Genomic DNA, 103,600 nt, shown 5'->3' with positions numbered 1-103,600 from the left:
GTGTAATTATTTCATTACATGTTACAATGTAATCATCATAGAAATAAAGTGCACAGGCCGGCGCGGTGGCTCAAGCCTGTAAGCTCAGCACTTTGGGAGGCTGAGACAGGCGGATCACGAGGTCAGGAGATCAAGACCATCCTGGCTAACCCGGTGAAACCCCGTCTCTACTAAAAAATACAAAAAAACTAGCCGGGCGAGGTGGCGGGCGCCTGTAGTCCCAGCTACTTGGAAGGTTGAGGCAGGAGAATGGCGTAAACCCGGGAGGCGGAGCTTGCAGTGAGCTGAGATCCAGCCACTGCACTCCAGCCTGGGCGACAGAGCGAGACTCCGTCTCAAAAAAAAAAAAAAAAAAAAAAAAAAAAAAAAAAGAAATAAAGTGCACAGTAAGTGTCATGCACCTGAATCATCCCCAAACCATCCCCCAAGCCTGGTTTCTGGAAAAATTGTCTTCCATGAAACTGGTCCCTGGTGCCAAAAAGGCTGGGGACCGCTGGTATATAGCACTGTAGGATGACTACAGCCCAAAATCATATATAGTTTCAAATATATGTCTATAGAAGTAGAATACTGAATGTTCCCAACACAAAAAATGGTACAGGCTGGAGAAGATGGATATGCTAATTCCCGCGACCTGATCAGCATACATTACATGTATTGCAACTTTACTATGTGCCCCGTAATAATGTACAATTATTACATGACAATTAAAAAACATTTTAAATCAAAAATAAAATAATTTACTGTTTACTTTTAAAGTTTTACCTTGCAATTCCAGCTCAAATAATGCTTATTATTATTAATATTATATTTTATTTATCTATTTATTTTTTGAGACAGATTCTCACTCTGTCACCCTGGCTAGAGTATGGTGGCACGATCTCCGCTCTCTGCAACCTCTGCCTCCCTGGCTCAAGCAACTCTTGTGCCTCAGCCTCCTCAGTAGCTGGGATTACAGACATGTGCCATCATGCCCAGCTAATTTTTTTGTGTTTTTGGTAGAGACGGGCTCTTACCATGTTGCCCAGGCTGGTCTTGAACTCCTGGCCACAAGTGATCCACCTATTTCAGCCTCCCAAAGTGCTGGCATCACAGGAGTGAGCCACCACGCCCAGCCCAATGCTTACTATTTTCAAAACAAAATACAATAGAAAAGGCCGAAAATGAAATAGAAAGGCCCTGCCCTTGGTTTAATGTAAAATATAACTCTGATATCGCAGGAAACAGGCAGACACACTGGAAGGAGACCACATGGCTGTTTTTTAACATTTTAATTTAAACGTGTCAGCATTTGTCCAAATGAGATGATACAGGCTAGAATGCATGGCAGAATTCCAGACTGCACTCACTCCATGAGCCAACTCATCACTGCCTGGGAACATGAATTCTGGTCCTCAGAGAAGCTGACATTTTTTCCCTGAACATTCCTGTGGTCTCCCTCTGAAAGCCAATGACCATCCAACCCTGACTCACCTGAGACTGTAGTCATATGGCTATTTTAAATGAACCCCTGAAATATCCTATGAACATCGCCCTCTGAGACTGAAGATTATTAACCAACCACAAGGAAAGAGAAACAGCCCCTCCATCACATCTTGCACAAAAAAAATGCCACCACTAATGCCATAAATTCAGGTAGGTTCCTCTATCCAAAGGCTAAACTGCTTCAGGTGACCTAAAAAGTGGCCACTCCTCTCCACGTAAACACATCCAGCTGACACAGGCTAGAATCGAGTTCTCCCACAACCTTCCTATCCCATCTCTAATTTACTCTCTGCTTTTCCCTGGGATGTGCATGATAAATAAACCTTCCAAACACTTCAAAATCGCACTTTCCTCTCTTTATTACAACGACGCCCATTTTTAAGGACACTCTCGGTGGCCCCCGACAGCCACCTGTTGAGATACACAGCATACTGTGCCCATTGAATGAAGATACTTCTGACAATGAGGCTTTCTCGTGGAATAAAGTGTCCCATCTCATAAAACTGAGAATTCTCTGGAAAGAGCTGAGTGGAAATGACTTTGAGGAGCGCAGTGATTCACTAAGTTATTAAGAACTGAGGTAGTGAGGGTAGAGACCAAGCCAAGAGCAGTCAAAGGTGGACTGACTGCACCCTGACTTTTGTCATCAAGCAGAGAGCATCTCTAGATCCTGTTATCCTGAGCAAGTTGTTGCTCTAAATCGTTTGGGGACAAGCCCTTGATTCTTCTCAACCAGCAAGTGAATCGGTTTAGATCCCCTAAGCCACCTGCATCCCCCAAGCCACCTACAACCTTTCTTCCCTAAGTCCACAAGTAGAATTTCTGTCAACGCTCTAGGAAGTCCTGTTAGGATTTAAAGCAGAGAGACCACATCCGGGGCGTTTCTCGGATACGCTTCGCCAAGTCCAAATGAGAGTCAAAGTCACCATGTCTGAATGTTTCCTTAGCCCTACAGAAACGGATCTCCTTGGCAAAGCCTCAGAGGTGCTAAATACGTATATTAGTGTTGTTAGCTTAGTAATGGGAGGAAATTTGCAGTGAGGTTTAATTCTAAATAGGGTGGGTCTCATGGCACCTGTACAACACAGCTCCAGCGTACTTCAGAGGTCTTTCGGGCAACAGCAGACACCACCATCAAGGGTCTACTAGAATTTTATTACTGCTCACTTTTGCCAACAGGTTCAAGGGTAGAAGTGACCTCTGAAGAAAGCCCAGAAGGCATTGGTGGAGGGGTTGGGGCGAGGGGCATTAAGGTGGATTTCTATACTCTACGTTTTTTGTGTGAGGCACTCAAATGGATTAAGCATAAATAGAGGCACAAGGTTCAACAGCGTTTTCCTTTGAAAGGACCAGAGGAGATCTCCACGCAAGAGGATCACCCAACAGGACATTGTCTAACTATACACAACGCCCACCAGCTGCCGGATTACTGCAGGAACCGGTCCAGCTTCTCCTGGATGCGGGCAAACGCGTCCTTCCCCATGTAGTCGATACGGCCTTCCTCCCACTTCCTCCTCTCTTCCTCTGGGCTCAATTCCTTCACCTTCTCTTCGATGGAGATCTGGGAAACAGAGACGGCCAGGTCGACCTAGGGAAGATAATCAGTGGGAGATGGTTTTTGCAGCTGTCCGTTATGGAGGGAAAGACTCTGCTAAAACCATCCAGTGTGGGTTCTGCAAAGACGCATCTCAGTTCTCTAAAAGAGACTGCGAATCACTAGCACTTTGTTTTTAACGAGACAGGGTCTCACTCTGTCGTCCAGGCTGGAGTGCAGTGGTGCAGTCATAGCTCACTGCAGCCTCGACCTCCTGGGCTCAAGAGATCCTCCCACCTCTGCCGCCTCAGTAGCTGGGACTACAGTACACATCACCATGCCCAGCTAATTTTTGTATTTTTTGCACAGATGGGGTCTCATTATGTTGCGCAGGGTGGTCTTGAATTCCTGGGCTCAAGCAATCCTCTTGCCTTGGCCTCCCAATGAGCTGGGATTGCAGGCGTGAGCCTGCACACCCAGCAGCACTTTTCTTTTGAGCTAAATACACACTAGCTTTAGTTTAATATGCTTAGAAGATAATTTTTTTGCTTAAGTTTTCTTGAAATTTTTTTTTTTTTTTTTTTTTTTTTTTTGAGACAGAGTCTCGCTCTGTCGCCCAGGCTGGAGTGCAGTGGCCGGATCTCAGCTCACTGCAAGCTCCGCCTCCCGGGTCTACGCCATTCTCCGGCCTCAGCCTCCCGAGTAGCTGGGACTACAGGCACCCGCCACCTCACCTGGCTAGTTTTTTGTATTTTTTTAGTAGAGACGGGGTTTCACCGTATTAGCCAGGCTGGTCTCGATCTCCTGACCTTGTGATCCGCCCGTCTCGGCCTCCCAAAGTGCTGGGATTACAGGCTTGAGCCACCGCGCCCGGCCGTTTTCTTGAAATTTTATAAAATGTAATTGTATGTGTTCTTTTTCCTGAATTGTTTTCATTTCTAGCCACTAAACCATTTTAAACACACACACTACTTAGTACTGTCACCCACCAAAACTTCTGTTTTGTATGACAGTGAATAACCAAACTACGTTAAATGAAAAAAAAAAAAACTCACCTCACGTAAGTAAAGCCTATAATAATTTGGACTGCTTGGCAAAGGAATTTAAATAATAATTCTGATAGTTTTTTCAATGCAGAGTTTCTCCCTTCTTAAGGGACATACGAAAAAATAGATGAATATGCAAGCATGTAACAACACACACACACACACACACACACACACACACACACACACACTTTTGTTTGGCTTTCAGATGAGTCAACAAAAAGAATAAATACGTTTGCTTTAGACACTTCTTACCAAGAACTAGAAAAAGACTTTTAAAAATTTAAAGATGGTAACAATAATAGACACACACATCTATCTATCTATCTATCATCTATCTCATCTACCAACCATTTATTATCTATCATCTGTCTCATCTATCTACCTATGTTCTATCTATCCACTCATCCATCCATCCATCTGTCCATCCATTCTATTTATCAATAAATCATATCATCTATCACTCCATCGTCTATCTACCTATTTATCTATCTGTGATCTCTACCTATGTACTTTCTATCACTCTATCTATCCATCTATGCATCCATCCATCCATCTATCCATTCTATCTATCATCTATCACTCTATCATTTATCTGTTTATCTAAAATCTCTCTCTCTCTCTCTATCACTCTATCATTCATTTATCTATCATCTCTATTTATCTACTACCTATCATTTATCTCTTCTATATCTATGTATCTATTATCTAGATGTGAGGATGAATGGATATATAGATGAGATAGATGACAAATAGAAAACATATAGATAGCTGGGTGTGGTGGTTCACGTCTGTAATCCCAGCACTTTGGGAGGCCGAGGCGGGTGGATCAATTGAGGTCAGGAGTTCGAGACCAACCTGGCCAACATGGTGAAACCCCATCTCTACTAAAAATACAAAAATTAGCCAGGCTTGGTCATGGGCGACTGTAGTCCCCGCTACTCGGGAGGCTGAGTCAGGAGAATCACTTGAACCTGGGAAGCGGAGGTTGCAGTAAGCTGAGATCGCACCACTGCACTCCAGAATGGGCGACAGAGTGAGACTCCATCAAAAAAAAAGAAAAAGAAAAAAAAAGAAAACAGATAAGAGGTAGATAGATAGATACATGATATGTATAGAGATAGATATATAGAAAGATATATTTGAGTTTTTACACCATGAGTATATACTACTTTCTTCTCTAATTACTTGCCACAGTGTTTTTAAAAGGTTTTTACATATAAGATTCTGCCTTCCACACTCATTCCCATATATTTATTTTATTTAAAGACAGCTATCCTGTTGATTAAGGTGATAGCAAGAGTTAACAAATACATTTAAAAGTCCACTTCAGGATACTGCAGCATTTCTCCCCTCTAAGGCACTTGCATTATAGATCTATTCAGTTCCTGAGAATGAAATGTTTCTGGAATTAACAGGACCTACAGCACCCAACCCCATACTAGTTTTCAAGACAAAATAGCACAGTGATTGTGACATTTCTGCTAACAAGAGATGAGTATCCAAGAAAACAACAAGCTGCTCCAATGTGATGAATTAGGGTATTATACAAGATACTAAATAAAGGTCCCCTAGAGGACAGTGTGGACACACAGGAGAAGAAGGTCAAAGTGCCCCAGTTTAGCAAATCAATGACTGAAATTTTCCTCATCTTTATGAGCCAAGCACTAACTAGGGCTTTCCCTAGACCACTCTCCTTTTTAATACCCCTCCTTCCAATTCTGTGAGGCGGGCAGCCCAGCCTCCACCTCATGAGCACTGAAGCAAAGTAGTGAACTCAGGCTGGGCGCGGTGGCTCATGCCTGTAATCCCAGCACTTTGAGAGGCCAAAAAAGGAGGATCACGTGAGGCCAGCTGTTTGAGACCAGCCTGGATAGCATAGTGAAACCCCAACTCTACAAAAAATAAAAATAAAAAATTAGCTGGTTGCAGTGGCCCATGCCTATAGTCCCATTTCCTTGGAAGGCTGAGGCAGGAGGATTGTTTAGCTATGATCATGCCACTGCACTCCAGCCTGGGCTACAGAGCAAGACCCTGTCTCTGAATAATAATAATAATAATTTATAAAAAGAAAAAGTAATGAACTCACCCAGGATCCCAAACCTATCACATGGCTGAGCTGTCCAACGTAGGTCTACCCAACCTCACACTGATGCCCTGTCACCCACTAATAACTACAGATTCAATTCATAGAGCCTCAAATGATGACCACAAGGGTGGAACATGCCGAAGGGATACATTCACATGTTTATAAGAAATCTTGACCTCAACCAATAGCTCTAGAAATTAAGTTCGAAATGCTGCATTTGAACATTAACCAAGTAAGAATGAGGAAAAAAACTTTCACATTTTCTCCAAGGGTGGCTGTCCAGGGAAGGCATTTAGCCAACAAAAACATTTATGATATAGTAGGTCACATTCTAAAGTATGCGTTCAATACCAACTTTCAGTCTAGACCTAAACCTAGCTCTAGAGCTGTATTGATTATTACTTAAAGACCAAATGGCATTATTAGATCATGCTTAAAGAGAAAGAGAAAACGTTAGCAACTGCTTTCATTAAATGCATTCATGGAGAGAATGTAGTTGAAGATGAGAACATCTCTAAGAGGAAGGAACAGAAAGCATGCATCTCTCATTTCACCCCGAAAGAAGAAATCATTTGCATGCCCCATTTGGATTCGAACATTTGCATGCCCCACTCCCTCCAATTTTCAGCTTTTAATCTCTTCATTTCAGAAAATGGATTGCTATGCATTAATTACCATAGTCCCTCAGCTTCCCTCCTGATCACTTTTGCAGAACAGTTTTTAAAGAGAGAAAAGGTGTGATGATCAGACTTGAAGATGGCAAAAGAGAGTCAGCCGATCACCCCAGGCAAACGCCAGAGAGAAGACAGAAGAATCAGAGGCAGGGGAAGAGGAAAGTCGATTCTTATCTTTTGTTAAATGAGGCTGAAAAATTAACAGCTGTTGTGTGCATGCAGTTGACCTCAGTGACGGTAGATGGCCCCCACCGGGAGCCTTGGGCAAGGGGAAGAATTTGGATACCACCTCCAGTGCATCCTGCAGACTGGGGTCCCTGATGGTCTCAGCAGGGAGTTCCTGGCTTGGTTCAAAGGTTTCCTCGGATGGGAGACTTTCGACTTTATTTGCTGGCTGCTAAAACATAACCATTCAATCATTAGTCTGCGGTGGGCTGCAGGGAACTGTAGCTCTAATCTAAATGACGAAGAACTCTTTATCCTGGGGTAAAATAAAATCAAATTATTGGGTTGAGGCCAGGCGTGGTGGCTCATGCCTGTAATCCCAGCATTTTAGAAGGCCAAGGCAGGAGGATTGCCTGAGCCCAGGAGTTCAAGACCAGCCTCAGCAAAATAGCAAGAACCCATCTTTATTATAATTAACTTTTTTTTTTTTTGGATACGGAGTCTCGCTCTGTTGCCCAGGCTGGAGTACAGTGGCGTGATCTCAGCTCACTGCAAGCTCCGCCTCCCGAGTTCATGCCATTCTCCTGCCTCGGCCTCCCGAGTAGCTGGGACTACAGGCGCCTGCCACCACGCTCAGCTAATTTTTTATATTTTTAGTAGAGACGGGGTTTCACTGTGTTAGCCAGGATGGTCTCGATCTCCTGACCTTATGATCCACCCACCTCGGCCTCCCAAAGTGCCGGAATTACAGGCGTGAGCCACCGCACCTGGCCCTATAATTAACTTTTTTAAAAAAATTAATGGGCTGCGCTCGATCTTTTTTTCTGGGAATGCTAAAAATAGCTCACCTTCTCTCCCCTCACTTTTTCTGAGCCATCCACTACGTCTCAGACAAGAGGAGATGCTACAAGTTCTTATGCAATTCCTGAAAGTTAAATTTTCAGAGAGAGATTTGACTTGTTTATACCAAATGCCTACAGAAGCATTTTACTAAGATAGTCTCTCTGAGAGTTTTAAAAAAAAGGGGGGTGTCCATAAAGCCACTTTTCTGATGATATATGGCAATAAAAGCCCAGATTCATAAGGGTAAATTTAGGGACAAAAAGAATTAAAATAAAATCCATAGTCACGGAATACTGGTTTTAGACATGGTGCAAGTCCTATCAAAAGTTTAAAAAAATTAATGGAGACATAGATGACATCTTGATGCTATATCTTTTTCTTACTAATTTTTTTTAAGCAAAGTGGAAGAGAATAACAAAATGACCAAAAAGAAACGCCCACAGTAAGTTCGAAAAGACAGCCAGATTCCTTATCCAGCTGCATAATAGAGAAATAGACTAATTACAACACAACTTATTCCAGGTGGGAGAACCCATTCAAAAAAGAAAATGGGAGGAATTTTTAAAAGCATATGGCCCCCACTGGTATGTAATGGTGATAGACACTGTGAGAAAATAACAAGCAACAAGAGAGCTGGCCATGTGTAGGTCATATAGATGAGGAATACCAAGGTGGTTTCAGTCTCTGTGAAGTCTGCAAGCTGAGGGGAAGGCTGGGACAGTGGGTCACAGGTTATCACGGCAGGAGTCTCAATTTCAGGACAATCTATCATCTGTTATAAAGAAAGAGCAAAGGCAAGTTAAGTCAAACCTTCGTGCAAATAAATGCAACTTAATTGAAAACACCCACTCTATTTTTTTCTGCCTCCATGGTGCAAATACAACTTGATACGGGATAGGTCTGGGGCAAGGTGACACGCTCACCAATACCTGTCTTCGTTTCTTCTTCTTCTTCTCGGGCTAATGTCCAAGTGCATTTTGTGATCTCCTTGCACCTGGACAGGACCATGGAAGTGATTCTCACAAGCAGATTGAGTGAATGCGAGGAGGTGATGTGAGTCACCTCTGGGCTGGGCAATGACAGGAATAAGATATCCCTATCCTCTCTTCTTCCACCAGCCAGGTGAAAAACAAGATCCCTCCACCCTCTCTGAACTGGGCCTCCATAAGAAAATAAAACCAAACACAGAACAAATCAGGTGACTCTTCTCTCAACTCTCCCAAGGATGGTCCATATCTAACACCATTCTAGATGTGGAGGAGATAACTTAATGCATTATGTACAATGGCTGCCATCAGCAACAGTGCCTAATCCTCCCAAGGAGTCTCACTTGAGAAGAGCTGCCCTAGAAGGTGGTGCACAATAGGAGCATCCTGGATCCCTGAAAGACTGCATGGAGTAGAGGATACCTTGGCCACCCCAACTGGCTGTGATACAAATGAGAAATAAACTTTTACATATTTGGGGGCTGTTTGTTATAGCAGCTAGCCTACCTTGACAAATACAGGGTCAAGAAGCAAACCTGTGTCCAAACACTGGGGCCTCCATCAGGTCAGGTCACAAAGCAGTTAGCTTAATGAGTGTGAGCAACAGAGATCACAGAATACTGACATCCTCATTGAAAACACACTGTGGAATTCTTGGGGGTGGATAGGGTTGAGCCTCAACATGAGCCCCTGTTGGCTGCACCAGGCCAACTTAAGAGAATTGTAATCCTTCAAATGCAGACTCCCAGGCCATGGTCCCAGAGATTTTGAGTGATGTCAGCTGGGGTGGAGATCAGTCACTTGGATACTCAGCTCCCAAATTTCTGATCCTAGCATTCCCTTTTAGGAGAATGTCCAGTTCATTCTCCTAATTGAGGCATGAATGTATGCATTTCACAGGTGTTTATGGAGCGGTAGGTAGTGAAGATTAAACAGTGGCCTATACAGATACGATCTGCACCTTCATGAAGCTTACTGTCAAAGAAGACAGAAAATCAACAAATAACAAATATAAAATGGTAAGCCATGAGAAATTCTAGGAAAGAAAATGGTTATCAATTCTAGGAAAGAAAATGTTATCAAGAAACCTCACCTGGTCTAAAGGGGGAGACACTCCTGGAGGAGTAATACCTAAAATGAAGCCTGAAGGACGAGTAGAAGCCAATGATGTAGAATGACTGGAAATGCAGTAAGAAGAAGAACATGCTGAAAAATGCATGTGAAAGCAGATCAGCATGTGCAATGCCCTAAGGCAAAGGAACAGAAGCACAGAAATAGAAAAAAGGTATAAAAACTGGACACCCCCCAAAGTCATTATTAGTGGGATTTAGTGAAACTTTAAGATGTAAAAGAGAACACTGTAATCATGAACGTTTTAAAAAATTTGACCATTTTAACTCATAATCACGAAAGTGCAATTTATTTTATTTATTTATTTATTTATTTATTTATTTATTTATTTATTTACTTTTGAGACAGAGTCACCCAGGCTGGAGTGCAGTGGTGCAATCTCGGCTCACTGCAACCTCTGCCTCCCGGGTTCAAGTGATTATCCTGCCTCAGCCTCCCGAGTAGCTGAGATTACAGGCACGCATCACCAAACCCAGCTAATTTTTTTGTGTATTTTTCATAGAGACGGGGTTTCACCATGTTGGCCAGTCTGGTCTTGAACTCCTGACCTCAAGTGATCTGCCTGCCTCGGCCTCCCAAAGTACTGGGATTACAAGTGAGAGTCACCATGCCCAACCTATGAAAGCGCAATTTAAATAACTCACAGAGGAATAGAGTGGAACAGTAGTTGCCAGGGGCCGGTGTGGGGAGCTTAGAATGAAGATAAGTTAGTGAAGGAATGAATATGAAGTTTTAGTTATACAAGATAAGTAAGTTTTGGGGATCTAACGTACAGCATGGTGACCACAGATCACAATATAGGATTGTATACTTAAAATTTGCTATGAGAGTAGATCTTACATGTTCTCATTACCAAGAACGGCAGCAGGGAGAGGAGGGGGAGGAGGAGGAGGAGGAGGAGGAGGGGGAGGAGGCGGAGGAGGAGAAAACAGCATTTATGTGAGGTGATGAAAATGTTAATTAGCTTGATGCAGTGATTGTTTCACAATGTACACATACAACAAAGCATCAAATTCTACTCCTTAAATACATACCAATTTTCATTTGTCAGTGGTACCTCAATACAGCTGGAGAGAAATTTTTAAAAATTGACATTAAATAAAATATGGGCTTCTTCTTTCAGATCTCAGCTATGTATGTAAAATCCAAACATAAAATTAAGTTCTAAGAATTATGGTGTAATACAAAATTCTAAGTTGTCAAAGACATCAGAAAACCATGATAACAGGACTCCTTTTTTAGTAGATGCTCATGGCTGGGTGCTGAATGACACTCATAAGCTTCTCAGCCATGATTCCTTTTAATCCCCACAGCCCTATGAGGCAGACAGGTTGAGCCTTCCCTCTTACTGCTGCAAAGTTTAATCTGTAGACAGAGATACTGTCCAACATACGAGAGCACACGAGAACACACGAGAGCTAGCAAGTGAGAGAGCGGGATTTGGGTATGTGCCTCTGTGTCTGCCAAGCCTTGCCCTTCGGCTGTATGCAATGTACATGATTTTCCAGGGTCTGCAAAACACCAAAATGGGTCTTGGGAAAAAATGATGAATGCAATAACTGCATTATCATAAACCATATGAATCCCATAAAAATGAATAATTTCTTTCTTCAACCAGGGCTGGTAGAGGGATGTCCTGGATTTGAATACTGACACATCAAGGAAAAGGACCTGGAGAAATGACTCGCTGAGTCATGGGGCTTTCAGTGAGATGTCGCACAGACACTTATTGTGATGGATAAATGAAGCAGCCAGACAGGCAAAGAAGAAGTGCTCAAAACACAACTCCTTAAATTGGATTAGGGAAAATGTCAATCTGTTTCTGTAATCTAATTTCTCCCAACAATAAACATATAAATAAATTCCACGGGGCCGATCATGAAGTATAATCCTTCCTTGGAAGGGATTTAACTCCGGGTTATATGTTTGATTACAAAGGATGAAATAATGATGGACGTTCTCAGCTTGCCTTCTGCAGATGTGTTAATCTTATGAATTCAAACGAGGAAGAGAAGCAGCTCAGCCAGCCCTTGCTAATGTTTCTAATCAAGACCCACGGGCTTACTTAACAATTAATATTAACGACTGAAACATAAACCAACATTTATGAATAAATATGGCCATTATTTTTACTAGTAAAAAGTAGAAACTTCCTCCTTGCGTATCATGCAGAGAGAAATTTTAAGATGAGAATGCAGCAATCTCAAAGTCTGCTCTTAAGAACATTTTTGGCAAGCTTGTGAACGCATGAATATAAAATGTGACTTTTACAAACTGCATTTCTTTTTATCCTTAGGTAATAACTGTTCTACTGATTTAATCCCCTAAAAGCCTGACTGAAGATGGGGTCACCTTGAAAGAAGAGACTCTGAAACTGGAGGCAGGCCAGAGAAGAATTCTCAGCTCATTGGAGAGAGAGGCTGAGATATGCAGAGATGCTTAAAACGAAATGCTCTGTCTGGGAAGATGAAAGCTGAGAGAGGACATCGTAAAGGCAGAGGAGGCAGGGAATAGATAGACAACAGATACACAACGTTCCAGTACACGATCCAAGGAGATAATATTCACAGCAAAAAATGAAGCACTCCTTTGCATTATGGGCTATACATTTGTGAAGGTTATTACTGCCGGAGGTGGTAAATGCTAAAAATACAAATATATATGCATCAGTTCAGGAACTGAAATGAGATTTTTTCCACTTTCAGCAATTGGTGAAGCTGTTGTTTCACAGTAAGTCTTCTGCCAAAAATACCTAAAAAGGCTGCACAAATAATGTATATAGAATTTTTTTTTTTTTTTTTTTTTTTTTTTTTTTTGAGACATAGTCTTGCTCTGTTGCCCAGGCTGGAGTGCAGTGGCGCCACCTCGGCTCACTGCCACATGTCCCTCCTGGGTTCAAGCGATTCTCCTGCCTCGGCTTCCCGAGTAGCTGGGATTACAGGCACATGCCACCACGCCTGGCCAGTTTTCGTATTTTTAGTAGAGATGGGGTCTCACCATGTTGGCCAGGCTGGTCTCGAACTCCTGACCTCAGGTGATCTGCCTGCCTTGGCCTCACAAATTGCTGGCATTACAGGTGTGAGCCACCACACCTGGTCTAGAATTTTGTTTTTTAAGTACATCAGAGAGCTACTAAAGCAGCACAAAATTAAGAGTGAAGATGTCAGAGACAAACAGAAGAGGTAAACATTACATTTGGTACCTTACTTCCACTCAGGGCAAATAAGAGGCTGGGAAGCTGAGAAACTAAGCAGAGTTGCCAGCAGTGCTAGGAGGCTGAGGGGCCCATAACTATCAATAATCAGGACAGACGAGGGACCCCGGTACACACCACAAGCTTTTATTTGTGGCGTCGTTGAGAGGAGAACCAGAAATAGACTGGTCCTCACAAACACTGAAGCCCGATTTCCCTCCAGCTCAGCCCCAGATAGGGTCTGGGCAAACTACGTGAGGGTATGAACAAATCACATCAAATCACATGAATTAAAACAAATCCTCTTTGGGTTATGATAATATGATTCAGAGCTACACATTGTCCTTGCAATTTTTTTTCATTTACCCTGTCTGGTTGTCAATTAAAAAATTAACTATCACACAACAAGAAAAGACCAAATGAGTGAAAATCAAGAGCAAACAAAAGTAAACAACAAAACCAAACCCACCTGAAACCACCCAGATATGTAATTTATCAGACATGGACTATAATTAAATGTGAGAAATACCTTAAATAAAGTGGGGAAAAAGATAAAAATATTCAAGGTAGTATTGAAACTACGTTGATGTTAATTTGATGTTAATTTGAACTAAAAATCTGATGTTAATTTGAACTAAAAACATAATAACTGAAACTAGAATGTGGGTTTAACAACAGATTAGACATAGCCAAAGAGATCAGTTAACTAGAAAATAAGTCAGTAGACTGAAGTATGGGGAGAAAGATTGACAGAAAATGCAGATAACTGTGTCATAGATATACGGGACACAGTCAACAGTTCTACACATGCCAGTAGAGGCAGGGCGTGGTTGCTCATGCCTGTAATGCCAGGACTTTGGGAGGCTGAGGCAGGTGGATCACCTGAGGTCAGGAGTTCGAGACCAGCCTGGCCAACATGCTGAAAACCCGGCTCTATTATAAATACAAAAAATTACCCAGGTGTACTGGCGGGTGCCTGTAGTCCCAGCTACTTGGGAGGCTGAGGCAGGAGAATTGCTTGAACCCAGGAGGTGGAGGCTTCAGTGAGCCGAGATCGCACCAGTGCACTCTAGCCTGGATGACAGAGCGAGTCTCTGTCTCAAAAAATAAATTAATTTAAAAAAAAAAGTAGGGCATACTTCAACAAAAAAGTATATTATAAATAAAATAAGATGTGCTACAAACAAGAGTAAAAAAACTTGATAGCTTAAAAAAAAACTGAAGGACATCTGTGATCTTTTAATTGACTACATTTCCCTACCCCAAATACTGGAAGACAAAACACTGGAGAAGATACTAATTGCAACTTTTTCCTTAATACATTAATGTATGTGGAAAAAATTAATATTCAGCTTTACTTTTAAAAACACAGATCTGGGGCAGGCACGGTGGCTGACGCCTGTAATTTCAACACTTTGGGAGGCCGAGATGAGCAGATCACTAGAGCCCAGGAGTTTAAGACTAGCCTGGGCAACATGGTGAAACCCGTCTCTACAAAAAATACAAACTATCAGCCAGGCGTGGTGGCACCTCTTGTAGTCCCGGCTACCTGGGAGGAGGTGGGAGGATCAGTTGAGTCCAGGAGGTCAAGGCTGCAGTGAGCCCAGATCGTGCCGCTGCACTCCAGCCTGGGCAACAGAGCGAGACCCTGTCTCAAAAACAACAACAACAACAAAACCAAAACACGTCAACCTTGCCATCATTATATATACCAAAGGAGCTACTGGACTAAAGAGCTCCAGACGTACACTCAGCTTTTATGACGTTACTGCGATTTATGAAAATCACCTTTTATTTTTAAATCTGTGTTTCAGCTCCCCTAAATAAAATACCCAGAGTAACTCAGTAAACGGACAGCAGGTGACAGTGATGTTGCACAACTCATTTCAAAGACCACCTGGGGTGCGAATTAATGAAATGGAATTTCTCCTGATATCCACGGAGGATTGGTTCCAGGACCTCCTGGGGATACCAAAATCCACGGATGCTGAAGTGTCTGATACAAGATGGAATTGTGTTTGCACATAACCAATGCACATCCTCCCACAGACTTTAAATCATCTCTAGGTTAATTGCCATACCTATTACAATGCACATGCTGTGTTAATACTTGCTATGTCGTATTGTTTAGGGAATAATAACAAGAGAAAAAAGTCTGTGCATGTTCAGCGCAGATGCAATTTTGTTTTCCCCAATATTTTCGATCCAAGCTTGGTTGAATCCACAGATACGGAACCCATAGATGCGGAGGGTGAGCTATATATCAGATACCGTATAGACAGCATCCCTCCCTTTTTTTTTTAAGATGTTCAGAAATATTTATTGATTTATCCAAAGTCACAAAACTAGTATACAAAACAGCTCAAATTTTCAACTCCTTGTTCAGTGTTATTAAATATTATCTTGGAAAATGTGACAGTAATATAATAATCTCCAATCAATCAACATACCTTTTGTTAAATAGAGTTTTGTTTTGTTTTGTTTTTACTTTAGGTTCCGGGATACATGTGCAGGACGTGCAGGTGTGTTACACAGGTGTACGTGTGCCATGGTGGTTTGCTGCACCCGTCAACCCGTCATCTAGCTTTCAAGCCCCGCATGCATTAGCTATTTGTCCGGACTCTCTCCCTCCCCTCTCTCCCCAGTCCCTTCCCTTTAAAAGCCTGAAGACTTCATTGTTTTTAGAAAAATACCCTCATCAGAAAATATATAGACCATAACAAATGTTTTTAGGTCAATTTCCCCAACCCACTATTCACCTACATTAGGATGGAGAGGTGGGGAGAATGGGGAATGAGATCGAAGGATGAAATTATGTGGACACAGGAACTCCAAAATACCTTTTTTTTTTTTTTTTTTTTTTTTTTTGAGACAGAGTCTCACTCTGTTGCCCAGGCTGGAGCGCACTGGCACGATCTCAGCTCACTGCAACCTCCACCTCTCGGGTTCAAGCAATTTCCGGCTAATTTTTGTATTTTTAATAGAGACGGGGTTTCACCGTATCAGCCAGGCTGGTCTCAAACTCCTGAGCTCAAGTGAACTGCCTGCGTCAGCCTACCAACATGCTAGGATTACAGGTGTGAGCCACCGTGCCCTGCCCAAAATACCTTTTTTGTTAGTATTCTTTTTATTCTGTCAGGGTTTTTTGTATCTGTGTTGCAGTCAGCCAACATAACACTCCCCAGTTATTTAAGGTTATGCTTATATTTCTTTTTCTTTTTTTGAGACTGAGTTTTGCTCTGTTGCCCAGGCTGGAGTGCAGTGGTGTGATCTCAGCTCACTGCAACCTCCGCCTCCCAAGTTGAAGCCATTTTCCTGCTTCGGCCTCCCAAGTAGCTGGGATTACAGGTACACGCCATCACACCCGGCTAATTTTTGTATTTTTAGTAGAGACGGAGTTTCACCGTGTTGGCCAGGCTGGTCTTGAACTCCTGAGCTCAAGTGATCTGCCCGCCTTGGCCTCCCAAAGTGTTGGGATTACAGACGTGAGCCACTGCACCTGGTCTAAATGCATTTTTGACTTAAGATATTTTCAGTTTACGATGGGTTTGTTGGGATGTAAACCAACTGTAAATCGAAGATCATGTGTATTTAAACAGCTTTGGTTTCACCTCCACCTTTTCCTCCCACTCCTGAATCTATTTGAATTTCTCTTCCTTTCTGCTAAACATTTGAGCGGGTCTCGCAGTCTTCTACACACTGGGTCTCCAATGCCTGGGTGTCCCCTCCTTTCCCTAGGACCTACGCAGGCGTCCCTGCTCCTGCTGTAACTAAACATTTCAGTGTCCAAGTCTGAGGCCAGTGTGACCTCTCCCTGCCTCCCCTTCACGCCGTGCCTGGGGCCGCTTGCAGGGCGGACAGATCCCTCCTTCACTTCATCACTTTCCTACGGATCAAATTCCATCTGAGCTGGATCTGTCTGTTTCCGTCTCCCTTGCTGCCCCCTCTGCGATGTGCAAGTGCAGTTTATTCATTTAAGGGCCTGTAGTTGGGTACTGCACTATCATCTTCCATTGATGCTTTTGAAGCCCAAGGGTGGGCATGACGGTGGGCTGGAGGGAGGGTGAGGCTGGGCATAGCCTCTGAGATGGGAGATACAGGCTCTGCAATCACTTTTGAGAACTGCTTAAATACCCTAAACAAAGTACGCTCAGCCCAGCTGAGGGTCATCTCCGCTCACCTTACCCTTGGCCTTGAGCTCATGCTCAGACAGACAGCAGAAGGGCCACCTACTGTCCCCAGCACTACCCGGACAGGGACAGCTTCCACCTGCAAGGGTGATCTTCATCTCCTCCTGGGTCTTGTTCCGGGCCCTGGAAACTGGCGATTCTCCAATTCTTGAGAAATGTTTTCCCGCCCTCCTCCTTTCTGCACTATTGCCCCTTGAGGATGGGGTGGGGATTTGGAGCCATGCCAAAAACGTCCAACGGGCACTGCAATCTCTTGCTGCGGATGAGACCAGCTGATGGTCTTCTCGTGGCTGCTGGCTGTTGAACATACTTTTTTTTTTTATAATTACTTTTTAAAAATTGACACATAATGATTGTACATATTTATGGGGTACACAGGGATGGTTCAATACCTACAAGGTTCAGTGATCCTGTCAGGGTAATTAGCATATCCACCATGTCAAATATGTATCATTTCTTTCTTTTGGGAACATACGACATCCTCCTTCCAGCTATTTGAAACTATAGATTACTGTTGGCTACAGTCATCCTACAGGGCTATAGAATATGACAACATATTCCTCTTGTCTAGCTGTAATTTTGTATCCTTTAACAAATCTCTCCCTATCTTCTCCTTCCCCCACCTTTCCTAGTCTCTAGTACATTCTATTCTACTTTTTACTTCTATTTTTTTTTTTTGAGACAGAGTCTCGTTCTGCTGCCCAGGCTGGAGTGCAGCAGCATGATCTCGGCTCACTGCAGCCTCAACCTCCCAGGTTCAAGCGATCCTCCCACCTCAGCCTTGCGAGTAGCTGGGACCACCGGCAAGTACCACACACTCAGCTAATTTTTGTATTTTTTTGTAGAGACAGGGTTTTGCTATGTTGCTCAGGCTGGTCTCAAACTCCTGATCTCAAGCAATCATCCTGCCTCAGCCTCCCAAAGTGCAGGGATTACAGGAGTGAGCCACTATGCCTGGTCTTACTTTTTACTTCTGTGAGATTAAATGTTTTTAGCTTCCACAGATGAGTGAGAACATGTGGTGTTTAACTCTCTGTTTCTGGCTTATTTCACCTATCATAATGTCCTCTATTTCCATCCATGTTGCCGCAAATGATGAATTTCCTTCTTTTTTATGGCTGAATAGTATTCCATGGTATATCTATACACAGCATTTTCTTTATCCATTCATCCTTTGACAAACAATTGGGTTGAATCTGTATCTTGCCTGTTGTGAATAAACTGCAAAAACATGGACGGGGGGCAGATGTCCCTTCATATACTAATTTCCTTTCCTTTAGATAAATGCCCAGTAGTGTGATGGCCGGATCATGTGGTAGTTCTATTTGTAGTTTTCTGAGGAACCTTCATACTCTTGTCCATCCTGGCTGTGCTTATTTTTAATCCCCATCTACAGTGGAGAAGAGTTTCCCTTTCTCCACATCTTCACCAGCATTGGTTATTTTTTGTCTTTTTGATAATAGACACCACCTAACTGGGGTGAAATGAATGTGCTTTTGTGTCTTTGCTCATCTCCTTGGACATCACGGCAGGATAATCCTCAATTCTGTCATCATGAAGCCCCAATCCCTCCTCAGAAGCCCCCATCCCTCCACGGGAAAGGCTCTCCTTGGTTTGGCTTGACTGGCTCTGATTGAAATGTGGCTCACGGACGGACAAACACGAAGCTACATATCTATTCTTTAAGTTGCCACCTCATTGACAATTACGAATCCCTAGCAAAAGTAGAAGTGACTTATGTCAAGAAAAATCCACGGCAACAATTCCATTGAGATTAATATGAATTGAGCATGATGGGCACTGTTTTAGAGAAAGCAAAGTGCTAAGTGCTCTCACTCTGGAAATGGTCCTGTTTTTGCAGAGACTGGCATGGCTACAACTTGGGCTGGAGCTGGGACTGGAGCGTCCTGACTGTTTTCACTTTTGGAGTCTCTGGAAAACCACTGTTTGCCCTGGGAAGCTTGTTTTCAGGGGCTGTGACAATCCATGGAAATCCCTCAAGGGGCTGAGGGGTAGAGAATACACACTTGCTTCTGAAAGAGGGTGGCTGCCCTTACGAATGAGGCAGTGCCCACCGTGGTTCAGAATAAACTTTTAAGAACGCTTGTAATGGCCAGGTGTGGTAGCTCACCCCTGTAATCCCAGAACTTTGGGAGGCTGAGGCAGGTGGATCACTTGAAGCCAGGAGTTCAAGAACAGCCTGGCCAACATGGTGAAACCTGGTCTTTACTAAAAATACAAAAACTAGCTGGATGTGGTGGCCCATGCTTATCCATCTACTAAGGAAGCTGAGGCAGAAGAATTGCTTGGACTCGGGAGGTGGAGGTTGCAGTGAGCTGCTGAGATCGCGCCATTGCACTTCAGCCTGGGCGATGGAGTGAGACTCCGTCTCAAAACAAACAAAAAGAAAAAAGAAAAAAAGAAGAATGCTTTTAAGATCATTTGCAAAAACACAGTCCTTTAAAATGATCCTTATTCAGAGAAACCTCAGGCCACAGTTTGCAAAACCACTAATGTACAAGATTCAGTGACAGAATAAGATTAAAATTACATAACCGGAAATCAGAAAGATGGTTTGACAACCGTTTTCTGAGGACTCAATAGAGTCTTGTGAAGAAAATAAATCTTGGAACCCCAATATCACTAACCAGGGAAAAGTCCAGCGGGGAGCTGCTTAGGGCCTCTGCCTCCCATTCCTTTCAGTCACCCCTCTGCTCACAGAGATGAATGCATATCTGATTGCCTCCTTTGGAAAGGCCAATCAGAAGCTAAAAAAAAAAAAAAAGCAACCATTTGCCTCTATCTTATGACCTGGAAGCCCCCTCCCCACTTTGAGTTGTCCCACCTTTCCGGACTGAACCAATGTACTTCTTAAACATATCTCATGACTCTCTAAAAGGTATAAAAGCAAGCTGTGCCCCGAGCACCTTGGGCACATGTCGTCAGGACCTCCTGAGGCTGTGTCACGGGTGTGTCCTTAACCTTGGCAAAATACACTTCCTAAATCTTTTTTACGAAGCATTCAATAATATTTCTTTTTTAGGCGAGGAGTTTGAGCATTCAATTGTTTTCAACACACATCAACAGGGGATCAGAGTTCCCCTTTATTGGCATTAAGGTGCTGTAATGCACATAAAAGCAAGAGCCTTGAATGCCACAGCATTCTCGGATACTCTTTGGTTTAGTCTAAACTTGGTTGCCTACTAAACATTTAATGTAAATGCGATTTTTCCTTAGACATTCTGATACGAGCACGGCTCAGCACGATTGCAGCCGTTTTGCACATCATGTAAGAGCTCAACCGATGGAATTCTTCACATTCCAGCAGGAACAAGCAGAGGCCCTTGACTTTACTCACATGAGGGACGTCCTGCGGCCAGACCCAGGCTATGGCGTGCTCAGGGCACACCGCAAGGAATGAAAAACCAGAAAAGCGAATTTTACACCTCCTCAGCCTTCACCATCTGAACCTAAACATCTTTTCAACGTGTTTGGGTCAATGTGAAATCAGCACTCCGACATTATTAATGCATAAAGTTGCCAGAGCATCATTTACGCCATAGTACAGTGAAGCGTGTGGTGTCTTCCGCAGCAATGTGTGCAAAACGCAAAGGTCACTGGTTTATAAGCAACAAGAAACAGCTCTCCCGGAGCTATCTGAAATCCACAGACAAGAATCGCTTTCCTTCAGCCCAGTCCCCAGACCCTTCCCTAAGTATGATCTCAAAATAATTCCGTTGAGAAACTTGTTAGGATGAGTGGTAAAGATTTAAAACAAGAATTTTTTTTTTTTTTTTTTTTAAATTTGAGACAGTGTCTACTCTGTCACCCAGGCTGGAGTGAACCGGTGAGATTATAGCTCACTACAGCCTCAACCTCCAAGGCTCAAGTGTTCCTCCTGCCTCAGCCCCCCAAGTAGCTGGGACTACAGGTGCACACATCCACGCCCAGCTAATTGTTTTACTTTTTTTGTAGAGATGAGGTCTCAGTGTGTTGCCAGCTGGTCTCATACTCCTGGGCTCAAGCAGTCCTCCCACCTCAGCCTTCCAAAGTGTTAGGATTACAGGTGTGAGTCACCATGCCTGGCCCCAAGAAATCTTTAAACACAAGATATTATTCCAAAGTATTCGCCTAGAAATTGGAGCTGGAGAAATGACGGCCTCCATTATTTGTTTTGCAAGGTGTATTTTCATCTTTCTTTGATGGGGACAAAGTGCTGCAGACTCAGCCTCAATAGACACCACTGTGCAGGTCAACATTCATTTGAACACTGAACCCCAGCAGGAATCCATCTTCATTTGAACCACTGTTCAAGTCAGGGGTTCGGCTGAAACCGCTCAGGATGCACGGCCAGGCAGTTGGGTTGAAGGGGCACTGATGGAAGCCTCACTTTTTGAACCTGAACGAGCTCTGGCTCCCCCAGGATCTGTAAACTGCATGAGAGTGAGCATCTGTCTCCATGTGGCATCAGTTTTTTGAAGCTGCTACATAAGAAATGGCCACAAACTGGGTGGTTTATACCAAGGCAGACTGACCATCTGATAGTTCTGGGGGCCAGAAGTCCAGTGGATTAAAATCAAGGTGTCGGCAGGGTTGGTTCCTTCTTGGAGACCTGGAGGAGAATCCATTTCCTGCCTTCTCTGGCTTCTGGAAGCCACCATATTCCCTGGCTCGTGGCCTCCTCTTCCATCTTCAAAGCCAGCAGCCCAGCCTCTTCCAGTCCCCTCTCTCTCTGGCCTCTGCTTCCAGCTTCACACTCCTTCTCTGACCTTCACACGTCTGCCTTCTTCTTTGAAGGGAGGTTTGTGATGACTAAGAGCCCACTCCCATAATCCAAGACCATACCTCCCCATCGCAAGGTCCCTCTTTAATCACAACTGCAAACTCCCTTTTGCCACACAAGGTGACATTCACAGATCCTGGGGACTGGGGCATAGACATCTTTCTGCAGGTGAGCTTGATTCGGCGTGCCATAATGCAAATAAATGCAGGAGCCTTGAATGCCACAGCAAACTAAAGACCAGCCTTCCCCTCCATCTCCCTCCCCAGAGAGCCAGGGAAGCCGGCTCTCTCCGCTCTCACTGCTTGCCAGTGTCTGACTCTCCATCACACCTGTGAGGAACGCAGGTACTTACATCTTCTGAACGGCGTCCTTCAGGTAGGGACAGGGTCTCATCCACCATCTGGGTCGGCTCCGGAAGGCCCTGAGCAGGCTGGTTAGAACCCAGTGGCGAATTTGCACACAGCACGCCGGCACTGGGTGTTGAATTTGCACACGGCTCTCCAACACCAGACACTGAATCTGTACACAGCGCCCCCACATCACTGAGGCAAAGCTGCACAAAAATAGACACATGGAGCGAGTCTTCCCAATGTCTCCTCAATTCACCCGCTGTCCTGGGGGGTGGGGTGGGGCCCTGTGTAGCCAGGGCTCCCAGCTCCCATCCCAATCACTAAATAATTGTCCTAAATGTTTTCTTTCTCAGAACCATTTGACACTAAGCCTTAAAGTTCCCTCCTATGCACTCCAGTACTTAGTAATCCAGTACTCAGCAAAGCGCCCAGCAGGAAACATGTGGCAAGTCAATGTTTGTGAAGTGAATACACATAAACGCCCACTTGCTGCTGTCACTCGCTGAGAGGTATTTTCAGCAGTCCTTAAAAAGTAGCCCCTAGCTCCACCCAAATAACAAAGCATACTAAAAATTACAATAGGATGCTTTTCCATTTCCCAGGCAACGCATGTGCCGACAGCAGACTCTGTTGTATTAGCAAATACTCTAGTTAAAAAAAAAAAAAAAAAAAAAGGCCGGGATGGGTGGTTCACGCCTGTAATCCCAGCACTTTGGGAGGCTGAGGCGGGTGGATCACTTGAGGTCAGGGCTTCAAGACCAGCCTGGCCAACATGGCAAAACCCCGTCTCCACTAAAAGTACAAAAATTAGCCGGGCGTGGTGGTGGGCACCTGTAATCCCAGCTACTCCGGAGGCTGAGGCAGGAGAATCGCTTGAACCCGGGAGGCGAAGGTTGCAGTGAACTGAGATCACGTCACTGCACTCCTGCCTGGGTAACAGAGCAAGACTCTGTCTCAAAAAACAAACAAACAAAACTCTAGTTTTCTTTACGCTAGTAAAAAAAAAAAAATACTCTGGTACTCTAGTACAAATGCATTAGTAAAATTTTAAAAAAAAAAAAAGCTCAAGTTTTTTTTTACTTTAGTGAAAAAAGCCATTAGGAATAAAAAGTTTCCTGAGTCCTAATTGCAAAAGGTCTTCTGCGAGGCAGATGCAGTCCACATTCAACACACTGCAGATACTCCACGATTTAGCACATCTAGGGGCTATCATTATATTTTCTGAAATCAAATTGGTGTCAATCAAAAATTTACAAAATCCTCTTCAGACACGTCCTCCAATTGCTATCTCAAATGATGCTTTCAAGTGGAAAGCGTTGGCCCAAATGACATCGTAATCAGTCATTGTGAACCACCTGTCCATGAGGGTCTCTTACTCTGATGAGGATGGCTAATTTCAATAACCTATTTCTGCACCAGGCCTATAAATCAAAACAAGATATCTACTCATTAGGCATTCTCTATTTTGAGCTAAAACATAAAAATTTTTTTAAAAGGTACTTGCTTCTCAGTATTCTTTTACATGAAATACAGTGCTTAGACAAAAAAGGGGCATTTCAAAAAAACCCACACCGGACCTTGGTGACAAGGATGTTCTCCTTGTCCTCAGCTATGGGTTTTAAGGGAATTCTCCACTTACTGTGTGACCAGGAGATGCGTGTGCTTCCCCCGCTTGGGCACTTTTATAAAGGGGCAACACGTTGTTCTGGTAGATCGTCCACCAGACATGAAGGAACACCGCCTGGTGCTGGCTACTGGACGCTGAGCCCTGCTCCAACACTGAGCCACTCTGTGGATTGTACTTGTAGTTCCAAGGTTTCGTGGACCCCAAAAAATGTACGACCTTTGCACTGGAACCAAATCTGAGAAGAAAACAGAAGGGATTCTGATTTCCACTCTAATGTGATAAAAGACACCCAGAAAGCATCCAACTACCGTGGGGCTCCTCAAAGACAGCCTCTGAAAGACTTGCCCCAATGGGTTTCCATTATTGATTATTATTATTGATGATACTACTACTATCAGCATAGTAATCAATATATAATGAATAATAATACACTACTACTTCCAATGTAGTAATCAATATATGATCAATAATAATAGACTACTACTATCAACATAGTCATCAATATATAATCAATAATAATACACTACTACTATCAATGCATGTAATCAATATGATCATGATCATATGATTACAATATGATCATGATCATATGATTACTATGCATGTAATCAATATATGATCAATAACAATATATTCTTACTATCAATGTAGTAATCATGTAATCAATAATAATATGTTATTATTATCAACATATAATAGTACTCAATATATAATCAATAATAATTACCACTATCAATGTAGTAATCAATATATAGTCAATAATATGCTACTATTAGCATAGTAATCAATATATAATCAATAGTAACATCTACTACTATCAATTCAGTAATCAATATGTGATCAATAACAAAATACTATCACGATAGTAATCAATATATAATCAATAATAATATAGTAGTACTATCAATGCAGTAATCAATATATGAGCAATAATAGCATACCACTACTATCAAGATAGTAATCAATATATCATCAATAATACTACTCCACTACTATCAGCATAGTAGTAGTAGTTTCATTTGCAGTTATTTTGCATAAAGATATACTTTTAAAATCACAGTTTTTGCAGTTATTTTATTTTGTATATATCAAGAAACATAATCGTAATCCATTGAGATTTTTTCCCAAAACAGGAAAAATAAATCAGTTTTTTAAAAACGTGAAGTACAGCAGCCCAAATCATCGTATCCTTAAAATGACAGGGGCAAAAAAAATAGCTGTTACAGTGGATAATGCAAGCAGCAAGGCAATTTGCTTTTTTTCTCTTTTACAGGATTTAAAATTTTCCCCTTGCCAACTTTTTTGTTGTTCATCATCACCATCCTCCAGGAGCCTTTTTAAACATTTTTTTTCTTGGATCACCTCCTCATGAAATATGAATACAAAAGTCACATGACATATCTATGTTCTGTACATTACATTTGTGATTATACATTAAAATATAACAAGATTTCACTCCCAAGAATCAATTTCTCTTCCTTAGGGACACCGTGTCCTGTGTAGAGAATGCAGACTCTACAATTATTGATTCCCAATGTGATTCTCAGATTCTCTATTTTCATTTATAGCCACATCTTCTGGAGCAGTGAATTTCACAGTTTCTGGTCCCCTCACCCTTGAACCTCTTAGGAACTCAAAGAGCTTTGTCCATGTGGATTCTTTCTTTTTTTTTCTCCTGAGCTGAGGCTTGCTCTGTCACTCAGGCTGGAGTGCAGTGGCATGATCTCGGCTCACTGCAAACTCCAGTTTCCAGGCTCAAGTGAGCCTCCCTCCGCAGCCTCCCGAGTAGCAGAGACTAGCGGTGTGCGACACCACGTTCAGCTAATGTCTTGTTTTATTTTTTCGTAGAGACAGGGTTTCGTCATGTTGCACAGGCTGGTCTCAAACTCCTGAGCTCAAGTCATCTGCCTGCCTCGGCCTCCCAAAGGGCTGAAATGACAGGCGTGAGCCACTGTCCCCAGTCATGTCCCTGTGGATTCTCTTTCTCCATATTTACAATAATCGAGATTAAAACTGAGAAATTAGAAAGCATATTTATCAATCCCTTTAAAAAAATCAAACCATTATGCAGTAACATAAATTTCATGATTTTTCATTAAAAAAATCTCTATATTAAAAAAAATCATTGTGAGAAGAGTGCCATCTATTTTCCCAAGAGGCGACAGCTGGTTCCTCCTAGCTCCATCTGTGTTCAGGGTATTACCTCATTGCATGCCATGTAGTGTCTGTAAAATCTCAGCATAGATGCATGAGAAAATGGCAGCAAAAAGGGAAAAAAATCACATCTTCAAATTCTTTTTTTAAAGTAGTTATGACTTTGAAGACACTTGAAAGAGTTGTGGGGTCAGGGTTCCTCGGGCTACACTTTGGGAATCACTGTCGTAGAGCCTTGACTACCTATCATTTACAGCAATCAGCAAGCAGGAGACAAGATACGGGTGTGCGTGTTTCTGTGTGTGTGTATACATATATAACGATGTACAGAGATAGATAGATCTATGTATTAATATACAGAGAGATGTCTAGATCTAGATAGATGGATAGACGCCTAGATAGAGGTCTAGATCTAGATAGATAGATCTATATAGAGAGAGATCTAGATCTAGATACCTATAGAGAGATATATAGATCCATGTATATACATAGATACCTAGCTAGATCTAGATAGATATACAGATATAGATATATAGATCTACGTATATAGATAGATATCTGGATCTAGATTGATAGATATAGATAGATACCTATATGGATGAAGATCTAAATCTAGATAGATATCTAGATACACAGATATCTAGTTCTAGATAGATAGAACTGGTATCTATATAGTGATGTAGATCTAGATAGATATCTAGATCTAGATAGATAGATAGATAGATAGATAGATAGATAGATAGATGTTTATAGATAGATATTCAGATCTGGATAGATACATATGATCGATGATAGATTAGATAGATAGATAGATAGATAGATATCTAGGTCTATATAGATAGATAAATATCTACATAGATATACAGATTAGATAGATCAATATATATAGATAGATATCTAGATCTAGATATAGGTACATATATAGATATAGATAGATAGATCTATATATACAGATACATATCCAGATCTAGATAGATATGGATAGATAGATAGATAGATAGATAGATAGATAGATAGATAGATAACAGATAGATGTCTAGGCCTATATAGATAACTATATAGACAGATACATATCTATATAGACATAGACATCTAGATAGATAGACACATAGACATAGGTATCTATCTATACAGATAAATAGATATTTAGATCTACCTAGAGATAGATAGATAGATAGATGGATGGATGGATGGATAGATAGATGGATGGATGGATGGATGGATGGATGGATGGATAGATAGATAGATAGATAGATAGATAGATAGATAGATAGATAGATGAGTTTTTAAATACGCCAACAGCTGGTATATCTTCCAGGAGGGAAGGTGGATTGGTATCGGCAGATCTGGCAGGATTCGCCAGGGTGGAGAACTTACTGCTTGAAGGCAGGGCTGTAAGTGTACATCGTGTTACTACTCAAGTTATAGATGAATGGCAGGTGCTTGTGGATGTCTGCTGTTGACCAGTTCCTGAAGAAACTATTCAGTAAGCCTTGGTCCGCCCCTACATAATGAGCAAACATAAAAGCAGGTTAGCAAAGTATGGCTTGGTCCACTCCAAGAATGCCAGATGTGCCTGAAGCTCTCAACGTAAACACTTGCCTTCGGGGTTACTAATTCCATTTCTTCCGTCTGTCAACTGAACACATTCTCTTGGTTCTCAGAAAGGACTGATAACCCAAGCCATTGATAAAAATAAGTGCATATTCCCTCCAAAATTCTCCACCAGGAGCCCCCAGAATGAATGCTAAAATTGCATATGGAGTACAAAGCACTCCACTGGTCCCCTAATGAATTCTCCCTGGTAGTGACAATGCTTTTCCCACCATTTTTGCCGGTTTTATTAACTCTTCCCCTTTACCTAGAGGCAATTCTTCACTGGTCCAGTATTTTCTTTTACTTTACAAAACTTCCAGCACATTTCCTCTCTACTGACGCCCATTTGAACAAACACCTGCTTCGGGTTGCCTCATTTTAATTCTCCCTATATTCTACCAGGGCTCAGCCAACTACACTCTGTGCATGTTTTTGTAAATAAAGTTTTATTGGAACACAGCCATGCTCTTTTCTTTTTCTTTGAGACAGGGTCTCACTCTGTCACCCTGACTGGAGTGCAGTGGTGCAATCACAGCTCACTGCAGCCTTGAACTCTTGAGCTCAGGTGCTGCTCCCAACTCAGCCTCCCAGGGAGTGGGGACTACAGGTGCTAGCATCACATCCAGCTTATTTTTGTATTTTTTGTAGAGATGCCATGTTGCCTAGGCTGGTCTTGAACTCCTGGTCTCAAGCCACCTTGAACTCCTGGACTCAAGCAATCTGTCCGCCCTGGCCTCCCAAAGTGCTGGGATTACAGGCACGAGCCACCACGGCCAGCCCATGTTCAATGCCAAGTACAGTCATGCAACACATAAAAGTGCTTCGGTCAAAGACAGACCATACATATGACGGTGGTCCCACAAGATTTTATACTGTATTTTCACTGGACCTTTGTGATGTTTAGATATGTTTAGAACCACAGATACTTCCCATTAGGTTACAATTGCCTACAACATTCAGTGCAGTCACATGCTTATATGGGTTTGTAGCTTAGGAGGAACAGGCTGTACCCTCCAGCCTAGGTATACAGTAGGCTATATCATCCAGGCGTGTGTAGATACAATCTAGGATGTTCACACAATGACAAAATCACCTAACAACACGTTTCTCAGAATGCATCCCTGTCGTTAAATGAGGCGTGACTGTATGGTCCACGGCTGACTTCAGGTCACATCTGCAGAGCTGAGTGTGTGCAACAGAGACCATAAGGCGTGCAACTCTGAAAATAGTTACTATCCGGCCCTTTAGAGAAGGATTTGCTCACCTATTTTATATGACTGGATTGTCGAACCGTTCTTTCTACTCAGCAAGGATATTTCCAATGGTTCTCTCAACTGCATATTTCCTTATGAGCGTCCTGATCTCTTCCTACACCCCTGACTGGCCATATTCTTCAATTCCCACCTCAGTCTTCAAGTGGCCATTCCCAGATATGGGGAAATGGGGTGAGGCTGCGATGCGGGTCTAGGCAGCAGTCCCATTCTCTTCCCCAAGCATCCAGGCTGCCCTGACTTACCGTCAAAGCTGCCGTGTTCCATGGCGTGCTGCAGCAGGAGTTTATGCGTGTGGAGAGAAGGCTGGAAGACAAACACCCCGCTATTGAAGCAATCCGGCCATCCGGGGTCTGGGGCCGCAGAAAACTCTCCCCTGTCGAACAGCTCATCGACATTGGACAGCACCTGGTGAAGCAAAACACGCAGAACCTGCCGCAACGCTTCTTTTACCAATGCTTCTGTTTTTGAGACAGAGTCTTGCTCTGTTGCCCAGGCTGGAGTGCAGTGGTACAGTCTCAGCTCACTGTGGCCTCCGCCTCCCAGGTTCAAGCGATTCCCCCACCTCAGCCTCCTGAGTAGCTGGGATTACAGGCACCTGCTACCATGCCTGGCTAATTTTTGTAATTTTAGTAAAAACGGGGTTTCACCACTTTGGCCAGGCTGGTCTCGAACTCCTGGCCTCAAGTGATCCACCCATCTCAACCTCCCAAAGTGCTGAGATTACAGGCGTGAGTCACTGTGCCCAGCCGCAAGTTTTTTCCCTAATGATTCTATTTTGTGTGTGTAAAATACTGTAGTTATAATTCATTCCTGGGGTAGGAACATGTCTTCCAATCCCCCGTTCTCTTCAGCAGGGTCTAGCACAGTGCTCAGGGGTATGTTACGTCTGATTATAATAGACTGAACATCTGTGTTAGAAATAGAAATGCACATGACCTCACAGGAATCTACCAGTAAGAGTTGACAGCCTGGCCAGCATGGTGAAACCCAGTCTGCACAAAAATACAAAAATTAACTGGGCATGATGGCGGGTGCCTGTAATCGCAGCCACTTGGGAGGCTGAGGTGGGAGAATCACTTGAACCCAGGAGGCAGAGGTTGCAGTGAGCCGAGATCATGCCGTTTGCACTCCAGCTTGGGTGACAGAGTGAATGTGTTGCAAAAAAAAAAAAAAAAAAAAAAAGTTGCCAGCCTGCTTCAGGACAGAGATGTGGTGTTGGAGGGTTTCCTATCAAGCAGAGAGTCTTCACTCACCAGAGTGTCTGCATCCAGGAAGACACACTTGCTGTAGTGAGTGAGAGTCCAACAGTGAAGCTTGGTGAGGGTGAGCCCGAGCTCAGGTCTCTTCAGAAAGGCCAGGTGGATGTAGTCTGCACTATCGATTAGATTCACTTCAATGACTTCATCGAACACCTTCGACAGGATGACCCTGGAACAGACATGTGCCAAATAGTAGGACAGTAGGTTAATATTTAGCATAGAACCACCTCCTCCTTCAAAAGGGTGCTGTTTTGCTGCTCACAAACATGGAACGCAGAGAGAATCCCCACGGCCCTCACTGCAGTCTCCATGTTCAGAGCACATTTCCACGGATGCCTTAGAGCTGTGCACACCGTCCATTTGTGCCCAAAAGCCTACGCATGCTTGAATGCAAATGTCAATGGTAGCAAACCCCACCGTACCGGAAGAATTAATATATTACTTTAGTAATGTACCTGAGCTAAATGACTGAAGCTTTAGGGATGCATAGAAACCACCACAATTTGTATGACATTTTGAAGTGAATTAAGTATCTTTGAACATGCTTCTTCGATAGCCAGTGTTATATTTTTCAATCAACACAAAGCACAATGATTACTCTAAGTTCAATATTTTCATATTCATATATTTAAAGTCATGCAAGGCCGGGCGCAGTGGCTCACGCCTGTAATCCCAGCACTTTGGGAGGCTGAGGTGGCCGAATCACTTGAGGTCAGGAGTTTGAGATCAGCCTGGCCAGCACGGTGAAACCCCTTCTCTACTAAAAATACAAAAATTAGCCAGGTGTGGTGGCGCCTGTAGTCCCAGCTACTCGGGAGGCTGAGGCAGGAGAATCGCTTGACCCCAGGAGGCAGAGGTTGCAGTGAGCTGAGATCGCGCCACTGCACTCCAGCCTGGGTGACAGAGCAAGACTCTATCTCAAAAAAAAACAAAAAACAAAAACAAACAAACAAAAAACTTAAATTAGCCAGGCGTGGTGGTGGACACCTGTAATTCCTGCTACTCAGGATGCTGAGGCAGGAGAATCGCTTGAACCCAGGGGGCAGAGGTTGCAGGAGGCTGAGATGGCACCACTGCACTCCAGCCTGGGCGACAGAGTGAGACTCTGTCTCAAAACACAAACAAAAAAATAAAGTCATGCAAGCGCAACTTCCCTGTCAAAATTACCAGCTGCCAAATTTATACCTGTTTTTTCAGCTGTACCTTTTGGTGTGTAGAATTTCTAAATTTCTGTGAAGTAGATTTTGTAGAATGTAATGTGTTCACTGCCTTTGTGAAGCGATATATAATTGCATAATTTCTGTGTGTAAACTGAATGCTTGGGCTTTCAATATGGTGTTCATATAAAGCAATAAATGTTAATGTTATGAAAAAGAAATGCATGCATACTTGAAAAATGTGACAAATTGAACAGAACTGTCTTAAGATGCACGCACTTGGGCCATCTCTTAGGAAGACAGCTTCCCCCTGTAAACTGCAGAGGCAGAGAAATGTAAATGCTGAGCTGTCTAACTAACAGAGGTCCATAACTATCTCTATCAATTTTTACTTTCTATATTCAAAACTTACATTGTTAGTTGCACACAAGTTTGAGACTCGAAGCTTGAAAGACTGTACATTTTATCAAAGTGAAATTTGCTCTGTTCCATTTATTTATTTATTTTTGCTTAAATCCCACTTCATCATAGTCTAGAACATATTGGGATGACAGAAAAATTAAGCAAGTGCTAGAAAAAGGATGGGGGCATGTTGAAAGAATACAGGGGGCCAGCTAGGAGAAGCACCCAATTACCAAAGCTGAAATAATGTAATCAATAACAAAAAACAACAAGCCCAAAATATGAAATAAATATTCATGAGCCTACACTAATATAAGCTTTCTTTTGATACAGGGTCTCACTCTGTCACCCAGGCTAGAGTTCAGTGGTGCAATCATAGCTCACTGCAGCCTCCAACTCCTGGGCTCAAGTGGTCCTCCCACCTCAGCCTCCCAAGTAACCGGGACTACATGTGTACGCCACCATGCCCGGCTAATTTTTGTATTTTTTGGTAGAAATGGGGTTTCACAATGTTTACGAAGCTTGTCTCAAACTTCTGGGCTCAAGCAATCTGCCTGCCTCAGTCTCCCAAAGTGCTGGGAGTACAGGCATGAGCCACCACGCCTGACCTAATATAACTATTGAATAAACAAATATGTGAGAAAGAAGGGGCAGGTTGAATTTACAACATAATTCCAAGTAATTGAAATAGAAGGAATGAGGGAAGTAGAAAATAGAAAATCACGATTAGGCAAACACTATAGTAACAACTATCGCAGACAAGACTCACTGATTTTTAGAGAAGAAACAGGCTGTTTGTGTAATGTCTATCCCAAGATATTTATCCATTACTAAAAGAAAAAAATAATAATTTTACAGTGGAGAACTCCAACAGACACCACTTAATCCAGGTGATCAAATTTAACATCACCAGGACAGGACATAAAGACATCATGCACTCTGTAACATGACATACTGAAAACTTACATCAATTCTGATGATTTTTTTGCCAAAAATGCACAACCTCAATCTAATCTTGAGAAAACACTGGACAAAACCAAACTGAAGGCTGGGTACAGTGACTCACGCTTGTAATCCCAGCACTTTGGGAGGCCGAGGCGGGTGGATCACCTGACGTCAGGAGTTCGAGACCAGCCTGGCCAACAAGGTGAAACCCCATCTCTACTAAAAATACAAAAACTAGCCAGGTGCGGTGGTGGGCACCTGTAATCCCAGCTACTCTGGAGGCTGAGGCATGAGAATTACTTGAACCTGGGAAGCAGAGGTTGCAGTGAGCTGAGATCGCGCCACTGCATTCCAGCCTGGGGGATAGAGTGAGACTCTGTCTCAAAAAAAAAAAAAAAAAAAAAAAAAGAAGAGCAATCTGTAAAACAATTGACCATTACTTAGATTGGATAGTGGAACAGAATGATATCAAATGTATCCATTTATTTTCAACATTTTGTTTGTTTTTAATTAAGCTGCCTCCTGCACTACTATATGTCTGGATTTTATGTTTATTTTCCCATTCAGAAAGTCTACCTTTTTTAAAAGGAACTTTAATCCATTCATGTTTATTATGATCACTGTTATATTTGGATTGAGTCCTGCAGTTTCGTTTCATATTATTTTCCCTTTTTTACATATATCAGACTTTTCTACTTCTTCAGTGTAATTCTTTCCCACCCACCTCTGATTGCATGAATCAGGTTTTCTTCAATCCATGCATTTCCCATTAAGGCTCTGAAACTTGTACAAATCTTTTCTAGTTTTCTGGTGGTAACCACCCTTCAACTGTCAGCACACATATTTAAGCTTATATTTTCTATGACATATAAAGGTAGTCATTACCTATGTCTTCTTCCCAGAAGAAACAAAAACATGAACATATGCTCATTCTCTCCTTCTGCTCTGCTCTTTCAATTACCTCCCATGTGAAATGTTAATTTCAGATTATTTTCACAACTATGCACTAACACATTCAGACTTAACTCTGTTTTATACATTTATGTATTCAGCACTGCTTCCTGTGTGCTCTCTTCTATTTTTTTATTATTATTATTATTATTATTATTATTATTATTATTTTGAGATAGGGTCTTGCTCTGTCACCCAGGCTGGAGTGCAGTAGTGTAATCACAGCTCACTGCAGCTTCAGTCTCCTGGGCTCAAGTGATCCTCCCACCTCAGCCTCCTGAGTAGCTGGGACTTCAGGCATGCGCCACTGCACTCAGCAATTTAAAATAATTTTTCAGTAGAGATGAGACCTCACTATGTTGTCCAGGTTGGTCTTGAACTCTTGGACTCAAGCGATCCTCCCACCTCAGCCTCTCAAAATGCTGTGGTTACAGGCATGAGCCACTGTGCTTGGCTACTCTCGCCTTTCTTGGATTACATTCCATTTTGCTGGAGTCAATCAACTAACTTTTTCCTCAAAGGTCTTTGAGGGATAACATTTTTAACGTTTGCAAATTTGAAAAGTCTTTGTTTTGCTTTCAAATTACAGTACTAAAGCTGAATACAGAACTTTCATTTCAAAGTTATCTTGCACCAGAATTTTGAGCCATCAATTATCTCAACCAAATTGATACAGAAAGGCATTTAGGATTTTTCTTCATTTTTGCTGTTCTGAAATTTTACCACTTTGTGTCTACATTTGAGCTTTCTTCATCCACTCTGCTCAATAACCGGAACACTCTCAATCTAAACTTTTTCTCAGAGCTGAAATATAATAGGAGTTACTTCTCTCCCTTCCTCCCTCCCTTCCTTCCTTCCTTCCTTCTTTCCTTCCTTCCTTTCTTTCCTTCCTTCCTTTCTCTTTCTTTCTTTCTCTCTCTCTCTCTTTCTCTCTTTCTTTCTTTCCTCTCCTATTTGACAGATATTGAAGCTCTCGGACCTTTTCTATCGTTTAGCATTTCTCTTGGACTCGACATTTATTTGTAAGATTTCACTGCTCTGTATTCAAGGTAACTATTTCTCTGAAAAAGTACCCTTCCTTCAGCAAATCTCCCTCTGCTTTTGACCCGGTTATTTATGGAATTTATGGCATCTTCGCCGCAGTTGCATAAAGATCCGGGCCATGGGGAGGGCAAGAGAAACAGCACTCCACCTCGCTACAAATGGCACTGCCATTTATGTCCTTACATCCTTTTGTTCGGCTCTGTTCATTTTCCTAAAATAAACTCCTGGAAGCCGAATTATGTTTCATGAATACCATTAGTTTAAAGCTATAAACGCAGGCTCCTGGCATGATTTCCCTACAAGATCACTCCACAACACGCTTGTACCACACAGCCTGGGTGAGGGACGATCTCCCACCACCCACACTCCTGGTCATTTATGGTCATTGCTCACTGCTCATCTTCTAGTGCCCTGAGCACCGCCGAGCGCCATCCCTCAGTTCTCCCCATGACTATGAAATATATAATAAAAGGGCCTACAAAACCTCAACCCAACCTGCAGCACTGAACCTTCCCACGATTTCTGCCATGTTGCTTCTGAATATTTTAAAGTTCCTCTTGAGTAGACCTTAAGTCTACCTTGATACAGGTAGGCAATAAGTAATAATGACATGATGGAAGATGTAGTATCCATCCCCTCAAGCATGTATACTTTGTGTTACAAGCAATTCAATTATACTCTTTAACAGCATTTTTCTATCCCCCTGCCCCCGCCGGCTTTTAGAATAAAACAGGGAACCCACTGGATGTGCTATATACCTTTCCACTCACTGGTGCATTCATTTTTGAACCTTAATATAGTCAGGCTTTTTTTTCTTTCCTTCTTTTTTGACAGAGTCTCGCTGCCACCAGGCTGGAGTGCAGTGGCACGATCTGGGCTCACTGCAACCTCCGCCTCCCAGGTTCAAGCAATTCTCCTGCCTCAGCCTTCCGAGTAGCTGGAATTACAGGCACCACCACGCCCAGCTAATGTTTTTTGTATTTTTAGTAAAGACGGGGTTTCACCATATTGGTCAGGCTGGTCTCGAACTCCTGACCTCAAGTGATCTGCCCACCTCGGCCTCCCAAAGTGCTGGGATTTGAGGTGTGAGGCACCACACCCAGCCGGTTGTTCATGATAATACCTATTTTTGTATTTGTCTGTCTATCTTTGCTTCTGGCGTGCTAGAGATGAGCCAGTGCAAACCCCTCAAGTGTTTTAAGAGTTCTTCGTATGTGATGGACAGTAAGAACCCCTCCGTTATAATATTGTCAATGTGTCCCTCAGGTTGTTTTAATCTTCCACTTTAACACATAGTATCTCTGACACAGCAACTCTGGTGTCCTCTTCCATCTTGTGTAATTTACAACAGCATTTCCAGCTTTCAGATGAATGAGACATCCACCTGCATCAATATGTGGAGATATTTTTAGTTGTCACAACTGCCAACTTCTGTCGGCATCTGGTGGGCGGAGCCCAGGGGCACTGCTCAACACCCTACAGTGCACAGGACGCCCCACCACATGGAACCCTCCAGTCCCAGATAGCAGCAGTACTGAGAAACTTCCATCTATTTTCTTATAAGATTTCTCTATGTTTTAAATGTTTACCTCTATATTTATAATCTATGTGGATTTTTTTTTTTTTTTTTGACAGAGTCTTGCTCTGTCACCCAGGCTGGAACACAGTGGCGCCATCTCGGCTTATTGCAACCTTAACCTCCCGGACTCACATGATTCTCCTGTCTCAGCCTCCCAAGTAGCTGGGATTACAGATGCCTGTCACCACACCCAGCTAATTTTTTCTTTTCTTTTTTTTTTTTTTTTGGTATTTTTAGTAGAGATGGGGCTTCACCATGTTGACCAGGCTGGTCTCGAACTCCTGACCTCAAGTGATCCACCTGCTTCAGCCTCCCAAAGGGTTGGGATGACAGGCATGAGCCACCGTGGCCAGCCTGGAATTCATTTTGTTATATGCTTAGCTTTTATTTTAAAAGGATCTTATCATTGATTTTCTCTAACATATTAATGTGATGAATGACATTAACAGATTTTAAAATAATAACCTATCTTTGCTTTCTTAGGGCAAGCACTATTTATTTCTTTACTACAGGGCTAGAGTTGCCTTATTAACATCCTGCATTTGAGGGCTTTCTCAATTCATATGTAAACACAATCAAGCCTATAAATCAAGTTTGGGTGTCAAGATTATAACAGTTTCTTAAAATAAGTGAACATATTCATCTTTTGCTAGGTTCGGTGATAGCTTATGTAGCAGGGAAATTAATTCATCATGAGCAATTTAACAGAACTTCCCTTAATATTGCCCAAACCAGGGCCTTTCTACAAGATAAGCCTTTGGTAACATTTTCAGTTTTTCTCATAGTTATTGTCAAACAGAAGGTTTCTATTCCTCCTGATGACAACAACCAACATCTTACTGATTCCCTGAGAAGGATCAAGCCCTTCTTCAATACTCCCAACGTTATTACCATAAGGGTTCTATATTGTATTCGATATTAAAACTGCCTCCAAATGACTTCTTTCTAATTTCAATTTTGCACATTTATGTTTTCTCAAATAAAAGATTCATTTTTATTTGTTATTTTTATTTTTAGAGAGAAGAGCTCACTCTGTTGCCCAGTCTGGAGTGCAGTGGTGCAATCACGGCTCACTACAGCCTCGAACCTCTAGGCTCAAACAATCCTCCCACCTCAGCTTCCTGAGTAGCTGGGACTACAGGTGCGCACCACCACACCTGGCTAACTCTTTTTATTTTCTGTAGAGATAGAGTCTTGCTATGTTGCCCAGACTGTCTCAAACTCCTGGCCTCAGGCAATCCTTCCACCTTGGCCTCCCTGAAGATTTGTTAATCTAATCCCTGAATTTGTTTCTTGTTCCCAATGATTAGTTTTATCGTTTTATCTTTATGAATTTTTTAATGCTGTTTGCTTTTTTTAATTATTATTTTAAAAATATTTGGGGCTGGGCACGGTGAGTCACATCTGTAATCCCAGCACTTTGGGAGGCCGAGGCGGGTGGATCACTTGAGGTCAGGAGTTTGAGACCAGCCTGGTCAATGTGGTGAAACCTTGTGTCTACTAAAAATACAAAAATTAGCCAGGCGTGATGTTGGATGCCTGTAATCCCAGCTACTCAGAACACTGAGGTTGGAGAATCACTGGAACCTGGGAGGTGGAGGTTGCACTGAGCCAAGATCGCACCATTGCACTCCCACCTGGACGACAGAGTGAGACTCTGTCTCAAAAAATTTAAATAAATAAATAAATAAATAAATAAATTTATATATATATACACACACACACACACATATGTATGTATATATTTTACATTTAAATCAGTGAAATTATCCAGTTCATATGTATATATGAAATATATATATTTGAAATTATCCAGTTCAAATATATATGTATATATATATTTTTAAATTTAAATCAGCGATGAGATTATCCAGTTCAAATATATTTATATGTATATACATATATATTTGAACATGTATACATACATGTATATGCATGCACGTATAAATATATACATGTATATATACATACATACACGTGTATGTATATGCATATACACATGTATGCATATAAACATATATACACACACGTATGTATATAAACATATATCTATTTGAAGTGGCTAATGTCTTCACTGATTTGAATTTTCTTTCTTGTACCACTGTAGTTGCTCTCTTTGCTTTGTATAGGAAGCACTCACATTGCAGTGATTTTCTGAAATAGTACATAATTCAAGCTTTCATTTGTACCTGGATTGAGTTATTTAGGAGAGTACTCCTAGTTTAAAACGTCTGAGGACACATTGGTTGGTTTTTTCTTTGTTTGTTCTCTTTTTAGTTTAGCTATTAATGTCTGGATTTATTATTTCATTGTCAAAGAATATGACATTCAATTCCTGCTACATCTGCCATATTAAATGCCTCCTCGTCCCATTCATATAAAATCAGTTTTTCTAAGTGGTCCATGGCTGATGAAAGAAAAAGATTATTGCTTACATAATGTATGACATTTAAGAGAAGCCTTATGCTTTATTCATTAGAGGCATTTATTTACGTATTTTCTTTATTTGAGAATTAAAGACAAAGGGAATTATAAAAGGAAATTATAAAAAAAAGACTCCTTGGCCAGGTGCTGTGGCTCATGCCTGTAATCCCAGCACTTTGGGAGGCCAAGCCAGGTGGACTGAGTGAGTCCACGAGTTCAAGATCAGCGAGGCAACGTGGAAAAACTGTGTCTCTACCAAAAATACAAAAAATAAAAATAAAAATAGCCGAGCATGGGGGCACATACTTGTGGTCCCAGCTACTTAGAAGGCTGAGGAGGGAAGATCGCTTGAGCCCGGGAGGGAGAGGTTGCGGTGAGCCGAGATGGTACCACTGCACTCCAGCCTGGGTGACAGAGCGAGACCCTGTCTCAAAAACAAATAAACAAATTGAGTTTTCAATTTCCATGATTGGGAGAATGAACTGTAACCAAACCCAGCATTGTTTTTTAAAGTATTGTGAAGCCGATCACACACCTATTTTCACATGATTCAAAGGTTCGTTACAAATGTCAGATGCCCATCATGATTGCCGGCCATCCAGGCCTGTGAAGAAGGGCGGTTAGTCGTCAGAATAACTCCTAGGACCTCTGGGGGGGAGGTGACCCTCCTTCTATAGGACCCAGCTGGGCACAAGCCGCATCTCTGAGCCTTACCTGAGCAGGCTGGACACCTGAGGAGTGATCAACACCACCAGCTTCCTCGTCAGCCTGTGTCTCCTCAGTGACTGCCCCAGGACCAGGGCGCCCTGGCAGTAGATGTCATTGGTGGCCAGTGTGACAAAAGCCTGATCAGTCACTGTGAAAATCAACAAAAAACACCAGAGTTACACTCCTGAGGGACAGCAGGGGTGATGGGGCCATAGTCACCTCCTCTCCTCTCCCACGAATCATGGCTTGAGCCAGACGTGATGGCTCACACCTGTCATCCCGGCAGTTTGGGAGGCTGAGGCCGGTGAATTGCTCGACCTCAGGAGTTCGAGACCAGCCTGGGCAACATGGTGAAACTCTGTCTCTGTGAAAAATACAAAAATTAGCTGGACGTGGTGGCATTCCTGTAGTTACAGCTACTCGGGAGGCTGAGGTGGGAGGATACTTGAGCCTGGGAGTTTGAGGCTGCAGTGAGCCATGATTGCACCACTGTACTCCAGCCTGGGTGACAGAGTGAGACCCTGTCTCAAAAAAAAAAAAAAAAGAAAATCAGGATTTGCAGTGAATATTCAGTATTCTAATTCACATACATGCTTCCTTTCATTCTAAACAAAACAAACCACAGGAGGAGTAGGAAGGACAAAGTCAACCCAACTGCTATGCCCATTTCCTGACGCTGCAATGCCATGGAAACTCATAGCTACTATCCCTTATTTTATGTTGTGTTTGACTCTTGAAAACTCACCCAAAGTGTTTAGATCTTAGGTGAAAACAAAAGGTAAAAAGTGGAAGTGATGGTTTGATGACCTGAGTTACAGCAAAGATGTAAAATCCAACTCACTCAAAAGAACTGTGCTCTAGGCTAGGTGCAGTGGCTCATGCCTGTAATCCCAGTGCTAGGGCCAAAGAAGGGGGATCATTTGAGCCCGGGAGTTTGAAACCAGCCTGGGAAACACAGCAAGACCTCATCTCTACTGAAAAAAAAAAAAAAAATTAGCCAGGCGAGGTGGTGCACGCCTGTAGTCCTAGCTACTTGGGAGGCTGAGGCAGGAGGATTGCTTGAGTACAGGAGGTCAAGGCTGCAAAGAGCCATGATCACACCACTGAACTCCAACCTGGACAACAGAGTGAGTCCCTGTCAAAAAAAAAAAAAAAAGAAAGAAAGAAAGAAGGAAAGGAAAGAGAAAGGAAAGAGAAAGGAAAGAGGAAAGAGAAAGGAAAGAGAAAGGAAAGAGAAAGGAAAGAGAAAGGAAAGAGAAAGGAAAGAGAAAGGAAAGAGAAAGGAAAGAGAAAGGAAAGAGAAAGGAAAGAGAAAGGAAAGAGAAAGGAAAGGAAAGGAAAGGAAAGGAAAGGAAAGGAAAGGAAAGGATCGTGCTTCATAAAGCAGCACCCAAACATGTTATTTAAATTCTGGACAGACCATTTCTTACAAAGACTTCAAGTTCAACTCAGGGATGTATGAGGCGGTAGAGACAACAAAAGGAAAAGTATGTTGTTCACTTGGCAGAATGTGCTCAGTTTCCTAATGCCTCAATATGAGAGGACGGAACTCTCACAGCAGGTATAATTTATGACAGTTTTAAGTCTCTGTGGGCAAGACTGATGTGAACTTTGGTAATGACTTTTAAACCACTTCATTCTTGGGCACGCAGGCCCCTGTTGCCAGGGGAAAGACAACAGTCAGGAGGGCAGCCAGCAACGCCGAGAAGTCCCATGCAGTGTGCAGCCCAGTGTACTGTCTATGGAAATTAAAATGCTCAGCACGTAGGCAACCATGGCGCCTTCCCCAGAAGCAGCACTCCAAGCAAAGTCAACCCACAATTCGCACTAAATATAACAAACACAAGTGTCCCAGACGTGTGGCCCAGGGCTGCCTCCTTGACCTTTACATTCCAATGGGGTAAATTCCAAAATGCGCCTGTTACAGCTGCTTCTGTTGACTCCTCCTCCCCACCCTTGCACGAAGAAAGAGCGAGAATTCCTGGCATCTCCATTGGGAGTGAGAATTACAGACAGCAAACTTTACAACTTAATTCTGTATAACAAAAGATACCTGTCATCAGTCCATGTCTATCCATCTATCCATCATCCATCCATCCATCCATCCACCCATCTGTCCATCCATCCATTCATCTATTTATCTATCATCTGTCTATCCATCCATCCATCATCTATCTATCATTGGATAATATCTATATTATCTATCTACCTATCTATCATCTATCTATCCATCCATTCATCTATCCATCTACCTATCATCTACCAATTATCTGCACATCTATTATTTATTATCTATCTTACTATAATCTATTTCTAGCTACCCATCCATCCATCTATCTGTCATATATCCATCCATTATCTATGTGTCTATCTATCTATCCTTATGTATCTATCATCTATATATCCATCCATCTATAATCTATCTATCCATCTATCCATCCATCCATCCATCCATCCATCCATCATCTACCATTTCTCTGTACATCTATTTATTATCTATCTTACTATAATCTATCTATCCACCCTTCCATCTATCTATCTATCTCTATCATCTATTCATCTATCTATCTATCCTTCCATCCATCCATCTATCATCTCTCTATCCATCTACCTATCATCTATCCATCCATCCATCCATCCACCTATCTACCAATCCTCTTCACATCTATTATTTATTATCTATCTTACTACCATGTATCTCTATTATCTATCTAGCTAATTCATCTATCTCTATCATCTATTTGTCATATATCATCTATATCTATTTATCTATCATCTATATATCTATCATCTGTCTATCATCCATCTATCTGTCTCCATCATCTCTCTACCTATCATCTTTCTATTATCCATCCGTCTATCCATACCTATCATCTACCTATCATGTATGTGTCCTCTCTGTATCTACTTATTTATATCTATCAATCTTTCAATCATCTACCTGTCTAGCTACAGTCTATAGATTATAAATTATCTCTACCACATTATCTATAATCTATAGTTTTCTTAGTTACTAGCTTTAAAATAATAATGGTGATTACTACTCCTTTAGACATTTCCAAAGGCCTGAGCTCTGATCAAAATTACTTCCCAAGAACAGGCGTAGCGGTCATGGACCTGTTCAGCTGTCTGTAAGGCTCTTTTGTCTCTAAGCAGAGGAGAGAGATGGGAGAGGAAGCAGGCATTCTGGACTGGCATCTGCAAAGCCCAGAGCTGGCCAAGGTAAAGGGGACTGTGTGAGCTTCACCCACAGACCTCGAAAATCATACAATGCCCAAAACAGAGCCAGAGATCCAATCCCCTACCCCGTCCTCACCCCAAGATATGGGGTTTCTCTGATCCATATCTTGAAAGAGTGTGGAGGCAGAAAGAATTACCAAGTAGAACCCCCAGTGTTGAGCCCTAAGTGTGAACATAATTTCTAAGCAGCATAATGAGTATCCCCACACCTAAACATACGACCTGTTTAGAGCTTCACCTTTCCATGCAAACTCTCAAAAAATTAATGGGACTCGCATTTAGTCCATGCGCAATGTTGTGCAACCACTACCTCCAGGCAATCCGAGGACATTTTCATCACTCCAAAAGGAGGCCCTGTACCCATTACACAGTCACTCCCCATTCCCTCTTCCCAGCCCTGGCAACCATGAGTCTGCTTTCTATCTCTATCTTCCTATTTGGGATATTTCCTATAAATGGAATCAAACACTATGTAACCTTTTGAAAATGGAATAATTTTATATTTCCTTTTTATTTATCACGGTAAATTTCACATGACATAAAATTCGCGGTTGTAAAGAACACAATTCATCACAATGTTGTACACCCACCACCTCTATCTAATCTCAAAAGAGACCCCGCACTCATTAAGGAGTATCTCCCCATTCTCCCTTCCCTAGCTCTTGACAACCACCAATTCACTTTTTATCTCTGTAGATTTGCCTGTTCTGCATATTTCATGTAAACGGAATCAAGCACCATATGGCCTTTTGTGTCTGACTTCTTTCCATCAGCATGATGTTTTCAAGGTCCATCCGTTTTCATCAATTCAACCACATAATTAAAAGTGTAAACCGGGAATCTTCCAAGCAAAGACGGTGGATGGGGAGCTCCTAGTTTCTCTTTCCTTCCTTCTGAGATAAAAGGAGAACAAACTAAAAAGTGTGCTAAGGAAGGCAAGTATGAACCCCAAACCAACAAGCAGACAGGAGAAAACTGTCAGCCAATAAGAGAAACTGGAGAAGTCACTGAAATTCTGCAGAATTCTCAGAAGCCAAATATACCCATCACCAGGGGCAAAATCAGATAATAGGATCTACTCTAAAGGAAACAAGAAGCCCAAGAAAAAAATAAGTACCACCACACAGAAGCGGAATTCCTAACCTCTCACATAACCTTGACAAATTCAGACAAGTTGGCAACCCTTGCAAGTGGGCACAGCTCAACTGACATTCCTCATTTTTATACATGTAGATATAATTACCAGGTGTTTGAAAAACACCTTCACCACAAAAGACAGAACTGAAAAGTTATGGGGTAGAGTGGGAAGAACCCCAGAAATACCAGACAGTTCATGGAATAGAAATTCAAGGAACAGACAGGCAGACATAAAAATTCTGACTGTGCTAATTAATCTTTCAAAAGATTAGGGGGAGAGGGATACATCTATAAACCAAGAATCAAATGCTATAGAAAAGATCACTGCGGCCGGGCATGGTGGCTCATGCCTGTAATCCTAGCACTTTGGGAGGCTGAGGCGGGTGGATCACAAGGTCAGGAGTTTGAGACCAGCCTGACCAACATGGTGAAATCCTGTCTCTACTAAAAACACAAAAATTAGCCAGGCATGGTGGCGGGCACCTGTAATCCCAGCTACTCAGGAGGCTGAGGCAGGAGAATCTCTTGAACCCAGGAGGCGGAGCTTGCAGTGAGCCGAGATCACGCCACTGCACTCCAGCCTGGGAGACAGAGCAAGACTCTGTCTCAAAAAAAAAAGATCACTTCAAGGATAAGAAATAGTTATTAGAAGTTAAAAATGTGATCTGCGGCCGGGCGTGGTGGCTCAAGCCTGTAATCCCAGCACTTTGGGAGGCCGAGACGGGCGGATCACGAGGTCAGGAGATCGAGACCATCCTGGCGAACACGGTGAAACCCCGTCTCTACTAAAAAAATACAAAAAACTAGCCGGGCGAGGTGGCGGGCGCCTGTAGTCCCAGCTACACAGGAGGCTGAGGCAGGAGAATGGCGTAAACCCGGGAGGCGGAGCTTGCAGTGAGCTGAGATCCGGCCACTGTGCTCCAGCCCCGGCGACAGAGCGAGACTCCGTCTCAAAAAAAAAAAAAAAATGTGATCTGCTGAAATGAAAACAGAATAACAGAAGGTTTGGAAAATGTCATTGAGGAAATCTCAGAAAGTAGAATAAAGAGACAAATGGAAAATTTCAGAAAGCTAGAAGCCTACAGGACTGATTCAAAAGGTTCACCAACATGAATTTCAGATTAAGAGAAGAGAAAAAAAATAGAGAGAAGAAAAGATTTCAAAGAAATTAAACAGGAAATGTTCTCAATAGCAGAAAGTCTTCAGATTTAAAAAGCCCAGAGAGTACGCAGCAAAAGAGAAAGAAAAAGAAAAAAGAAAGAAAGAGAGAAAGGAAGGGAGGGAGGGAGGGAGGGAGGGAGGAAGGAAGGAAGGAAGGAAGGAAGGAAGGAAGGAAGGAAGGAAGGGAGGGAGGGAGGGAGGGAGGGAGGGAGGGAAGGAGGGGAGAGGGAGAGAGAGTGAGAAAGAAAGAAAATCAGCAGTCCTTATCCTGACAATATGTTTCTAAAATTTAAAAGCACCAAGGATAAGGAGAGCATCATGAAAATGCCAAGAAAATGAAAGTAAAATAAAAATATAGGTCAATCCTATGAAGGATGAGGCTGAGACTTCTTATCGTGAATAGTGGACACTAAAACAAAGCACCATATCTAACCTCTGAGTACAATGGTCCTCAACCTAAAATTGTATACCCAGACCAAATAGCTAAATTTCTATACCCAGGCCAATTAGCACATCTGCTGCACAGTTATCTACCATGTACCATTTCTCAGGCAGGTATTTGAGTATGCGTTTCATACTAAGAATGGATTTGTATTCATTTAATTTAAAAATATATTTTTTGCACATGCCTGTAGTCCCAGCTACTTGGGAAGCTGAGACGGCAGGATTGTTTGACCCAGAAGTTGGAGGCTGCGGTGAGATATAATTGTGCCACTGCACTCCAGCTTGGGTGACAGAGCAGAGCCCTGTCTTTGAAAATAAAATGTGTGTGTATGTGTGTGTGGGTATGTGTGGGTGGGTGTGTATTTAATTGCAAAGCAGATGGTAAAGTAAAAAATAAGATAAATCAAATCATATATATTATGAAAAGAATCATCAGCAAAATAATGTCAAACTGAAAACAAAGTGCCATTTACAATTTTTGGCCTTTCATTGGCGATATTAAGATTTCTTTGTAATCTTCAATGTATAGATTATTGAAATCCGAGGAACCATGTTTAAGGACCATGTGAATTAAAGAACAGAAAGGAAAAGGAGTGCATCATTAGGAACTACAATGACAAAGGTAAGAGAACTCCCGGGAGGGGCTGTTGTTTTGAGATTTCCTCCTGAGCTGACTGTTCTGTCCATCTTCGAGATGCTTAGAGGGATTGGTTCCCCTCTGAACTTCACCACCGAATCTGAGAATGAGGGCTAAATTACACTCCAAAGGCCAGGCTTTGGGATTTTCCTCCAGAAACAGATGACTGAGGTTAGACCTTGCTATTTAGATGCTTGGTCCTGCAAGAACGAGCTTTGCAGAGTATTTGCCGTGCCAACTCCCATACCCCAGTAAGGAAGAGTCCAGTGTCTCCAATCCCACGTACTGACCTGTGCTCTTAAGGAGTGGAGAGGAAGAACAGAGAATGTATAAAATGAAACTTGGCATCGTCTGACCTGGGTCATGAGCTCCACCAGGTAGATTCAGATCCCTATTGCCCACGTCCTAGGTCTCCCCAAGAGCCCCAGAAGCCTCGTCTGTGCAGGGCATTTATGACATGAATTCTGTGGTAAGGAGAAGTCCACTTGCCTCCAATCCCACATTCTACTCTTGCATAATTAACCTGAGATCTTAACAGAGAGGCACAACAGAAAGTGTTGGGATTCTTGGTTATGTTGTGCTGGTGGTGCTTTTTGAGACAAGATCTCCCTCTGTTGCCCAGGCTGGAGTGCAGTGGTATGATTTCAGCTCACTGCAGCCTCGACTTCCTGGGAGCAAGCAATCCTCCCACCTCAGCCTCCTGAGTAGCTGGGACCACAAGTGCACACCACTACATCCAGCTATTTTTTATATTTTTTGTAGAGACAGGTTATGTTGCCCAGGCTGGTCTCGAACTCCTGGGCTCAGGCGATCTAACCACCTCAGCCTCCCAAAGTGCTGGGTGTGCCTCTGTGCTTGGCCTTTTCTTTTTTTTTTTTTTTTTTTTTTTTTTTGACAGGATCTTGCTCTATCTGTCACCCAGGCTGGAGTGCAGCAGCAGCATCACAGCTCACTAAAGCCTGGAACTCCTGGGCTCAAGCAATCCTCCTACCTCGGCCTCCTGAGTAGCTGGGGCTACAGATGCTCACCACCACACCTGGTTAATTTATTTTTAATTTTTCTGTAGAGATGGGGTCTCTTGCTCTGTCACCCAGGCTGGTCTCAAACTCCTGGCCTCAAGCAATCCTCCTGTCCTGGCCTCCCAAAGTGCCAGGATTACAGGTGTGAGCCAGCCACCATACCAGACTAGAAAACATTTAAAATGGGTCTCTATATCAACCACCCTGAGCCACAACTTCCCTCCTTTGCATTCTCTGCTCCACCCTGTACATTCTGGTCCCTGTTATCTGTCTCCTCTGCCCTTAAAAACCACATTTTCTACCCCCAACACACAGTGAAAGTCATCAGCTGCCCTGGAAGCCAACCCAACACCAACGGTTTTCTCATTGTCTGCAAATGTAAGCCAGGCCCAGACTGCTGGTCATCGCATCCCCCACACTCAGTCCCCACGTCCAGCTCAACCCCTCTGGGTCTTCAAGCACATTCTATGATATGTGCTACTACCATGGGGCTACTACCACTCCCTTAACTCGCCTGGAACTCGCTTTCCTTCCAGGCGCACGGTGGCCGTGGGAAAGACCACTCATCCCTCGGAGATCTTCCTGCAAACTCTGCTCCCCAAGATGACCCTTCTCATCACAGTCCCTCACCTCCCATGACACACGACCCTTCGTCTCTTGTGCCATCTGACCTGCTGTGCTCATTTTGCTTACTGGTGGGCTCATCGCTGACTCCTTTCCCTAGCAAACCCACGAATGAGTTTCCTGGGGCTGCTGTGAGAAAGTACCACACACTGGGAGACTTGAAGAACATATATTTCCTCTCTTACAGCTCTGGAGGCCAGGATTCTAAAATCAAACTCCAGAGAAGGCTCCTTCCTGCCTCTTCTAGCTCCTGGTGGCTCCAGATGTCCCTGGGCTTGTGGCCACACCACTCCAACCTCTGCCTCCATCTCCACATGACCTCCTCTGTGTCCGTGTCTCCTCTATCTCTCAGAAGGACACCTGTCATTGAATTTAGGGCCCACCCAAATATTCCAGGATAATCTCATCTTGAGATGCTTAACTAATTACATCCACAAAGACCCTATTTCCAAATAAGGTCTGTAAATCTAAACTAAAATTCTAGGCCTCACAACTACCTAAATGGCCAAGGGCATTCCAAAGTTAACCTGAAAAACGAGTTCAGGCCATAACGAGGAGAGAGTCAGACGTGCCTCATCATACCCTCCTCCATTTTGGAGTTCAGGAAAAGCTGACAACCATAAACATCAACACAGACCTCAAGTCTGATAAGAAACGTTTACAATCTATTCTCTCTGAAGCCTGCTACCTGGAGCTTCATCTGCGTGATAAAACCTTGGTCTCCACAACCTCTTATCATAACCCAGACATTCTCTTCTACTGATAATAACTCTCTCGACTAATCAGAACATTTAAAAATCTACCTATGACCTGGCACCACCCCCTGCAATCCCCTTGCTTCAAGTAGTCCCACCCTTTCAGATCAAAGCAATGTATATCTTACATGTATTGACTGATGTCTCATGTCTCTCTGAAATGTGTGAAAGCAAGCTGTACCCCGACCACCTTTGGCCCATGTTGTCAGGACCTCCTGAGGCTGTGTCATGGGCATGTCCTTAACCTTGGCAAAATAAACTTTCTTAATTGATCGAGACCTGTCTCAGATACTTTTGGGTTCACAGGTCCCATTCACAGCTTCTGGGGGGACATGAGTTTTATGGGGGACATTGCTTACCCCAGTCCACAGTACTGTGCCATAAGCTGCCCACACAAGGGCAACTGCTTAGAGAAAGAGTGAAGGATTGAAGCTGGAGGCAGAAGACAAAGAAGGTGAAGGGGCAGAAGATGTCTATGTGGACCTAATGACCTGCTCTCAGTGCATTACACGTTCATTGTGGATTCACTTCCCAGGCAATTCCTATGCATGAGAATCTGTTGGATGCTGGGCCCAGCAGCTGACAAGGTACAAGCTCTGTCTTCAGACACCCACGGCTCCATGAGACACATCAGCCCTAAGAAATGGGTGTTTCAATACCACAAGGGAAGCCCTATGGCTGGCAGCAGTTTTTCAAAGGGCACCATCTAAGCTCAGGGATAAATGACCAGGAAGAACTTATCCATCAAGAAATCAATGGATCAATAAACAAGAATGTATATGGCTCCCATCCATCCAGGAGTGTCTAGATGGGGCATGCCTATGCACTGTCATTAATTCCCTTTCCAACACAGAAATGTGCTTCCAAAACAAGTAAACCTGGGCTTCATCAATCAATTAAATGTCTGAGATCACCTCTGACTCCAACACCCACAAAAGCCCTCAAAATAGCTACTGTCTCCTGCCTCCAATAGGAGACTGAATTAAAAATAATAAGGCGAAGAAGAAAACGGCAGAAAAAGTCCATGAGCCAAGGCCAGAGGTGGAGATGATAGGTTGCCTGCTGCATTCCTGGAGTACGAATCCTCACAGCATAGCAACAGCAGCTGGAGAACAAGGATCCACAGAAAGAGAAGAGGTCAGAGGGCCCAAATCACAAGGTCATATGCAGCCTCTTCTATTATCCTGAGGCTTATGAGGAGCTATCTGAGGGTTCCAAGACCTGTAAGAAGGTCTCCTCTCCATGGCCAGGGAGGGCCCTCTGGCTGTCTAGAGAAAAAGATGATGCAAGTGAATTGGCCCAAAGCAAGGTGCCGAAGACAACACAGAGAAATGGCGAAGTGACCAGTGATTGATCGCCACCTGTGCTGGTTTTATAGTTCTTCATGAGGGCATCAGTGACAACTAAGAGAATTGGCAAAGTGATCAATGACTGATAACCACATGCACTGGTTTTTACTCCTTCATGAGGATCTCAGTGACAACTAAAAGAAATGACAGAGTGATCAATGATTGATAACCGTGTGCGCTGCCTTTTTATCTGTTCATCAGGACGTGAGTGACAACTAAGCGAACTGGCAAAGTAATCAATGATTGAGAACCATGTGCGCTGGTTTTTTATCTCTTCATGAGGATCTCAGCGACAACTAAGAGAAATGGCAGAGTGATCATTGATTGATAACCACGTGCGCTGGCTTTATAGCTCTTCATGGGGACCTCAGGGAAAACATTACGATTAATGAGTATTATAGACAGATGATAACCCATCCTGAAACGCCTAGGATGAAACCCTAACCCACAGGACCTCTGAATGTGTCTGTATTTGAAGATGGGGTCTTTAAAGAGGTGATTACGGTAAAATGAGGTCACTAGGGTGGGCCCTGATCCAGTAGCACTGCTGGCCTCATAACAAGAGGAGATGAGGATACAGACACACACAGAGGGATGACCTTGTGAGGATATAGAGAAAGACAACATCTACAAGCCAAGGAGAGAGGCGCCAGGAGGAACCAGCCCTGCCCACGCCCTGATCCCAGATTTCCAGCCTCCAGGACGGTGGGAGAGTAAATGTCTGTTGTTTAAGCCGCCCAGTCTGTGGGACTTTGTTATGGCAACCCCAGCAGAAAAACACAGTATTATTCAAATATATGAGTTATCCTATTATGGGCTGAATTGTGCACCTCCAAAATTCATATATGAATGTCATAACCTCCAGGACCTCGGAATGTGACTGTATTTGGAGATGGGGTCTTCAAAGAAGAGATTAAGACAAAATTAGGTCGCTAGGGTGGGCGCTGATCCAATAGGATTGGTGTCCTTATAAGAAGAGGAGATTAGGCCAAGCACAGTGGCTCACGCCTGTAATCCAAGCACTTTGGGAGGCCAAAGTAGGTGGATCACCTGAGGTAGGAGTTCGAAACCAGCCTGACCAACATGGAGAAAACCCATCTGTACTAAAAATACAAAAATGAACCGGGCATGGTGGTGGGCGCCTGTAATCCCAGCTACTTGGGAGGCTAAGGCAGGAGAATCGCTTGAACCCAAGAGGCAGAAGTTGCAGTGAGCCAAGATTGTACCATTGCACTCCAGCCTGGGCAACAAGAGCAAAACTCCATCTCAAAAAAAAAAGAGATTAGGACACAGACACATACAGAGGGAAGATCCTGTGAGGACCAAGCCCAGGAGAGAGGCCTCAGGAGGAACCAGCCCTGCCCACACCTACCTTGATCTCAAACCCAAAAGAGAATGCAGACAGGGCCACATTTAGAGTGAGAGTCTTATGGAACTACTGGATACCCTGTTTCTCTCTTTGGTTTAGAGTGGTGGGAATTCTGACCACAGTCACACAATGACAAGACAACACCAGTTGGCACAAGAGCTCTCTCCAGCAACAAGGAATCCGAGACTCAGACTTTTGCTTTGGAGCAAAAATGTGCACCTCCTGAAGGTTAGCCGCTTCCCATCCAGGACACTGTAAAACCCATCTAAAGTGCAAAGACAGACCAGCGGATTGAAATAGAACAGAAGATGAAACATTGATTGACAGGTGCTTAGCTTCCACATCGCCTTGCCTTGAAGAAACAACTGGTGATCAAGTCCTGGTGCGGCGCCAGAGAACATCCACAATTATCCAATGCTACTGCATTCAAAGAGGGAGTCTCCACTCCACGTGCCTCTGCGGCGGACACTTTCAGCAACAGCACGGAGGGGAAAAACAGCAAGAAAACCTGTCACTGCACTACAGCCCACAAAAAGGAGACACTGTCACAAAATCAGGTCCAGCCTGGAGATTGTAGTGGCTGAGAATTTTATGAATCTGTGACAACAGTTTCTTTCTACCCCTTGCTTGCCCCCCTCCACTCAAGGAATCTTCTGATCACCCCTCAAAATAACCTTAGCAGCTTCCTTCTCAGCCCTTTTCTACTCAAAGGTGGTTTTTGTTTTCTGCAAAGAGTCGAGTCTTCTCTTCTGGCACGAGGCTGACCAAGATGTATGCGAATGTCTGTCTTGAATGCTGCTATTATACAGACCCTAGCAGGCTTGGGGAAACGTGTGGCTTTCACTTCAGAGAGCTCCAAACGCGTCCCGAGAACAGAGAATCTTTTCTACCATTCCTTGGAACGGACGCTTCCAGTACACCTCGTGAAAACATCCTTAAGATTCCTGCCCCGACAATTTTCCTCTCTAAGTCCAGAGTGGGAAAAAACAGGATAAAAGCATCTCTGTGATTTACCAAATCTCTCCTCTGAATAAAAAAGTAATCTGTTTTGTTTGTGTGTTTTAAATTGCACTCATGGCCAGGCGCAGTGGCTCGTGCCTGTAAACCCAGCACTTTGAGAGGCTAAAGGAGGAGGACTGCTTGAGCCTAGAAGTTCAAGACCAGCCTGGGCAACATAGCAAGACCCTGTCTCTACAAAATTTTAAAAAGTATACATTTTAAAAAAAATACATAAAATGCACTCATGAATGATCCAGTGTGATCTGGTACAAGAAGGAGGTGTCTTGATGATTTAATGATAAAAAATAGAAGCAGTATCTTTCTTATGGGATGAGGTTACACCTTATGTTCACATATCTAGGCCTCTTAAGTCAACTGGTCTATCTGATGTCCACAAAACCCAAGGGCTGGGAGATGGGGCTCACCGGTCCTTGGGGGGCAGGCCTTTCCTGCCATTCCTGCCAGCCAGCCCTTTGCCTGCAGGAGGATTAACCTGGATTCTTATTTTGTTGTTGTTGTTGTTTTTTAGACACGGGGTCCCACTCTGTCACCCAGGCTGGAGTGCAGTGGTGCAATCATAGCTCACTGCCACCTGGAACTCCTGGGCTCAGGACCCTCCCACCTCAGCTTCCCTAGTAGCTGGGACTACAGGCAGTTGCCTCAACGCCCAGCTAAATTTTAAATTTTTTTTCCTAGAGATGTGGTCTCCCTATGTTGCCCAGGATGGTCTCCAACTCCTGGCCTCAAGCAGTCCTCCTGCCTCAGCTTCCCAAAGTGCTGCGATTACAGGCCTGAGCCACCAAGCTGGGCCATCCCTGCATCTGTACTGGAAACAGAAATTAAACCGGTGGTCTGAACTCTCAGAACTCAAGGCAGCCTCTTCCCAGAGCTTTAGGGCCGTTTCAGGAGAACAGACTTCTTCCCATCGGCCTTCCAGGCAGTGACAGTCTCAGGCAGTTCAATGCTATTCCCAAGAAACAAGCCCATTGAAACTTTCAGGACTGCATTTTACAAAAGGAAACTGGTGAAATCCCAAGGCCCCCTTCACTTACTGTAAATCACCCCCTCCCAGCAGCTGAGGCTGATGTCTCCAGCAGCCTCGGACTGGCCATTCCCTCCAGCCCCAGAGAGAGACCTGGGCGAGGCAGTGAGGGGGAGACTCGGAGTTTGGGGCAATCCTGCGGTCAACGTGGGGTTCTCCCCAGTGCAGACCAATCTCTCTCCCAAGCCAGTAAGAATAGGCAGGCTGAACTGAAGGAGCCTGAGCTACTCACCCGACATGGTCCGCGGCGCAGCGCGCAGAGGGCGCGGACCGGCAGAACTGCGCCCGGGAGCAGTGGGTGGACTTCCTCGCCACGAACGAACTCTCGGAGCAGAGGCGCCGTCTCCAGGAATCCGCGTCGATTTCCAGGCCTGGGGGCGACAGCGTGGCAGTCTCGACACCCTCAGCTGCAGGCCCCGCCGGTGTCACCCCCGGCCTCCTACCCACTCCATGTCACCTGCGCCCCACGGGGCCCCGGCCTCCCACGATGCCCCCGCGACCCCCACGCCCCGCACTTCCTCCTTGGCGCTCCAGGTGAGTTTCCTGCCCTCTGGTCAAGGGCCCCTTGACCCCCTGTCCTCCTCGCAGTCACCTGCGACCCCGCTGCCTCTTAACACCCATGCGCCCAGCAACGACACCGTCCCTGGGACACCACCCGACCTCAGCGGTGTCAGCAGCTGCCCGCCGCCCCACGCACCTGCTTGGAGTTCTGGGCACCCTCATCCCCCACTCCAGCTGGCGCCCCCTGGTCACCCCTCTCCACTCCCCGGCCCACCCCTGCGCTCCCGGACCCTAGTATCTGCACCTCTTCCGAGCTTGGGCTGCCTCTGCCCGCGCACCCTGGCCAGGTGCCCCCTCACCCGTCACCCCAGTGCCGCCCCCGCCCACCCCTGCGCCTCTCGCCGCTGCTCCTCCCCGTCCCGGCCTGCAGCCCATCCTCCCCAAGCGCCCCCGAGGCCCCTCCACGCCCTGCACCTCTCCCTTACCGCGCGCTCCCGCAGCCTCTGCCTTGGGTCCGCGTCCCCCACCCCAAGCCTCCCAGCCCTAAGCCCCCGCCCCCGTCTGTCCTCCATACTGGGGCAGCCTCCCGTCTCCCCACGCCCCGCCGCGCCCTGGACGGCCTGTATTCCCCAGTACTCGGTGCCCCGGCTCGGCGCACTCACCCCTAAATGCCCCTGGCCTACCCCCGCGCCCCGCACCCCTCCCCTCCTTCGCGCTTGGCCAACCTCTGACCTCCAGCCCCCCGCGCCCCTCGCCCCTCCTCTGCACTCCAGGCCGGCGCCCCTCCCCCAGCCCCCAGCCCCGGCCTCTGGGTTCCGCCCCCGCCCCACTGTACACCACCCACCCGCCAGACCTCCTAGGCGTTCGGGCAGTCTCTGCGCTCCCCGGCCCCCCGCCGCGCCCGGGCCTCCTCCACTGCCCACGGTCCCCTTCACCCCACTACAGCCCGTCGCACCTCTTCCGCGCTCTGCCTGCCTCGGCCCAGGGCCGGCGCTGGAGGCCCCGAGGGCAGCGATTGGCCTCTGTCCCGAAGCCCGGCCCCGCCTCCGCCCAGCCCCCGCGGGCGCGGGTCCTCTCCTCCGCCCTGCAGCCCCTGCCGGCAAGCCCGCGCGCCGCCTGGTGCCCAGCCCCGGCTGCCGGGGAGAGAGACCCGGGAACTGCCAGGGGCTGTGATCCACGCCCGCGCCCCGCCTCTCGCCCGCCGCGGCCCCCTCGGCAGTCGGCGGTTTCTAGGTTTGGACATTTAACCTTTAATCAGCCGGCCCCAAAGTAAATGTTTACGATGACTTAAGGCCCCGGGCCCAAGGCCAGCGCGCAGCCAGAGTGGAGGCCGCTCTGGAAGCCTCCCAGAGGGAGAAGGCAGGGCTCATACGCGATCTTGTTGAATGCATAAAAAATGCACGTGCGCATACTTGCACGCATAAATGAATGAATGAATGAGTGCACGAAAGAGAGAATAAATGAGTGTTTCAGATCTCAGCTGTTGAATGCATAGCGAGCGAGTGACTGGCTGTACGCATGTCGTGAGTGCATGTATGCGTGAGTGCATGTATGCGTGAGTACATGTGAGGCGTGAATGAACAAACAACTACTCATGAATGAGCGTGCCAGGAAATGGATGAACCAGTGAATCAATGTTTGTGCCAAGGAGGGAATGAATGCATTCACACGTGAATGCACGAGTTGAAGGCATGAATGAGCCAATGCATGTGTGAATGAATTTAGAGATATATGCATGAATGGAGGTGTGACTGTGTGGAAAAACCAGGTGAATGCATGCATGCATGAATGAAGGCATGAATCTATGAATGAGTGAATGAATGAGTTGAATGCATGAATGATTGAGTGAACAAGTGAATTCATGCATGCATAGTGCATGAATGAGTGGAAGGTGAATTCATGCCTGCATGAGTGAGTGCATGAATGAGTGAACAAGTGAATTCATACGTGATTGAGCGCATGAATGACTTAAGAAGTGAATTCATGCATGTATAAGTGCATGTATGAGTGAGTAAACAAGTGAATTCGTGTATGCATGAGTGCATGAATGAGTGAGCAGGTGAGTTCATGCCTGCATGAGTGAGTGAGTGAATTCATGCATGCAGGATTGAATGAGCACATGAAGGCATGCATTTATACAGGAATGAATGTGTGTGTGTGAGTGAATGAACAGAATACATGACAAGTGTGAATATGTGGATGAATGAATGAGTGAATAAATATGTATGAGTACACGAATGAGCTGAACAAACTAGCATGTGTGTTAATGCACGCACATGAGTGAAGATTGCAAACACTTCATGAATTAATGTATTATGTATGAGTGAACGAATGAATTGAATGCATGGACAAGTTAAGAGATGAATGAATGAATAAGTGAAAGTGTGCATGCATGTATGAGTGAATTCAGTGAATGAATCAATGAATGTGTGAATGCATGCATGTATGAATACATGAGTTGAATGAGGGATGATTGTGTGAGTGCATGCATGTATGAGTGCATGAGTTGAATGAATAAGTGTGTGAATGCATGCATGTATGAGTTGAATGAGTGAATGAATGCGTGAATGCATGCATGTATGAGTTGAATGAGTGAATGAATGCGTGAATACATGCATGTATGAGTTGAGTGAGTGAATGAATGCGTGAATGCATGCATGTATGAATACATGAGTTGAATGAGGGATGATTGTGTGAGTGCATGCATGTATGAGTGCATGAGTTGAATGAATAAGTGTGTGAATGCATGCATGTATGAGTTGAATGAGTGAATGAATGCGTGAATGCATGCATGGATGAGTGCATGAGTTGAATGAATAAGTGTGTGAATGCATGCATGTATGAGTTGAATGAGTGAATGAATGTGTGAATGCATGCATGTATGAGTGCATGAGTTGAATGAGTGAACTTACTTGGAGAAGAAAAGCCTTCACGTGACCATCAGAAAGCGACGGCAAAGGAACCCAGATTCTTGCCGAAACTGTCAATGGCGATCAATGCAAGCTACAGTCAGGACTTCCTGATCTAGATTAATACCTAGGATGATCGATGGTCTGTGGATACCAGGCACTGTGCTGAGGGCTGTTCCTGCATCAGCTCAGCCTTGGGGACAGGTATCGGTGGTGTTTTTAGCTCTACTTCATAGATGGACCCAGAGCTGTAAATAAACAGTGGAGGCTGTCTCTGACCTCCATCCAGCAGGCTGCATGCAAGGATTTTCCTCGCGGCTACTGGGGCTTTGTGAGATATCTGCAGGCATAGTAAGCATCAAGAGGGCACCTTTATTTATTTTTTATGTTATTACAACATTTTTTTCTGCATTCGTTTGTATTAAACAGGTTTACATATCAAATTTTACTGATTTATTTTATTTGTGTAAATGTATGGGGTAAAGTGCAATTTTGTTACATAGATAGACTGAGTTGTGGTGAAGTCTGGGTTTCCAGGGTAAGCATCACCTGAATAGTGTACATGGTACCTATTAAGTAATTTCTCATTCTCCACCATCCTCCCACTCTCTCACCCTTCTGTATCTCCAACGTCTATTAATCCACTCGCTATGTCCATGTGGACATATTATTTAGCTCCCACTTAGAGTGAGAACATGTGGTAATTGACGTTCTTTTTCTCAGTATGATAATGACTTAAGATAATGGCCTCCAGTTTCATCCATGTTGCTGCAAAAGATCGAATTTCATTCTTTTGCATGGCTGAATACGGTTCCATTGTACACATAAATCACATTTTCTGTATCCAATCACCTGTTGATGAGCACCTGGGTTGACTCCATATCTTTGCTATTGTGCATGGTGTGTCTTTTTGACATAATGACTTGTTTTCCTTTGGGTGAATACCCAGTAGTGGAACTGTTAGATCAACTGGTAGGTAAAATTTTAGTTCTTTGAGAAATCTCTGTACCATTTTCCATAGGGGGTCCACTTTTAAATCTGTCCAGCCTCCGAGTCATTGGGGAAATCCTTAGGAGCCGAGAAGTGCCCCGGCGGAGCCCCCTTTGCCAGTACGACCTCAGTTTTCTATCCTCTGGATGCCAGCCCCGAAGAAGAGAAATGCCAGGATGAAGCTGGCTCCTCCAAGGAAGTCTCAGTTCTTGTGCAAGGAAGGGGAGACTTTCCCAGCTTCTATGCTTTCTCCTTGTTGGCTCCAATAGTTGCCAGATGTCTGCACAGCCTCGTGCTGCCAACTCGTTCCATGGGGCCTGTGTTGGCTTCTCATTGCTCCAGCAGGGAAACCGTGGAGTGCTGTGATCTTGCTCTGGGTAAGGGAGGATCCTCCTACGGGAAAGGGTCTTACGAGTGTTCTAATGAGAGGTGCATTTACAAATGACTCAGACAGCTCCTGCCTCCTGGACTGTTCAGAATGATGTGATTGTCAACCTGATCCCTTTCCCAACGTTGGATGGAAGTTACTCCTGGAGTTTTTCACCAAGGCGTTTGTGGCATTCAGGGCGGGATTCTCGGTGGTGGGCCCGTCCTGTGCACTGTGGGGTATTGAGCAGTGTCCCTGGGCTCCATCTGCCAGATGCCATTAGCACACTTTCCAGTAATGACAATTAAAACTGACCTCAAACATTGCACAGTGTCCCCTGGTGGGGGCAGGGGCAGAATCAGTCTGCGACTGTGAGTCACTGTTTAGATAAATGATAAATAAATAGATAGATAATGGATAGATAAATAGATCAGTAGACACATGATAGATGATACATAGGTAGATGATAGATGAGATAGGATGGATGGACAGATAGATGATAGATAGGATGGAGAAATAGGTGATAAATAGATGATAGATATACAGATACATAGACACATAGATGGAGATAGATGATAAACAGATAGATAAGAGATTGATGATGATGATGATGATGATAGATACATAGATAGGAAGACAGATATTAGATAAATGACGGATAATAGATAAATAATGATGATAGATGGATGATGGATGGCTAGATGTATAGACAGGTAATAGAGAAATGATACATAGGTAATAGATAAATGATGATGATAGATGAATGGGTGGATAGATGGATACATAGATAGACAATAGATAGAGTCTTTCTCAACTTTATCACTATTAATATTTAAGTTGAATGACTGTCTGTTGGGGGCGTCCTGTGCCCTGCAGGGTGTTGAGCAGCGTCCCTGGGCCCCACCCACCAAGTGTCAGGGGCACTGCGCTTCTCTCTGGAACAGCGGTCCCCAAAATAGAATCTCAGGCTGCGTTTTGCTGAGAACCCTCACCCCATCTTTTGATTTTGAATTCGGGGTGAGATGTGCAGGCTCAGTCCTGGTCCGGCAGCATCAGCATCACCTGGGAAACTGTGTCATGCACATTCTTAGGCATCTGAACTCTGAAATCAGAACCCTGCGTCCCAGGGCTTCCCCCGACCCAGCTACGTGAACCAGGCCTCCAGGAGTTCCTAACGCACAGCCAGGCTTGAGACGCACAGCCAGGCTTGAGACGCACTGCTTGCAGTTCCGAGATTTGAGGGCGCTGGGGAGGGTAGCTGGAGACAGGAGGGCTGGAGAGGGGGGAGCATGGATTTGGTAGAGATAGAAAAGGGCTGAAACAGCCAGAGAGAAAAAGACATTGGCGCAACTGCAGGGATGTTTAAACAACATGTTTCGGGCATGCAGGAGGCCTCTGTCTCCCAACACAAACAAGCATAGGTGTTGCACCATTCTCTGTCCCATAAATCACCCCACCCTCGTCACCCGCCTGTTTCTCCCGTTCCACTGAGAACTGGTGCTCTGAAAGCAGAGTATAAGGCACTAAGTCACAAGGCAACGCTCATGATCCCCGGGCAAAAGGGTAGCTCCGTTTTTAAACCCGGAGGAGGCATCTTCCCCTGGGGGTTGCCGGGCTTCTGTTCCTGTGTGTGTTGGTCTCCAGGAAGCCACGGAGAGCTTGGCAGCAGGGGAGTTTTGTCGTGGGTGCATTCGGAGTAAACCTTTCTCTCCTCCCTGTTGCTGGGAACAGGTGTGTGCCAGTTTTCCTAGGGAGGCATTAGAAGAAAACGTCAAGACATTTATATGCCCAGGACAATTTTATTGGAGAGTTAGTTACAAGACCTTCTTAAAGTTACATGCGTGCTGGGAAAGGAAGGATTGAAACCCAGCAGGCAGCTGGGCATGGTGGCTCATGCCTGCCATCCCAGCACTTTGGGAGGTAAAGGCAGGAGGATTACGTGAGCTCAGGAGTTCAAGAACAGCCTGGCCAATACAGTGAGATCCCTCCGACTTTACAAAAACTTTTTTAAAAAATTAGCCGAGAGTGTTGGTACACGCCTGTAGTCCCAGCTACTCAGAAGACTAAGATGGGAGGATTGCTTGAGCCTGTGAGTTCAAGGCTGCAGTAAGCCATGATCGGCACTCCTGCCTGGGTGACAGAGCAAGACTCTGTCTCAAACAACAACAACAAAAATCAAACTCAGAAGGAACAAAACAGATGTTTGTGCCAAGCTATTTGATTGCACAACATGATTGTAACAAAGTTTCTAAGAACTGAAGACAAGTACAGAATGAGAGAACACATTTGCGATACACAGAACATGCATCTACATGTATGTGTGTGGGTCACAATTGCAATTACATCTCAATATTTTATATTTTGGTAAAGATTAACATAATAATATATAATATATAAAGAACTACATTGGCAAACAACTTGACACAAAATAAGCAAATGATGGGCAGCACGTGCTACTGGCTTCCCAGTCAACCATCATTTTTCCTTATTGTTGGCAGAGCCTGTATTTTTTCCCAGGGTTCCTTCATGCTTTCTCATGCTTTTTTATTTTTCTTTTCCTTTTTTATTTTATTATTATTATTTTTTTTTTTTGAGAGGGAGTCTCACTCTGTCGACCAGGCTGGAGTGAAATGGCATGATCTTGGCTCACTGCAACCTCCACTTCCTGGGTTCAAGCGATTCTCCTGCCTCAGCCTCCCAAGTAGCTGGGATTACAGGTGCCCACCACCATGCCTGGCTAATTTTGTATTTTTAGTAGAGACAGGGTTTCACCATGTTGGCCAGGTTGGTCTTGAACTCCTGACCTTAGGTGGTCCTCCTGAGTCAGCCTCCCAAAGTGTTGGAATTACAGGTGTGAGCCGCCATGCCTGGCTACACCTGATTACTTTTAGTTAGGGGCTGTGTGTAAATCAGGGATGAGGAATTGGGGGTGAGCCCTGAAAGGATGTCTTTGCTCTTAAAAGAGAAAATCTGGGAGGAAATGATCTTAATTGGGCTTACATATATTAGTGGATAAGGCTGTGATGGCTGGAGGTACAGCAGCCATCTTCTGCCATGAGTGAAATGGGCTGATGACTCATGAAACACAGGACTGCAAGACACAGAGAACCTGGCTACTGGAGGACATTGTTAAGCCCTCAAATTGACCCAGCCCAGAGGTCCTGAATCTAAGTACATCTTGTTACGGATGCTGTCTCTATTGCCTCAACCATTTTGAGTTGGCAGAGAGAAAAGGATTGAGGCAGTCAGATAGGGAGGGAGATTTATAAAACTGCAGAGATTTCAGGGGAAAAGTGCCATCACTTATAAAATCAAGCAGAAATTGTGAAACGTGTTGGTCACAGGATTCCTTTGCCCTCTTTTTTTGTTTTGTTTTGAGACAGAGTCTCACTCTGTCTTGCCCAGACTAGAGTGTAGTGGCACGATCTCAGCTCACTGCAGCCTCCACCTCCCAGGTTCAAGCAATTCTCCTATCTTAGCCTCCCGAGTAGCTGGGACTACAGGCATGTGCCACCACACATGGCTAATTTTTGTATTTTTAGTAGAGACAGGGTTTCACCATGTTGGCCAGGCTGGTCTCAAACTCCTGACCTCAGGTGACCCACCTGCCTCAGCCTCCCAAAGTGCTGGGATTACAGGCATGAGCCATCGTGCCCTGCCTCTTTTGCCCTCTTAACAATGATTAAGGGCCTTTTGTTTTTGTGCATTGTAAATGTCTATATGTTCTGTAATTAAATTACATTGCATTAAATTTAATGCTGTAATAAATTAAAATTAACATTTCTATATTTTCTGAAATTAAAATGAAGTTTTTGACTAATTAATAATTTTAAAGATAAATCCAGTACATTTTAAATAATGTAATTTTATGAAAAATGGGATGTATTTTTTCAAACGGAAAAATTTTCATAGGGGAAGAGTACTGTTTCACATGTTTACAAATCATGTTAATATCTGACTTATGAGGAGATGACCAGTTTCTCAGATCAACATTCCTTACGTTGTTCAGGTTAAAGTAGGTTAAAGTAGATGAAGAAAATATAACCTCATGACGATATATAGTTAGAAAAAGCATTTTAGCCATCTTTTCAAATCACTGTGAATGTTCTCCTTCGATGACAAAACTTGATCATCATTAGCTTCTCAAAGATAAGGTAGTGTGGAATCTGAAATCCTATCACTGAATTTTTAAAGTCTATAAATTTAAAACCCACAGGTTTATCTTAAGCTTCAGACAAACCTTTTACCCATTCATGATTCTGCCACTTCACACAGGGGTCATTTGTAGAATATTGGTTCCTTGAGTTATGGAGGTCTTCCGGATGTTTTATTTCGTAATATGTATATATATATTTTTTAAAAAACACATTTGTTAATATCCTTATCCATCTCATCCGAAAAGTCTTTAGCTAGAATACCAAAAGAAAATATCTCCTCTTTAATATTATTAAAGTTGTGGCCTGAACGAGGGCTTCACTCATTCATTTTCCCGTGTGTTTAATAAGTCTTCAGGGCCAGGCGTGGTGGCTCAAGTCTGTAATCCCAGCAATTTGGGAGGCCAAGGTGGGAAAATCACTAGAGCCTAGGAGTTCGAAACCAGCCTGGGAAGCACAGTGAGACCCCATCTCTACAAAAACAACAAATAAATTAGCCAGGGATGGTAGGACATGCCTGTCATCCCAGCCACTCAGAAAGCTAAGGTGACAAGATCTTTGGAGCCCAGGAGTTTGAGGCTGCAGTGAACCATGATCACACCGCAGCACTCCAGCCTGGACAACAGAGCAAGACATTGTCTCAATGAATAAATAAATAAGTCTTTAATGAGCATCTACTACATGCCAGTCATGTTTCTGGAAACTGGGGACAAATCCATGCCTTTGTAGCAGTTGCATTCTAGCGGGTGATGGAGCCGGAGAGAAACAATAAAAGGTGATACTTTATCATATGTTGGAAGTTGATAAGAGATAGAGAGAAAAGATTAAAACAGAGGATGTGGGTGAGGAAGTGCTCATAGTGGGTGGGGACCTGCGATTGAAATGGCCCCACCTCCCTGCAGCCTCCCTTTGGTCTACAGCCAATGGTGGACAGTGTGAGATTTTGCCCCCAGCCTTCCCACCAGCTCTGCTATGGGATCAAACGTTCTATGCTTGTTAGGTCCAAGCACTGTTTTCACTTTTGGTTGGGGAAAAATTGGCAGCTTCTCTTTCCATATGTCATGTCTACATCCCAGCTATTCATAAACAAGCAGTCACGTTTCATGAATACCTGTTTAGCAAGGGGCAGATGAACAGGACGGGGGGCGGGGAGGAGACAGCTGTGAAGCAAAAACATGACAACGGCTGGCAGGAACCCAGGGAATGCATTGCATTTATATTTGGAACTGTGAGGGAAGATGCAGCTTAGATGGAGGCCATTCCAAGTCACCCAAGTGCTTCAATGTGTGGAACCAGAATAGCACGTGGTGTGAAACTCTCTCGTGGGCTGAGATGGGCAAGCTAGTTCCATTCTCTGACAAGTCTGGTCTTCTGGACTCGGCCCCTGGAAAGCTGCCTTTCTTCCTCATTACCCCAGCTCCTCTCCCCTTACCATGGGACCTCGTGAGCCTTTCTTCAACAGACACAGGCTCCTCTCTGCAGCTTTGTATGAAGTTCATAACTGGGCTCAGATCAAAGTTGTGGCGGAAGCCTTTATAATTCTGAAGGAAGCAGAAAAGGCATTGAATGACACCCCCAAGACTAACTTTTATGTTAAATGAAAAAAACGTTTAGCCAGTGGTAACATTTTTTTGAATGTACAATTCAGAAATGTCCACTGGGTGTCGCATGGCCCTGCTGGGAAACTACATGCTACAAGATAGTGATGCTTACACACTTTTCACCGTGATAAGCTAATTTTATAGCTATGCTCAAACTGACCATCGCTGAACTAATGACTAAGCACTATTTGAGAGACTCTCTTTATACACCTCTCAAATTCTGCAGTTACTGTTTTGACTTTTAAGTACCAGTCCCTGACGGGCACATGGTAGGGGTTATAATACACTAGACCTCCCCAGTCATCCCTGGAACTCTAATTCTATCTTTATAAACAACTCATTATCACTGACATCCTTTTTTTTGACAGGGTCTTGCTCTGTCACCTGGGCTTCAATGCAATGGTGCAATCAGAGCTCACTACTGCTTCAACATCCCAGGCTCGAGCGATTCTCCTGCCTCAGCCTCCCAAGTAGCTAGGACCACAGGCATGTACTACCATGCCCAGCTAATGTTTAAATTTTTTGTAGAGACAGAGTCTCCATGTATCACCAAGCTTGGTCTCAAACTCCAAAGCTCAAGGGCTCAAGTGACCCACCCACCTTGACCTCCCAGAGTGCTGGGATTACAGGTATGAACCACCACACCCAACCAACATCCATTTTTATATGTACATGTGTAAAGTATTTACATTATTTTAAAAGGCCGGGAACAGTGGCTCACGCCTATAATCCCAGCACTTTGGGAGGCTGAGGCGAGCGGATCACCTGAGGTCAGGAGTTGAAGACCAGCCTGGCCAACATGGCAAAACCCTATCTTTACTAAAAATACAAAAATTACCTGGGCATGATGGTAGGTGCCTGTAATCCCAGCTACTCAGGAGGCTGAGGCAGGGAGAATCGCTTGAACCCGGAGGCAGAGGTTGCAGTGAGCCAAGGTCATGCCACTGCACTCCAGCCTAGGTGACAGAGTGAGCCTCCATCTCAAAAATAAATAAATAAGTACATAAATTATTTTAAAAGCTTATTTTTCTACTAAAATAAAAGGAATAAGCAAATAGTATTGTTATTATCTATTACTCCTACTGGCAGTAGGTCTTCCTAATTAGAACATTATTTATTAGCTTTCTAGATTGCTGTATTTTGATAGATCGATTTATCATTCTCTGGGCGAAATAATAAATTATTCTTCATTTTCCAGATGTAAAAGGATTACTTCTAAAATCACACTGAATGGAGAAGAATTTAACTAAAGTAATCAATTTCAAAAAGATTGTAGGCTTTTGTAATGTTCAAAATTTTTTTTCTTTCTTAGAGACAAGGTCTCACTCTGTTCCTCAGGCTGGAATGCAGTGGCACAATCCCAGCTCACTGCAGTCTTGAACTCCTGGGCTCAAGTGATCTTCCTGCCTCAGCCTCCTAAGTAGTTAGGACTATAGGCACACGCCACTGCATCCAGCTAATTTTTACAAAATTTTTGTAGAGATGGGGTCTTGCTCTGTTGCCCACGCTGGTCTCCAACCTCTGGCCTCAAGTGATCCTCCCATCTTGTCCTCCCAAAGTGCTGGGATTATAGACATGAGCCACTGTACCCAGCCTGAAAAATCTAATTTTTAAAAGATCTTTGGGTATATATGAATTTTAGTGTGGTCATCCCTTCGTAAAATGTTTAGTATTTTAATTATTAAATTTAGTGGCAATTAATATCCTACACTCCCTCTTTTTTATTTTGAATATTTTGTGAAATTGTTGTACAGTTTATTTTAAAAGAACTTTCATACTACAGACCTAAGAATAATATTTGAAGAAAAAAATTTCTGAAGCTATAAGGCCTCCTTAATACAATATATTGTTTCTATTTTTACAGGAGATACACACACACGCACGTATATAATATGTGTAGTTTTTCTTTTGCACGAAAATTCTGTGATTAAAGCTTGAACGTCATTAAAACAACAGAAGTGTTCTCCTTAGCTAAACTAATGAGCCTATTTCCATTTGGATTTGTTTATCCCAATAATTTCTTTCTCTGCAGCCTCAAGGTCTCATATGCATAGAAAGGTTATGAAAAAAATGAAATAAAATCCATGGTCCTCACCACAAAACATGACTTGTGCACAGAAAACATACAGAAAACATACAGGAGGAAAAGTCTGAACTCTTTAGCAAGTCCTCAAAGGCAAAAAGTGGCATCTGTGCAGTCAAGAAGCAAGTATCACCTTCACTCAAATGCCTCATATAGCTGCATCCATTTGAAGGATCCCTCACTGTATCCATTTGAAGGAAAATCGTCAACCCTGTGATTTGGATCAATGAAGCCAAGCGAACAGGACAGCGGCCGCTTTCGCATGGTGCTCTCAGAACATGTGCTTTAGATCTGTCAGAGGCATTAAAAAATTTCCTCTAGGCCTGAGTCTGATATCAGAATGATACATTTCAGAAAAACCAAGTTGCCCACTTCTGACTGTTTTGAACTTCATAGTAGAAGGTATCAGAATCTTGCCATCTGCTATTGCCACCAAAGCAGGGCAGCTTTCCAAAACTGGTGCTTCATCACAAGTTTATGGGCGGAAAGAATCAAATTTATTTCCTTCCTTCCTTCCTTCCTTCCTTCCTTCCTTCCTCCCTCTCTTCCTTCCTTCCTTCCTTCCTCCCTCCCTCCCTCCCTCTCTGTCCCTCCCTCCCTCCCTCCCTCTCTTCGTTCCTTCCTTCCTTCCTTCCTTCCTTCCTTCTTTTGACAGTCTCACTCTGTTGCCCAAGCGGGAGTGCAGTGATGCTATCACAGTTCACTATGGTCTTGAATTTCTGAGTTCAAGTGATCCTCCCACATAGCTGGGACTACAGGTGTGCACTACAACGCCCAGCTAATTTTTTAATCTTTACTAGAGATGGGGTCTCACTATGTTGCCCAGGCTGGTCTTGAACTCCTAGACTCAAGCAATCCTCTCACCTAGGCCTCCCAAAGTGCTGGGATTACAGGTGTGAGCCACTATGCCCAGTCTAATTTTTTTGGAAATCTATACCCAAGCCACTAGTTTTTCAAGGTTAGTTATTACCTTCAAATGACGCTTAACTGACATTTCTGACCATCTAAATGAACTTAACTGAAAAAAAAAATCAAGGGCTGTATGAAAATAGTGTGTACTGGAAACTTTGATGGGTTCAGAGCAAGAATTTGCTTTTGGTGAAAAGAATTACATCGTTTGCTGCTGGTGGTTTTAGAATTGGAATCCTAAAGAAGAACTGTTAAAATGAGGAGGACCATATCTGTCCATGCGTGAAAAGAAATGTCATTGTTTGGAAATACTAGAGAGGAAAAAGTTTGATGGTATTTGAAATCCACTGGCCCCATCACAATACACTTCAACATGACATACGTCAATGAGTAACATGGAAAGACCTATGAGACTTAAGAGTCTCACTTAAGATGGCAATAAAAGATGGTGTGAATGAAAATTTCCATTTTCATAGATGCATAAACCTGATTTCCCAAGAAGCCAATGGATGCAAAGAAAGAGTGAGTGAATTTAATGAACAAACACAAACAATATTAGAAAATACTTGCTGAAGACAGATCAGACTGCTGTTCTTGGAGATGATGCGGTGGATGGTGAGCCCTTGTCATTGAAGATAAATGCATTAGAAGGTGGAGACGTGCTAGAAATCAGAAGGAATGTTGATGAAACTGATTTATGTGTTAAGGTAAATTAGTCTTTAAAATCTCTGGAAGAAAAAGCAACGAAATCCACATATAATTATCTGAAAGTGGATAAAATAACAGTTGCACATACAGATTATATGAAAAGTCTCCAAAATGAGCATGTCAGAAAACACACACACAATTTGAAAGTCAAATTCCAAAATGTCTGCAGAAACATAAAGTCTTAGTAAATTGTACTCCCCCCATCAATATAATGAATGATCAGCAAATATTTAAGGTGAATTTATCCTGGAAAGAAGGAGGAGAATCTTCCCCAGGCAGCTCAAAACATCATCTATGCATTCAGGGAGCTGAATGCCTGTGGAATTCAAGCAAAAATTCTTCCAGCAAAAAATATCAGAAAGAACTACTGATTCTTAGCAATTATCCTGAGAGGACAAAGGTCATGTTGTTTGAAGACTTAATGAGAAAACTTGGGGGCTTGGTTAACTTAAGAAAATGTATGTATCAGAAAAAAAAAAATTGAGGGGGAAATTAAAGTTTTCAAAAAATATCTTTATGTTCTCGGTGTTCAAGTAAAGCAAGGTTTGGGGGGATGTGTAAAGGTTCTCACAGGGCTCCCAGGAATTCTCTGGATAGATAACTGGATCCCCAAGAAAAATTTAAATTTAAATTATTCCCTCAGATACTTTTTGCATGCAAAAAACACAGGGAAAGGGTTCTTCCATTAGACCTACTGGGTCCTGACAGTAATTTCTCTCCAAATGCAAGACTGACTCACCGTGATGTTCCTCATGCTGGAAGATGATTTTTGGTTAAATAATGAAAGTATCTTTCATCTTCAGAAATAGAAGTGACTCACCATTTGCCAGAGTGCAGTCATGTGACTTCACCTACCCACAAGGAATGCTGGGAAATGTAGTTCAGCTGAGGAACCATGACCACAGCTCCATACACCAGAAATATAGCACTATTGAAACTATTAAGACAGAAAGAAGGGATTTGGGTGGACAACGTGTGCATTCTCTAAGACTGTGTTTTTAGTTAGGTTGAACAGTCTTGACTTCATGGTCTTGACTTCTGAACCAATTCTTTTATTTTTATTTTAAGTTCCAGGGTACGTGTGCAGGAAGTGCAGGTTGTTACATAGGTAAACGTGTGTCATGGTGGTTTGCTGCATCTATCAACCCACCACCTAGGTATTAAGCCCAGCATGCATTAGCTATTTTTCCTGATGCTCTCCCTCCCCACACTCCATCTGCCAACAGGCCCCAGTGTGTGTTGTTCCCCTCCCTGTGTCAGTGTGTTCTCATTGTTCAGCTCCCACTTATAAGTGAGAACATGCAGTGTTTGGTTTTCTCTTCTTGCATTAGTTTGCTGAGGATAATGGCTTCCAGCTCCATCCATGTCCCTCCAAAGGACATGATCTCATTCCTTTATATAGGTGCATAGTATATAGCTGCGTGCGTGTGTGTGTGTGTGTACCATATATTATTTATCCAGTATATTATTGATGGGCAGTTAGGTTGATTTTATATCTTTGCTATTGTGAATAGTGCTGCAATGAACATACACGTGCATGTATCTTTGTAATAGAATGGCTTATATTCCTTTGGGTATATACCCAGCAATGGGGTTGCTGGGTCAAATAGTATTTCTGGTTCTAGATCTTTGAGGAATTGCCACACCGTCTTCCACAATGGTTGAACTAGTTTACATTCCCACCAACAGTGTAAAAGTGTTTCTATTTCTCCACAATCTCACCAGCATCTGTTGTTTCTTGACTTTTTAATAATCACCATTCTGACTGGTGTGAGATGGTATCTCATTGTGGTTTTGATTTGCATTTCTCTAATGATCAGTGATGTTATGTTGAGCTTTTTTTCATGTTTGTTGCTTCTGAGCCAATTCTAAGAAGTGCCATATATATTTCAATGAGATTGATTTTATTTACACTAAGAAAAGCTTGTTTTTTTTCCCCCAACCCCTGGGCAGCCCTTACTGCCTCCCAGGCACCACTTAGAATGCTTTTCACAATTGTCTTTGTTTTGTTTTGTTTTGTTTTTGTGTTTGTTTTTGTTTTCTTTGAGACAGGGTCTCACTCTGTCGCCCAGACTGGAGTGCAGTGGTGTGATCTCCACTTACTGAAGACTCAACCTCCCGGGTTCAAGTGATTCTTGTGCCCCAGCCTCCCGAGTAGCTGGAATTACAGGCGTGCACCACCATGTCCAGCTAATTCTTTGTATTTTTGGTACAGACGGGGTTTCACCATGCTGGCCAGGCTGGTCTCAAACTCCTGACCTCAGGTGATCCACCCGCCTTGGTCTCCCAAAGTGCTGGGATTACAGGCATGAGCCACCGCGCCCAGCCTTCACACATTGAGTCTTATATCCTCAACACATCTTGGAGAGGAAGATCTTCTTAGGACACCTCCCTTTTTTCCCCTGACATGGGATAACCATGGCCCAGAGAGGTGGTATAACTTGCCTAAGTTTGCACAGCTTGAAATGGAGAAGCCAGGATGTGAATCTATAAATTGAGTGTCAGAGTCTGGAATTTAACCCTGACTAATCTTGCGTACTACCTCTATAGGCAAGCTAAATGAATTCCCCATCTCTTTTTTTTTTTTAAATTAGGGGGAAAAAAACATGTACACAGCATGTGTTAATGTATGTATTCATTCCACGGGGCGGCTATAGCAACGTATTGCAAACTGATTGGCCTAAACAATGGACATTTGTTTCTTCGTGCACAGTTCTAGGGGCCAGAAGTCCAAAACCAGGGTGTCTGCAGGGCTATGCTCCCTCTGAAGTCTCTAGGGAAGGATCTGTTCCAGGGTCCTCTCCTTGCTTTGGGTAGTTCTCTGGCTTGTGGTAACATCACTCCATAGCATTCTCCTTATGTAACTACCTGTGTCCAGATCCCACGTTCTTATAAAGACACCAGGCATATAGGATTAGGGACCCACCTCACTCCAGTATGACCTCATTTCAATAAACTAGTTACCTCTGCAAGAGCCTTATTTTCAATAAGGCCACATTCTGAGGTGCCAGGGGTTAGGACTTCAACATACGAATTTGAGGGGACATAATTCAACACGTATCAGTGTGTTAATACTGTGCTTGTGTGTGTGTGTGTGTGTGTGTGTGTGTGTGTGTAACTCGATATTCCAATGCCAGTAGTCAAAGGCAAATCAGCAGAATCATACTTTCCTCTCCCATACAACTAGAACAATTTCATATAGTGGGTAAAAAAGTTGTTATTTTTTAGCCTGTGTAGAAAAAAATAAACAAAAATATAGCTCACGTGTTTGTGATTTTCCTCTTCACCCTACTAAATTAGTCATGGCTTCTCTTCATTCCAACACAAAGATATTTATCCGTTGACCACCAAACACATTCAGGTCCCCACAAAGAGGAGGCAAGTGTGGCTTTTAACACCATATAATTGACCCTTGAACCAGGTGGGGTAGTGAGAGGAACTGACCCTCCGCACAGTTGAAAACCCATGTATAACTTATGACTCTCCAAAAAATTAACTACTCATAGCATACTGGTTGACTGAAAGCCTTACTGATAACAGTTGAACACGTATTTTGTATATGTATTACATACCATATTATTACAATAAAGTAAGCTAGAGGAAAGAAAATGTTATGAAGAAAATCATAAGGAAGTTAAAATTAATGAGTTTCCTATTTATTAAGTGGAAGTGGATCACCATAAAGGTCTTCACCCTTACCAGCTTCACATTGAGTAGACAGAGGGTTGGTCCTGCTGTCTCAGTAATGGCGGAGCCAGAAGCAAATTCACATATAGGTGGACCTATGCAGTTCACCCTGTGTTGTTCAAGGGTCAACTGTACAATCAAGGTTATCCTTCTCTAAAATACATGGAGATGACATTTTATCAAGGCTTTGCTCATCTGTTCAATTCTCACCTTCTCAGCATGAAAACAGAATAGCCAACAGGTGATCCTCATGACCCCTCAGAGAGGTTCCCCCAAGCAGTCATTATTCAAATATTTTCATTTTAAGTAGGTTGAACATTATCCTTGTCCCCCAGGTGAATTTTATCTCATTATTAGGTAACTCTATGTATTTCATATGTTCATAATCTATCTTGAGCTTTAAAAGAGATTTGTTGCATATTATTCACAGCTATGAAGGTTCATAATTTTGGGGCCACTTCTACAGCCATTTCATAAAATTCATTTGTGAAATATAGAAAAAACTATGCAATAATCAAATCCAGTTATTTTTTCTTTTACATTTATTTAAAATGATCAAAAATGGTTTATGACAGTTTTAGAAAATGGAATGGATTAAAGGCTAAAAATGTTTAGATTCCATTTAAGTAGGTATGTGTGTGTATATACAACTAAAAACACAGAGGCTTTTTCACAAGAATTTAATTAAGCTTACGCTGAAACTCTTATAGAGAAAATAGTAATTGAGCATCAGACATCACCACTCCTGAAAACACCTTCTACAAGAATTGAAAAGTGTTGCAGGACCTAATACTGAAATAGGAAATACGGACTATCTTCAAATTGCACAAAGGATGCATGAATCCACAATCTGAGACCCACAGCTCTGAGATCCCTAACGTGAATGATTAAAGATATTTTACAAATTGGGGAGCTCTTTCAAGGGCTTTCCACTTTCAACCTTCTTTCTTTGAAGACCCCAGTTCATATTGGTGAGCATAAAACATGTATACTGGGAATTTTTATGGGTCCCGTATATACATTCCAGACTCTACATGAATGTCTCAATCTTTGGTTCTGATATTTATGGCAAAGTCTAAATGTTACATGAACATTAACCTTAGTTTCCTCAAACTATACCAATATGCCCAAACTATCCTTTTTTCTCTCCCCACAAGTATTTCTAAAAGAGAAGCAAAAAGCTAGTATACTTCTTGGATGCCTAAGGATTTAAGATTTCCTACTCTGGTGAATAGAAAAAGTATAAACCAAGGAATGCAATGTTGTTGCCTTAGGAACCAGTACTTACAGAGTATCAAAGACTACAAATACTACAAAAGGACTCAACACCTGACAATCACCATTTCTGTCTCCTATCCGCCAAAACATATCAAAACCATGTGATTTTCTAGGAAAAAGTATCCCAAGATTTCCCCCAGATGGTTTTAACATCAGTCGCTTTGCACTTAGCATTTCAAAATGCAGCCTTATTTTCTTCAGGTAATAATAATTTTATGTGCAGATACATCAAAGCTGAAAGGATGCTCAAACCCTGCTTGTGGGTGTCAGAAATAATGCATCCCCACTTCATTCGCAATAATGAATGCTCAATGATTTTTTATAACACTGAAGAATTTAGCACAGGCCCAGCATCTTTGGAAACTCAACGATATTCTCCATCTCCCAGAAGCTGATAGCATCCCCTCCCCACCAAGATACTCTGCCTCCCTACTGCTCACTGCTTTGTGCCATCAACATGGTTAAGCATGTGTGTGTTATTGCACCACGAGGTAGCTGAAGATCTCAGAACAGAGAGCCAGTCTCTTTGTGCAAATGAATGGCCAAAGCAACAGATCAAGCAATCCTTTTTTAGAATGCAGGGTCTAGCTGCCTAATTTATCTCTATAACCACATCACATCCAATGAGTTGGGAATGCTTAGTGAGGCAGCTCACGTACTTCACACAGAAGAAAACACACTTTAGGTCATCAAATTGTGTCAAGAATAAAAGGAAATTTCCACAACAGTGATAAACAGCGTTCTTGTTTTAGTTGTTTTTCTCAAAGTAATCAGGGGATCTCAACGTCTTCAGACATTTTCTGGTTCTGAAAGGCAGATTGGAAACAAATGTCATTGTGGGGGGGAAAAAAGTCTATTAAAGAAAAAGAAAACCAAGATCCAATTCTATGCTGTTACAGAGACTCTTGCTCTAGATTCAGCAGAAGGAAGATTAGAACAGAAAAAAAATGAAGCAGAAACGAAGTTGCACATCTTAAATATATACAATATTTGTCTATTATACTTTAATAAAGCTAGAAGAATGAAAAATCTACTTCAAAAAAAGAAAACCAAGATCCAACTATGTGCTGTCTACATGACACTTGCTTTACATTCAGCAGAAGGAAATAGATTAGAACAAATAAATGATGCAGCAATGAAATTGTACATCTTAAATATATACAACGTTTATTTGTCAACTGTACCTTAATAAAGCTGGAAAAATTAAAAATAGAAAATATTTAAAAACTGTTAAAATCATATCTGGAAACAAATATTAGTTTTCTAAACATTGTTTTTTACATTTTGCCATTTGTTAAGGATTTTGATGATCTTAAATGAATTGAGTAACTTTCTTTTTGGTTAAAACTAATATTTGTAGGAATTTTTTTTTTTAATATGGCCTTCTTGGTCTTTATAACTTCTGAAGTGGTGTTGTCATTTGCTCCACTTTACAAAATAAAAGCAAAGTACGATTCTTAAAAGTCCACATCAAGTGACAGACATCTGCTGCTATCTATGTAGCTCCCTTACTACAACTCTTTCTCTACAAAGTATGCAAGCTTCAGTGTATGGCCTCAGCATGTATACAGTTCCACAGGTTGTGCACTGCACCACATCACCATGGATATGGTTAGTATACCATGCACATCATCCTTTAGGAGAGAGAGAAAATTATTGGCCCAACTAAGGATAGGTGGACAGCTGGGTACCATTAGCAGCAGCCTGGAACCTTAGAGTCAAGTTCACAGAGGTCTGAGCCCCATTTGATACCAAACCCCTACGTAGTGCTGTCATACACATATTTCCTAGATAGTATAAAGGTTTTACAGCCAGCAAGATGATATGGGCCCAGGATCCACATAAATGTCACTGCTCACCTTGAAGAGATCTCCCTAACATCATCTCACTCTGTCTACATCCTCCTTTCTGATCTCAGGAACTTTAAGGGAAGGGAAGATAAACTTGGTGCTTGGGAATACTTGGTGAGGGTATCACTGAAGTACAATGGAGAAAGTAGACAAAAGACTTACCAGGTAGCCAAAAGGCATGAAAGAGCTTCAAGACATTACACCCCTTTAGCAAAAACATGCTTCCACCTCAGATAAATGGGGCAGGCATCGTCCACGTTTTTAAAACTACACCTATTTCAGAAACTCAGCTGGCCCCCAGTCCAATGATTTTCCTTTAAAAATATTGCACTAAAATATATTTGCCTTGATTATTGAGTTTGTGGATGTCCCCTGTTCCCTGCCTTTACATTTTGTGCTTGTGGAGACGGGTGCCTCTCTCTGCTCACTCAGTTTCAGCCCTTGGTTAACAAAGGCTTACAAATCACTGCCACAAATACTACTGAAATTAACACGTGGTGTCTCATTAATGATGGCTGCCATGTTGGTGAAAGAGTGTTGTCACTGAACCCAAGAATCTGCTGTCAGGTTGCCAGGGAAATAAGACTGTTTTTCAGAAACTCAGTTTCCTCCCAAAATTTCAGGACGGGGTGTAATGTAGATGGAGGCTGACCCCCGAGGTTCATTAGCTAATGGTTGATACTGCCCATTTACCAGCAGAGGGAGCGCAGGGGAAGGTTTTAGGATTTTTGAGGCCAAATGCAAATCCTAAAGCAAACACCGTAGGAATGGGCATCCCTTTCTGGTTTCCTTTAGGGACACAAAGAAGGTATGATTTAGAGGGCCCTGGGCAAACTTCAGACAGATTCTGATGTGGGTGGCCTGAGGTTTAAACCAAACCTCCAGAGACCCCCAGTTAAAGATCTGTGTCACTCTTTTGTCTACAAAACAATCCCTGACTGTTGTTTCAGAGATTTCTTTAGGGCATCCTCTGCTCTCAAATCCCCAGTGATTCTTCAAACCCAAGAAGCCACAGCAGATCTTTCTTTTCCCCTATGGTCTGAGCACAGCTTTGGAATTCCATCAAGAGGCTTAAAATTTAGTGATTCGGTAGTTTTCTTTGCGGGTCGGGTTCTGTGGAAAACATTCACATTCAACCCAGATATTTTTCCTGACTCACCTGTGACGAAAATGTCACTGAATACAGAACAGAACAGAACTGTATTTGGCTAGTTAAATCAACCGCCATGCTTATAGTCTTGCAATGTAGCTTAGTAATTTTTTTTGTTTGTTTCTTTTTCTTTCCTTTCTTTCTCCCCCTCTTTTACATCAGGCAGATAATGTGCCAGTGTCATTGTAACCAGGTTTAGGGGAAGGTACAGCTTACACCTGACCAGGAAAACCCAATCGGTGGCCAGGTGCGGTGGCTCACGCCTGTAATCCCAGAACTTTGGGAGGCCACGGCGGGCAGATCACTTGAGGTCAGGAGTTCAAGAACAGCCTGGCCAACATGATGAAACCCCATCTCTACTAAAAATACAAAAAGTAGCCAGACGTGGTGGTGCCCGCCTGTAGTCCCAGCTCTTCAGGAGGTTGAGGCAAGAGAATCTCTTGAACCCGGGAGGCGGAGGTTGCAATGAGCCGAGATCGTGCCACTGCACTCCAGCCGTGGCAACAGAGTGAAACTCTGTCTCAAAAAAAATAAAAATAAATGTTAAAAAATCACATGATTAGGCAAGTTATGTATATTGAACTTAACCAGAAATAACCTTGCTAGTGACAGACATCTGAAAGTAATTTTTTTTAAAAATCAGGCTTAGTAACAAGGAAAATAATGTTCAGAGCCAAACTTACCACGGGTCCTGAAACAATTTCTCCCATTGTTTAGTTTGAAATAACTGGCTGCTGCTCCCAGCAGTGTCACCACCACCACAGATACGATGGGAGACACGATTTTTGCTACCATATTGCCTGCAGGAGTGGAGAAAAAGCAAAGCGCATCTGAGAAAAACACGGCTGCAGGAAAACTGCTTAAATATTAGGTTGGTCCAAAAGTTATTGCCATTTTTGCCATTGAAAGTAATGACAAAAACTGCAATAACTTTTGCACCTATCTAGTAACTTCTCCATCACATCCCTTCCCATCCTTGTACTCACAGAAAAAAAAAAGAGAAAGTTAATTAAAAAACAAAAACGAAAAAAAAAAAACACCTTAGGAAGTAATTCTGTTTTCACAAAGAGCCAAGCTTGTCAACCACATTTTACCACTGGAGACATCCAAGGCCAGGATTTGCACAGACGAGGCCCGTGGCATTTTTGTTTGTTTGTTGAAGTCAATTCGTGTATGCCTTTTAATTAATTTTATTAATATTTTTTCTTATTATTTTTGAGATGGAATCTTGCTCTGCCGCCCAGTCTGGAATACAGTGGTGTGATCTCGGCTCACTGCAACCTCCTCCTCCTGGGTTCAAGTGATTCTCCTGCCTCAGCCTCCAAAGTAGCTGGGACTACAGGCCATGCCATCACACCCAGCTACTTTTTATATTTTTAGTAGAGACAGGGTTTCACCATGCTGGCCAGGCTGGTCTCGAACTCCTGACCTCAGGTGATCCACTTGCCTCGGCCTCCCAAAGTGTGTGGATTACAGAGGCGAGCCACCGCGCCTGGCCTGATTTATTTTTTTAGAGATGGGGTGTCACTATGTTGCCTAAGCTGGTCTTGAACTCCTGGGCTCAAGCGATCCTCCTGCCTCAGCCTCCTGAGTAGTTGGGATGACAGGCACATGTCAAAACTATTTTGTGCCTTTTTAGATGTAGAACGCTCACTCATGCAAAAATATTGTTCAACGAAAAATTGCCAGATAGGCCTGCTTTCAAAGGCATGCTGGAACTCTAGACCCAAGCACACACTACACATATGCATCTTCAGTGCCTCGATGGCAAATTACCCCAGAGCTTTGGTACTCCTGCACAAAGAACAAGAAGAAGGAGCTTGATGTGGCAAAAATCAACACTTCCAAAGGGAAAAAGGAAGACATCACCATTTCCATTTGAAATAGCCACCCTTTCCATGCATGCCTTTCTTCAGACTGGGTTGAGCAGCTGGGCCAATACGTGGCATGGCATAGGTGAGGGACACAAGGCTGCTCCATGAATGAGGCTGCCATGTTGGGGGGAAGAGTGCTGTCACTGAACGCACGAACCTGCTCCAGGGCTGATGCTGCCGCCCGCTGCCCCCTGCCCCCTGGGAGAGACAGCTCTCTATTCCTCCCCTCCCTATGTGCACACACTCCACAGTACGCTTTCACAGTGTTCCCCATCCAGAGGTGGAGCTGCATCTTCATTCTGAGAATCCAGGCTTAGCCAACAGAATGCCACACAAGTGAAGAGGTGGTGGCTGTAAGCCCAGGCACGCTTCTCTTCATGCTCTTGGTACCCTGCCTGGTCACCATGTGATGAAGCCTGGCCTGGCTTCCTGGAGGGATGTGACAGCCCATATGAAGCTGAGATGAGCCATTCCACCTAAGGCCCCAGATATATAAGAAGACGCAGGAAACATGGTCAAAGCGCTGGCCACACCTACAGCTGACTGCACACAAGAGAGGGAGTTCAGAAGAGACCAGGAGGACCACTAGAATGGTTTCAGCCCAAATTGCTGACTCACATAATCATGAACATAATACATGCTTGTTATTTCCAGCCACTAAGTTTTGGGGTCTTTTGTGACACAGCATAGCTGACTGATACGTACCTTTTCCTCTCTCCCATCTCTTACAAATCAATCAAGTACAATCAATTGTTCTTAAAAAGTGGTCATCCAAGCTGACTGTTTCTCTTTGCCTCCCTTGCCAAGGCTTTAATTCAGCCTGCCATCATTTCCAAGGGGTACTGAACTGGTCTGAAAGGGGGTCTCCCTGGGCCTTAGTGAGCCCCCTCAGGTCCATTCTTCACCCACACATCAACAGGGGCAGGCTCTTTCCCATGAAGGTTCTATGAAGTGCAGACTCCACCTCTGCTAACCTGGCGGTCTTTCCTGGTCACCATTGCATCCTTCCCTGGTTCCTGTTGCATTCCACACCCTGGCTACACAATTTCTGGTGTCCCCACGTGTGTATCCAGCTCTACCTAGTACACTATCTTCCCTGACACCTCACTCTTCTCCTGGGCACCTCTCACCCATATTTTGGGGGACTGGCTTGGATATTGTTCTCTCCAGGAAGCCCTACCTCCCTCACCTAACCCAGTCTAGGAGTATCCCTTCTGCCTTGCTACAGGATCCCATATGTTCCAGCAAATTATTCATCAGATCTGACTGCAATTACTTGTTTATTTGCCTTGCCTTTTCCATCTCTGGACCTCACTTTACACCATAGAGGGAAAAAGGAGAATCAATAAATTTTTCTAAGGATGCCAACATACCCCAAAAATATTGATACTAGTACTCTGCATGTTCATTGAAAGGCAGAGGTCAGCTTCAATCACTTTCTCCTCCCCCATCATTGAAAACTCACAAGAGCCTTGGGGTTGAGCACGTTTACTCTCAACTTAAACTCAAGCAGGCGTCAGCCCAAATCTCCAAGAGTATGACTCTTAGGGAATGGGGAACCTGTTCTCCCAGCAACACAGGACACAAAGTCAGCCTTCTGGGCTTCAAGTTCTCCCTCCTTTGACCTGAGATGGGATTGACAGTGCACTCTGATGGCTTCTTTGGGCAGAGTGTTCATAGCTTCCTTTCTTCTGTCCTTCTTGGGTTTCAAGTTAGTGCTGGTCAAAGAAAGGGGAGTAATGGCGGTACTGGGAGAAGTGCAATGGTCTCAGCACTCATTCACAGCCTTACTCTGAGAGCTAAGGGGCATCTTCTGCAGCGAAAACCAATGCTTGCCTCTCCTTTCTCTCAACTCTGATTGGTCCTGTGCTGAAGGTCAGATATTTTTGTTCAGAAGCTACTTTATATACAAAAAAAGTTTGAGTGCTCCATGAAAGTCGTGAGGTTGGGAAACAGAAGCCCAAACAGCTCCTCCCAGCACTGATTTAGGAGAGTGTGCTCTTATTAAAGGTTGGGACAAGGTGAGTCAATCAGTTACCTTCTGGATTGCCATACGTTGAATGGTGATCTCCACCTGTAAGCGGAAAAGGACGTTCGTGTTTATTCAGCAGAGCTTACGGAGTGCCTTCTATTGCTGGGCACTGTCGAGGATGCGACTGTGAACACAGCACACAGATCCCTGTTTTCAGGGAATTTACATTCTTGACGGGGGAGGGGGACAGCCAAGCAGCATAAGGAGCATAAGGAGGAGGAATGTGAATGTGTATGCCGCGTCTAATGGTCATTAGTGGAATGGGGATAATCCCAGGGAGAGGGAGATGCAGCCTTAATTTCGGCATTGGGGAGTCTACATATGTGCGCATGCAAAACACACACAGGCTGACAACTCCATGGAGACACGTGCCATTCATACACACGTGCCATTCATACACACGTGCCATTCATACACACACTGACATGCACAAATGTGTGTGCACATGCATACACACATGCAGCATGCAACAAACGTGCAACACACAGGCAGAAAAGCACGCATACACATGTGCATGCACACACGCATTTACACACATGTGCAACACGTAAATACAAACGCAACACAAAGCACACGTGCACATCCTACACATCCCCACATACACACACATGCACATACCACACATACAGGCAACAAAAGCACATATAAAGCACAATTCGCCTAAACATACACATGTACACATGTGTGCACATGTTAACACATGTATGCATAAGCACGTGCATGTACACACAAATATGCACAAACACATTCATGTGTGTATGTGCATGCCTGTACACACGCATGTATATGCACAATCCACATGCACAGATACACATGATATATTTGTGCAGTATGCACATGCACCACACGAGCACACCCAGATGCACACTCCTGCATCTATCCACGTGCACACATGCGCTTGCACACCCTAAATGTATGCATGTGAATGGATACACACGGGAAACATGCAATGCACATGCAACCCAAGCACAAACATGCACACATGCAAAATGCACAAGCACATGCCAACACATCTGTGCACATACACAAACATGCATGCGCTCAAACAATCCACATGTGTGCACACCGACACTTGCACATGTGCACATGAAATCCACATGCACTTATGAGCATGATTACAAAATCCACATGCACATGTGCACATGCATGCGCACACAATACACACAAGCATACCTGTGTGTGAACACATGCATACACACACATGTGCACACACATGCACCCAGTACCACCTGTAAGTGGGCCAGAGTTCCTTTCAAGAAATTAAGTCCTCAGGGCATGCACGACATCTCCCCCCAGCATGGATGACCAAGGAAAATGCAAATTAGAGACCCGAATCGCCAGTTAGTTGTTGTGCATTGGATAAAAGCATCAGCTTCCCATCAGTACAGACAGTGTGTTAGTTATTTGCAAATGGACAGCTTTGCCTCACATATTCTGTAAGACATAATTCCTTTACCATAAGTATTTCCATAACGAGAGTTGGGTCTATAGCCCCGTCTTCCTGAAGGGTAGAAAAGAGACCATGAAATGCTAGATATTGCTCAGGAAATCCACATGCTCTCACAGAAGCAAGCAGGTCAGCAAACCTGAAGCAAGATGCTCTTAAAGGCTGCAGAGATTCCAGTGGCTCTCCCAAGGCCAGGGAAGGTGCACAGGTGTCGTCTGGCCCTGTTTACTGTTTACACTGGTGGCTGAAGGTGCATTAGATGTACATCCCTGAGGGTCTCGAGGCCTGACATAGATGGGCAAATGTGTTTCCTTGGGCGTAAAAAAAAATGCCAGCAAATGTTGGTTAAAAAAAGAGAATAGGAAGAAAATGCAGGCCACAAATAGTAATCATAACCCATTAAAAAAAAAATTCCTCCAGGTTGGGTGTGGTGGCGCACACCTGTAATCCTACCACTTTGGGAGGCCAAGGCGGTAAGACCACGTGAGCTCAGTTGGAGCCTGAGAAACACAGTGAGACTCCATTTCTACTGAAAAAAAAAAAATTAGCCGAGTGTGGTGATGTGCACCTGTAGTCTCAGCTACTTGGGAGACTGAGGCAAAAGAATGCTTGAGCCCAGGAGGTGGAGGCTGCAATGAGCTATGATCACGTCCCTGCACTCCAGGCTGGGCTACAGAGTGAGACTTTGTCTCAGAAAAACAACAACAAAAAAGTTTTTCTACATTTTTCTAACGTGTTAAGAGCAATTTTTAAAAATACAGATTTGAGATTTTTAAACTAATGCTTTGCGCTGATTTTGAAGTGAAATGACTTATGTGGATAATGGGTTCTATGGGCTGAACTATATTCCCGTCCAAATTCACAGGTCACAGTACTAATCCCGAGGGCATCAGACTGTGGCTGTATTTGAACACAAAGTCTTTAGAGAGGTGATTAAAATAAAACGAGATCACTAGGGTGGGCTCTAATCCAATAGGACTACAGACCTTATAAGAAGAGATGGGGACAGAGACACACACAGAGGGATGAGCCTGTGAGGACACAAGGAGAAGACGGTGTCTACAAGCCAAGGAGAGAGGCCTCAGGAGGAACCAGCCCTGCCCACACCTTGATCTTGGGCCTCCGGCCTCTAGGACTGCAGGAGAATCAATGTCTGTTGTTTACAATCCACCCAGTCTATGGTATTCTGTGATAGCAGCCTGAAATGGACTAAGACATCTCATAAGAAGAGGAGACTGGAACACAGACACACACTGAGGGACGACCCTGTGAGGACACAGGGAGATGATGATGTCGACAAGCCCAGGAGAGAGGCCTCAGGAGGAACCAGCCCTGCTCACACCTTGATCTCAGACTTCCAGTCTCCAGGACTGTGGGAGAAGAAATCCCTTTTGCTTCAGCCCTCCTGGCTGTAGGCATTTACTATGGCAGCCTTAGCAGACGAAAACACTGGGTGTTAGAGAAACTTGTCCACTAGTATTTAAAAACCACAAGTGCAACATTTTCTCCCCACTCTCCGCAGGGAGGCCAGACTTTGGGCTTCCCTCCGCGGCCAGCCAAGGTCAACCCCCACCCCTCAGTGCTCTGCATGAAGTTAGAACAGGCCTAACACTCTTCACCTCCTTCAGGGATGCAGGGAGAAGCCGTGTAACTCATCCCATGGCGGCGGCTTGCATCCCAGCCAGCACCTCCATGCTACTGTTAACCCGAGCACTGACTCACAGCCTCGCTCTGCTGGGGCTGGAGAGCAGGGGTCCAGGCAGGAAGGGAAGCAGAGGCATCCTCGAAAACAAGCGTCATGCTCCCAAAACTGGGCTATGCCTCATGCACGCTTGCTGCGCTTGGCCCAGCTGGCCCTGCCAAGGACCACAGGGCTATCTGCTATTTTCCGGCAGTTTTGCCCCAGGGATACAGCAGCACCCTGACCAGTAAGCTTTGATCCATTTGGGAGCCAGATAATGGTCCCCCAAAAATGGCACAGTGCAGACCTACTGAGACTAACTTCACAGGAAAACGGGAAACGATCAGGGCTCTCCGGAGAGCCACTTGCTGAATCATTTCTTTCTAACTGATGAGTATGCCAGAGAACAAAAGAAACGTCCTGAACAGCTCTCTCTCTGTAGAGAGAATTTTTAGAGAATCGTGCATGGGGTGAAAAGGCTCATTCATAGGCTGTAGGGGTGTGGGGACAGCTCACTTTACATAACACACTCCAAGGTGGGCCGGGTATGGTGGTGCAGGCCTGTAATCCCAGCACTTAGGGAGGCCAAGGTAGGAGGATCGCTTGAGCCCAGTTCAAGACCAGCCTGGGCAACATGGTGAAACCGTCTTTGCAAAAATTGTACCTGAGGAAATGACGACAGTGAAAGAGGCCAGACCTAACTGATTCCATCTTGCTTCTAACCCTTAAGCTGTCCTTGTTCATTCCCGGGCATAGGCCGAACTAACTTTGGGAAGGAATTCAGTTCATGGTTTGACTCTGAAACAAAACTGATCATAGCCTTTCCCTGAAAACACCTCCTTCTTGCCTGGGGACCAGTCGGCCTTTGCAGGACTAACAAATTAGCTACAAGATTAGAAATTAGGGTTTAGGGCAGGGTGCGGTGGCTCACACCTATAATCCCAGCACTTTAGGAGGCCCAGGAGGGTGGATCGCCTGAGATCAGGAGTTCAAGACCAGCCTGAACAATATGGTGAAACCCCGTCTCTAGTGAAAATACAAAAATTAGCCGGGCATGGTGGCGTGTGCCTGTAGTCCCAGCTACTGGGGAGGCTGAGGCAGGAGAATTGCTTGAACCAGGGAGACGGAGGATGCAGTGCGCCGAGATCACGCCACTGCACTCAAGCCTGGGCAACAGAGCAACACTCTGTCTCGAAAAAAAGAAAAGAAAAGAAAAGAAAAATTATGGTTTAGGGGTCGTGCAGCGTCTGGCTCAAGAGTCTGAACCTCTGCAAATTGCTCCTGAGGGTAACATCACTACTGTAAAACGTAAGCCCAGTGTTTGAGATATTTTGCAGACCCTGAACTGGATGGATGAGCTGACACCACCCAGACTGGTCATCTGGCTCAACCAGGTCTGCCATCCACCCAGGAACAGAAAACAGCAAGAAAACCTCACTTCAACCCCCTATGGCTCCATCTCCAACCTGACCAATCAGCCCTCCCCGCTTCCCAAGCCCCTACCCGCCAACTTATCTTTAAAAACTCGCCCCTGAATGCCTGGGGAGACTGATTTGAGTACTAATAAAACTCTGGTCTCTGGCACAGCTGGCTCTGCATGAATGACTCTTTCTCCATTGCAATTCCTCTGTCTTGATAAATCAGCTCTGTCTAGGCAGGGGGCAAGGTAAACCCACTGGGCAATTACAACAGTGAGACCCTATCTCTAAAAAAAGTTCTTTCAATTTAGCTGGGTATGATGGTGTGTGCCTGCAGCCCCAGCTCCTCGGGAGGCTGAGGTGGGAGGATCTCTTGAGCCCAGGAGTTTGAGGCTGCAGTGAGCTATGACTGCACCCCTGCACTCCAGCCTGGGCAATAGAGTTGAGACTCTGTCTCTAAATAAATAAATAATAAAATAATAAAAAACTACTCCCAGTGGCTTTCTGTAAAAATATTAAATTTGGTCTTTGCCTCACATTTTCAGTAAAGTTGAAACCGCCTTTGCAAAAATTATAACAGTGAGAAAATTACGACAGTGAAAGAGATCTGACCTAACCGACTGCATCGTGCCTGCAGCCTTCAAACAGCCCTTGTTCAGACTCAGATAACCATAGGAGGAATTTACAGCTTAACAATCAAACAAAGATAACAGCCCTTTTCCGAAACAAACTCCCTTCTTCCCTGGGGATCAGACTGTCTTTGAAAGACTAACAAAGTAGTCACAAGATTAGAAATTATATTAATAGGTTAGGAGCCATGCAGCCGGAGGCCACAAGATTCCAAACCTCTTCAGGTGCTCCTAGGGATGGCATCACTATTGTAAAACCTAAGGTTGAAGTTGAGATATTTTTTAAACCCTGCATTGAGATGCACCAGCCGGCGCCACCCAGACTGGTGATGTGGCTCAGCCAGCTCTGCTGTCCCACACAGGAACAGAAGACAGCTAGAAGAACCCATGTCCATCCTCTGTCATTCCACCTCCAACCAACCACTCAGCACTCCCCACTCCCGGGTCTCCTGCCGGCCAAATTATACTTTAAAAATCCCAGTGTCCAAATTCTGGGAGAAGCTGATTTGAGCCATAAAACTCCAGTCTTGGCTAGGTGCAGTGACTCATGCCCGTAACCCCAGCTCTTTGGGAGGCTGAGGTGGGAGAAGCACTTGAGGCCAGGAGTTGAAGACCAGCCTGGGCAACATAGTAAGACCCCATCTCTACAAAAAAATTTTAAAAATTAGCCAGGTGTGGTGGCACACACCTGTGGTCCTAGCTACACAGGAAGCTGAGGCAGGAGGATTGCTTGAGCCCAGGAGGTTGAGGCTGTAGTGAGCTATGATTTCACCACTGCAGTCTAGCCTGGGTAACAAAATGAAACCCTGTTTAAAGAAAAAAAAAGCAAAAACTGCAGTTGGTATAGGAGTTAAGAAGGAATTACTTAATTACTTAGGCACATAGCAAGGGTATGGGAGTCCTCAGTAAGGCTTTTCTTCTTAATGAAAAGCAGCCCCAAATAATTTTCTAACAAAGAGCAGCCTGTAAAGTTGAGCCGCAGACATAGACAAGCCAGCTAGGAGCTTGCATGGGTGAATGCCGGCAGGAACTAGGGCCTAGACACGTTCAAGATGGCGGCTTCATCTTCCCTCCTCTTTGTCAGCCCCATGTACAAGAAGAAGCAGACAAGATGGCACTGACCAACTGGAAAGCCTATTTGCATAATAAGATTAGGGTGGGGCCACCAGCCTTCCCCACACACTATGTAGAAGTCATACGTGATGGAACCAATCTGTGAGCCCTATGTAAATCAGACACCACCTCCTCCAGCCTGCCTATAAAAGCTGCTGTGGTCTACAACCTCTCAACTTTTTCAGATGTTTCTCTCTCTCTCTCTCTCTCTCTTTCTCTCTCTCTCTCTCTCTCTCTCTCCCCCCCCCCCTTTCTTCTATTACACTTTCAATTCCTTAACCCACCCACATGTGTCTGTGTCCTGAATTCTTTCTCAGCGTGCAACAACAAACCCCAGGGTATGTACCCCAGACAGCATAACCGTTTCACAGGCTCCCGTTCAGTCAGCTCTGTGTGAATTAAACTCTTTCTCTATTGCAATTCCCATCTTAATAAACCAGGTCTATCTAGGTAGTAGGTAAGGGGAACCCCTTAGGTAGTTACAGAAAGATGGTGGAAGGAACTCATAGTACGTTGAGTTGAAGGTGGTCAATTCTTTTTGGGTTTTTTTTTTTTTTGAGACAAGGTCTCAATCCATGGCCCAGGCTGGAAGGCAGTGGTGCTATCATGGCTCACCGCAGCCTCAAACTTCAACCTCCCAAGTAGCTGGGACCACAGGCACACACTTCCATGCCCAGCTAATTTTTGCATTTTTTTTGAGAGACAGGGTTTCACTATTTTGCCCAGGCTGGTCTTGAACTCCTGAACTCAAGTGATCCACCCACCTTGGCCTCCTAAAGTGCTGGGATTACAGGCGTGGGCCACCATGCCCAGCCAAAAGTGGACAGTTCTTGACCCCAGGTAATGAGTACCTTGTCATGAGCCCCCTCCCACCCTGAAGCTTGTCTGTGTCACAGGGAGTGAGTTCCGAGGATGAGCTACCTATAGGGCCACAGCTATTGCTCCTTTGAAGTGGACAGTCGAGCGTCATGCATTGCTTTCATTTTGTTGAACGGATCTGATGACAACACTCGCTTCAGAGGTAATGAAGATGACAGACATCAAAATATTTTACTCCAAAATATATCGCTTTGCCTTATTTTGAAATTGCCGCTCCAGGGCCAGCAGACTGAGGTGGGGAAATTGGCGTCTGTAGAGGATCTTTGCTGTTGCAGCCAGGCCCTCCCTTTCTAAGCTTTTCCTGGATGTAGGAGAGAGAAACTGAGACTCTGACACCTTTACAGGTCTGAAAAGAAACATTTACCATGGTTGTCTCTGAGTGCTGGTACCTGGGAACCTTTATCTGCATAACAAGGACCCCCTTGCAGCCAGGCCTTTTCCTGTCTGCCTCTCATCACCTGGCTTGCCACCTGTTAAACCTGCTTTACCAACATCACCTATTTTGGGCCATGCTCTGAGCCCACATTCTTCCTGCAAAGAACAGCAAATAGCAAACTCAAATAGCAAAGACGTGGAATCAACCTAGGTTCCCATCAATGGTAGACTGGATGAGGAAAATGTGGCCCACGTACATTGTGGAATATTACACAGCCATAAAAAGAACAAGATCATGTCCTTTGCAGCAACACGGATCGAGCTGGTGGCCATTCTCCTAAGCAAACTAATGCAGGAACAGAAAACCAAATACCATGTGTTCTCATTTACAAGTGGGAGCTAAACACACAGTATGCACTGTGAAAGGAAATTAAATTTTGTGATCCTGAATTCATTTAGTCAAAGGGAAAAGTCAAGCTGGGAATTGGGTCACATAAATCTGCCTCCCCATTTTGGTGCCTAAATAAAATGGCTACAAGATGAAAAGCTACACGTCTCCCCCATATTTTGCCCACAAGGAAATTCCTAGTGAGCTGTGAAGATTTCACCATGACAATGCAAATTGATAGCTTATCTTTACAGGTGCAGTCACCCCCGCCCACCAGACACAAATCATATGTGATTGCTCCCCTGCCCCATTTTGTCCAGATTATCTTATGCAACATGCAGATTCCCTGCATTTTCCCTCTGCCCCATTTGTCTATGTCATCTTATGTAAAAAACACAGATGCACTGAGCCAGACAAAAGCATGAATAACTATTTTCCCTACCTCCCACTTCCATGAAAATTATGTACTTCTCAATTTCCCACCCTTTCCCCTTTAAATTTGGAGCCTTCAAAATCATCTTCGAAGAAGGGCACAGACCAGTCTCCTGGGTGCGCGTCCTTAACCTTAACTTTGGCAAATAAATCTTTTAGACTCGTCTCGTCATTTTTCTCGATTGACAACGTGGACACAAAGAAGGGAACACCAGACACCAGGGCCTACTTGAGGGCAGAGGATGGGAGGAGAGTGAGGATGGAAAAACTACCTATGCTTATTACCTGGGTGATGACATAATGTGTACACCAAACCCCTGTGACAAACAATTTACCTATATAACAACCCTACACAAGGACCCCTGAACCTAACATCAAAGTTAAAAAAGATGCTCTATAAGCTTTTGCATCCCATTGGTGGTTGAGTCTTGGTTCTGAAGGTTTGCGTGTATATCCACTCAATACATTTGTATGCTTTTTCTCCTATTGATTAAGCTGCCTCGTGTCAGAGATTCAGAGAAAACTTAGGGAGCCAAGAGCCTTGGCTCTCACAAAGCCTAATGAGACCATATCTGAAAAAAAAAAAAAAGAAAAAAAGTACTTCCCACCTTGCCAGAGCTCTTGGCACATATTAGTTTTAACCAATGGCTACTCAAGGCCAGGCGCGGTGGCTCACGTCTGTAATCCCAGCACTATGGGAGGCTGAAGAGGGCAGATCACCTGAGGTCAGGAGTTCAAGACCAGCCTGACCAAAATGGTGAAACTCCATCTCTACTAAAGATACAAAAATTAGCCAGGCGCAGTGGCTTATGCCTGTAATCCCAGCACTTTGGGAGGCTGAGGCAGGAGAATCACTTGAACCCAGGAAGCCAAGGTTGCAGTGAGCAGAGATCATACCACTGCACTCCAGCCTGGGCAACAAGCAAAACTCTGTCTCAAAAAAAAAAGGAAAAGAAAAGAAAAAAAGAAAAGAAAAGATGGTTACTCAATTCATTGAAGGTGTGCAAAACTCTTAACAAAGGGAAAATGTTAAAATGGAGACAACGGTTTAAAATCAGCCTCCAGAGTGTTTTGTTCTTGTTTTCTTTCTCAGGGATGACATTTTGCTTCAGTCCTCCTTTTCCAAATCCGGAGAGGATCCGAGGGTTTCAAGGTCCCCTGATCTCCATGAGAAAAACTCAACCAAGCCAAGAGGCTGTTTATGGCTCCTGTAGAACACTGCTTTCATTCTGGGCATAATCACCGACCAAAAGAGTTATCTTTTTTTTTTTTTTTTTTTTTTGAGACAGGATCTCAGTCTGTCACGCAAGCTGAAGCGCAGTGGCGCCATCTTATCTCTCTCTGCTCGCTGAAGTCGCGACCTCCTGGGCTCAAGCGATCCTCCTATCTCCGCCTCCTGAGTAGCTGGAACTGCAGGCACATGCCACCACGCCTGGCTACTTTTTGTATATATGTATTTTTTGTAGAGACAGGGTTTTGCCATGTTGCTCAGGCTGGTCTCAAACTCCTGGGCTCAAGCAATCCTCCCGTCTCGGCCTCCCAAAGTGCTGGGATTACAGGCGTGAGCCACCGCGCCCGGCCATTGAAAGTGTTTTCTATTCTGTTTGAAGTAAGTGAGCTGCGCCCCTAAAGAATTTCCAGTTTGTTGGATGCTGTCTTTCTCTAATTAGTTGTATAGTTCTTTGCTCTGTTTACTTTTACCTAAACAAAGGTGTGTGTGTGTGTACGTGTGGCTGCACCCACCCTCCTGGGGAACAGAAGCAGAACAGTCCAGCACAGACAGGTTCTCAGAAGACCAGGCACCGGCACACAGCACCCCACTCACCAAAGACTCCAGGTAGAAGGCCCAGGGCAGAATGCAACCGGGAGCCCTGGAAAGACGACCCCTCCCACCCTCCACCCACCACCGCGTGCCCAGATGTGGGGGTACCATGTGTGTTGCCGGAGTTGTCATAACTGGAGTAGCCACCGCCGCCACCTCCTGTTAGACAGAGAAGGTAGAGTTGAGGGATGTTCAGGTGTCCTAGCGTGGCGTTTCCTGCAGGTGTTGGTCTGTCCAGCTCATTGGGAATGGCAACAAGTCGTGTGAACGTGTCACTGCCAAGAGAGCTCCAAAGAGTGACCAGTAGGGGAGAGTGAAGGGTGGCCCCACCAAAGCGTCCTCTTCCCCGTGGGAAAACTCATGCCAACACTGAGCTGTAGCTATAAAAACACTTTGCCATCACAGGACAAACAGTCACCCCGGGGACTCCAAATTCACGCAGGCGCACCCGCTTCCTGCCGAGAAACTGATAAGAGACCAGCCACCCCTACTCCGGATTAGGAGGACCTTGCAGCAGATGGTCTCAATCACAAATATTCTTAGTTTCTCCTTTCAAAAATAACTAGTAATTTTAGTTTATTCCTGATTGTTATTGTAATAAATTCTAAGACAGTGCTCTTTATTTATTGCAAGTAAACACGGCAGAAAAGATGACTGGATGCAATCTGGTTGTCCGAAGGATGCAGATCCAGCTTTGCAAAATATGTGGGACAAGTCCTTTATGTCTTCTAAAATAAAATTGCAAAACTAAACAGACCAGAAACCTCACATGCTTGAAAATAAAGCCTCAAAGATCACACTCTTCAGCCCAATGTTGTATGCATCTCCATCTCCTATTGTCTGTACTTGTATTTCTATATGAAAGATTCTTGGTAGACATTCACCTCCAATTATAGAGAAAACTTCATATTAGAAGTGTTTATATATGTCTGTGTGTATAAAGATATATGTACATATACAAAGGTATATATACACACACCCCTAAATGTATATATACATATACATGAAGGGACCTATATACACATATATAAAACAGTATGCATATATATAAAGGTATACATGTATATATAACAGTATAGAGTAAAGGTAACAGTAAAGGTATACATGTATATATAACATGTATATATAACAGTATAGAAACATATGTAAGCTACATATGCATACATATATGGAAAGACATTTACAAATGTGTGTATATACAAAGAATGCATATATACACATAAAATATATACTTATATAAGATATTTATACCTATATAAAGGTTGTATATAGATATATAAATATATTTATGAAGATATTTATACACATAAAGACATATACATATGCATATATAAAAGTGTACATATAAATGTACACATACATATATAAAAGCATATATACATAAAGGTATATATGTATATATAGAGATATATATAAATAAAGGTATATAATTATATATGTATAAAAATATATATTTATATAACATAGACATAAAACATAAAAATGTATATAAAATGTTTATGTATGTAAAGATATATTAAAGACATATAAAGATACATTAAAAGATATACATATAGACCAGGTGCAGTGGCTCATGCCTGTAATCCCAGCACTTTGGGAGGCCGAGGCGGTTGAATCACGAGGTCAGGAGCTCAGGACCAGCCTAGCCAAAATGGTGAAACCTCGTCTCTACTAAAAATACAAAAGTTAGCTGGGTGTGCTAGCAGGCGCCTGTAATCCCAGCCATTCGGGAGGATGAGGCAGAGAGTCGCTTGAACCCAGGAGGCAGAGGTTGCAGTGAGCCGATATTGCACCACTACACTCCAGACTCCAGCCTGGGTGACAGAGCGAGACTCCGAGTCAAAAAAAAAAAAAAAAATGTATATACATATATAAAGACATATACCTATATAAACATATATACACATGTATATATAAAGTGTGTGTGTATATATAACATATATAAAAGTATATACACATAAAGGTATATGTGTACATATATAAAGGTATTTATACACACATATAAAGAGATACACATATGTATATATAAAAGTGTATATATAAATATATACATACATAAATAAAAGCACATACACACAAAGGTATATATGTACATATATAAAGATATATATAAAGGCATATATGTAATTATATATGTTAAGATATATATTTATGTAACATACACATAAAATATAAAAATATATATAAAATGTATATGTATTTAAAGATATACATGAAGATACATTTTTAAAAGATATATTAAAAGATATACATATAAATACATAAATATATATAAAAAGCATATATCTGCATATAAATATAAAGATATATATACACATATAAAACATGTACCTATGTAAAGATATATATAAGGATATATATAAAGTCAGGAATATACATATATAAAAGCATAGAAAGGTATCTACGTAGTGTATATATACAAAAGCATGTATATACACACATGAAAAAACCCGTATACCTACATATGTAAATGTATTTGTATATATTTAAAAGTATACATACACGCAAATATAAAGATATATAAACCTTCATATACACACAAATGAAGATTGAGAAGCATGCAGCTATATAAAGGTGTGTCTGGACATATACAGCCACACTTACACTATACAAGTCAAAACAGAAATGACCACAGGTGTTTCAGTGGACCCTCCAGTTCTACCAGTTCATTTTGTTTCCATCCAGCCCACCAGCCTGGAGAGGTGGATAGATGCCCAGACCGCAAACCCCACTGATGCGGCCATGGGGCCTTCTCTGTCATCCCCTGCACCAGCCTATCGTCCACCCGTGACCAACTCTGCCCCAACCTCAGGCCTCTCATCCCCAATCTCAGGCCTCTCATCCCACCCTCTCTGCGCAAATACAATGTGTCCCGTCTGGAGCGGCTCGGCACCTACCTGCAGGCGGCCTGGGCCTGGGCGGGTAGCGTCCATCATCACGGTCCACATCATTGAAGTAACCTGTGGGGCAGAGCACATGGCATTGCTAACGCGACCTCTCTAAAGGTCCCCTTCACACCAGGTCCGCGTTGGGGGCACTGGGACAGGTTTTGGAGAAGAGCGTTCCGATGCCAACTGGCTCTTTCCAGGACGCCCACAGGCACCAGGAATTAAATTACCTTGTGGGCTGGCCACCTGGCCTGCAAGGAGGCGTGTGCAGGGCCCAGAACGTTTGCAGTGTGGTCTCCTATTGCAGGTGTTTGCCCACCTTCCGCTCAAAGCCCTCTGAGAGCCAACCTTGAGCTGGGGTGAAGCTCAGGCTGTGGTGTCTGCCTGCTGCCTGGATCCCTCTCTCTCTCAGGGTGCCCCGTCTCCAAATCCCCTGCCCTTCCCTCCTTCCCTGGACGTTCTCCGCTGCCCCTGCCTCTGGGACCTCTGCGCGCCCCTTTCCCTCTGCTCCCTCCTGGCCGTCCTTCCTGGATGAGCCAACATCGCCTCTCACCATGTCCTCGTCCAGCTCTCCTTCTGCCCCGCCTCCCACCTAGGCCCGTCCCCTGCTCAGAATCCTCCAACATCATCTCATATCCTGCCCCTCCCTAGCCCTTAAGCAAGCCTGGAAGGAGACTCTGGGCTTTTCCTTCTCTGCTGACGGCTCCTCTCGTCCCATCAACCAGGCACCTCCCCCAGGCTTCTCCATCACCATAGGCACGCTCCTAACCCCACCCCTCACGTTGGCAGTGACCGATTTCCCAGGCAGAATTCCAGTTCCTCAGGTCCCCACAATCCACTCTCCTTTTCTCTTTCAAGTTTCTGCTCAACTATCTTGTCTGAAACCAGCACCATCCCCCTGTCTCTCTCTCGGCTCCCCAGGGCACAGCCACTACCCACCCCAATAGATTTGTTTCATCCATTCGTTCCTGCTCCTTATTGCCCTGACACATGAGATCTACCTGCTTCCTCCCAAAAAACAGAGGCACCTGCAAGACGGAGAAGATCCCAGAGCCCTGAGAATCCACCCTGAGAGAGCTTTCTCAATAACCCAAGGCTGCTTTGCAAGCCTCCTTGCCTAAGACGTCCTTTGCTACCCTGACAAAGTTCCCACTGCCGCGTTCACCTGCGCTTCTGCCCTCTGACGGTGTCTGTCATAGACTGAACTACTTCAGGCTCAAATGAGATCCAAGGAGACCTTCCTCTTATGGTTCCTGGACCCCGAATTAAGCCTTGGACTCTGCCTTTCCTCTCCAAGATTGGTCAACAGATAAGTAATTAGGTCTTTGGTCTTGGTCTATAAGAAATCCTTGCTAACGTGCACTATTGCCACTCTGCGGGTGGGAAACATGCTGATTGGGTTTATTAAGCATGTGAAATGCAAGCTGGGTGCAACCCAGCACTTTGGGAGGTGGAGGCGGGAGGACTGCTTGAGGCCAGGAGTTGGAGACCAGCCTGGGCAACATAGTGAGACCCCCCATCTCTACAAAAAATACAAAAAGTTATCTGGGCTTGGTGGTGTGCGCCTGTAGTCCCATCTGCCAGGAGTATCACTTGAGTCCAGGAATTGGAGGCTGCAGTGAGCTATGATCACACCACTGCATTCCAGCCTGAGTGACACAGAGAGACCCTGTTTCAAAAAAGAAAAAAAGTATAAAATACGAAAGGCAGAGTGGTTGTTCTGCTTTGCTGTAGCATGGACCGTTCCCTCAGCACAGACGCTCCAGAAATGTGGGACTGCCGGTAAGTGAGTGCCCTAATCTGATCCTGCAGTCGCATAGGTCTGTGAAGCTGAAGTGAGTCGCATGCACAGAGGCTCTGGGGAGTTCAGGAGACATTGCACCTGACTTAAAAGGCTGTTTCCTAGGCTGGGCTCAGTGGCTCACATCTGTAATCCCAGCACTTTGAGAGGTCAAGGCAGGAGGGTCACTTAAGGCCAGGAGTTTGTGACCAGCCTGGGCAACAGAGGGAAACCCTGTCCCTACACACACAAAAAAAAGAAAAGAAAAGAAAGAAAAAGAAAAAATTAGCCAGGTGGGGTGCTGTGTGCCTGTAGTCCCAGCTGTTCAGGAGGCTGAAGTCAGAGGATTGCTTGAGCCCAGGAGGTGGAGGCTGCAGTGAGCCGTGATCCCGACACTGCATTTCAGCCTGGGCAACCAAGCAAGTCCCTGTCTCAAAAAATAATAAAAATGGGATGTTTCCTAAAACAGCTTTTTTATTTTTACTGTTTTTGAGATGGAGTCTCGTTCTGTCACCCAGGCTGAAGTGCAATGGCATGGTCCCGGCTTACTGCAACTCCAACTGAACTCCGTCTCCCGGGTTCAAGTGACTCTCCTGCCTCGAGCTCCCAAGGAGTTGTGGTTACAGGTTCCCGCCACCACTCCTGGCTCATTTTTGTATTTTAATGGAGATGGGGTTTCACCATGTTGGCCAGGCTGGTTTTGAACTCCTGACCTCAAGTAGTCTTCCCACTTCGGCCTCCCAAAGTGCTGGGATTACCCGAATGAGCCACCACGCCTGGTCTCTAAAACAGCTTTGAACAGGGAACCTCTGACATAAAGATCCTTTATTCATGTCTTGGTGGACGAATGCTATGAATCACAAGACCAGAGCCTTTTGAGGAGGAAGAGCTATTGTAGAGCTTTCCAGGAAATGGAGTTGAAGCTCTACACCCTGATGAAGGGATGTAGAGGTAAGTCTTTCATTCATGAATCCAGCTGTTTGCCTGTTGGGACTCAAGCATTAATGACTTAACTGACCTTCATCCAGGACTCATTGTGTGCCAGGCATAGCTTTCCGGACTGGGGAATGCAGCAGTGAATGAAAGGCGAAAATCCATGCCCATGTAGAGTTCTCATTCGAATTCAAAGGAATCAACTAAACACAATTGCATGGCGTTGCATGTAAGAACATATCAAGTAGTATGGAGTACAGGAATGCAGAGGAAGGAACCACCTCCTGAGGGAACACAGTCTAGGATAAAATGCTGTGGTTTTGGAGACTTGCAGGAGGTGAGTGAGTGGGCAAAAGTGTGTTAGTTTTTCTAGGGAAGAAACACAATTCTTCAGTTGCAAGACCCAAGGGAAATGGCACTGGGACATACCCAAAGCTTGTTTCCTTGGATTTCATGAAGAGTGCCTTGAACCCTAGGAATATGACAACATCCAAGCAACGTCCTGAAACAATCAGAATCAGGGGAACTCCCAACGGTTAAAGCAGGTAGAGAGAAGAGGACACCCAGTGTATCTTAGCTTCCCTGATCTGCACACATTTGCCCCAACAATGGAATCGCTGAGACTCTTCCAACTTTACAGACCAGCATCTCCTTCCTGAGTATCTCACGTTCACGAGACACAATTGCCAAGGTGGAGATGGGAAGCGCTGTAGGAACACAGGCAAAGTGGCCACAGATAACTCTTGCAGAGGGAAGAATAAGTGAGTAGAACACACACCAACAACATCAACAACAACAAAAAAAAAAACAAGAAAAAAATTGCCTTCCTCCATCATAACTTGAAACGTCTTAGTGTGCATGGTTTTTTCAGTCAATGTCATCAAAAAAATTTACATTTATTTACTGTCAACTAAATGTAATCCCCAGGTGCTGGTGGATATAGAAGAACTGAACTCCTCGCAAAACAATGTCTGTGCATTTCAAAAGCGACTGGTCTTTCACCATGGAGATGAGAATTTTTAAGTCATTAAATAATACTTGTATCCAACCACCCCCCCCCCTTTTTTTTGAGACAGAGTCTCACTCTATCACCTAGGCTGTAGTGCATTGGCACAATCTTGGCTCACAGCAACCTCCGCCTCCTGGGTTAAAGCGATTCTCCTGCCTCAGCCTCCCCAGTGGCTGGAATTACAGGCACGCATCACTCTGCCCAGATAATTTTGTATTTTTAGTAGAAACGGGTTCACCATGTTGGCCGCTGGTCTCGAACTCCTGACCTCAGGTGATCTGCCTGAGGAGACCTCGGCCTCCCAAAGTGCTGAGATTACAGGTGTGAAGCACTTCTTTTTTTTTTTTTTTTTTTCCTTTTGAGACGGAGTCTCACTGTGTCTCCACAGTGACACTTGGAGACACAAGTGTCTTGTGTCTTGCGGGTTCAAGCAATTCTCCTGCTTCATCCTCCTGAGTAGCTGGGATTACAGGCATGTGCCACCACGCCCGGTTAATTTTTGTATTTTTAGTAGAGACAGGGTTTCATCATATTGCTCGGGCTGGTGTCAAACTCCTGACCTCAAGTGATCCGCCCACCTCGGCTTCCCAAAGTGCTGGGATTACAGGCATGAGCCACTGTGCCTGGCCCCAGACACTTCTAAAGTGGATTTTAATACTGATTACCAGGCTGGGCCACAATAGCTGGTGCCTGTAATCCCAGCATTTTGAGAGGCTGAGGCAGAGGATTGCTTGAGGCCAGGAGTTCAAGAATAGCCTGAACAACACAGCAAGATCCTGTCTCTGCAAAAAATTTGAAAAATAGCCACACATGGTGGTGCACATCTGTTGTCCTAGCTACTTGAAAGTCTGAGGGAGGAAGATCACTTGAGCCCAGGAGTTCGAGGCTGTGATTACATCACTTCACTCTGGCCAGGGCAACAGAGCGAGACACTGTCTCCAAAATAAATAATAAAATAAAATAGTAAAATAAAGTAAAATAACATAGAATCAAATAAAATGGTAAAATAACATAGAATCAAACAAAATAATAAAATAAAAATAAATTTAAAAAATAAATTTAAAAATACTCATTACCTCCACTGTTGCCGGGATTGCCAGGCTGGGGTTGAGGATGTGGCTTTGGCCTTGGGTAGATATCTGTTGAAAAACAACAGGATGATTTCAGAAAAATAATGACATCTTTCAGGTAGATACCATCTATAAATAAGAATGCCAAAATACAGAAAAGATGTAACTGCCCATTGCTTTTATGGAGCTTATTCATCATGTAGACAATATTCATAATACCACCTCAGAGCTTACAATTTAAAAAAAAAACTTTTATTTTTGTGCCCTAAACTTACACCACTGGTGCTTTCGCAAGAAGTCCAGGGCTCTCTGAAATGAACAGGGCAGAAAGTGTGTTGTTGACCTTTCCCTGTTTAGGGCTACTACAAATGCCAGCACCATTTACAGAAGTCAGTCACCAATATTAGGATAAAACATCTGACCTTTTGATAGTGTATTGTATTTCCATCTTGCTTGAGTTACACCCTTTCATTTGAATTTGTTTTGCTGTTGTTTTGAGACAGGGTCTTGGTCTGTTGCCCAGGCTGGAGTGCAGTGGTACAATCACAGCACCCTGCAGCCTCGGCTTCCTGGGCTCAGACAATCCTCCCATCTCAGCTGCCCATGTAGCTCAGACGACAGGTGCACACCACCACAGTTGGCTAATTTTTAAAATTTGTGTAGAGACAGGGGCTTGCTATGTTGCCCAGGTTGGTCTCAAGCTCCTGGCCTCAAGCAATCGTCCTGTCTTGCCTTCCCAAAGAGCTGGAATCATCATAGGCATGAGCCACACTGAGCCTGGCTACATTTGAATTTCTTAAAACTTTTTGCAGTGACTTTTGCATGTTCCTGAAGTTTACCATGAGTTTTCTGCCCTAGGACCTTTTTTTTTTTTTTTTTTTTTAAGACGAACTTTCACTCTTATCGCCCAGACTGGAGTGCACTGGCGCGATCTCAGCTTACTGCAACCTCTGCCTCCTGGGTTCAAATGATTCTCCTGCCTCAGCCTCCCGAGTAGCTAGGATTACAGGTGTGTGCCACCACGCCTGGCCAATTTTTGTATTTTTAGTAGAGATGGAATTTCACTATGTTGGCCAGGCTGGTCTTGAACTTCTGACCTCAGGTGATCTGCCCACCTCGGACTCCCAAAGTGCTGGGATTACAGGCATGAGCCCCCACTCCCAGCCTTGCCCCAGGACTTTTGCAGGTGACATTCCTTCTGTCATGGCCCCTCCTGTTTCCTGTCCATCACTTTACACACTCCCTAAATATTGGAAGAATCCATTTGTCACCTGGAAAAGCATTAGCTCATCCCTCCTGTCTCAGCTTAAGTGTCCTTTGATCCTATTCAAGCAGCTGAAATGAAATCATCAGTGCAAGCTCTTTGCACAACATGAGTCTGTATCTCCAACACCTTTTTGTCACTTGGCTGGAAACTTTATTTTCTGTACCCATTTTATATTCCTGGTACCTGGCACTGCCAGTACCTGGCAAGTGCTTATCCACATTGGCTCAAGAGTGAAACTACTTTAATTCACAAAAAAGACAAGGATGTTGTTCTCAAAGTCCTTCAGAACAGGCATCTCAGAACACTGGAAATCTGGGCTGAGAATGACTAGTTTTTCACTTCTCAGAATAGTCTCTCTCTCGTTCCCTCTCTCTCTCTCTCGAGACAGGGTGCTGCTCTGCTGCTCAGGCTGGAGTGCAGTGGTCAATCATAGCTCACTGCAGCCTCCACCTCCTGGGCTCAAGTGATCCTCCTGCCTCAGCCTCCTGAGTATAACTAGGACTACAGGTATGGACCACCATGCCCTGCCTAGACTCTCTCTCTTTTTTTTTTTTTTTTTGAGACAGAATCTTGCTCTGTTGCCCAGGCTGGAGTGAAACTGCGTGACCTCGGCTCCCTGCGACCTCAGCTCCCTGCAACCTCCGCCTCCTGGGTTCAAGCGATTCTCTGGCCTCAGCCTCTCAAATAGCTGGGATTACGGGTATGCACCACCATGCCCAGCTAGTTTTTGTATTTTTAGTAGAGACAGGGTTTCACCATGTTGGCCAGGCTCGTCTTGAAATCCTGACTTCAGGTGATCCACCCACATCGGCCTCTGAAAGGGCTGGGATTACAGGCATGAGCTACCACACCCAACCTAGTCTCTCTTTTGAGGTCTCTAAAATGACACAACTGTGGGGGATTATGGAAACTTGGGGGCCAGAGGAGTGGGGACTGGACACAAGAGAGCTTTGGTTTCCAGGCCGGAAGGCACTGCCTGGAGCTCACAAGCTGCATATCGGTGGCTTGGTTCAGGAAGCCTCTGGGTGCCTCCCTGTGAGGTCAGTCCTCCCTCAGAACGCCATCCTCTGTGAGCTTCCCCCCCTCGTTCACACACACAACCTCCAACTGCATGGATTCCTGGGCGTACTCCTGAGGCCTCTCTCCTGGGCTTGGAGACACCGTCTTCTCCCTGTGTCCCCACAGGGTCATCCCCCTGTGTGTGTGTGTGTCCTTATCTCCTCTTCTTATGAGGTGTCTTAGTCCATCTCAGGCTGCTATCACAGAATACCATAGACTGGGTGGCTTATAAACAACAGACATTGATTCTCCCACAGTCCTGGAGACTGGGAGTCTGAGATCCAGGTGTGGGCTAGGCTGGTTCCTCCTAAGGCCTTTCTCCTGGGCTTGTAGATGCCATCTTCTCCCTGTGTCCTCATATAATCTTTCCTCTGTGTGTGTCTGCGTCCTCATCTCCTCTTCTTATGAGGTGTCTTAGTCCATCTCAGGCTGCTATCACAGAATACTATAGACTGGGTGGCTTATGAACAACAGACATTGATTCTCCCACAGTCCTGGAGGCTGGACGTCTGAGATCAAGGTGTGGGCTGGGCTGGTTCCTCCTGAGGCCTTTCTCCTGGGCTTGTAGACGCCGTCTTCTCCCTGTGTCCTCATATAATCTTTCCTCTGTGTGTGTCTATGTCCTCATCTCCTCTTATTAGGATACTAGTCCTATTGGATCAGGACCCACCTTAGTGACCTCATTTTACCTTAATCTCCTTCTTAAAGGCCCCATCTCCAAAGGCAGTCACATTCTGAGGAAACTGGGGGTTGGGACTTCATCCTATGAATTTGCAGGGAGACATACTCCATCCCATAACAGCTTGCCTCAGACAGAATCCGTGCCTGTCTTGTTACTTTCAAGACAACATGGGGCCGAGCGTGGTGACTCACGCCTGGAATCCCAGCAATTTGGGAGGCCAAGGCGGGCAGATCACCTGAGGTCAGGAGTTTGAGACCAGCCTGGCCAACATGGTAAAACCCCATCTCTACTAAAAATACAAAAATTAGCTGGGCGTGGTGTTGCACACCTGTAATCCCAGTTACTTGGGAGGCTGAGGCAGGAAAATCGCTTGAACCTAGGAGGCGGAGGTTGCAGTGAGCCGAGATCGTGCCATCCTGCTATTGCACTCCAGCCTGAGCAATAGAGTGAGACTCTGTCTGAGAAAAAAAAAAAAAAAAAAAAAACATGGATAGGAGCTGCTGGGGTCAGAGAAAAGAATTGGTGAAGTGACGCTGACATCTCTCAAAGGGACAAGCACAGACATGAGAAGCAGAGTCAACAGTTGGCCTGAGAAATGCCACAGGAGCTCATGGAAGCCAAGAAAAATGTGCTGCATTTCAAAGGGCACAGAGAGAATCTTGGGTTCCTCTAGATCAAATACTAAGGGAAAGAGACCACTGAGCTCCAAGCATGACTGGAGTCATCCTGAGAAAGCTGGCTGATGTGTGGTAAATACTTATAAATCCTCAGCCACCTATCAAGTCAATGGAGGGAGAATGAGAAAGAGAACTTGGAAAGGCCTAGGACATTCCATCTCTGGGGTCTTCCCAATGTTGCCCATCAACAATTGCCTTCGTTGTCTGAGAGACTGTTCCAGAACACCCCATCTTGGAGGGATGTTACACATTGTTTTCTAGGGCTCTTCTTCTTTCTCAAGATACACATTGGGGAATCTAGGCTAGCCTGGGCTCATTTGGGCTAGCCTGGGCAAGAACACTGGTTAATGGGAATTTCTGCTCATGAACCACAGTATCCACAATTAAGTTCCAACCAGCTTCATTTTTCCTCTTCCTTTGGTGCGTACGTTAAATTTGCTCATTTCCTGTGTCAAATACTCCATGTTCTCATGTTCAATTGTGAAAGGAAAATAAATCTTGGGACCCCAAAATCATTAAGCCAAGGGAAAAGTCAAGCTGGAAAAAAAAAGTCAGACCTGCCTCCCATTTTCTTTCTAAATAAGATAGCTATAAAAATTTTTTTTTAAGTTTTTTAAAAGCTACATACTGTCCTCACAATCTGAGGAAAGTAAACTGTTTTGTTTACCCTACAACAGTTCTGAGGAATTTCAGCCTGGCAATGTACACTGATAGCCCGTCTTCCCGGGTGTGGGACAGAAAGTCATCCCTCTGCTCCCCGGAGACACATGCATGTCTGATTGCTTCCTCTGCCCTATTGTTGGTGTAAAAATGCAGATTCACTGGGCCAGATTGAGGCCCAGTGAACTGTCCCTTTGCCCCGTCTCACATGTAAATTGAGTTTTCAGTGAAAGGCCCATCAAGGACTTAGAAGAATGCAACTAGTTGTCTCTTATCTTCCTCTGACCTGGAAGCCCCTGCTTGCAGTTGTCCCGCATTTCCAGATCAAACCAATGTACTTCTTACACATATTGATATCTCATGTCTCCCTAAAACGTGTAAAACCAAGCTGTGTCCTGATGACTTTGAGCACTTGTCATCAGGACCTCCTGAGGCTGTGTCACGGGCATGTCCTTAACCTTGGCAAAATAAACTTTGTAAATTGATTGAGACCTGTCTCAGATATTTTGGATCCACACAGTATTAATTAATAATTCAGGACTGCCATGTTAAAGGCATCAACATGGCTGGGTTTAAGCACAACATGAAAAACCAAAGTTGGAAAGAAAGCCTCCTCTTTGTCGGGCAAGCATCAGGAGATTGAGGCTTGAGTCATGGGGGGTCACCTCCCCAGCCTGAGCCTCTCTTCCCCTCCTGTTGGGGTTCATGAGTCACTTTGCTGTGGGAGGGGCTGAGTGTTCACACTCTGAAGATGGCCCGTCTTAAAGGATCTCGCATTTTAAGTTCGTTCTTTCTTTCTTTCTTTCTTTCTTTCTTTCTTTCTTTCTTTCTTTCTTTCTTTCTTTCTTTCTTTCTTTCTTTTTCTTTCTTTCTTTCTTTCTTTCTTTCTTTCTTTTTCTTTTTGAGACGGAGTCTCGCTCAGTTACCCAGTCTGGAGTGCAGTGGCGCCATCTCGGCTTGCTACAACCTCTGCTTCCCAGATTCAAGTGATTCTCATGCCTCAGCCTCCCGAGTTGCTGGAACTACAGGCCACGACTAATTTTTGTATTTTTAGTAGAGATGGGGTTTCACCATGTTGGCCAGGCTGGTTTTGAACTCCTGACCTCAGGTGATCCACCAACCTCAGTCTACCAAAGTACTGGGATTACAGACGTGGCCCATCATGCCCAGCGGCGCATTTTAAATCCTGATGAATTCTCTGGGAGGGAAGCCCACAGCAGTCTGTTTAACCGGGTGTTTCCCAACTATGTTTCAGCAGGAAACACGTTCCCTGTGGAATTCCCATGAGTACCTTGCAACATTGCCATGATCTGTGGGACAATGGTTTTCCAAAGATTAGGAGGAAATAGTGGGAGAAAAAGGTGGGTGGTGTTTGGGATTTTCATCATGAAAGGGGGAAAAAAGAAAGATAGCTGGCTAATGCAGTTAAGGGTGAGGTGGTATTTTTTGTTTCTGAGACAGAGTCTCATTCTGTTGCCCAGGCCGGAGTGCAGTGGTGCAATCTTGGCTCACTGTAACCTCCCTCTCCTGGGTTCAAGCGATTCTCGTGCCTTAGCCTCCCAAGTAGCTGGGATTATAGGCGCATGCTACCATGCCCAGCTAATTTTTGTATTTTTGGTAGAGACAGGGTTTTGTCATGTGGGCAAGGCTGTTTTCGAACTCCTGACTTCAGGTGATCCACCCTCCTCAGCCTCCCAAAGTGCTGGGAATCCAGGCGTGAGCCACCGCGCCCGGCCTGAGGTGTTGTTTTTCAAGTGGGTATCATCTCCCTTGGGTCTTGGTCTCTATTTTTAATGACTCCTTGTAAGAGGAGATAATTTCTGTCCATCTGAATGTGCTGTGTCTGCAATGAATGGACACGCTGTTAAGCTGGGAAAGTATAAAGCCAGAACAAGCTACCAGGAAGCTTCCAGAACCCCTCTTGATTTAGCCA

The 103,600-nt window shown here is 44.0% G+C and overlaps 1 protein-coding gene across 14 annotated transcripts; it reads right to left on the bottom strand.

Annotated features, from left to right (window-relative positions):
- Positions 1-1,252: 1,252 nt before the first annotated feature.
- LOC126947228 (glycogenin-2) lies at positions 1,253-54,877 on the bottom strand. 14 transcript variants are annotated; one of them, XM_050777939.1, is made up of 12 exons: positions 54,822-54,851; positions 53,598-53,736; positions 39,861-39,953; positions 39,596-39,737; positions 30,374-30,548; positions 29,363-29,525; positions 27,628-27,754; positions 24,109-24,331; positions 22,472-22,672; positions 8,504-8,608; positions 7,118-7,225; positions 1,253-3,073 (listed from the first exon to the last, which is right to left on the bottom strand). In XM_050777939.1, the coding sequence occupies exons 2-12, from the start codon at positions 53,602-53,604 to the stop codon at positions 2,912-2,914; spliced, it is 1,506 nt and encodes a 501-aa protein (XP_050633896.1). In that variant the 5' UTR covers positions 53,605-53,736; positions 54,822-54,851; the 3' UTR covers positions 1,253-2,911. The 14 variants fall into 14 exon arrangements, 12 of the variants coding, with proteins under 12 accessions (XP_050633896.1, XP_050633897.1, XP_050633900.1 ...); XM_050777940.1 differs by having other exon boundaries at positions 7,118-7,222; XR_007722969.1 differs by lacking the exon at positions 1,253-3,073 and adding an exon at positions 7,842-7,918 and having other exon boundaries at positions 7,155-7,222.
- Between the last annotated feature and the right edge of the window lie 48,723 nt (positions 54,878-103,600).

Source organism: Macaca thibetana, chromosome Y (genome assembly GCF_024542745.1).
Source record: "Macaca thibetana thibetana isolate TM-01 chromosome Y, ASM2454274v1, whole genome shotgun sequence".
Classification (NCBI taxonomy): Eukaryota; Metazoa; Chordata; class Mammalia; order Primates; family Cercopithecidae; genus Macaca; species Macaca thibetana.
This window is presented reverse-complemented; position numbering and strand designations above follow the sequence as displayed.

Excerpts from the sequence above, each read along its gene's own strand:
- LOC126947228 (XM_050777933.1), bottom strand. Across the intron at positions 39,738-39,860 it reads CCAAACTGCCGGGATGACAG|TGACTGATCAGGCTTTTGTC; the intron begins GTGTGAGCCATC and ends TGATTTTCACAG. Across the intron at positions 24,332-27,627 it reads TACAGCCCTGCCTTCAAGCA|ATTTGGTTCCAGTGCAAAGG; the intron begins GTAAGTTCTCCA and ends TTTTCTTCTCAG.